This window comes from Alligator mississippiensis, chromosome 4, assembly GCF_030867095.1.
Source record: "Alligator mississippiensis isolate rAllMis1 chromosome 4, rAllMis1, whole genome shotgun sequence".
In the NCBI taxonomy this organism is placed as follows: Eukaryota; Metazoa; Chordata; order Crocodylia; family Alligatoridae; genus Alligator; species Alligator mississippiensis.
In genome coordinates, this window is record NC_081827.1 from 151988599 (window position 1) to 152096742 (window position 108144).

The following is a 108144-nucleotide window of genomic DNA, read 5'->3' on the forward strand; positions in this document are numbered from 1 at the left end:
AGAAAAGCCAAGGCTGCAACTGAATTCCAACTGGCTACAAGTATCAAGGACAATAAAAAGTCCTTTTTTAGATATGTGCGGAGCTGGAGGAAAAGCAAGGGCAACATTGGACCCCTGCTAAACCAGAGGGGACAACTGACGACCAACGCCCAGGAAAAACCCAACCTACTAAATGGGTACTTTGCGTCGGTCTTTCATCAGTCCCATGGGACACCCCTGCCCATTATGGGACAAGGAGGCCAAGGTAAGGTAGATCCCTTGCCCTCCATCAATGCTGACCTTGTGAAAGAACACCTTGAGAAGCTGGACACCTTCAAGTCAGCCGGCCCTGACAGTTTACACCCCAGGGTACTCAAGGAGCTGGCAAGCATCATAGCTCAGCCAATGGCACGGATCTTCGAGAACTCCTGGCGCACTGGTGTAGTGCCCAAAGACTGGAAGAAGGCCAATGTGGTGCCTATCTTCAAGAAAGGGAGGAAAGTGGATCTGGCAAACTACAGGCCCATCAGCCTGACCTCTATCCCAGGGAAGGTCTTAGAAAAGATTATAAAAGAGGCCATTCTTAACGGACTGGCTGATGGCAACATCCTGAGGGATAGCCAGCACAGGTTTGTCGTGGGTGGGTCTTGCTTGACCAATCTCATTTCCTTTTACAACCAGGTCACCTATCACCTGGATAAGAGGGAATAGATTGATGTCGTATATCTTGATTTTAAAAAAGGCTTCGATCTGGTATCCCATGATTACCTCTTGGCAAAACTGGCTAACTTTGGCCTCGGGTTCACCACGATCTGCTGGTTGGGAAATTGGCTCTGTGGTCAGACCCAGAGGGTGGTGGTTGACAGAAGTCAATTGTCTTGATGCCCTGTGACCAGTGGGGTCCCTCAAGGCTCTGTCCTTGGACCTATTTTGTTCAACATCTTCATTAACAAATGTTATCAGAAGCAGACTGGCCAAGTTCGCTGATGATACCAAACTCTGGGGTAAAGCATCCACACCTGAGGACTGGAGGGTGATGCAGACTGACTTTGACAGGCTCAGGAACTGGGTGGATGAGAGCCTGATGGTGTTTAACACTGAAAAATGGAAGGTTCTCCACCTTGGGAGGAAAAACCTGCAACATGCTTATAGGCTCAGCAGTGCTACGCTGGCTAGCACTACAGATGAAAGGGACTTGGGAGTCATGATTGACCACAAGATGAACAAGAGCTTTCAATGTGATGATGCTGCTAGTAAAGCAAGCAAAACACTGGCTTGCATCCATAGATGCTTCTCGAGCAAATCCCAGGATGTCATTCTCCCGTTGTACTTGGCCTTGGTGAGGCTGCAGCTGGAGTACTGGGTCCAGTTTTGGGCTCCACAATTCAAAAAGGATGTGGAGAAGCTTGAGAGAGTGCAAAGGAGAGCCACAGGCATGATCAGAGATCAGGAAAACAGACCTTATAATGAGAGGCTGAGAGCCATGGTACTCTTCAGCCTGGAAAAGGGCAGGCTCAAGGGTGATCTGGTGGCCACCTATAAGTTTATCAGGGGTGTTCACCAGGATCTGGGGGAACGTTTGTTCACCAGAGCGCCCCAAGGGATGGCAGGGTCGAACGGTTATAAACTCCTGCAAGACTGTTTCAGGCTGGAAATAAGGAAGAACTTCTTTACTGTCTGAGCCCCCTAAGTCTGGAATAGCCTGCCACCGTAGGTGGTTCAAGCACCTACTTTGAACGCCTTCAAGAAAAATGTGGATGTTTATCTTGCTGGGATCCTATGACCCCAGCTGACTTCCTGCCCCTGGGGCAGTGGGCTGGACTCAATGATCTTCCAAGGTCCCTTCCAGCCCTAATGTCTATGAAATCTAATATCTATGAAACCACCCTTTTCCAACACTACTGGCCAAGTCCCAGCATTGATGAGATCTAAACCAAGTGCTGTACCACCCGTGTTCATTCAAAACCCAGGGAACTTGCTGCAGGACTCAGAAACCGGGACCAATGTCTGGGCCAGATGTCCCCATCAGGTGATGGTTGTGTCTCCCTATTGTATCCCTGTACTGTCCCATTTGTTCACCTGGGCTAACTCACACCCCTTGCTCTTCCCTGTGGTCTGTGTCATTCAAGTGTATCATGGGACAGGTACGTGGGACAAAAGGAAATGTCAGGAGATCAGCAGGGCCCCTTTGCAGTCACCTCCATGTCTGACAACATGTTCTGCTGTCCATGTCCTGCAGCCCTAGCCCCACACAGACAACTACAGGCTGTGATCCCTTCCCTTCACACTCTTCTTGGCCAGCCCTGCACCCAAGGGTTTGCCAGGGATGCAGCAGATGGACAGGAATAAACTAAGCCATCCTTGAGCTGTAAAAGAAAATGATCCACAGGAAGCCATCTCCCAAAACAGCAGCAAATTCCAATAGTATAAAAGTCCTTGTCCCCCTGCTTTACCTATGGCAGGTTAGAGTGCTTCTGATGTCTTTGGGATATGTGCCTTGCAGTTGTGCAGTAGGGCTGACTGCGTCATTTTAGGAATAGGTTAGAAAAGGAATCATTTGGGATGGTTTGGATGGGGGTGATCCTGCCTCAAGCAGGTGGTTGGACTAGATGACCTCCAGAAATCCCTTCCAGCCCTATTGTCCTATGACTCATCATTCTGATGTAAAGGGGTACCAGAATGGACTTTAAGAGGTCACCACCCTACTATGCCACTGAATCCAGAGTGGTCCCTTGCTGCCAGTGACTGGAATCTGTGGCTTCTGGGGATCAGGAGTGGCTCTGCAGCTCTGGCAGTGTCAGCAGCAAGGCGGAGGAGTGGCGAGCGGCAACCACTTGCAGGTGCCACCAGCAGCAGTGACAATGGACAATCGCAGGGGGAGCACCACCAATCTCAGGGGGTGCACGTGCACCTGCATGCATCCCCTACACATTGCCAATGCTGAGGATGAAGTGTCTGGACAAGGTGCAGCCTTCTACTCAGATTGCCTTGCCCTTGGCTTGTGCTCCTACTGGCTCTCTGAAAGATTCTCTGTCTACCCAACCCAGCTTCCCCATGGATCCTGAGTTTGGCCTGGCCACTTTAGTCCCTAACCTGATTCTGGCTTGATCTCTCAGATGCCTCACCCAACTGGCTTCCTGACCCTGTACTCTGCCAGACCCTTTGGTCTCTGGCTTGGCTCCCCAGACAGATCTGGCTTCCTGGCTCCCCTATACCTGAACTCTGCACACTCCCTTCAGGTCTTGGTTACTTCTTCAGACCCTGGGTGACCCTCAGACCTGGCCGTCCATGACCTGGCATGACACCTTGAAGCAGCACATGTTAAACTCTTTAAATAAGTGCTGATGCTTTAAAAACTTGTATATACCAAAACGTTTTGCAGACTGAAAAATTATCTCAACAAATTTCAAAACGACCCAAGGAACTGCTTTCATTCTCCATAAGTAGGCAGGCCAAGCCATGAGTAAGACAAGGCACAGCCTGGAATTGGATCTTCCTCACTGGGCACAGTGCTGATGTGTTATTACCACAGGGGAAGGCAGGTGGGAGAGCAAGAGGCCCTTATTCAAGGAAAGGTGAGGCAGCTCAGTCACATGCCATAGGAAGGAAAGAAAAGTGAAAGAGGCTGGCAATCTGTGAGCATGACAGAAAGGATCTTAGTCTACATCCTCACTCCCTGTTAAATGCTGCAATCCCCTTAACCTCTCCGATTACCCAAGAAAAGATCATCCCTCAGTGACATGTGCCTGCAGCTGGATCTCATTCCTGCTCCACAACCTTCAAGCACTCCTACTCTGGCCCCAGCCATGCCTGACATGCCCAAACCTCCATACGTGATCCCTCTTTCTCCCACTTTCTGCCCCACTCCTACTGCCTGTCTTGTGATCGCAACAGCATTGCATGAGTTACTTTGTATGACTTGATCGCTGTTCACATCACCAGTGGTCTGTGACATCATAGACACCCTCCTGTTGCCATGGTGCCATTCAAAAACATGCTGTGTCCAGGGACAGTTGGACACCATTTACACTCTAGACTTGAGAGTGTTTACCAGCATGTGTGACTTTTTATCTTGCTAATTCTTGCCTACACTCTTCCATTGATCTTCACTTCTCCCCAGTGGTGAAGCAACTTACCAAGTACAGACCTCAACTTCCCTCTGATAGAGGTAACTTAATGTCACTTAAATGGAAACCCAGTAGAAGTTTCCTCACATTTTGGGGCAGAGGCATAGCATCTCAGTTGGTCCTGGAGTTTGGTGCCCTTGGGGCATGTCTATCTAGATCTCACATTGGTGGTTCTGACTCATCCCCAGCAGAGGGTAGTATTGATGAGCAAGAAAGTGCCTGTGATAAGTTAGCATGCCAACTTCTTGGGTACATGGTGGAAGGGAGTAATACATGGTCCCCTTTAATGAGAAGGTTCTGAGGGTCCAGTTCATACCTCCATCAAGAACCTTTAGGGTAGACATGTCAAACATATGACCTGCAGGGCAAACCCAGCCCATGGAGCCCCCACCTATCCAGCCCCTGGTCTATTCAGTCCTACATGGAGACAGTGTATGCTAATGGCATTAAGCCAATCTGTTGGCTGGATCAGGCCCATGGACCCTCTTCCCCGCCACCCTCCACCATACCACTCCAGCAGGTCTGAGACCTACACTGTGTGCAACACAGAGCCTGGAGCAACTGGAATGGGCACTGCATGTGGCACAGTCCATCCAGAGTGGCAGCAGCCACCACATGCAGCAGCCACCCCTGCAGATCCAGGAGTGCGCCTGTTCCAGGCATTCCAGGATTTGCACTGCATGTGGTGCCTGCAAGCACCATGTGCAGCATGGGTCCTGAACCAGCTGGAACAGATGCCACATGCAGCAATGTCCCAGAGCAGATGCTATGTGCAGCAGTCTGACTAGGGCAGCCACCACATGCATGCATCTTCCATTCTGGGAACTCTAGGATCTGCGCCACAAGCAGCACAGACGCAGCCTGGCTGCAGCAGCTATCAGATCAGGTATGTGGGGATGGGGAGAAGGAGGAGGGGTCTGTGGGCCCAATCCAGCCTATGGACTGGCCTTGTGCACCAGCCCATGGGGTCAGATGAATTTGACACTCCTGCTTTAGGGTATGATGCAGCATAGCAGAAACAGCAGAACAAGTCCGTCTCTCTGTTGAAGCAGGAAAGCTTTTCCATCGTGTCGAGGAAGCAGAGTCTGTCTATTGAGCATACCCCAAAGAAAGACATTGAAGAAGCCTGACTTATCCACTGAGTTGGAGAAAGTCCTCAGGCCCAGGCACCAGGCAGGGAAAGGGAAAGAAGAACTTTCTCCTTCATGGGGTACTAGCTCAAAACTCCAAAGCAGGGCAGCAGACAGTGTATGAAATGGATACATCTTGTATTCAAGTTGTGGGTTTTATTGTTAACTATTGTTAAATAAACAAATAAATAAATACAGTAAAAGCTCTGTTATCCAGCATCCCCCAGGAATGGGGGATGCCAGATAACAAAATATGCTGGTTAATTGAGCGGCCCAGGCTGCCGCTTCTCCCACCACGTCTGGGACGTCCTGCTGCCCCTCCTGCCGCATTGCTGCCCCTCCCACAGGCCCTGTGGGACCCGCGGGACAGGGAGGCAGGCCCCGCACAGCCTGTTCTGTCCCCAGGCCATGGGGGCTTGGCAGTACAGGCTGCTTTGCCCCGGGCCATGGGGACTTGGAGAAACTGGAAGTGCCATGGTGGGCGCTTCTGGTTCCACTTTATCTTACAAGCCGGCACGCCAGTTAACAAAACTTTTACTATATATAGAACTTTTACTATATGTATATAGTATTCCTTTTTGCTTGATCATGTCTTTTCTGTATATAGTTGTGTATAATAAAGAAACCCATTTGTTTGTTGGACTTAGAGTAAATTCTTGGGACACCCTTCTTCATGGGTCACCTCAGTCAGCAGACGTGCCTGAGGGGGTTTCCAGAGGGACCGGCACCCTGAGGAATATGGAATATGGAATCTGGCATATTGCCTGGCCTAGTGTGCCAGTGAGGGTTACATCAGTAACAGCATTTTGTTGCTCCTGGGGAAGCAAACATCTACTTAAATTTATGTTTGGGTGTTTCCCTTTGGGTGTATCCACTTGAATACAATCTATAAATGCAATATTAAATAAACAATTCCAACCCACAAGTGGAGAGAGGGTCCCACTTGTGTCACTCAGCCCCAACTATTACATTCACCTAGTTATAACCTTTTGAAAAAAAACAGTCCCCCTTAGGGTTAAAATCCACTCCCATTGCAATAAATGGCAACAGTTATTCAGAGATGTGGGGCAGCAAATTTTTCAGAAAATTTTCCAGTGCTTTATTTTTCTGTGGGAAACTTTCCATTTCTAAAAATTTGTTGTTTCATGAAATTCATTAGTAACAATTAATGGATGCCAATACAATATTAGGCAAGCTTGGCAATTTCAAAGTTGTAATTAATGTTTTTCAGGTGATTATCCCTAGGAAGTGTGTGAGAGAGTACATATATATGTTTTATTGATTTGTAAACAGGATGGTAAATACTCACATAACACTCCAAACTAAAAATCAAGTTATTAATTCACCTAATTGGCTGTGCTGGTCAAATCAAAACCAAAGCCAAAATTCTTGTCATCTCAGACTGCAGGTGAAAGCAAAACCAAAACTAAAACTGATTAATGTTTGTTTCACTTTCAGTTCAGCAACCACACAGAGCAGTGTCTCATTACTTTTCTTGAGTTGGGGAAGCTGGAAGTGTTTGCATAAGATCCGTTAGTTTTTTAGTGCTTTTTGGTTTCAAATAGTCATAATATGTCAGAAAAAAATATTCAGAAAAAAGCTAGTGCGTGGCATCATTATAGTGAAGTTCAAAGCACTGAAGGAAGGAAGAACGTTGGTAGGTGTAAATATTGTGGCAGGAGTATGTTAACAACACAACAAGAATGAAGAAACATTTAATAACATGTAGAAACTGTCCTGAAAGAGTACAAGCCATATACAGCAAGCTAATACAATGAAGTGGTAGAACAACATCATCTGAGAAAAGTCTACTTGAGGAATCCTATGCAAGTAAACCAATTAATATGTTAAATAACACACAGTATAAACTAGCATCTATATTGTTTTAAAACATTATAATTTTAAAAGTTGTTAATGCAACTCTGGACTATTATTTATTTAAATATTTGCATCCTGCTTTTCTGCTTGCACTAAGCACCCAAAGTGGATTAGGCTTAACAATATATTTTTTAAATTACATAATAGATAAATAGTTAACTATTTCAACCCAGCAGAGCAAGCTTAGTCCTCTGGCCGATGGCAGAGGCCAAACTATACTTCTCTTTGGCTCTGCAATCCCAGGGCAACTGGGCACCAAGTTGAGCAACAGTGTTCTTTCTGGCAGGGAGGGGGAAAGCAAGCTCCCTGCCGCTTCTCCTTCTGATGGATGAGACCAGACTACAATAGGCTAAAATAAAAATCTTTTCCCCCTTTTGTTGCAGGAACTTAGTAGCTCAAGTGAAATAGCAGACTTGCAAAAACTGGAAAATGAAAATGTTGAGCTGCCAGCTCTGGGGGAAGAAGAAGCAGGATCCTTGCTTTCAAGGTCACTGTCACCAGATATGCAATCCACCGTGAGTAGCTGTTCAAGACAGTCAAGCTTTTTATCAAGCTTTGCGGACAAAATGTCAAAAGAAGATTAAGAAAAAGCAGATGAGACAATAGTTCGAGCTATATTTGCAAGTGGTACACCTCTTTCCATAACTGCAAATCAATACTGGAAGGAACGTTACAAACTAATTTGTCCAGCATATAAATTATTGTCATGTTATTGCTTATCACGTTCTCTCTTAGATAGAGAGTATGACAGAGTTCAAACAATGGTTATTCAAAGGATTGGTCAAGCAGAATCATTGACCAAACAAACATTATGTTAGCAACACTTGAACTGATATTCCTGAAAGCAAAATTGCTACCAAATCTTCTTGTCACGCAGGTGAACACATAACCAAATTACTGAGTGAAGAGATTGAAAGTGCAGGTCCCTCCAGGGTACAAGCCCTTGTAACTGATAATGCAAGTAACATGAAAGCTGCATGGCAAAAATTAAAGGCAAAGTATCGTCATTTAATAGTATTTGGCTGTCTTACTCATGGGTTGCATCTTCTGGCAAAGGACATAATAAGTGTGACTACAATGAAGACAGTATTGGCAAACTGCAAAGAGGTTGTGAAGGTATTCAACAATCCTCATGTTGTTAATCAGACTTTGAAGAAATTATAGAAAGAGAAACAGGGGAAGGAAAGTGAACTTTTATTGCCAGGAGAAACTAGATGGGGCTCGGCTACAAAGTGTTTACATAGTTTGCTGCGCACAAAATACTGTTTTCAGTGTGCTTCAAGAGATGACACAGTATCCCAGATTATTCCCGTGAACATTCAGAAGCAGATTCTTGACAACGATGTGTTCTGGGTTCGAGTTCAAGCAGCATTCAATTTACTACCTGTTTCAGTGGCTATCAAGAAACTTGAAGGAGATGCACCAAGCCTTTCAAATATTCCAGAGATATTCAGACAACTGAATGAAAATCTAATTGAGCTTTTGCCTACTTCATCTCTATCCAAAAAAGATTTGCCTCAATCCGATTCTGAAATTAAACTAATAAGTAGTACAGGCGATTCTACAGATAGCGACAGTGAAACTGGAGATACTGCAATGACCTCAGTGGAAAAGAGTTAAACTCTGTTGAAGTAAATAAGTGGACAACCACGGCACATCATGCACAGTTCCTTGGGTGTACTGAAATTAGTGTGTCACCAGTTTTTAGTGCCTTTGGTTTTTTTCTTAAATTTAAACAAACAATGTAAGTACATGCTATTGTGTATTATCTTTACATTTTTATAAGTATTCCAATAAAAATAATTTCTTTCCACATAAAGCTTTGAATTTCTCCGAATATAACATTTAAACCACGTTAAGTGTGCTATATCTAATTTTTTTTCCTAATCAAATATTTCAGTTCAAATACCTATGGCTACTGGGACATAAAATTAGCATGGGGGTACTTTTTTAGTTTTGTTTACTAAAATATAAATTAAATAAAGATGCTAAATCAGATCACACTCTATATTTAGGGCATTGGAAAATTTTCTGGACGTTGCCAATTTTCCAATTCAAAATTTTCTGGAAAACCCACATATCTGCAGTTATTGCTATGATTTGCCACCAGATGGCAGAGACGAGGCTCCTGAGGCTCCCAGGACTCTGAACTCTCAAAACCTTCAGTCTGGCCACCTGGAGACAAGCTTGATGCAGGCAAATGGCTTCCTTTTATTCCTCCTGCAAATACACCCCCTGCAAACTCTATAAGAGTCCCCTTACACTCCTATGAGGTTTGTACCTTCTGCGCCCACTCCTCCTCTGGAGCTGTCTCCCCTCCTAGCCAGCTCTTTCACACCCCCACCCCCACCAGGTCCTGGTTCCTGCACCCCCACAAGCCTCCCTATCTCAGACAGGGCTTCCTCCTGCAGGTCTCTGACCCAGCAGCTCCTCCCAGCTCCTAGCCGGCCTACCCACTTGTGCTGACCATTCCCTTCCCCACTTCCCCAGAGGTACCTGTGTCCTGAAGCTGCACAGCTCAGCTCCGCACCCAGTGGGGAAATCAGCTCCTCATGGGGCAACACAGGCTCTCCCCATGGGCAGCTGGTACCTCCTAGGTCGGGGGGGCACATGCCCCCCCCCCCCCCCCCCAGCAACCAGTCAGCGACTGGGGGGGAGTCACCGTGCAGCCAATCTCACTGACCGGGAGGAGCTGATCACACTGACCAGGGGGAGTAGGTCCCCACATGGCCAATCGCACTGACCCAGAAGCACAAGCGGTGCTTCCAAAAGAGCCAGCGGCGCTTCTCCTGGCACCCCCGCTCCCTGGCCAGCACTCTCGGGGGGGCACCGGCACTCCTGCCTGTCCCCCTCATCCATCACCTAACCAAGGAGCACTGACTGTCAGGGAGTGCACCAGCACTCTCAGGGGGTACATGTGCACCCCTGTACACCCCCTACATGTCACCACTGACTCTCCCTCATCCTGGTATCTGTTCCCTGAGCAAGTTTGAGTTCCCATTCCAGTGGCGGGGAGGCTGCATCTCTCCTCCTTCTCTCCAGACTGGGATCGGATCCTCTTCTCTCCCTCTTTTCCTGCTTTTTGGCTATTTTATGGTGCAAACACAGCCAATCAGAGCCCTCAGTTTGCAACAAGGGCTCTGGTCACAGTGTAAATGATCCAATAAAAAGCATGCATGGTGCACAACATACTTCCCTCCCTGGAAAAATCATGGCACCCTGTGCAAGCATTTTGCCACTCCTTCTTAAGCACAGCGTGCCCACTTAGCTTGCAGCCCAGCAAGCCATGCAGCTGTTACACGAAGAAGAAATGCTTTACAATGAAATGGTCACTTGAAACCTTCTGTTACTATCCCCTGCAGGCCCTCATCACCAGCCGTGCCCCATTAACATGGCTTCATGCCATGCAGGAGGCCAACCCTAATCTGACATGTTCCTGTTACCATATGCCTTCTTTTCTGTCACCATGCTGGCACAGGACACACAAATGCAGACTTCCTCTCCCTTGAGGGACGTGGAAGCTAGACATGGAAGAGTGTGTCCTGGACTCTATTCTTGAGTGGACGGATGTATAAGTAGGTGCTCGGCCCCTCAAGGGCTCAGAACCCAGCTGCAGGCAGGCAGTGGGTAACAGGTTGGCTTAAGGACTCCAGGAAAGGAGGGCTGGAAGAAGAGGGCAGGCTGCTGCGTTGAGGAGAAGATCAGAGCTAAAACTGCCTCCCTCCTAATGTTTGGAGAAGAACAGGGGGCTTGGGTTTGTTTGTTTGTTGCAGACAGCCAGGTCAGGTGACTGGAGGGGGAGGAGTAGAGGGCCATATAAGCTCAAGCATAGAGCTAGGACAGCAATCTGACCCAGATTCTCACAAGTGCAGGGGTTCTGCAGGGAGCTGTATACAAAGAGATAAACCCCCAAATGGAAACAAAACATTTGTGTGTGTTAACCATGAGATTTGGAGTGTCTTAAAGGTGAGGAAGAGGCCATGAGTACACTGTCTGGGAGACACTCTGCATTATGTGTGGCTAAGCCCAGATAGGGCCCTGCAAGGTTTTGGCGGGCTATGAGGGGCTGTAGTGTGGGGTGAGGGGCTGAAGCCCAGGCAAGGCCAAGGGCCCAGCAAGATTGAAACAGCAGGAGCTGATCTGGGTGGAGCTGAAGCCTAAAGGCAGGACCAGGGGCCCAGACCAGAGTGAGAAGGTACAGAGAGAGAAAGACTCTCTCAGGTGAGGGTGTGAGCACTGGGCAGACCAGCAGCCTAATGATGAGCTGGGTGAACCAAGATGCCAGTGGATGAACTCAAGTTTTCTGAAGCAGCCTCCTAAAATAGGATATGAACTCAAATATCAAGGCATGACAGGTAAGAGGGCAAAGCCAAACTGGGGAGCCAGAGTAGGACAGGTGTAATGTGACCACCCGTGGGCACCATGACCATCTCTGGAAGTACACCTTGTTACACCTTCCCTGTGATGAACTTGCCCGATTACCTGGCTCGTGGGGAATTTCAGGGCTCCTGGCTCCTGCCATCTGTGCCTTAACGCTGTGGAAGCCATATTGAGGCAACGGCAGGGGAAACTTCCTGCCATCTGGACTCATGCAGGACCTTTGGAGGACCTGACTCTGCTCCTGGGACACAGAAGCACAATGACCAGCTTCCTGGGGCTCAAGCAAGCTGGGGTAAGCACCTAGGATACCCTGAAAAAGAAGATATCATGCCTCCCAGTCTTTCTGTCTCTCCCTGTTGCTGTGCCCCTTTCTCTTTCTCTGCCTTGTCCCAGTTCCTTATATCAGTTCCTGACCTGCCCTGACCTTTCACTATTGCTCCCTCTTCTATGACACCAGCCCCTTCCCCCTGCAGTGACAGGACCCCATCACAGCCTCCTCTTCTACCTGGGGTTTGTTATCATCCCCATCTCAAGCCACTCTGTCCTCCACTGCACAAATCATAAGCCTCGGTCAGGGCCTCTCCCACCCTCCACCACCAGCATACCATCTGCCTGCAGTTTGGCCTCCCTTGATGTGCAGTGGCTGATGCTCGAGGACCCTAGAATGGTTGTAACCAAACTCCTTCTGGGGAAGGAAATGTTTGTCAGGAAATAATCTCCCACCGAAGGGGCATTATCCTATGCCACAAAAAGACTGTGTACAGAGAGGAGAATGATTCCCTATGTAAGCATCACTTTCCACCAGATAATGCTTAGGGATTGGTAAAGCACAATTAACCCTGAAATGGAACGTGAAATATGAACACAGACAACTCAGTGTCCTAAAATCAAAGTCTAACCTTCTTAATGCAACAAATGTTATCTTACCAGTTTCTATATACAAAGAGAGAAAAAAACTTAGTACAATGATCTCACCCAATCTCAGCTGTTACTTTTCTCAACAGAAAAGGCGGCTGCTCAGCTCCAGAAAGCAAAGGGTGCACACTTATGCCGGGGATGGTCCAGACAGGTTTTAAAGGCTGGATTTATGACAATAACGATAATGCACATAACTTTCTTGTTGTCCCTTTTTATACTTTTCTTCAACTACACTCCTTCAATGACTCTTTGCTTTGAGATTGGTCTCTCTGTGGTCACCACACTGTCCATATTTTATCCTGTCAGCAGAGACAATCCCAGCAGGATGCAGGGCCCGAGGCAAAGCAACCTGTGTAAGGTCCCCCACCCTGTCCCACAGCACACTTATGCCGGGGAGTGAAAGCCCTGGCACAGTAGGCGCAGCGGGACAGGTGACAGACAGAACTTCTGGCTGGAACAAGTAAGAGCCATCCAACCCTGCCAGACAGGTAGATGGGCTAAACTGCAGCCACAGCCTCCCTGCCCAGTTTTGTGGGGCCCCCCAAAGCGCAGGGGCCGGGGCAGTTACCCCGATTCGCACCCCCAGGACAACCCTCTCTGTCAGTATATTCCTTTGTTCAACAGACTTATCACGAGCACACCTCTTAATTTGGCCTTTTTCCAATGCCTTACTTTGGGCATTGTCCATTGGTCTCCCTTATTACTTTTCATTAACATATCCAATCATTTCATCCCTCTGATTCAGCTGGTTAGTGCCAAGTTCAGTTAATTTGAGCTGGTAACAAAACTATTACTTTGTTTTGTTCAAAAAACTTCTCACAGTGATAGAAAAGCTAAGAAACACCATGCAAACAAACTCAGGGCCATAAGTTGCTTGCGAGAGGCAAGGCCAGCTGATATTGCAGACACTAGCAAAATGAAAAGTTCAGATAGTAATGAGGCTATACAGAACTTAAGCAATGACTAAAGAAGGCTAAATATAAGAGAAAAATGTAAACAATACTGGAATTCACCACTCTACAAATAGATGCAATTTTAAAGCATAAAATATGACAAACTATCCTAACACTTGTCCTGCCCCTTTTTCCCCTCTCTTTATTGGCCACCTTTTTCCTCTTGGTAATGGCTGGAAAAATACAAATGTCTGTGTAAAACAAAAAGATATTTTCCTACTATTTTTTCTCTAGGGAAGTGCCAGAATGTGGGCTCTTGTCAGCTACTAGTTGGTCAAAAGCTATAGGAAACTATAGGTTAGTCAGTCTTACCTCCGTCCTGGGTAAGCTTTTTGAGAGAATCATCCTGGTGCATGTCCACAAGGAGCCAGCAGGGGAGGTTATGCTTAGGGGCAACCAACATGGGTTCATTCCAGGCAGGTCCTGTCAGACCAACCTGGTGGCCTTCTATGACCAGGTCACAAAATCCTTAGATGCAGGGGTAGCAGTGGACGTAGTCTTTCTGGACTTCAAGAAGGCCTTCGACACTTTCTCTCACCCCTTTCTCATTAAAAAACTAGGGGACTGTGGTGTCGACACCTACACAGTCAGATGGGTCACTAATTGGCTGGAGGGCCGCACCCAGAGAGTGGTGGTGGACAGGTCATTTTTGACCTGGAGGGATGTGGGCAGTGGGGTTCCCCAGGGCTCAGTCCTCGGTCCTGCACTGTTCAACATCTTCATCAGTGACTTGGACGAGGGTGTAAAAAGCACCCTGTTCAAATTCGCAGACGACACTAAGATGTGGGGAGAAGTGGGCATGCTAGAAGGGAGGAATAGGCTGCAATTGGACCTAGACAGGTTACAGGGGTGGGCGGATGAGAACAGGATGGGTTTCAACACTGACAAGTGCAAGCTGCTGCACCTGGGGGGGAAGAACCAGCAGCATACCTACATGCTGGGGAACTCCCTTCTCATCAGCACAGAGGCAGAAAAGGATCTTGGAGTCATTATAGACTCCAAGATGAACATGGGCTGACAGCGTGGGGATGCAGTCAGGAAGGCCAACTGTACCTTGTCATGTATCCACAGATGCATCACAAGCAGGTCCAAGGAGGTGATCCTCCCCCTCTGTGCAACACTAGTCAGGTTGCATTTGGAGTACTGCGTCCAGTTCTGGGCACCGCACTTCAGGAGGGATGTGGACAGCATTGAGAGGGTCCAGAGGAGGGTCACCTGCATGATCAGGGGGCAGCAGGGCAGGCCCTACGAGGAGAGGCTATGGGACCTGAACCTATTCAGTCTCCACAAGAGAAGGCTGAGGGGGGATCTAGTGGTTGTTTACAAACTAGTCAAAAGGGACCAGCAGGCATTGGGAGAGTCCCTGTTCCCCCGAGCACTACCAGAAGTGACAAGAAATAACGGTCACAAGCTGGCAGAGGGTAGATGTAGGCTAGATATCAGGAGGCGCTACTTCACAGTCAGGGCAGCTAGGATCTGGAACCAACTTCCAAGAGAAGTGGTGCTGGCTCCTGCCCTGGGGGTCTTTAAGAGGAGGCTGGATGAACACCTTGCTGGGGTCGTTTGACCCCAGTACTCTTTCCTGCCATGGCAGGGGGTCGGACTTGATGATCTGCTCAGGTCCCTTCTGACCCTACCAACTATGAAACTATGAAAAGCATTCTGAGCCTTTAGGGATGGAGCATGGGAGCTCTTTCAACCCTTCCTTGGAGCTTTGGGAATTCATTGTTTATGGAGGAGACATTTTATAACAACTCGATGAACACAAAAGCATTTTTGCAGCCTGAATCCAAACCCATCACTGTCCAGAATGCCAATGGTCTGGTATCACAAGAGGAGGCAAAAAGAGGGGAAGGGGATCTCACAGAGGGTAAACTGAATCAGTTCCATGATTTCTATTAACATAGGAAGATATCACAAGAGAAGGCAAAAATAGGGGAAGGGGATCTCACAGAGAGTAAACTGAGTCAGGTCCATGATTTCCATTAACATAGGAAGGGATGGGGTGGAGCAGAAAGAGATTGGAAGGTTGTGGAAATAAGGGACTTTCTTCCCATATCCTCCTACTGGTGAATGTCTCTAACCCAGTCCCTTTATCACTACATACTACTCAGAAGAAGCTTATTTTTCAGAGTCATTTGCCCCCAGCAGGACCTATTCCTTACCCAAATCCTTCCTGCATGCCTAGCCTCAGTTCAGCCCATTCCTAATATTCCAGAAACCTTTCCAAGTGCAACCTCTTCTACCCTTCCCACTCTCTTGGGATAACAAGAGTATTAACTTACTGCGTATAAGATTTATCACTACTGACATCACCAGTGGTTGTGACATCATAGACAACCTTCCATTGCCATGGCGCAGTTGAAAAGCACTCTGTGTTCACGGACAGCAGGACAGCATTTACTCTCCAGACTTGAGAGTGTACAGTAGCTGTTGTAAATCTCCCTCTCTGTGATGTCCATGCAGACTCCTTGTTTGATCTTCATGTTTCCCTCCTGGCCAGGCAGCAAGCTAGGTATATACTTCCACCTTCCTCTGATGGAAATAACATGATTTTCTCTGTATTTTCTAAACTTTGACAAACTGACTAAAACTGGAGCCCAGGTAGGAGTTTCCTCAGACACTGGAACAGAAAGATGGGACATCAGCTGGTCCAGGGGTTGGATGCCTTTGAGAAAATGTAAATCCTGGTCTCAGTTTAGTGGCTTAGACTCATCCCAAGCAGCAGATAGGATTGATGGACAAGACGCTGACTGTGACAAGGCAGCAGGCCAGCTACTTGGGAAACCAAAGAGAAGGGAATAAAACTTGGTCCAGTTTAATAAAAAGACTTGGTGTTTCACAGGATCCACAACAGGGAAATGATGAAAAAGGCCAATCCCCAAGATATCTCACCTGTACTCTGTATTTTTGGAGGGGCAGAGAATTGTTATTGTTTTGCCTGCATGCCAAGCTCTCTTGGCCTCTTTATGGACTTGAATCAAATGAAAGTGAACTCACTCAGTTCAAGCAGCAGTTCTTCCTTTCAAGGGAAGGACTGGAGGTCACATCTTGAACCTATCTAATTGAGCTCGAAGTGAGAAAGGCTAAGTTAGGCCATGAGGATATAAAAGATGCCAGATAGAAGAGAAGGAGGTTGACAAAAATGCAAGACAAGACAGAGGCATAGGAGGAAGGGAGTGGAGAGGACAAATCAAAAAAAGCCTAAGAAAAGTAGGGACAGTAGTAAGAGATTATCTAACATAGTAGATAATTAAAAGAACTGAGTAGACAAGATGAGTGGCAGAGAAAAAAGATGATCCAGGAGGTATGAGATAGGAAAGAAGAGAGAGCCTGAGAGAGAGCAAGGGAGGATGAAGGGAGAGAGACAAAAAACGAGGTTTGGATGTGTAGGGATTGAGAAATGTGCTGTAATGGGTCTTGGGTCCTCCACGATCCACTGGCTGGAAAATTGGCTCCGGGGTCGGACCCAGAGGGTAGTAATTGATGGAAGTCACTCATCGTGGTGTCCTGTGACCAGTGGGGTCCCCCAGGGCTCTGTCCTTGGACCCATACTGTTCAACATCTTCATTAATGATGTGGACACTGGAGTCAGAAGCGGACTGGCCAAGTTCACCGATGACACCAAACTTTGGGGCAAAGCATCCACACCAGAAGACAGGCGGGTGATCCAGGCTGACCTGGACAGGCTCAGCAAGTGGGCGGACGAGAATCTGATGGTGTTCAACACTGATAAATGCAAGGTTCTCCACCTTGGGAAGAAAAACCCGCAGCATCCTTATAGGCTTGGCAGTGCTATGTTGGCTAGCACTATGGAAGAAAGAGACTTGGGGGTCATCATTGACCACAAGATGAACATGAGCCTGCAATGCGATGCTGCGGCTAGTAAAGCAACCAAAACGCTGGCTTGCATCCATAGATGCTTCTCAAGCAAATCCCAGGACGTCATTCGCTCCTCGTACTCGGCCTTAGTGAGGCCGCAGCTGGAGTACTGCGTCCAGTTTTGGGCTCCACAATTCAAAAAGGATATGGAGAAGCTTGAGAGAGTCCAGAGAAGAGCCACGCGCATGAGCAGAGGTCAGGGAAGCAGACCCTACGATGACAGGCTGAGAGCCCTGGGGCTCTTTAGCCTGGAAAAGCGCAGGCTCAGGGGTGATCTGATGGCCACCTATAAGTTTATCAGGGATGACCACCAGTATCTGGGGGAACGTTTGTTCACCAGAGCGCCCCAAGGGATGACGAGGTCGAATGGTCACAAACTACTACAAGACCATTTCAGGCTGGACATAAGGAAGAATTTCTTTGCTGTCCGAGCCCCCAAGGTCTGGAACAGCCTGCCACCGGAGGTGGTTCAAGCGCCTTCATTGAACACCAAGACGAAACTGGATGCTTATCTTGCTGGGATCCTGTGACCCCTGCTGACTTCCTGCCCTTTGGGCAGGGGGCTGAACTCGATGATCTTCCAAGGTCCCTTCCAGCCCTAATGCCTATGAAATCTATGAAATCTATGGCACAGCAGATCATGGCTGTCCAATTGGCAGCCCATGGCCCACTGCTGCCTGGCTGCTGCTTCTTCCATCCCTCCAGCTGCAATAGCAGTAAATTCTCTGTGCTCCCCTTTCTTCTTCCAGTTGCCAGAGCCATGGCAATTAACACTAGCACTGCTTCTCTGCTGCCAAGTTTCTGGACCCATGGGGAGCCCCATGGGCCAGATGATACAGCTCTATAAGCTGGATCTTGCCATGTGAAGAAATCCTCCTCAGTCTGTCTCACCTCTGTATTAGGACAGCCCAGGCCACTCTGTTTTTTCCTGTTTTGGTCAACCTGATCAACTGCCTAGTTTTGGTCAACCTAGTCACCTAGGTGCCTGGGCTGTAAAAATTCCTAGGGAGGGGGAAGCTCGCTCTTCCTTTGTCCTGAAGCGGGCATGTGGGGAAGAAGACAGGCAGTCATTCTGGGAACACAGACACAGAAGGATGTGCCTCCATGAGAGACAGACTCTCTGGAAGATTTGTAAGTAGAAATCTGGAATTTGGCTATTTAGAACTAAGTTTTCAGCTGTATGTTAAAAGGGCCACAAGCCCATATTTGAAAGGCTCAATTGATTCTGTTTTACTCAAGGCATTTTCTTTTAATATTCCTTTGTCCTGTACCCCTACCCCATTCTCTCCATCTGTGGTCAATAAAGCTATCTGTTACAGCTCACCTAGCTGTGTACTCTTGAGGGAAGAGGGGAGAGACAAGCCTTTTTGTTCTCTTTGCTCGGCTGAGCTGAGGGGAGTTTGGCTCTTTATTAACTAACACGGTCCTACCTGAGATTATCCTAGGAAGCTTCAGGCTATAAGGAGCACCCAGAGATATTACCAAGGGACCAAGCACCCCCAAAGCTGTCTTTATCTGTGTATCCCGGGCTGCAAAGAGCCTTAACAGAGACCAGTGCCCAGGTGGTGGCAGCGTTACCCCAGGCTTGTGGGTGTGCTCCAGGAAAGGGGATGGCCAGACATGGAGACTCCCAAAGCATGGTTTTGGGCCTGGCACAGTGAGGTGGGTGGCTTAGCATAGTAGCACCCCTTACTGTCCTGCCACAGCCCATAGGCCACTGAGCACCAGTGCTCTAAAGAGATAAACCAGACCAAGGGAGAGGGGCTCTTGGCTAGTGCGGGCTGATCTGCTGGAGCCTGCCCATGTGGGGCAGCCCTTGCAAGTGCAGCCGTACAGCTCTGTGCAGTCTGGTGTCCTGAGCCAACACTTGCGGTGTGGGTGCAAGCCAACTAAGCACTGTGACATCGCTCCCTCATACAGCACTGGCACGGTGTCACACGCCTGTTTCACAGAGCCATGCGTCTGCTGCCGGTGGCTCCCACGGAGTTCCCTGTGTAATCGAGCAAATCCGGGCTGAAGGAGATGAGGCTGCAGGACAGCAGGGGAAGGCGCGAAGGGGCCACGTGACAGGACAGCATGGGCAAGCCTAGAAATTTGCAAAGGGGAGCGTGGGCCGCCAAGCGCCTCATCCCCCGGGATCCGATTTAAAAAGAACCCCCAATTTTCGGTTAAAAAAAGGAACCCCAAATCCACATTTTTCCGTGATTTAAATGAAATAACAGATAGATAGATAGATAAACTATCTCTATCTATCTATCTATATCAGTGGTGTTTCATTTAAATCACGGAAAAATGTGAATTTGGGGTTCCTTTTTTTTACCCGAAAGTTGGGGATTATTTTTAAATCGGAGGAAACCAGGATCCCTGCTCCTCACATAACACAGCACAAGCTTTATGCAGCTAAAGAGACGCTGGAAGCGCTGGGCTCTGCCAGGGGCCTAGGGCCGGAGGGCTCCGTTTAAGATGCATGCAAGGCTTCATTGGGGTGAGGTAAAGCAAGCTGCGGGGCGGGAGATGGGAGCTGCGGAGCCGGAGAGCAGCTGAGGGGCAGCGGCAGGGCAGAGCGGCCCCTCAGCTGAGCCCGTCACCCGCAGCCAGACTACAACTCCCATCGGCCTCCGCGGCCGGGAGAGGCAGCTCCCGGAAGTGCCGCCCCACGAGGCCAGCGGATGCTGTGATTGGTTGGCGCCTCGGGAATCATATGACGAGGCAGCGGGAAGATGGCGGAGCCACTAGGCGCCGCGGCCGAGGACCCGTGGGGAAAAGTGAGTCTCGGGGGCTGGACGGTGGCCGGGATGGGACGAAAAGCGGGTGGGAGCTCGGGTGCTGGAGCGGGATCCCGCTGTCCCCGCTCCGGGCCCCCGCCACGAGGCGGCGCGGCCGGGCCCGGGGACCCGCAGGCAGGCGCCGCGGGGCCGCCTCAGCACGGGGGTTGAGGGTGCTGGAGACAGCGAGCCACCTCCCAGCCCTGGGGAGCGTCGTGCACGGCCGTCTGCCTAAACAGCAAATAATCATATAATCATATGAAGCAAATAACAGGGGGGAATTGTCGGCCAGTCATCTCGGGGCAGACACAACTGCCCAGTGCCCAGCCCCTCCCATTAGTCTCCGAGGGCATAAGTGTGCATCCCTGTCAAGACGGTACTGCAGGTTCCCAGAATAAACTGCAGTAAAACAAGGACGTGCCCAGTGTGCTGCCCAGCAGCACGGGCATAGCAAATTGCGCAGCAGCCTTGTTTGAGAGAGCAGCTGTTCTGCAGAGTGGGCTGTGGGGAGTCGACAGGCCATGGGCTACTTCTGTTGCTGACACACAGTAGCGTGATAGTTGATTGCGCAAAAGAGGAAACTGCCTTACTCACTGGCTGGCTTTTTTTCTCTTCTCTTCCCTTTTGCTTACACTGTCATCTGGCAACACAGCAGGTGGACTGTGTGTACAGCGACAATGGACTGGAGGCTCGTAAGTAGCTCTGTGCATTCCTCTTTCAAATATTGTCGGGTCAACTCTGCTGTTGCCAGACAAAAGAGCATAGATGAAACAGGCAGGGCACGCCAGTTTCCTGCATCATTTTAACGCTGGAAACTTAGCGCAAAGAATAATATGTGCGGAATGTAGGTTTTGTAAATATAAGCGGTGCATGGATTAAAACTTTAAAGGAGGGTTTAAATTAAGGGAAAGGGACGACTTGAACTTGTAAAGAATGATAAATGGATGTTTTTGTCTAGCTCTGGGACAGCGGTGCAAGCCAAAACGTGTAAGTAACAACTGGAACGTAGGGAGAAGGAAGCTTGAGATCTGCTGTCACTGCAGTTTGAGTGATCACACCCAGGCTGAGTGGTGCTGGGTGGGAAGTTATTTTTAAAACACGCAGTCTCTAATCTGATGATGCCTCGCCATATTCTCAGCTTTTTAAAGCAGAACTAATATCTCCCTTGTATCAGAGGCATGCAGAGTACGGGCCAGTTACCTGCTGAATAAGCTTCCCTGCTTCCGTGTTTTGTCCATGTTAAAGATTACAGTGAATCCCATTGGGGTTTAGCTGGTTCCTTCACAGCTCCTGAAAAATCTTTGCTGTCTACTTGTTGCTAAATCCACAAAACACCTACAACAGCAAACAGATACTAATTCTTATAGCTGGCTACCCTGTGCTTTACCCACCTGAGCTGAGCACCACACTGTATCCGTTTGGAACATCCCCTGGGATTTGAGATCCTTGCTCAGCTCACTGCTTCATGCATGACCAGTATTTTCTCTTCCAGCACTCTTTGTGGAAAGCAGTAGAAAGGGAAGCATAGTATCACGAGCGAACAGCATTGGCTCCACTAGTGCCTCCTCTGTCCCCAATACAGGTAAGGGCCATGGTGTCCCTTCTCCCTGTCTGTAGGTTAGTCCCTCCCTCAACTTGTCCAGCACTTAAGATGCTTTTGGTGCTCTTTCTCACTTATTTCTAACATGTGTTCTTCTCTGGCAAAAGCTGCTCACATGCAATCGCAGTAGCTTCCCTTGCCAGCTTGAGTATATATGTCTTTCATTCAGCAAAGGAGGATGGTGGGGAGCACCAGGAAGGTGTCGCAGTTTCCAACGAGACAGTTTGATAAGGCACTCCTGACTTGGGGCAAGGAGAAGAGTTAGTGTGAACAAATGGCCTGGCTAACGGAAATACCATCAAGAGAGTACTGAGCACCTGCCCTCTGAAAGAAAAAGACCTTGGACTCCAGCTTCCTGTTTTAATGCCCAAGAGATCTTCTCATGAGAATCCTGCCTACATTAGCCAGGGGCTTTGGCAAAAATGTGTTGCCCAGCTGCCTACTCACACCATGCTCTGGTGTAGGCAGCTGCCAGCAGGCCTGCAATGGCTCTGGGAGGTTCATCTTTGCCTTGTTTGTGCCCTGTTTGCAGCTTGTCTACCCAGTCAGTAATTGTGTCTGGGTCTGGACCAGAGTGCATAAAATGATTCCAGGAAGAGCATGCTCCCCCATTACCTCTGCACGTGCAGCTGCATGTCTGCCTCTGCTTCCTAGGCTCCAAAAGCGCCTGAGTTCTCTTTGACACAGTGACTCTTCTTCCGTTGCAGATGATGAAGACAGCGATTATCACCAAGAAGCCTATAAAGAGTCATACAAAGACCGGCGCAGGCGTGCACACACCCAGGCAGAGCAGAAGAGAAGGGATGCCATCAAGGTAACATCAGAGCAGCTATCAGACTGTTCTCTTGGATGGGAATACAGTTGGTCCTTTCCTTTTGTTACATACCTATAACGCGGGCATCCTGTGGTATCAGCATTCTTATTTCTCCCACATCAGGACACCCATATCCTTTTAGTTATCACAGTCACTGTGCCCCTAAACATTTGGCTTACTGGGGGCAGGTTATCAGCCCTGAGTAACTGCATCCTAGATGCCATATGAAGGAACTGGAGAGACAGCTGGGACTTTGGCACCTTATGAGACCACCTACTTGGCCACTGCCCTTCTGTCATGTGGTTTAATCTAAAAATGCCTGTAACATCATCTCTTCCTCTTGAACAGAAAGGCTACGATGACTTGCAGGCTATTGTGCCTACATGCCAGCAGCAAGATTTCTCCCTTGGCTCCCAGAAGCTGAGCAAAGCCATTGTCTTGCAGAAAAGTGAGTTGGGGGCAGAAAAGGGGCACATTCCTACCTAACCACTGCATCACTTTGCATCTATGCTGGGAATTCATGCTCCTGCAGCCACTGAGTGGGACACCAGCCATCCAGAACTAGACTGCAGTGAGGCAAGGGATGTCCCCACTTGCATTATTGTCCCCCACCCCCCATCTTTGGACTTTGAACTGCTGTTAGTGTTTTTCCCAGGACTTGCTCAGCATTCTGCTCCCTGCTGCTTCTCTCAGCTGGCTCTGCAGTTTAACTCTCCCAAGCTCTTGCTGATGTTCCAAAACACTTCTGCACAAATAACTTTGCAGCAAGGGGTTGAAATGTACAGCAGTATCAATTGTCATTTCGTCTGAGGCCAGTTGCCTCCCTCCCCAACATACCTCATTGTAGCTTAAGGGTATTTAAATCACTTGGGTTGAGGGAGGAGGTTGAACTAAGTGCCTAGAGCAGATTACCTCTTCGTCCACCTTGATCCCCAGGTGTTTGACAGAGCACACTGCTGCTCCCTCTTCTCTGGACCTGGGTCTCCCTCTGCAAAGTGAAGCGTTTTAGCAAATGCCTCTTTGAGACCAGAGAAGACTGGCTACTTGTCAGTTTGAATATGTAAGACCTACAGAGGTGACAGTGCAGTGGTTTAATCCTGACAGGGCTCTAGCATCTGTTCCTCCTGAAGAGAGACAGGATGCAGTGGCCTCTGGACTCTGCTTGCTTGAGTTTTCCTAAAGCCACTATCATCCCTTTGGTCTTTAGCCATTGACTATATTCAGTTCCTGCACAAGGAGAAGAAGAAACAGGAGGAGGAAGTTTCAACGCTCAGGAAAGATGTCATGGCCTTGAAGATCATGAAAGTGTAAGGAACTTTCCTCCCCCACCTTTGCCTCCCGGGCCCTGGAAGTTGGAGACACTGTCATGGACTCTTATAAATAGAGCCTGGCACCCTTTTCTTCTTGCATGTCCATCTTAGGGCTGGTTCTCGACAAGCTGAACTTGACAACAGATCGTAGTGGGAGGAGCATGACCTGAGCAAGGGACTCTTGACTCTGCTACTGGCCTCCCGTCATATACAAAAGGAAGGGTCTCCATTTCTTTGCATGTATTTGGGCACTTCTACACATGCATATTAATGCACAGCAATAAACTCTGGTGCATATCTCTCCAGAGTTCATTGCTCACAGGCTTCACATTTACACATACACCCAGGACTGCAATACATTGAGTTGGGTTGGAGCAGCCCCAGCTGGCAGAGGGTCCGGGGAGTCAGCCTGTAAGCATGGAGCTGCTCTGATCCAGCTCAACTATGGAGGGGTACAAGAGTGCAGGGCTAGCTGGCAGACAGCTCCCACACTGAAGCACCCTCATGCCCCAACCAGGTCATCATTTGCATGGGCGTTGCTGCACGCAAAAAAACTTCTGCAGCAGAATAATACTTGTATTTAAAAGTATTAACCTGCTGCAAAGTTTATTAGTTTCCTGTGGCCTGATAGGGCTGCACATGTAGACATTGCAACATTTATTGCAGAGGTAATTAGGCGACTACAGCGAATGTCTCATGTAGATGCACCCTTTTTCTACATGAGCTTAACTGCAAGATCTTTTGCCTTAGCCATACAACCAGCTTTAATATTACAAGCAAAGCAAAGGCCCTTCAGAGGACAGTGCAGAACTTCCAGAGGCACCTCCCTAACTCATGTAACCTAAATGTGGGAAGTATGTCATGCAAGTGCTGGCTCCCCAGGCCTGCCATTTTAATCGGACTTCTTTGGTGCATTTCAGAAACTATGAGCAGATTGTGAAAGCTCACCAGGATAACCCCAATGAGGGGAAAGACCAGGTGTCTGACCAAGTCAAGTTTAATGTTTTCCAAGGCATCATGGATTCTTTGTTCCAGTCATTTAATGCCTCCATCTCAGTAGCAAGTTTTCAGGAACTTTCAGCATGCGTCTTCAGCTGGATTGAGGAGCATTGCAAACCACAGGTAAGGAGCAGAGAGCCACAGTCAGTGTAATAAGCAGGGGAATTTTGGAAAGCCAAGCATCTGTAGCTTATTATAAATCACCCTGAGTTTTTCTAGGTAAGGGGGTGGGGTATAAATCTAAATAATAGTAATAGATATTAGCAAATGCAAAACAATGCAGATTGAACAGTGTATGTTAATTCTGTTTTCCTGGTCTCTGGATTCACCAACTGGGTATCATTGGGACAGCCACCGAAAGCAGAGATCTTGGTCTGTTTAATGACAGGCCTTTGCTGGATATGGCATCCCATACCTGTGTCACCACTTAGAAGGCAGACAAAGAGCAAGTCCAGGGGAGCGAGGGAGAGAGATTAGCACTTTTGCTTCAGGGTACATACCAACTTCTTTCCACTAGGGAATAGAAAAAATCTTTTCCTAGATGTTGGTGGTACAGCTGCCCAGTCAGTTCCTTTAAGTTAGTATGTGCCCAGTCAGGTAGGATGGGAACTTGGTCTGATACAGACTGAGCCTCAGGTTCCCAGCAGTATTGAGGCACCAAAGCCACATACCTCACCAGGGTTTGTTCTTGTACCAACGCTTAGCTACAGCTCGGCAGTCAGCCTGGCTGCCCTCAAGAGAGTGCCTCGGCCCATCTTACACTAGTACCTAGGGAAGCCTACCCAAAGGGAACGCTGTTGTTTCTACAGAATGGCTGATCCTGCCTCCTCCTTACTCTCCTCAGACCCTGCGGGACATTGTGATCGGGGTTCTACATCAACTAAAGAGTCAGCTCTATTGACTGCGCTCCCTGTGGTGCCCCAGTGGCATGAGCTTTCTTCCTCTTACCAGGCTACAGAAATGTGGGGCACCACTTAGCTGAGCAGGTAGCAGGTTCCAGGAAAAGCTGGTCTGTTTCCCTTGTGGTTATTTGTAAAGTTTTTCTCTGGATTATTTATTGTATTAACTATGAAACCAAAACTGGGCATGTAAGTGCATGTCTTCTCCACAGATACTGTCACAGTCTGTATCACCAAAGTATCTGTAGGGACTGAGTCAGCAGAGAAGGGAAAACATATCTGTTAAATACAATCCTCCTTGTCACAAGGAAGGAAAGGGTCTCTGGGCCAGGGTTGTGAGGCAGAGTAGGCCTAGCCTGTACCAGCTACAGGAGCTAAAGTGGTGAGATGAGCCTGCTCTGTAGCCTTCAGATTACCTGTTCTGGTGGCAGTGCCTGCAATATAACTGTTGCCTGGACCACACAGCACTTCCTGCATTTTAGACTTTCAAACCAGTAAGATGCCAGCCTTAAGTATCAAACTCTACAATATAGTTATTCAGTGAGTACCTTGGCACTGTAGAGTTTGAGATGAAGAGGCAGTGGCAGTGAGAATTTGTGTTGCATTACATTACATTTATATCCAGCCACTACAGTGCTGGACTTTAAAAGCATGTGAATGGAAGCAGAGCAACTCTAAAATTCTAGACCCCAAGGCAAAGGATGTGAATCACCCTGGCAGTCCAGGAAAGAAGCTGACTTCCACTAAGGAGGGTTAAGGATAAGCTTCCCTGGAAGTAGGGTCTCTCATCACTGCAAACTTTGACAGCTTCTGTAGCAGCTGATACTAGCTTCTCAGAGACAGGCCACTGCTTTCTTCTAGAACAGTTTGGTTATTTAATCTAGCCATGGGACAGAGGATCACTTACTTATTTGCGCAGAACTTTCAGAAAGACAACAGAAAGCAAGCTAGGTGGGGATGGCCAAATCCTGCTGCAACAAGAGGGTCTTAATACCAAACAGCATGAAAGCTGCCTCTCCCCACTGGGCAGATATGGATGGTGTAGGGCTTCTCTGGGACAGCTGCTAACTGACCTTTCCCACTCTAGCCATGTTTCCTTCACAGTGAAATAGGAGTACAGTTTTCTGTACAGGCTTCTCTTGCCATCTCAGTTTAACTGCTGAAAGATCTCTGGTTTCATCTGACTTGAGTTTCTGATAGTCACAATGTATGGGGAAAAAGAATGGTGCATGTAGCAGAGCTGCTGTCAATTTTAATCTGCTTTTGTTTAGAAGTGTAGTTTTATATTTAAAAAAAATACCTCTTGCCTTTTGTAAGTCAAGGAAGTCAGACTGAAGTGTTATTAACTTGAGTTTTGCAGCCACATACTTTTTCTGGGAAAGACTTTAGCCAGGCACCCACTGCTCTCAGTCTAACAGTCATATCTATGGCAGATACTTGGCAGCTGTCTACTAAGTAATAGTTCTTTATCACCCAGACAGAGTGAAAGGATTGGAATTATCCTGAAGTGGCTTTTACAGAATATGCTCACTGATGATCATATTCCTACCACCAGGCTCAAATTAGTAGCAGTAACAATTTTGCATTTCTTTATCTTAGAATTCTTTAGCAATAAAAGTTAGGTTTCCAGTGTCAGGCTAGTTGCTTTAAACACGGAAGCAGAAGGATAGTGTTTAAACCGCTCTTTCTACTGAAGTTTAGTAAAGGAAAAATTACTGTCAGTCTTGGATTTTAGTAAAAGAATCATTTCTACAAGCCTTGCATTGAATGTCCCTTTTCAGTGAAGACACAGCATGGAGCCCTAAAGAGTCTAACTCTTTGCAATGACACACGTAACTGTTTAAAGAGAATTACACATCATGAGGGCCATTAACAATATGGCTGCATTACAGAAGTGTGTGTCCATTGCTGTGCTGTAAAGAAAATATCCTGTTTGAAGCAATAGGCAGTGCTTTACTGTTAATGATAGTGACATGTGTTACTCTTTTCTGAGCCTCCTTCAGAAGCAGCCAGCTTTCTTGTGTGGAAGAACCTTGGGCTTTTGCAGACCTCACAAATGGAAATGAAATATTTTTCTATCGTGAAAAGTAATTATAATAAATTTTGCTAAACGTTTTAATTATTCTTCTCCTTGTTTTCTTCCACTACTGAATAACTAGAATCTTCCACCTAGGATCACATGGTAGAACTGTTTTTTCAAAAGCAACTAGGTGATATTTGGATGCCCATTTTGACAATTGCTGTTCAGGCTTCTATATTAGAATCACCCACATCCACCCAATCTGAAGTGGTGGCATGATCTCCCCATCCACGTATGTTTTACTATTTTCAGTGTCATTTAGGCCAAACTACACCCCATCCATCAGGAAGGCTCCCAAAACCCCAGATTAACTGGGAAGCCTCTCCCATACTACCAGAACATGCAGCGTGAGACAAGGGGACATTAGAAGAGGGTGTATCACTGAAGGGAAGCACAGCTAAAATGAGAAGCACAGTGTTTAATGAATTATACTCCTGTGTATAGCATTACGGCATGGTACACATCATGGGAAGCAGTCCCTGCTCACTATTAAATACACTGAGGTGTCAGTACAGCTCTCTGCAAGTGTAATAAACAACTGGTTTATTTAGTCTTTCCTAGGCACACCCCTCCTCCCTCTTACTAGAACACCTACTTGGTGGCAAATCAACAGTAAAAAGTCTTCTCCCACACAACTCTTCAGCCACACTGGCTCAACTGCCCATTGCAATGAAGGGTAGAAAAAATAATGGACTCTTCTGCATGCGAGATCATGCCTTTGGTCCTATCCCCTCTAACTGCCTTCCAGATTGCAAAGCATTTTAAAACAAACATACATAAAAGATGCAGGACAAAACCAAACCCTGCAGATGATTGTGAGTTTCAGAACCAGCGCCCATTGTGCTCCATGCTGGCTAGTTCTTTTCCCTGGAGCAGAGGTTTCCATCAGCTGCTCAGACAGCTGCTGGCAGAGTCACATTGTGGTCCTCATCCGTTTCTATTCCAACTTCCTCCTGCAGAAGAATAACATAGCTTCTTTACCAAGGACTAGAAGGCGAGTTACTTGCTGTGCAGCAACATCTGAATTCAGAAAAAAGGCTCCCTTCAGGGACTTGCTCAGAGTTACGTTGATTGAAACAAATATACCCTACCATGGACAGATACCTTCAAAGTTTAGGACTAGTCAGGAGCACAGATGCCTTTGTACTTACAAAGAACTGTTTCTTGCTTTTGGGATAGCCTTCCAGAATTGCATCGAGTAGTTCAGTTGCCTGGCAAAACAATAGTTAAGAATCAGTTATGCTTCTTCAGTCAACACAAACATTTAAAAGTCAAATCTGGAGAGTCTCGCTATACACTTTCAAAAGGATGGAGGCTTCCCAGGGTAAGAACTCTACTTTGCATATTCCCAGGGATGTATGGGGTAGCCATATTGATCTCAGACAAATACATCCCTGAAACATGGAAGATGCCATATTTTAGCCTATTTTCGAATTATAAATCTCATTGCTTAAACAAGAAAGATTTTTACACCTCCCTGCCTTTCTACTATCTGACACCACCAGGGAAGAAATCCTGCCTTATCTGTATATCAAAGAGCAACTCACACAAAGGAACTCTCATGGACCCAGAGGAACATACATCCATCTTCAGCTTTCTCTTTGCAAAATGAAAGTGTTTATTTTCTACCTAAGGAGACTTTTATCATTCTTAATTTTCCCTCAGCCTGAAGTAGGGCATGTGTGCCCAAAAGCTTGTAAAGAAAGATAATGTTTTTATGATTTCTTAGTTGCTCTAATAAAAAGTATCATCTCTGAACCAAGAGGTTTAGGGTTTTGCATATTCCCAGGAAGACTCCAGCACATGGGGGGAAATATCAAGTTAAGCACTCAAGTGTGGCTATGGGTTAATAGACACTACAAGGAAATGGCTACCAAACAACTAGAAGGCTCTTCTTCCCTTATACATTTCAAGACACTATGTGCTGATTATTTGCTTTCTTTGCAATCACACACTGATGCATTTAGGAGGAACTAAAGGACTAAAACCCCCAAACAAGCTGACCCTAGCAAGTGGCAAAATAAGTTGTCCCTGGAAAACCAAAGATGCTGATTTGGAGGTTTGCCTCACTGTTAATACCCCGACTGAGTATTCGATTCACTGGAGTTAAACACTGGTACCCTAAAAGTACAGTTCTTTTGACCTCTGACTTCCAAGATCTGTTCCCTCAGATACCCGTTAGCACTTCCAACCCTACAGACCTGGTGATGGAAGCTAGCTTGCAACACCATTAGAAGAGGGGATGTGGCATTGTTTGTACCAATTTTGCCATCTGAAATGGCACCAGAGAAGTCCCAAGTATCACTACTTCAAGATAAGCAGGTTCTGAGGTTCTCTCAACTGCTGATCCTTGGTTAGATTTTCCAGTTCCCTTCACAGCTGGCAGGCTACTGAAGAAAGCTGGAGCTGGCTAACACCAAGTTCAGGGCTGCTGCACATGTCATTCAGCAACAGGCACCTTCCCCCATGAGAATATAATATCACCTCATGCGCATTATTGCCACCACCCACTGCCCATCAAACCAACGTTGGGAAAAAAAGTCACTACCATTCTCTTCCTCCTCCTCCATTCTTTACAGTATAGCTTTCTCTCGTTATAAACCTGCAATGAAAAAAAAAGACTGAGCGAGTAACATTAACCCAATAGCTCCCCCAAAAAGAACAAGTGTGCATAAGGCCAGCAGGACATTTCCAGAGAGATAGCATAAAATCAGACCCAGGTATAGTGAAATTCCTACTTAATGTTAAGATGCCCAGGTACAGACAATACAGGCCACTGCTTGATAGAGGGAAATGCTTCCAAGCAGACTGTTTAAGTGGATAGTTTCAGAGGTGAAAATGCAGAACTATATTAATAAAAATTGCCTTAGTTGCAGCCCAAAGTTAAGGTTCACAAGGAAGAGTTGCTCTGGAGTGTCTATGAAGTGCCGCACAAACAAAGCTCATGCACGGTGAACGGTCTGCAAAGGACACTAGGGAGCAGGACAATTCCAAGACCTCGGGCTCTGGCTTTCCCTCCACCAGGCTGCAGTTAGCTGTACTTGGGGCAGAAGATCACTTGAGCACATCTAGTAGGAATGGCCAGGTAGCATAAGAGCCTAGAGATGATGCCATTAAGAGGCACAGCTGTATCTTACACAGGAGCATCTAGACATCAACTGAGAAGAGAATAGTCCACAATGGAGTTTCAGATATCTCCCACCACCTCTTCAATCCTTCAGTACTCAAAAGTCAACCATGAAAGATTTATTGCCCTCCCCCAGCATTCAGGCTCCTACACAAGTTAAGGAGGATAGCGGCTGTGATGTCAGCAGGAGCTAGAGCGGTTTTAAAGCTAGAGATTATTTAATAGTATCCAAGTAGTACTGAGCTGGGCTCTCTGCTTCGGTATTCTTAGGGCCACAGCCTGATCCAGCTCTTTACCTTCTCTTTTTCTTCAGGAGTCACATGGTTGGCTGCAGATTTAATTCTCTCCAGTTTTTCCGTGTAATTCGCGCAATCTTTTTTTAACTCTTCAATCTCTTTAATCATCTCTGGGGTTGTCATTGAGCCATTCAGATCCTTCAGTTCTGGAATGCAATTGCTAGTTATCCACGAATGCCAACAGCTGGAAGGCAATAGTTAGCATTCATGCCTGCACAAAGCCACAAGCCATACTGGTTCCAGTCTTATAAAGGTTTCACCACACACTTCATGCTGGCCTCACAGACAAAACTAATCTACACATACACAGGATCAGAAATTTCAGACTCACCCAATTCCATCTGGCGGCAGCTTTGTTGAAGAGTTTGTACTTTTGAAGAAAGATCAGAGATTTCATTGTCCAAGACTTTAAGCTCAGAATCACTCACTGCGGGAAACTGATTCTGAGACAAAAAACAATGAGCTAGTTACAGAAAACAAGTCCCCTTGAAAATATTCCACGTGATCACCAACACCATTTGCAAATAACAAGCTTAGGTCCTTTTCTTCCAACTGCATTTACCTCTGAATTAATCATGAAAAAGTGTCAATACACTCACAAGTGTATGATCCTCCCCAAAGAGTGGTGTTTCTGCACCTCAGAGGAGTTCATTGCAATGCAGAACAATTGCTAATAAATGGGTTAGACTGGCATCTCTTTAATATTAACAGAAGGTGCAAAGAGAGCATTAAACAGCCCATTTAAGGTTAGTAAGCTGGTGACCTGCCTTCATTTTTAACAATTAATATAGCATCAAACTCCCCTGTGCCCCAGGCCAGATCTGCACTGTGGGGTTCGTTGTGGACCAGACTAGGATAGGCCTGGTGCAGACTGCATGTGACCAGCAGGAGCAGTGGCAATAAAATAAGCATGAACACAGCCTGCGCTCACCCTACTGTCACAGGTGCCCCCCCCACCACAACTTCCAGCATGCTGGATGAAGTGTCTCCGTAGGACAGGCCACGTTTGACCCATCTGAATGGGATACACAAAAGACCCCATGCTGCTCTGGGCTGCCAGACAAGCCACCTGTTCCCAGATGCTGCTCACGCTCTGGTCTGACACTACTTTGTACACTGAAAAGCTATGGAAATCAACACTCTTACAACCCGTGCGGCCTCCGCAGCAGCAAGAGCAAGGGCAGCTGTATGAAGAAAGAGGAGAGGAGAGGAGAAGAGAGAGCAGAGGTGACCACAGGCAAAGCCGGTCCTCACATAACAGAGGTGCGTTTTCTGGAGACCCAGTGGCAATGTCACCTGGTCGGGGAAGTAGATTTTCTGCTTCCCATAGACCTTCTCCTTGATCTTCCCTTGCTGCGCCAGCTGCTCCAGCGCCTTCACCACGGCCTGGTGCGAGAGAGAGCGGGGTGGGGACGGGACCCGGGCGCAGCGGGGCCGCGGGCCGGGCCGGACCCAGGCCCGCCCGCGGCTGAGACCGCGGCCCCCCTCCCGCGCCGACACCACGCGCCCCCCTCCTCCCCCCCGCGCCGCCCGCCCTCACCGTCTTGCCCAGGCCGTGCTCGCGCTGCAGGTTGCCGAAGGCGTCCTGCGCGCTGTGCGGCCGATTCTGTTCCTGGAGGTAGCGCAGCAGGATCGCGGCGGCGCCGCCTGCGGGGGGGAAACAGCGGTCACGCGGGGGACCAGGGCCGGGGCCGGGAGGGGGAGGAGGGGCCGGGACCGCTCACCCGCCGCCGCGCCGCTCTCTCTCCCTTTGCTCATCCTCGCGCGACGCCCGTTGAACGAACCGCGGAAGCGGAAGGAATTCTGCGCGGCGCCGCGCCCCCCCCCACGCCCCTCCACCTGCGCGAGAGCCGCGCCCTCACTTCCGGTACGCGCTGCTCCGCCAATCGGAAGGCGGCGCGGCGCGGGGAGACTGGGAGGGGGTAGCCCCTAGGGCCAGGGGCGCGTGGGCAGGCGCCGTGACAGGAGGGCCCCGATTGGCCGGCGGGTGTTGTGCCTCGGCAGGGGTCCCACGTGGCAGCCGCCGGAGGTGACGTTCCCCTAGGAGCCCCAGGGGGCGGGGCCAAGACCTGGCTCTGGTCGTTCCCCGCACTGGTTCCTGCCCGGCTCCCCCCGCCCGCCTTCGGGGCCGCGTGCGGCCGCCCCCCTGCAGGTGCGTGGTCCAGAAGCACCGGGGGGTTTCTGACCTGCACGCCAAAAAGAATCAGGGCAGCGCCGCCCAAACCCGAGCCTGGCCAGCTACAGCCACACTGCGGCTGTCAACCCGGCTCCCTGCCGCAGCTGCACCTCCCAGAGGCTCCTAGGTAAGGCTGCTGGGGCTAGTACATTGCTGGCCACCCGCTCACCTACCCCGCGTGGCTCAGGCGTTCCCCGGGGACAAGCTGCCGGGCACATGCTGGGCTCCCACCCGCCCCCAGGAAAGCACATGGACAGGCCCAAGGTGGTTTCACAGGCTGGTAGGTCTAGCCACTTCAGGTTCAGGCTCTATGTAAACTGGACATGCCCAAGAAGGATACCAGGGAAGTTTCTTCTACACTCCCTGTAGGGATAAGACATTTGAGGCAAACTCTTGGAGTCTGCATCCTTCCATCTAAATCTGCCTGGCAAAAAGAAGAGGACAAACCAAGTTGTTCTAATCAACATTTTACTTAAATTACTTCCAAAAACATCTCTGTAAGGTGACACAAAATTACCGTTTGCTAGCCTTTTACAATGTTAGCTATGGTAAACACTAAAATCAAGTAGATAACAATGATATTGCCATACCAGTGATACCAAACCAATTTAAAATTTACAAAGCACTGCACTCTCATTAGGCAAAAACATCTTATTTTTTTTTAAGTGTAGCTTCACTAGGAAAAAAACAGTCATTTATCACATTTCTGACTTCACGTTGTTTGGCAAAAAGGCAGTGTGTTGCATGTCTTAAAATGCTAAGTTTTAACGCCTATGAATTTCTAAATGAATGAATTCTAGAGATGATGCAGCTTCAGATGAAACTAGATGCTCACACCAGATATGCAGATCTACAAAGAAAAAAAGGTTTAATTCAGCAAAAAGTACACATTATCACAAGGTACCACAAACCTTGGAAACTGCCCGAGAGCTCCATTAAAATGTAAAACTTGCAGGATTCATCCAAGTCTCATACTGTTCAGGAAATGAAGTGGACATATGTTCTGCATATGTTCCCATTGAGGGTGGCAAACCTGATTCAGCATGAGATGAAGGCATGCATGTATACTTTTGGTTGGGACCACAATGTGTTTAAAACAAGAAAAGAAAAGCAGCCTTTCAAAAAGTAGATTAACGAGCGTCCACACATAGAAGGAGGCAATGCTACCAGTATTTAAGAGAGCCAGCACCAAAAGAATGTTGAAAAGTTACACCCAAATACAATTTGCAAACATTTTCTGCTCCAGAGGTCTTTGGATAGTTCTCTCTTTAGAGAGATCAATTTAGTACAGATTGAAGAGGCCAAGAGTATTTCACAGCACTATACATAACAGCTCTACTTTCACATGTGCAACAGGTGAAAATTGATATTTATTTCTTGTACAAGTTTGACCTTGAACTGTTTGTCTCCTACCCATAACTACATAGCTCTTTTTTTTTTTTTTTTTTGGTTGGGGGGGGGGGGGAAAAGAGAGAGAGAGATTTAGCTACAAGGTCATTTGGTGAGGCAAAATGCCTCAGTAGGAAAACTGACCTCAGTTCTGCCAAAGAGATTGGTTCCCTCCTCTGGCCCTCGGAGACACAAGATAGGAGAGACTACCACTACAAGTCATAAGGCTGCAGAAACTTAAGAGCACAGCACTCTCCTCCAAATGAGAAAGCCCTCAGTGACTACACAATAGACCATTACACCTGTAAGGAAGTACAGAGCCCAAAATTTCTAGATGCCTAATTTCTGTGATGCTTCATTTTAAATCCTGCAGTATCAAGAGCACTGAGAGTAGTCTATGGAACTTCCCCTGTGCCTCATTATCAAGGGATTATTTACTCTCCCTTCTTTGCAAGTCCCTTGAATTTTACCAGAAGTAAACAACCTCTGTACACATAACGGAGTATGAAGAAGCAAAGTTATTATACCGAGAAGTTTCAAGACACCACCTTCAGAGTGAAACAAATGTAAGTTTGTTGGCTAAAATGGATTTATCTAGTTGCCTAGTAAATTAGCCTTAAGTACTTCCAATGAGTTGGAGATCTACAAGTATTTAGGCTCATCAGAACCTCCAAGCAGTTCTGTAACATCACACTGGCACCTCATTGTGGATGGCTGATTTCATGCAAGGAATACAATTTGACCCACTGTTGGAGTGATGTTAGTGCTACTTGTCACTTTCCCACAGCTACCTACCATTTGAGGTGTTTTGTTAGAAGGTCCTTTGCTGATGTTTGCTCTTCACAGAAGAGGAAGCCACATGAGGAAAAGGAGAGCCATAAGACAGACATTTTTTCCAGGTTTAAATATCATCTAAAGCTGTACATTGCTCATCCAACAGTTACAGTGCTTGGACTCTGTTTTCTTCATACACCCTGCATGACACCAAGTCTTACAACTCAGTGCATTTGCTGAGTGATCACAACTTACTTGTTTGTAACAAACTGCATTCACATCATGTGGCAGGACTTTACTAAAGTTAGCATGCCTTGGCTCCTGCTGTTACTGGGTTTCAAAATCTCCCCGCTCCACACCAGAAGGGAGACTGATAACATGATCAGCACGAGAGTTCAAGGCCTCTTCCCAAAGCATGCTATTGTCACTTTAAGAGGCAGCTCCTCTTGTAAAGAGGCAAGAATGAGAAACAAACTAGGATGCACTACTGCTTTTGGAGAACAGGAGTCTGTTGTGCTTTTAAGCTCTGAGCTCAAACAAATTTGGACCACAAAATCTTTTAAGAACCAGGAATGTGACAGCTTTTTGTACCATGTTGTTCCTAAGGTTGCTCTTACCTTCTAAAAGTAATTTTCTACCTTACCAAGTAAATTTTAATTCTCAGAGGGCACAATCAGAACCTCAGAAAGGAACAGGATGAGTCCAGCATATCAATTTTAACTTCTTAAATCAGTGGTGTGCTCAACCTCTCCAGCCCCACAAGCTGAACAAGTAGTGCAGGGCCAGATCCTATGCACAGGGACTGTCCACAGGCCTGATCTCACCCAGGGTTGATTCACTAGTACAATCCAGCATAACCCCACATGGTGCAACCTCATGCACTGAATCTGGCTTTGGCTTGATTCCATATATTAGATTCAGTTGTGGAGATGGCATACCAGCATGGTTCAGCACATGCAACCATGTTATCCAGATCACAGGATTCCCCACAGGTTCAGAAATTTTGGAGCAGGGTAGCAGTGGCAGCTTTAATTGCCATGATTCTGGGAGCAACTAGTGCTGTTACCACTCCCTCATCACCAGATTTCTGGACCCATGAGATGTCATGGCTCCCTGGGCCAGAGTTTGAGTACCACTGTCTTAAACCTAACCAGGGTTAATGGCTTCAAGCTATTTAAAGTGCTAATGGCTCATTCAGTTATTGCTCCCAAGTAATTAGGGACATTCTAGTCTTCTACAGGTGTTGCAGCCCCCTCTGACAGGCAGTTTACTGACATGAAAGCTATATTGCAGTGGCAGGAGATTCCCAAGATGGCAGCCTATGCACAGCACTGTCAATCAGATATCCATGGTATCAAATAATTCCAACCACCCTGAATACTAGCATTGAGACAGGTCAAACTTTTAATGCTTTAACAACTCTTGTTTAATGATCTTGGAAAGCAAAATTATTTGCTTTCATATAGTCATAACTGGTCATATTAACTATGTCCAAGTTACCATATCTAAGATTTTGGCAGGGGTAGGAGGAAGATGAGCTGTGTTTCAAATGGAATACCCTTGCTGAACTATAATTAAGATTTATTTTTATATAAGCAGGCTGCTGACACTAACTGTGTGTGAAGCCTCCACATAAATTTCACATTTTACTCGTCATCTGACAGCCAAGTGACTTCCCAATTCAAATACAATATTAGCCTCTTTCCATCTTGCATTTTATACAGACAAGATGGCCAGAGAAGCAGCTTACCTGAACTAACATGAGCAAATGAAAATGAGCTTCAACAAGAAGTGGTTTCCCTGATGAGGTAAATTGCTGGCTGCACAACTGTAATCCACTATGGCTTAGAAATACAATGGGAAAGTTTAGCGACAGGGGAAAGGTTGAATGGCTCAGGCCAGTCAGTTTACAGAGCTTCTTCCCTCCAGGTTGCTGGTTTGAATCTGTAAATGACCAAACTCATTATCTGGCAGCTGTTTGGTCATTTCAGTGCCACGTGGCCTCTGTTCTATTCCTACTGGACACGTCATTTCTACATCACAGTGAACTGTCAGAGGCCAAGGAGAGAATGGGCTGAGCAGCCCAAATCCTCTCCCACATTCCTACAGAAAGTCCCCCCAAGTAGCTAAGTAGTCACATGACAAGGCAGTGTCACAGAAATGTAGTATTGCTACTGCCCAGGCTGCACCTATTCTGCAGTAAAACTGGGAAGTTTAGTTAGTAGATTTTACTAACTTTTTCTAGAACTAACTCCATTCGTTTCAAAAAGGCAAATGCAATAGCAGCTGCTGCACATAGATGATCTTGGAAGGAGTCTAGCCATCACAGTAGATGTCTTATTGCCATTGTCTTACAAAACAGCATAACTAGAAAGCATCGTTTTTGAGGAAATACAAGTTGTTATTAAAAGTGCAACATTAAAAGTTGTGGGACACTGTTTTAGTTATGAAGTCTGCAATAAGTAAATGATCGGGAGGTTAGCTTCTACCTAAGAGCTGGATACTGAGGGAAGAAATGTCAGACTCTGTGCACAGGAGTAGAAAGAACTAAAAACAAAACAAAAACAACCAACCTTAAAATATCTAGGTTACAGTATTTAAAGAGGAAGCCAGTCCTGTTCACCTTTTGTTGTAGGTCTACATGAAAGAGGCTGAGCTGCAAGAAACTCTTAATTGACACTTAAGTCTGTTTGACTGAGGGAGCACTGGAGTTGCAGACCCACAATGCAAGTATTAAGTGAGCAGGTTTGGGGCAAGAAGAATCACAGCAGACAATGCAGAATGATGCGTGTGATCATGAGGCTATCCCATCAAAAGCCTTTTCCCTGCCAGTTACCAGAGTGGTTCATTTTAAAATCCAAGCTAGCCCTCTACAATGTCAAGTCACAGTGATGTACCCAGCTAGGATTGGTTGCCAGAACACTGGTACCCAACACAGGAAACAGTTCAGGTGACTGGACAATGCTTTTCCTTTGAAGATTCCTCTTCACTATGCATGATAGAAAAATGAGGAGGGAGAAAGAGGAGATTGCTTAATGGCCTCGTGAGCCTGCAGGATCCAACTGGTTCAGCTCCGACTGATCCAAGAGTTCAAAGTCATCCCCTTCTGCATCAGTGTCCAAGTCAGAGCTGGAGGTTCTGAGATAGGTCTTTGTGCCTCTCTGGGGATTGTCACTGCATGTAGGGCCTGGCTGGGAGGCTCCTGACAAGGCTAATTGTATCATTCCCCTGGTGACAAATCCAGCTAAGTTATTTGTAAGATGGTGTGCAGATGGTAGTAGACCAACAACTTCTTGGTCATAAGGGGGGCGCAGATCTTCTGTGCCTTGGGAGCGGTAAGCAAGGCTTGGAATCCCAATGCTGGTGTCATCCTCATCATCTATTCCAGTCACCTCTGGATTTATGGAAGGGAAGTCAGGGAGATCCCTGGCAAAAGACTCTTCTGGGTCACTATGACCATCCAGGTCTAAAATAAGAGAGACACAAAAGTTAGACATGATAAGAGACAAAAGTTAAACATAACACAGAGTTTCCAAGTTGCCTGGGAAAGCACAGCTGAGATAAGGCCATGCCAGTCCCTTGCAGAGCTCAGCATTACCCTAGTCTCCCTCTTCTGAGGCTAAGGTTAGACATGCTCGTTTCATTTACTAACTCCTTTTCCAAGAGGGCTGCTTGGATGCTGCAGATACGACTGATGTCAACAAGACAAACACTTCCTCCTGGGACTCTTTCCCAGTGGTCAACCAGTATGTAGTCAGCTGCTGAACTTCAGAGAATCAGGACTTGTTCACATGAAAGTTGCACTGGCTTACCCCATGAAGTTTTACTTTAGACCAGTTTTATTAAAATGGTACAAATCCTTGCATTGGCCCTTATTTCCATTTAACCCAGGCTTACATGCATTTACCCCAAATTAATTAGCAACTGGGTTAACTGGAAGCCAGTAAGAGTTCTACACTGATTTATGAAATGGGTAAAATATGCTTTTGCTTAAATTGTTGCAACTTCATTATGCTGGCAATGTTAAACTCTCACTGCACTAATCATGAAAGACAAGTTGGAACACCTTACAACCTAACCTGACAGCCTTCTCTCTATAACTGCAGACAGTCTTTTAATATTCTTTGAAAGACAGACTGACAAAGTCCTAGACCCATTATTTTGTTCAGTATCAGAGTTTATGGTGAAACACTTATTTCTAAACTGAATCTGTTTTTCTAAGAAACAGCTGCCATTGCCTTCCTGAAGTACCATGTGTGGATTACAGGAAGAAGCTTTCTGTTCGAACTGGACAAGGACTCCACCGTGTTCTAGCCACCAAGTGGATTTCACTGGGAACAGCCAGACTTCAACTCTCAGGACAGAACACAAGCCAAATGCGTTCCCTACCATCCATCACACTGCAACATGATAAATAGCATCTCTAGGACTTATATAGCAGCTACCCCTTTTCTCTTACCTTCAGATCCCTCAGTCAGTGGAGTTTGGCCTCTTGACAAGTTAAATGTCCCATTCTCAGTGTAGGAAACTTCAGCGTCTGAATGCTCAGAATCAGAGATGGTCAGTTCCTTGGCAACTACAGAATCATCCAGCTTTGAAACAGAAGACAATACAATTGAGCATATGAGTCCTGGCTGGACTGAAGATGATTTATTCGTGCTCCAAGCTGGAAAGATTCTGATGACCCAGCAACCTACAGAAAAATGCAGTCCTATCTCTCTCACTCCTTTGCAGGGATTGCTGAGGAGAGCGATGTTAAGTTCCTTGTAAGTTGGAGGACATGCAATGCAAACCACCTGCCCCTCACTACTCTCTTATACCACCACTGAAGGCCCCAAATCAGAAGCAAAATCAAGCTTTAGAAGTAATCTGTAAAGGAACCTGAGGGGATGGAAAGCATAAATGGTTCTTTGGGGAGTTTAAGAGAAGTTTCTGGGCTGAAGTCCAAAAAGGAAAATACCATTTCAGAGCTTTAACTCCACATTCTCATACTTAGGCATCTTAGATCAAGAGGGGTGAGAAGAACAGAGACCCACAGCACTCAGGTTGCTAAACACAAGACCAGGCCATGTGCAAGAGCCTGAGGTTAGACTCTGCCAAAACTTTCCTCCCAACCAAAATATCCTAGGCTTGGGGCCAGACTGCATTCCAGGGCTGCAGTTTCTCTGCAAGCCCAAATAAACTGAAAGTCCACCAGCACACTAAAAGCTTTTTTTTCCCTCCAAGTTTTGAGGTTTCCTCCATTTCTTAAGCACATCAGCTTACCTTAGGACAGAATGCAGCAAGCTCCTCTTCGCTGTCACTCCCATTGTCAGGAGGGTGCTGATTTGACGCTTGTTGACGCACTGCCATGAATCGGAGCAGAAATAAGTGATCACTCCCAGAGCAGAGCATTTCTATGCACTCTATCAGACTGAGTAAAACAACTCTTCAAATAAGCACAGTTTGTATCTAAATTGGTCACAAAAAATGGCACTGGACAACTGCCACTTACACATTCTGGTTTGGGTTGTTGTATATCTTGTGCCAAGATTGGGATATACTCAGCAAAACCCTTGCAATGGAGAGGAAGAAGTTACAGACAAAACCAGCTTTTTCAGAATTAAGATTCCATATTAAAGATTACCCTACTTTCTCACATAGAACATGCACTTTCCTGCTAAAAGCTAGCTGCTAGAAATTGTAGTGTGCATTACATGTGAGGAAAAAAAAAAAAAAAAGAGTAAAAACAGCTTCTGCTGGTAAGGGCTCTGCTCGTTAACTGCTCCTACTCAGTTACTTACTACAAGGAAAGATTTTTTTTTTTTGGTTCTTTCTGCCTTTAAAGAACAAGGCATGCATTACATTCTAGTTGTGCTGTATGCAAGAAAATATAGTATACTCCAGTGGTTAAAAAGGAGGAAAAGCATGGAGCCTTTTGAATTTATACCTAAAAGTAAACAAACCCAGTAAGTGTGTGGTGGACACCGATCAGCGTGCTGTGAATGTTTGACAAGGGGAAATCAAACAGCTGTGCAACACAGGCAGTAGTTGTCAAACTACAAGACTGGGGATGCATTTTAGTGACCAGTCCAGAATCCAGCTGTGTGGCTCATTTTAGCTACTTTTTTGGAGACTTACATTGCCTCTCTCGCTGTTTTGACATCATGTAACCTTGAACACTGAAGTCCAGCCGCTGCAGAGCTGGCTCCAGCTTCACGTACACACGCTGCCCCAGTTTGTGGTACACTGCAAGGGGCCACAGCAGAATGAAGAGCACTAAGGCAAAAAGAGGAAGTTGTTAGAAACTTGTTCAGTATGCAACTTAGCAGATCCATTACTGAGTGCTTTGAAATGTGGGACACCAGGTACATTAGAACCCAGATCATTCATACCCACGTGGGTCACAACCCACTTAACTTGCAGTGGGTTGCCAAATGAAGAACAGGACACTGGTTTTCCAGTCAGCTGGTGTATCTCAGTGGTTCCCTATATAGCCGTTTCCTTCTGCTCTGCATACCTGGTTTACTTTGCAAACCCTCATCTTCACAGGAGACCTAACCCTAAAAAGTATCGAGGTTCTGCTGTACAGCACAACAAACAGTAAAGTACTGTACTCTGAATCAATGCTATAGGGGATGGGCAGTTAGCACAGTTAAACAGGATGATTCAACAGAATAAATAAAAGATGCAAAATGCTAATGTTCAGTATCAATACAGTCCCAGTGTCCCAAACATACTGTTGGTACAAAGATGTTGAAAAGCTGGACAGTAATAACTACGTTCCAGGTGAATTTGTTTTGCTATTAAATTTTCAATCAGCCACACCAGCTTCACTACTGAATCCAAATTAGCAATATCAGCTCTTCCCATAGCTTTTACAAAACCTTTGGGTTTGGGAATCTTGTACTTACACATAAGGTAGGAGAGCAAGAGTCCAGGGATGTAACGGCCCAGAACAGTCAAGAAAGTAAAGACACCACACGCTAAAAGGCAAAACTGGAGGCAGAGAAGACAATGTAAGTTTCCACTGTATTAAAAAATAAAACACTGAATCAAATTATTTCAACCTAATACAACAACCATCTTCTCATATCAGCAAAGCTGTTCTGATACTCTAAATAGAACAAGATTAGAAGAAGCAAGACAGCTGCCTCTAAGAAATTCTGTCTATTATTCTATGATACCTTAACATGGTAAAGAAAAGACTGCTTTCCACAGTATCTTGTCCTAGGGTAATAATCTCATATCGTATGGAAGGCAGCTGATAAGCTAAAACATGACAGTGTGTACAGTGATAGATCTTCCTGAAGATGTGATCAGTTAGAGAAATGTAAGTATACATACTTGAATATTTCCTTTCCAAAGAGAACTGTTACAATGCCAATACAAGTTCTTTTTTCAATAAGACTTGGGACTAATTTTTCAAACCACTTCCTGCTTTGGTTCATAAAGCAGGCTTAACACAGAAAGTGAGCCACAGACCTGTTGTAGTAGTAACAAGCTCTTCAAAACTACTACTAAAGAAAAGTAGTTACATTCACACAAAACAGAAAGTGAAATCAACTAGAGTGCAGACAGGCTTCTGCCCTAGTGTACAAGTAAAGTGAAATGCCCCAAAATAGTACCTCATCTTAAAAAAAGGGAGTATTTTGCAAAATTTCAGCAGCTTCTATAACATTTCAACAGGCATATAGGTTTGTACACCTGGTCCTTTGAAACACTGCAATTGTTACAATTGTTTATATCCATCCCCTACTCTGCTTGGATGTTCTCTCTGGGTTCAGACACATGTAACAACTGAACCATTCCCAAATATCACCGATTGGGAACCAGTTCACAACTGTCACAGGTTGGAGATGTCCACGTGTACAGTGCCCTAGAGTTCCAGGCAGAACCTTTTAGGCACTGAACTACTGTGGCTCCAACACCAGGAAGTGAACCCCCAGCCCATCATGCCTTGCAGTGAATGAGTGGGGAGAGGGTGCTTACACTCGTGTTTTGTGGTTCTCGAGGGGTGAGTAACCCTGGCTGGGGGTGTTTTCACTTTTCTGCTTTCCTTTCTCTCTTTAACACCATGTCAGTAAACTTCAAGGGTCTGCAATTGACCAAAGTCTTCATTGTGCTCAACTGCCTTGAAGTGGGCGGAAGGGTGGGAAGGGTGCTTGGGACCACATTATTAGCTTCTTTGGGGCATGCTGAGGGGCCCTGGTCAAGCAGGGAATGAAGACATGCCTGATGGTTAGAACAACAGCTTTCACTGAACAAGCATTGCAAGGAAGGTCATCAATAAAAAGTGCTAACAAAAGGAAGAAGGTGTAGTAGAGTTCTGTCTACATACCAGAGCCAGCTGCAGGTGCAATGAAATGTGGGATGCCTAGAGGACTTACCAGATCCATGTCACAGAATGTTTGACATCTGCACATAACCCTGAACTGGTGCATTGTCAACCGATTCAAAGCACCTTAATTTTCTAGGTACATTTTTCAACCATCCCTGGCAGCTTTAAACAAATTGTATAAGCTTGCGCATCTGTCTGTTTCAGGTTTAAACTGCATTTAAATCAGATTCTACATGTAATGCATGTCCATGCCTTCCCTCTCCACCACTCATTAGCTATTCTCTTTCTTTTCAGACCACAAGCCCTTTTGAGGTAAAAAACACCTTCCTCGGTCCCTGGAAAAATGGAGCAGGTCCTCAAGGAATCCATTTCTAAGCACTTGCAGAAAGTGATTAGGAACAGTCAGCATGGATTCACCAAGGGCAAGTCATGCCTGACCAACCTGACTGCCTTCTATGGTGAGATGAGTGGCTCTGTGAATGCAGGGAAAGCAATGGACGTGATATACCTTGACTTCAGCAAGGCTTTTGATACAGTCTCTCACAACATTCTCACAAGCAAGCTGAGGAAGTACAGGTTGGATAAATGGACTGTAACATGTATAGAAAGCTGTCTGGATCATCAGGCTCAAAGGGTAGTACTCAATAGCTCAATATCTAGTTGGCAGCTGCTATCAAGTGGAGTGCCCCAGGGGTTAATCCTGGGGCCAGTTTTGTTTAGTATCTTCCTCAACAACCTGGAAGATGGGATGGAGGGCACCCTCAGCAAATCTGCAGATGTCATTAAGATGGGGGAAATAGTAGATATGCTGAAGGGTAGGGCTAGGATTCAGAGACCTAGACAAATTGAAGTGCTAGATCAAAAGAAATCTCAATAAGGACAACTGCAGAGTCCTGCACTGAGGACTGAACAATCCCATGCACAAGTACAGGCTGGAAATTGACTGGCTAAAAAGCAGCTCTGGAGAAAATGACCTAGGGGTTACAGTGAACAATAAACTGAATATGAGCCAACAGTGTGCCCTTGTTGTAAAGACAGCTAACAGCATACTGGGCTGCATTAGCTGGGGCTGGCACATGACTTCTGAGGAGACGAGGGAACTGGGCTTATTTAGTCTGGAGAAGAGAAGACACGGGATTTAACAGCAGTCTTCAACTACCTGAAAAACAGTTACAAAGAGGATGGAGCTAGACTGTTCTCAGTGGTGGCAGATGACAGAACAAGGAGTAATGGTCTCAAATTGCAGCAGGGGAAGTTTAGGTTAGATATTAGGAAAAACTGTCTAACGAGGAGGGTAGTAAAGCACTGGAACAGGTTACCCAGAGAGGTTGTGAAATCTCCATCCTTGGAGGTTTTTAAGACCCAACTAAACAAAGCACTGGCTGGGATGATATAGTTGGGCATGGTTAAGCTTTGAACAGGGGATGGGACTAGATGACTTCCTGATGTCCCTTCCAACCCTAAATTTCTGTGATTCTATGAATGCACACAGCCCTTGTGTGATGTCACTACAATACCTGTAATAATAGTATGCAAAGACTAGATGCCAAGCATTTAGTTCACTTCTTACCTTGCCAGGATTTTGACTTTTGAAAACCAAGAGATTCCTTAAGAAGTTGGCCCCAGTGACCCATCCTTCAGCTAAGTGACGGCACAGCTCTGGTACGCTGAGTAACTGAGGGTGAACATAACCCCAGCTACAGGAAACAAAAGATTTCTAGTGAGCGGATGACTTCTGGGACATAAGGTTTTAAAACTAAGCTAACATATAATCTTGGAACTCTTCATTATAGAACCCTCAATATAAAACTGCTTGCTCCCTTCTCCCCTCACTGGCCAAAGTCAAAAAAAGAGTAAGTGTTTTGAGAAAGTCAGACAGCTTGGCTGCAAATGAGCTTGAGACACATTTCAGTAGGAACAAGGAAATGCTGCAATCCAGCTCCCTCAATTCTTTGCTCAAGAATGCAAAAACTGCCATGCTCTTGGATGCCAAAGACAAGCAAAAGCTAAAAGTAATCATATGCATCTTTATTGGAACATAATAGCTTTGCCAATACCCAACCAAATTTAGAATTCATTCATTTTGTACTCATCATACCAACATAATGTCAGCATCAGTAGTTTAGAGTAACTATAGATTATAGCAATCTGGTTAAACCCACAACGAGTCTGCTTCCTCCATAATATCAGTGGCATTAGAAGAACTGTAGATTATAGTAATCTGATTAAACCCACAATGAATCTATTTCCTCCATAGGTGCCACAGAGGCAGACTGACTTGTTCAGTATCATATAAAATGTCAGCAGCGGGATAGGGTACTGAAACAGTCTTACACATTCTAGAGCCAACAGCTTTACCACCAAGCCTTCCTCACTGAATTTGAAATTAATTACGTGGAATAGAACTGAAGTTCTCTCTCTCAATTTAGCCAAAGCTAAACTTAGTAGGAAGATACTTTGGGCAGATAACTAATACATTAGCTTAATTTCTGGATTCTGTTTTTGAAGTGCTTACATCACTGCTGCCAAGAACTCAGTACTGGGTTTTCCAAGAGGCCTGTATGCCAGCTAATAAATTCACTTTCACTCTTAAGAGGTGACATACAGCAATTCCTATTAGTACTCATTAATGGTAAGCCACTTGGTATCTGTGCCTTTAGAAGGCTGCTTTCTTTTGTGTTCAAATCCCTTGTAACACTTGCTGTTTGACATCTAACTAAGTGGTTTTCTACATTTAAGGAGTTTAACAAGTAGCTTTTAAAACCCTAATTTGGGTCAGCAGCGTGAGACGCCAACAGTTTGTGACTGGAAAGGGACAGTATTATTAGGAAGGCCAACACAACTAGAGTTCTAGTCCAGTCATTGAGCTGCATTAAGATCTCACTATATAGCCACTCCTCCTAGGAGAAGCCTGCAGTACATCCGGTTCTGGTCACAGAAAAGGGGAGTTTCTTTGTTCCAAGATGAATTATTCTGTCAGCATAACATATCCACCGAGAAGGAAGCTCTCTATACATATTGTGCATGGTCTTTGTAGCACCTCTAATTTAGATGGAGGTCTACAACACTGATGCAAACATCCCTGTTGAACACAAGAGAAGTAATGCGATTTGCCATAGGTCATGACAAGAATTTATGGCAGAATCAGAATAGAACCCAGGACCATTTGCTCCAGCTGTTAAACAATGCTCTGAAACCAAGCCAACATGACAACCACGTGCAAAAAACATAGCTACAGCTAACAAAACAAAAACACCAAACATATGAAAGACAGGTGTAATGAATAACATATAAAAGAGATGTAGTTAATATTTCATACCTCTCAGTGTCTGTTTCATCAGTTCTTGCCACTAAAATATTAAGAACAGATACTGCATTAGTTGCAAGAAATTTCACCATAAGAATCTGTATTTAAAATGGGAGTTTCATGCCAGCTTGTACAGAATTAGCCAACACAAGTATTACACATAAGCAACCACCAGGCATGTGCTGCTTTGCACTGTACTCTGATGCCAGGACAGCAAGAAACAGCTTACTCCTGTGATGCACACTGGGTGCTGCTAACAGAATGATCCGGAGGGCTATTCAGCTTTATAGTTTTGCTAAAACTGCCATTCCTGTTTCCACATGCAGTATATACACACTTTACTGTGCTGGGTGTGCACAGGGAGGGATGACTCGTTGAGATACCCAGGAGAAAAAGGTTCTTTGGCACTTTATTTCCTTGAATGAGAATTGATGAGGGACCTGGGAATATGCTATTTCTCCCAACTAACCTACATCTCAGTTACCAAGGGACTTGAATGTGGAACCCCAGGTGCACAAATACTAGAGCTGTGTGAAGCTTTGGTCCCCAATTCGATTTGGATTCGGGAGACCCTTTAATCCCTCCGAATCGATTCAGAGACTTGGCGCGCTCAGCAGCAGATCCGGAAGTGGACCAGAGGCACCCGGCTTGGCAACTGGTGCCTCCTGGGTCGGGAGGGGGGGGGTCCTGCATGCTTGGGGGTGAACCTGGAAGTGTTCACTGCCAAGCATCCCCTCCCATGGGACACACCATCCGCCCCAGCATCACAGTGTTCATGAGCCATGCCTGGTACCTTGAGGTATGTCAAAAAAACATTTAAAGCTGTGTCTATGGCCGAATTGCTGATTCTCTGAATCAGCATCAAATCTTCAGATTCGGATTCAGCCAAACAGAATTGGGGACAGTGATCCGAATAAACGAACTGAATCACTATCCCCGATTCGGGCCGAATCCAAATCTGAATCGAATACAGCCCGTTTCGCACACCACTAACAAATACTACCATAAGCTTGTTTAGCTTCCTAAGATAGCTGAAGCAAGAAACTGTGCCAGCTGCCATGCCTTACCTTATGTTTTACATTGTTTCCTGGACTGCATAAAGCTTTGCACAGTCTCTATTACTAGGCAGGAAACCAGCCCTTGGGAGATAGGAGATTTGGCTTTGAGGTGGCAGGTGAGAAATGCATCAAGCCTTACCTTTTTAAAGGCAATGCTGACCAAAAGTTCTACATGAAAGATTGTAATTTCATTTATGAGACTCAGGCAGCTGTTTTTAAAGATGTCCTCCCTGACTTTCTGAACATCAAAGTGACAATGTGATTCACCAACCATTTTTACCTTCTAAAAATCCCTGAAACCAAGCCTTCAGTGTATAACAGAGAAACCTAGCCCTATTATGTATCAATCATTTATATCTTGCTTATTAGGACAGGAACTTACCTTCTATGCAGTAAGTACCCTGGGACACTATTCTAAACACAAGTTGTATAATGGGAGCTTTGTTTATTTCTATGGTATATTATAGAAGCTCCATTAGTCTAAGTTAGGGCTGCTCAAGCTCTGGCCTGTGGGCCAAATGCAGCCCACAGAGCCATCACATCTGGCCTGTGGGGCTCCCCACAAGTCTTGAAATCTGGCAGTTGGGAAGCAGTAGCAATTAATATGGCCACCCTCCCCCCTGCCAAAACCCCAAGTTCCATTCTCTGCACAGCTGGTGAAAGCCAAGCTATGCCCCCTTTCCATGCAAGGGCAAGCCACACCCCCTGGTTCTGGATCAGAGCTGGGTCATGCCCCCTTCCCTTCCGAGGGATCTGCGCCACACTCCTTTCCCTATTAGGCTAGGTCAGGGCCTAACTGCACCCCCCCACGCTCGAAGCCCACAACCCTGCAGGGCCAGGTGGGACTGGACCACACCCCCCACCCCATGGGGTTGGGCTGGGGCCTGGCAAAGGGTCAAGCTCCTTTGCCTTGTGGAACTGACTTGCTCCCTCCCATGCGGCCAGATAGTGACCAGGCACTAATCAGGAACACAGGCTGGATCTAGCCCGCAGATGGACTGGGCACTGCCAATCCGCCCCCTTGGGAAAAATCTTGGGCACCACTAGTAAACCCATCTGTTTGCATAGTTCCCTTGCATCTCCATGAGAAGTAATCTCCAAGACTTTACAGCCAAACAGAGAGGAAGAAGTTGAGGGTTCAAACTTATTTACACATAGGACACTTCTTAATCTTTTCCAGTGTGCAGATAAGATGGAATATGGATGACATCTCAAAATCTGTATTAAGACATCTCTTGATAAACTGTAAGACACCCAAGGTCTTATTAAAAAGTGAAACTCAAGAGGGAGCACCAAAAAGCCCGTTCTTAATAAGCTCATCTTCTACTGTCATACTTCATAGGTTTTCCAGAGCAACCAGCAAGAAAGAGCTTATTCTCTCCAAAGATTTCTTCAGAATTCCTGCTTGCCACCAACTTTTAGCTTTGGGAATCAATGACTTGAGTCATTTAAAACCAAATGGTGCAAAAAGCACTTGCTTAGACTTCTAACACAGATGCATCTTCACACTACTAGAACTTACCTTGAATTTCAGGCCAAATTCTGTTCTTCCATTGATCTAAACAAACTATTATCATCAGGCTAAATGCAATCAAGAACACCAGCCGAAGAGAAGTCAGTGCAAAGAACCTACGAGAGAAGCAAAACAAGAATTAGGACATGGGTCTCTTTCTGCTAAAATACTGCAATGCTTATTTGAGAGGATTTCCGCATACACTGGGTTTGGAAAGATAAGACAAGAGCTCATTTGGGTATAGAGGGCAGCAGACATCAAGAATAAAGAGTGGTATTCAGCCAAAGGAACTGGACAATCCATGCTCTAGGTGTTACCAGTCTGTTGTATTTTACTGCTACAAATAAATTTCTATTACAGTTAGAGACCAGTTGCATCTTAACCTTCTGAATGCACTGGGTATGCCACATGCCCTGGCACAGGGACATTGACACAACTCCAGAAACCTAGCATTAGGGAAGCAAATTTTGTATCATTGGATTTAGTTTGTCAGCATGTTCAAGTCATTGTAACAGTAGCAATGCCTAGGTTTTATAAACTATTCTGACTTAATGAAAGCCTCTGATTCCAAGCCAGACTTTCTGATTCACTTTCTTCTGCATTTCCTACTTCCTGGTCAATGCAGCTCTTCACATTAGCATTATTAACGCTGTATCCATTATACCTGACTATGGAGCCAGTTCAGTTAAGAATTATGACTGGAATGAGAGCACTGATCCCAAAGAACCTGTAGACAGATCTGTCATCTACTTGTGCTGCTTAGCCCAGAAGGGGTTCTCACAGAATTACCCTCCAGGACCAATACATGAGTCTTCTGTACCTGTTCATTGTTTCTCTGGCACAAAGCCTTGGCCTCCAGACTGTCTGTCTGTCCATAAGCTGAAGTAAGAACATGCCCTCCTCTTACACTTGCCCATTTAAAAGGAAATTAGTTTTGTTTCCAGCCATGTCACTTGCTACATGCTTCCTACTTCCCACAAGAGCACCCCAAACTTAATAGTGCTTATCTGAGATTGTCAGCTGCTAAAAATAAGAGTCCAACAGCTTGACATCAGCATCCCCAATTCAGATCATTCCTCTGCTGCTGAAATAGCTCACAAGCTTAACACCTATCTAATAAGCTCAGCTTTCCCTTCAGGCCCTTGACTAAATCAAAGAGTGAGACCAATTGCTAGAAACAGAATTAACAAGGCAGGTTTACAGGGAAATAGATATGTTGCATTTAAGAGTATAAAAGCTTGCTCTGAGTTTAAGTGCAGTATTCTGGTGGAGCCAGAAGAAACATGATGCACCTCACCACAATATGGCAATTTTCACACAAAAGCTCAAATAATAAGTTGGTGGTCTAAAGTCTTGTTAGAAGTTACATGCAACTCCACAGTTCTTAACAGGGGGTCACAGCACCCTAGGGTGCCACAAGATTCTTTTGAGGGTGCCACAGGGTACAAGGAGGTAAGCACTCGTTCTTCTCCACCCGGCCCCTATGCAAGCAGGTAAGTGCAAGCTCATTTGCCTAGCTCCAGTGCAAGGAGGTAAGCTCATACTTGTCTTTGCCTGCCCTGTGTGAGGAGCTAAGTGCTCGCTCCTCCCCTAAGATAGTGAACAGTTTCATCCTGCCCCAGCTCCAGTACAAGGAGCTCAAGACAGTCAGCTAAGCGCATAAATTGCCCTGCTACTCTGTAGGAAACTAAGCGCTCACTCTTCTCCCAACCACCACCCTCACCCGGGGTTCAGTGCTGCAATAAAAATAATAAATTAGTTATTGAAATAGGGTTCCATTTGATTCACAGGAGTTATGGAGGTGTGACAGGAGTCTAAGAAGTTCAAGGGCCACATCTTACCAAGACAATCATGTGTTGCCATAAATTAAACACACAAAAGGTACAAATCCTACCACTTCAAAAGGTAGCATCTGTTCAGTTCTATACTGGATTCTCCCTCCCTCTCCCCTCAGCTTGGTGCTTTGTAAGGTCTGAATCCAATATCATTAGAGAAGCAGATCATTTAAATTCCAGACAGAGACTCTCATACTTAGCAATCTGCCTTGAAATCCATCCAAACTAGTACACACTGCAAGCAGTACCCATATAAAAATAAAGCAATAGAAGTGGGTTAGTTCTGAAAACTACCTCTCTGCCCAGAACAACCAAATAGGATTTGACCAAAAAATATATGCAACAAAATAAACCTTCCCAGCCCGTTCCAAATCCTGAGATTCTTAAATCCTGAAAATATTTATTGAAAACCCAAAGGAACAGAGACACCTGGGGAAGATGCTACACAGGAGGTGATTTCAGAGACAAAGGCCCCATATAAGACAGCGCCATCATTAAGGATTTCTATGAACCAGGGCATATGACCAGTAATCCCTTCAATGCCCTCAGCCTAGGGCAGTGTTCACAGGCTGCCCCTGAAGAGTCACTTCACAATTCTCCCACAGAGGAAATGCAGATGGAAGTGACAGCAAAGGAGTAAACCAAACTCAAGAGATGCCACTGATGAGTACTGTACAAGATAACTGCTGGCTGATTAAATACCAGGGGCTTCAGCTCCCTTGACACAAAAGATTCTCTGCATAAACACATTAATGAGCATGTTCCAAGCAGCTCTAACAGCACCAGGGTTACTTTGTGCAAGGCTTCTAGTTTAACTAGCAGACTTACTTTAAAAATAGAAAACATCCTAGTAGGCTACTAATAAGGTAAGATATTCAGGCAATAAAACACTCAAATGTTCAACTCTCCCTCTATGATTTGGCTCTTGCTGCTGATGCCAGCATAGAAGCGGAGCCTCAACACTGTCCTTTTATAATAGAGCTTGGAGATTAAAGGACTGTGGAATGAATCTTACCCTTCTAACTTAGCAATTAAACATCTGGAAGCCAAAGCTAGACAACAGGAAACTTACATTCATTACTCTGCTAATGCCAATTCACAACACAGAACTTGACCAGAATGCTACACAGCAGTAAAGTGTTCCAAGTTCAGAGGACAAAATCATTTTGAAGCTTCCTTCTCCCTAATTCTGTAAATGGCTGAGATTCAAACACAAGATCCAAGCTCTAACCTGCAGCTCTTGTAGTGAGATTGCACTAGAGATGTAAATTTCCTTCCCCCCCCACCACCACCCCAATTCTTCACTTTCTCCTCTCTCCCTCCACCTTATGCAACTTTGCCTAGGTTGTGAACCCAAGTCAGAGTTTTCTCAAGTGTTTCAAGTGCAAGTAAGCAAACTCTCCCTACTCCTGAAGAAGGGTGTTTATGTCCAAAAGTTTGCAAAGAACAATTTTTCCAGCTATTTAGTTGGTCTAATAAAAGAGAGCATATTTACCCAAAGAACCTTGTCTGCTTCAAATGCAGTGAGAAATGTGTGAGCACCTGAGGTATGAGACCAATACTAACAATACACAAGAGCTAATCCACACTTCTGCCAATGTCTTTTAATAGAATCTCAGTGCCCCTTACCATGTAGCTTCTAGCTAGCCAAGCGCCATCTTAGGAAAGCATGCATTAGGTTGACTTTTATTTCAGGTGATCGAGGAGCAGTTAAATTAATTCCTGTTTCTGTGCATGAAAGATGGAAGGCCAGGCCCAAAAGCCTGCTTGTGGCCAACTCCACTCTGAGGGGCTGTCTTCTGATGCTCAGATCCTGGAGGGATATTCTTTGTTTGTAGTTACCCAGACACCAATCCCACTTGGTTAACTTAACAGCAGTGGCTGGGACTCGCTCCAGAATTCAACACTCCTCATCAAGCAGAATGATGGGATTTTTTGGAGGGGGACAGGGGTTTGAGGCACGATGTCTTAAGGGAGCTGAAGAGGTTTCCTTCTCTATCACTTGCTCAAGGATGTTGGAAGATCATAACCAAGAGCCATGATGGTCAACCTACTTGACAGTCCTGGGCTTCAAATTCAGAATCATACCAGTCTAGAACACTGTCATCTTGGGTCCAACTTGATTTATTTGGAGCAGGTGGAATACGGGTCCTGCTCTCAGTGCTCCAGCTGTGGATTAGCATGATTTATTCTCTTTGGCAGTAAAAATGTAACTGCCATAAGCCAAAACACTAATTACTAGGCATAGCCATTTTAACACCAATTACCTCCAGTCTACCAAGAAATCCCTGAATAGTCTTTTTGGCATGCGGGTCTGATGACGAGGAAGAGGCTCCACCCGGCAGTAAACTGCCAGAAAACTACAGCATCAACTCCAAAGAATTGACTCCTGAGAGCGGGCTGCCCACATGAGCTTGTATTAGATCACACCAAACCCCCTTTCTCACTAGAAGTAGCACTCACGCACTTGGGGAAGAGGGGAAGCGGACAGGTGACCAAATTGGCTAGCACAGCCGCCAAGACACCCAAAAAGTCTCATGATCTGTACTCAGTGCAAAGCCACTCAAAGCAACCAAATTATGCAGTCGCTCACACCCAGTTTGCCCATCAAAGCACATGAGCGGGAAGCTCCGTTTCAGCAGGCCGACTCTGTGGGTCAGCTCCCAGCTTCAGGAGCAGGATGTGCAGGGCTGAGGTGAGTGGTGCGCGGGCTAGATGCCGTACGGGGGGCCGGGCCGGGCCGGGCCAAGCGGGGCGCGCAGGGCTCAGCCCGGCCTCGGACACGGGCTCCAGCCGCGCGGGGACCTGCGCACGGATCGCACCACGTCCGGAAAGGCGGCGACCGGGGGCCGGGGCCGCACTGGCCAGGGCCGGGGCCGAAGTCCGAGCAGCACAGCCCGAGTCCGCTCCCCGCCTCAGACGCCCGCAGGGGGGAGTTGGGCCCCCGTGTCCCGCCCCGGCGCCGCTCACCAGAAGAGGCCGTGCGCGGCCGCCCAGCCCAGCGCGCTGCGACCCGGCCGCTCCCACACCAACGCCGCCTGCAGAGCGCTCAGCGCCGGCTCGTAGGGCCCCAGCCGCGCCCGCAGGGCGGCGCTCAGCGCTCGCACCCGCCGCTCCCGCTCGCCGGGGCCGCCCGCCGCCGCCATCGCTGCCCTCCCCTGCGCCACGGGAACAACATCCGCCGCCCCCCCCTGGCCCCGCCCCGGCAACGGCCGCCGCGCCTGCGCGCGGGGCTCAACATGGCGGCGCCCACCGTTGAGCATGGGCGCCGCCATCTTGTTGCACGGACAGCTGCCACCTAGTGCGCAGGCGCGGCGGGCTCCCGGCGACGCGGGGCGGGCGGCGGTGGAATCGGCGGCTCCGGCGAGATGCCGCGGGAGATCATCACCCTGCAGCTGGGCCAGTGCGGGAACCAGAGTGAGCAGGGCCGGGCAGGCGGGGGCGCCCAGGAGTGCCCTGCCTGGGGCCGGGGCCGGGGCCGGGGCCGGGGCCGGGGCCGGGGGCAGGCAAGGCCGGGGCGGGCAGGGCCGGCCGGCCGGGGGGCTGACGCCGCCTCCCCTCCTCTTCCCTCCTTGGCCGCAGTCGGGTTCGAGTTCTGGAAGCAGCTGTGCGCCGAGCACGGCATCAGCCCCGAGGGCATCGTGGAGGAGTTCGCCACCGAGGGCACGGACCGCAAGGACGTCTTCTTCTACCAGGTGCGGGCTCGGTCCCCCCCAGGGCCGCTCCGATCCCAGCCCCTGCCCCGTGCTGCCCCCAGGCTGTCGCCTGCCGCGCACGGAGGTGCCTGTGCCCCTTGCGGCGCCCGATGCAGGCGGCCCCCCGGCCACCGTCACTGAGTTGTCATGTATCTGCTACGATTGGGAGCACATTGTGGAAGGGGGCCGCGTCTGTTCTGCGTGTGCGCATGCAGCACCCGGCACAGCAGGGTCCACGGACACAAATAGGTGCTGTCTCGAGAGAGAGGTGCCCAGTAATAACTGTTGCCTTGCCAGTCCGCTTCACCAGGACCCAAAGCTGATGCTTGCTGTGTTCATAGCTCTGGGCTGACAGCCGGTGCCTGCCTCGGTTTCTCCCGCAGAGCAAAGCGCTGTTGAGTTATGACTGTATCATGTTCTTTAGCCTTCTCACCGCTCCCCGTTACAGGCAGATGATGAACATTACATCCCTCGGGCTGTGCTTCTGGACCTCGAGCCCCGAGTGATCCACTCCATCCTGAACTCTCCTTATGCGAACCTGTACAATCCTGAAAACATCTACCTGTCTGAGCATGGGGGTGGGGCCGGAAACAACTGGGCCAGCGGCTTCTCCCAGGTAAGGGGCCTCATGCATGCTGGTGCAAGCATATGTCTAGTCCTTGTGCTTAAGAGCTTACCAGGGAATTCCTTCAGCCCTGCTGGGATTCCGGAATCCTTCAGCGCTCTGTGTTGTTTTGGGTCCCATGCTTCAAAAATATGTGGACAAATTGTCTCTCTCTGGTGGACTCTTTCCAAAAATGTTCCCCAGGGAGACTGGTCTGAAGGGAAAAGGCATCCAGGATTGCTGGTTGTACTTTAGTCATAGTCATAGAAAAGTTGGACACTCCAGAGGTCATCTAGTTCAACCCCCTGCTTGAGGCAGGATCATCCCTATCCAATCCATCCCATACAACCATAATCTAAACTGTACATAAGACTACCCTCAACCCTGATGAAACGCAGACCTAACACCCTAACGTGCCACAGGTAAAGCAGGGGAACCACAGCATCCAAGGTCCTGCTTCCATAAAATGTTTTCAATATATGCTCAAGAGGTCCTGCATAGAATACCACTACTATAGAAGAAATCAAAGATCCTCACAGACCATACCAGTCTGACCATGGAGTAAGATTCCTTCCTGACCCCAAATATAGCGATCAGTCTGACCCTGAGCAGAATGGCGAGACCCTCTATCCAGGAACCTCCAGTTTTGCTCCTAGCAGGAGAATTGGCACACCCCAGTTGAAGTCCCCAATCTTAGCTTTAGACAACACCCAATGCCTTTGGGGAGGCTTAAAAACACATTGGCACATGCAGGAATGAACCATCCATATGCAGGAAGACTAGCAAGTATGGCTGAAAACCAGCTTGGCATAGCGGGGAACTCTTCAGTGAGCTAAAACACAAAAAGGAAGCTTACAAGAAGTGGAAACTTGGACAAACTACTAGGAAGGAGTATAAGAGTATTGCTTGGCATTCAGAGATGAAATGAGGAAGGTCAAGTGCAACAGGAGTTGCAGTTAGCAAGGGACATGAAGGGTAACAAGAAAGGTTTCTACATGTATGTCTGCAAGAAGAGGAAGATCAGGGGAAATGTGGGTCCCTTACTGAACAGGGGGGCAGTCCCATTCAGCAAAGGCTGAAGTACTTGATGCCTTTTTTACCTCAATCTTCACAGGCAAGTTCTGCTCCTGGCAGCATAGTTTGGGGAGGAGGTAAGCAGCCAACAGTGGCAAGAGAACAGGTTAGGGACTATTTAGAAAAGCTGGATATGTACAAGTTGATGGTGCCAGATGTGATGCACCCAGGGGTGCTGAGGGAGTTGGGTGATGTGGTTACAGAGCCACTGGCTGTTATCTTTGAAAACTTTTGGCAATCAGGAGAGTTCCCAGGTGATCAGAAAAGGGCAAATATAGTGCCCATGTTTAGAAGAAGGAGGATCTGGGAAAGTACAAACCTATCAGCCTTACCTTAGTCCCTGGACAAATCATGGGACAGGTCCTCAGGGAATCCATTTCTAAGCACTTGGAGGAGGCAGTGGTGTTTAGGAACCGTCAGCATGGATTCACCTAGGGCAAATCATGCCTGACCAACCTGATTGCTTTTTATGAGATGACTGGCTCTTGTGGGGAAAGCAATGGATGTGATATACTTTGACTTTAGCAAGTCTTTTGATACAGTCTTCCATAACAGTCTCACAAGTGAGCTAAAGAAGTATGGGTTGGTTGGTTGGTTGGATGAATGGACTGTAAGGTGGATAGAAAACTGGCTGGATAATCCAGCTCAGAGGGTAGTAGTCAATGGCTCTGTGTCTAGTTGGCAACTGCTATCAAGGGGAGTGCCCCAGGGGGTGGTCCTGTGGCTGGTTTTGTTCAATATCTTCATCAACAACCTGGCAGATGGGATGAGGTGCACCTGCAGCAGATAACACCAAGCTGGGGGGAGTAGTAGATATGCTATAGGGTAGAGCTAGGATTCAGAGAGACCTTGACAAATTGCAAGATTGGACCAAAAGAAATCTCATGAAGTTAATTAAGGACAAGTGCAAAATCCCGAACTGAGGATGAAACAATCCCATGCACCGGTACAGGCTGGGGACTGAGTGGCTAAGCAACAGCTCAATAGAAAAGGACCTGGGGCTTACAGTGGGCGAGAAGCTGAATATGAGTCAACAGCGTGCCCTTGTTGTAAAGAAGACTACCAGCATACTGGGTTTCATTAGTAGGAGCATTGCCAGTAGATCAAAGGAAGTGATTTATTCCCCTCTACTTGGCAGTAGTGAGGCCACATCTGGAGTAGTGTGTCCAGTTCTGGGCCCACCACTACAGAAAAGATGTGAACAAATTGGAAAGAGTCCAGCAGAGGGCAATGAAAATGGTTAGGGAGCTCGGGACCGTGATTTATGAGTAGAGACTGAAGGAACTGGACTTGTTTAGTCTGGAGAGGAAACGACTGAGGAGGGATTTGCTAACAGTTTGAAATACTGAAAGATGATTATAAAGAAGTTAGAGAAAGCTCTTTCTTTGTGGCTGTAGGGGACAGGACTAGGAGCAATTTCCTCAAGCTGCAGCAGGGAAAATTTAGTTTGGAAATTGGGAAGAACTGTTTGAGTATGAGGTCAAGCACTGGAACTGGCTACATAGAGAAGCTGTGGAATCTCCATCCGTAGAAATTCTTAAGAGCAGGTGAAAGAAAAGCTCTTGGCTGGAATAGCCTTAAGCAGGGAGCTGGATTAAATGACCTCATAAGGTCCCTTCCAACTTTACTTTCTTATGATCCTAAGTGCTGATATGCAAGTACCATCCCATTCAGGATGGACTCATGGGTAAAAAAACACCCCCAAAGGATCTAATGGCATGGCTGGAAGCTGCATGACATTATGCCTGGCACATACCTGTGGCAGGTTAAGGTGTTATGTCTGTGTTGTGTCAGGGTTAATGGTGGTTTTATGTAGAGTTTAGATTATGGATTGTATAGTATGGTTTGGATAGGGATGATCCTGCCTCTGGCAGGGGGGTTGGACTAGATGAGTGTTTCTCAACCCTTGGGTTGCAACCCAAAAGTTGGTCATAAGAATATTTGAAAGGGTTGTGACCGTCATAGAAAAACACAGGAAAGTACATGTTTGCCCTTGCATGCTGGCAGAGTTCTAGCATACAAGGGGCTGCTTGGAGCTGTGGGGAGTGGGTAGAAGGTGATCAGCCAGGAGGCACCATATGCATGTGCGTATGCACATGGCAACTAAGCAGGGTGGGGAGAAGCTCCTGCAGCTTCCCACCGGTAAGTCTATGGGGTGGAGGGGGCATAAACAATGCATTGGGGGGCAGGAATGGGCACAGGCAACATTTGGGGGAGGACCTCACTCCCAACCCACAGTCCCCCCACCTTCCCAGCCCTGCTGCTGGTACCCCTCACTCCCAACCTGCTGCTTCCCATCCCCAGCCCTTCAGTGTGTTGGGGGGGATGGGGGGGCCACATGCCCCTCCAGAGTTGTGCACCTGCAGCAGGCACGGGGCTGCAGCCTGACCAGACTGACACAGGCAGGAGCTGCTTCCATGGCCCAGCAGGTGGGTCCCAGCATGGGAGAGTGGGCAAGGGCAGCGAGACTCATTTCTGCTGCCACCATGAACCTGTGCCAGCTGTGCTTCCAGCAGCATGAGGAGTAGCCAACTGGGGGGACACTGGCAGGGCCAGAGATCTGTGGGTTGGGAGTCACTGGCAGGACCAGAGGGCTGTAGGTCAGTGAGGGGCACCAGCAGGGCCAGGGGCCTGTGGGTCAGGAATGAGAGGTACTGGCAGGGTCTGGGAGCTGTTTTCTACTTAAAGTATTTACTGAGTCGGGACTGGCCATCAATGTTTACAAATTCTGGTACAAAAATAGTTGAGAACCATTGAACTAGATGACCTCTGGAGGTCTCTTCCAGACCTACTTCTCTGTGATTCCTCAAGGAGAAATTAATGGAATGAATGTTGTTTTGGTTCTGCCTTGCAGGGTGAAAAAATCCACGAAGATATCTTTGACATAATAGATAGAGAGGCTGATGGGAGTGACAGTTTAGAGGTAAGTAACAAAGAGGCCTTAGATCATTCATTGCTGACTGTGCCAGACTGCCATTTCCCAGGGTAGATCCCAGCCCTAAAGTCTCTGCTGTTTTGTCTGGGTTACTTTGAAGCTTCAATCTTTGTGGGAACTTGGAGGATGCAAATGTCTTTGGGGATAAGGCTGCTGAGCAGCTTGCATCCAGAGTAGTAATCCTAGACAGGAAGCTTTTACCAAATCTGTTGTGTTCTCCCCTAAGATTCAACATCTTCATCAGTCACTTGGAGGTGGGCGTGGAAAGCACACTGTCCGAATTCACTGATGACACAAAGATGTGGGGAGAAGTGGGCACACTGGAGAGGAGGGACAGAATCCAGCTAGATCTAGACAGGTTACAGAGGTGGGAGGATGAGAATAGAATGGAATTCAACACAGACAAGTGCAAGGTGTTGCATCTAGGGAGAAGGAACCTGCAGCATACCTATAGGCTGGGGAACACCCTTCTCAACAACACAGTGGCTGAAAGGGATCTTGGAGTCATTGTTGACTCCAGGATGGACATTAGCCACCAATGCGAGGAAGCAGTCAGTAAGGCTAACCGCACCTTGTCGTGCATGTACTGAGGCATCAGTAGCAGGTCCAGGGAGGTGATCCTTCCCCTCTATGCGACGCTGGTCAGGCCGCAGTTGGAGTACTGCGTCCAGTTCTGGGTGCTGCACTTCAAGAGAAATGTGGCTAACCTTGAGAGTGTCCAGAGGAGGGCTACTCGCGTGGTCAGGATGCAGTAGGCCAGGTCCCATGAAGATAGACTAAAGGGCCTGAATCTATTCAGCCTCCACAAGAGAAGACTGAGAGGGAATCTGGTGGCTGTCTATAAACTCACCAGGGGGAACAAGCGGGAAATAAGTGAGGCTCTGTTCCCCCAGGCACCACCTGGGATAACAAGGAATAATGGCCACAAATTGATTGAGAGCAGGTTCAGGCTAAATATCAGGAGGCATTACTTTATGGTTAGGGCTGCCAGGCTTTGGAATAGGCTCCCAAGGGAGGTGGTGCTCTTCCCTGCCTTGGGGGTCTTCAAGAGGAGTCTGGATAGATATCTGGCTCGGGTGTTATGACCCCAGCTCTCGTTCCTGCCCAGGGCAGGGGGTCAGACTTGATGATCTGTTCAGGTCTCTTCTGACCCTAGAAACTATGAAACTAAGATCACATGATCCCTGGAAAGGGGAGGGGTTTTCTCTGGCATGGTTTATAACACATTTTCCAAATCCAATTTAAACACTTCTAGTGATGGCCTCTTCTGGAGGAGACCATAAGCACCCAACAGAGCTTGTTATTAAGAAGAGATTTTGACTTACTGCCTCCCTTTACCCACTTCACCTACTGTTCATCTCCCCTTGCATCAGACTGAGTAGTTCCTCTCCCTTTTCCCAAAGGAGCACTCTCCAAACACTCCCTTCCCAGCTTGGCTTCTAGTGAATCTCCACAGCTGGGTAGGAAGGGTCTTGATGAAATGCCCCCATCCCAATTTGTACCCTGCTGGTTTGCTCTGCTGTGCATGTGGCTTGAATGGATGCTCGCTTTAGAACCACAAGGTGGCAGCAAACAGACATTGTCCCGCTTTTGGGCCAGCCTAAGCTGTTGGCTACCATGAAATCCTTAGAGTGTGAAGGTGTGAAGAACCCAGGGCAGCTACAGTTTCATTTTCTTAAGCAGGTTTAAAGGGGATCAGTAACTGTGAAACCACACTCGGCTGAGAAATTCAACCTGCTGTTACTGCCACTGACACTGTGGAGTCTTGTAACTCAGAGACAGGAGGGGAGTCGAGGGAAGAAATCACCATCTCTTCAGCTGGTTTTGCTTTGTTTATCTGACAGCACCTTGACTGTCCTCAGTTTCATCATGCCCCTTGCTGAGATGGTCAGAGCACCCATGTGTTTATTTCATTCTGTTGTACTGCAACAGGAAAAAGGAAAAACGTGATTGTAGAAGGAGCAGGTTGTGGGGATCTGATGCAAGTGAGTGTTTAGCTTGGAGTCAGAAAGGGAGGAGCCTTTCTTCTAGGGACACTAAGATTGGTAGGGACAGGTGTAGGTTAATTTGGAAATAGAGGAAGGGCCTGAACTTATGAACTCACCTATGTTAAAACTGATTGGATGCTGAGCCGGGGGAGGGATATCTGTGATGCTTTAACCTGTGTTCCAAGGTTGGGAGGGATCTAAAAGGCTCCTGAGCAGGATTGGGGCAGCTGAGTTGCAGGACTTTGTCTCAGAGGGAAGGCTTGAAGGATGTTCAGTTATGTCACCTGACTGCCACTAGTGGCTCTTGACACAGATCCAGAGACAGTCAGCTGCCAGCTGTGCTGACCTAGGCTCTGTTGCATGGCATGACGAGAGCTCATCTCTGTTCCGTTTCACTTGGGAGGCTGAGTCGGTCCCTTGAGCTGTCCATATTCTGCTTCGTTCCAGGGCTTTGTGCTGTGTCACTCCATTGCTGGCGGAACAGGCTCTGGGTTAGGCTCCTATCTGCTTGAGAGATTGAATGACAGGTGAGTACTCAGCATTAGCCCCTTCACCTCAGCGGACTCTAGTCCAGCCTGGGACTTCTGGAAGCTGAAGAGTGTTGACTCAGGGTATGGACAGACATAACAACTGAAACATTTCCAATTGAAATGCACTTGGAAACATTTCAGCCAGGGGTGACATGTGCCCCCAGGGGGTGCTAGAGCAGGCTGCTGGGACCAGCACTTCTTGCTTCCACTTCCCCCTAGGGATGGGAAAGGAGAAGAGACAGGTTGGGGAGGGAGATCCCCAGCTCCAATCTCTTCTATCCCCACCTCTTCCCCTTCACAGTCCCGCAGAGAGGTGGAGGGTAGGGGGACTGGCACTGAAGGGACCCCCAGGGATCTGATGGGACAGAGCAGCTGGCAGGCCATCCGCCTGCTCTCCCTCCCGCCATTCCAGATGTAACAAAGTGAAACATTCCAAAATAGTACCTCGTATAAGGAGAGAGAATACATTGGAGTGTTCCAGCCACTTTTAGAACGTGTCAGAGGGCTTGTACACATGATGAAATGCCCTTTGAAACATTTCAAAGACATTGGAAACATTTTAATTGTTACGTGTGTCCACACCCTCAGGGCCTGTTCCACTGCCCCCACCCAAACACTGTCTCGTGCAGTCCCCAGCAGTTTATCTGGAGAAAAGGGATGGCTCCTGCTATACCCAGGGGCTGCAGAGTCTCTGAAATGGAGTTTGTTCTGTTCAGTCTCTTTGTCTCCTTTCAAGTTGATCTGATCTGATCAGCTGCACCGATGAAGGTAGGAGGCTGGAGCCAGGATTCCCGCACTGCTACCTTGCTTGTCCCCACATGCAGCTTTGCTTGTGAGCAGCTGCTTACTCATCCAGTGGCCGGTTCAGCCTTGCCTTTGGCTTTGTCTGACGGCTTCCTGCCATGCTGCTGGATGCAGGCATTGGCGGAACAAATTTTCTTCCTCCCTGGGAGCAGACTTTGGCATGCACTGTGGGTGACTCACCACTGTCCTGAACCCTGGAGACTGAGAAGGGAACTCGTGGGAGGGAAGTACTGACAGCAGGATTGATGAAGTTAACTCTTGATGTCTGGGTTCACTCACTCAGATATCCCAAGAAGCTGGTGGAGACCTATTCAGTTTTCCCAAACCAGGATGAAATGAGTGATGTCGTCGTCCAGCCATACAACTCCTTGCTGACTCTCAAGCGGCTGACCCAGAATGCTGACTGTGTGGTAAGAATCCTGCTGCAACTTGAAGCAGAGTGGGGGCACCAGTGGGCCAGCCCTCACCTCCCACTTCAGGAACCATTGGACCTCCAATCTGTCGAGGCCAGCACAGCTGTCGATCAGTAGTGATGCTGTTCCTTGTGTTTATGTAGGGTCCCACATTCCACATCAGCTCTGAAATATAGTTTGCCACAGGGCAAGGAGCATCAGCCAGCATGTCATAGCAGTGCATGCTAGTGTCTGTGCAGAGCAAATGGGACCTGGAAAGCAAATTGTATAGAGCTCCATACCTGCCCCCGGAAAGGCTGAGCCGTTCCATAGTCTGGGAATACAGGGCTTTGAACCTGTGCCTGGAGCTCTGAGGCACTCCCTTCTGCATTTATGCGGGGCTGTCTTCTAAATATAGGACAAATTTGCTTGCAGCAGTGAGAGGCTAATGCTGGCTCTGCTTCCACTGCTCTCCCTCCTGTTTCAGTCCTGAGGCTAGTGAAAGCAGAAGCCAGCTGGAGAAGAATCTGACTTAAAACACTCTACTCAAACATAGCTCCCCTTGGGCCCTACCCCAGGTCTTCATTATCACTGACCCCTGTTCTCCAGGGGCCTCAGCCTAGCAATAAAGACATCTCCAGCTCCCACCCAGACATGTGGACAGGTCTCAGCCAAGACGCTTTTTCATCCAGTCCAGTTTGCATGAAAATTTCTAGTCTCTTGGTCTGTGTCGCTAAGCAGTGGGCTTTCTCACTCCCCTCATGCTTTTCACTTGCTTTGACATTGCACTGCACTGTCTTGGAGGCAGACATTTGGGGCGGCGCTGTCTTGGGAGGGCTCTGGTGCGTGCAGCCAAAATGGGAGTGGGAGAGTTTCCCATGGAGTGTTGGTTATGCTCCAGAATAGCAGCCATCTCGGAATTAATCAGTTTGAGTGTCATCTTTGTCATTGCACAGTGCTTCATTGTGCTATGACATTTGGGCCCAGCACTCTGAGCAGAAACTGATAGTTCTCTCAATGTTCTCACTTGTGACATTGCATATCATTCAGCTTCCCCTAAAAGTTCTCCAGGTAGCTGAGCACAGCCCTCTCTCTTTTGCAGGTGGTTCTGGACAACACTGCTCTGAATCGGATTGCCACAGACCGGCTGCACATTCAGAACCCATCCTTCTCCCAGATCAACCAGCTGGTACAGACCCCCCACTCTAGGAGTGTTCACTTTGAGAAGTCTGCCAAATACTTTAATCTGGCATCCTCTGGTTTAGTCTTGACCTGTCTATGGCTGCTTGGCCTGGATCTTCCTGAGCCACTGTCGAGGGACCAAAGTCATGCTGGGGCCTTACAGCAAAGGCTCCTGGTGGGGCAAGGAGCTTGGCTCTGCCCCGATCTGTGCAGATGTGCTTTTATTGCTGTGGAACTGAGCTCTGGGCTGAGACATCTCACTCCCAAGTGCACTGTTCCCCAGTCTCTGACTGTGTTCCTTCTCTCTCCACTAGGTCTCTACCATCATGTCAGCCAGCACAACAACACTTAGGTATCCTGGTTACATGAACAATGATTTGATTGGCCTCATCGCCTCTCTGATCCCCACCCCCAGACTGCACTTTCTCATGACTGGCTACACACCGCTCACTACAGACCAGTCGGTAAGCGCTGACCTATTTCACAGGGCTCTCTCCTGCCCAGGGGCTTCCTCCAGGCCTGTCTCATTACCCGCATGCCTGTTGCTGCCTTGAGCCATGGCCAACACCTATGTCGTGTCCTAGCTTCTTACTCTGGGCTTAAACTGTTTTCTCTATCTTGGTTCTTCCCTGCTACCATATAGCCAAGCAGCCTCCTCACTTGGCTTAGGACATTTGACAGACTGCCACCCCCTGCTCTGCTTGACCTACCTCATGATAGCAACAGCCTTTGTGTGGCCCATGAGGCAGATGTCTACCCTCAGGCAACCATCAAATGCTGAGTAACCCAACTTACCACAGAGCACAGACAGAAGTACCAACTGAAACTCTTCCAAATTAAACACACTTAGAAACATTTCAAAAAGTAAACATTCCAGCTGGGGGACATGCACATGGCCTGTGTGGCCTTCCTCAGCTGGAACATTTAAAAAATATTGCAGCCCCCTCTACTGCCCTCCCAGGGTGGGGAGGTAAAGGAAAAAGCAGGGGTTGGGGACAGCAAGAGATTCCCAAGTCTCTCTTCTCCCCTTCAGAGCAGAGGGGTAGAGGGGATTGGGGCTGAAGGGCTCAGCTCTGGCAATGGCAGGGGGCTCCCCAGGAGCTAGCAGGGAGGGGTAGTACCTGGCTCCTGCCTGGTTCTTACCCTTTTCTGCAAGTATAGGTAACACAAATCAAAATGCTCTCAAGCATTATGTCATTGTAAAAAGTAACTCTTCGAGAGTGTTTCAGGTACTTCTAGACCGTATGGATGCACAGCTAACCCTTTGAAACGTTTCAAAGGCATTCAAAACATCTTGATTGTTACAGCTGTCTGCACCCTCATCCTTTGCCAGCAAATTCTTCCAGTCCCATCAATTTAATTGGAGGGACTTGTCAGCTAACAGCAGCCACATAATTTCCCTTGGGGCAGGATTCTGCTGCTCTTTGCAAAGCCTTGGTAGGAAGTACTCATCTGCAGAACTCCTGACCTCCCCTCCTCAGTCACCAGCTGCATCATCAGAGTTTAGAAAGCAGTAGGATAGTAGTCCATGCTTCTGCATGTGCATTCTGTAGTCCCTGATCACCCTCCTGCAGTGGGCACATCTGCACCAGCCAGGACCCAAGGCCCTACTGAAATATAGGAGAAGTGTGGTAGCTCAGTATGAGCAAACCACTGCTGTTTCTCCTCCCATCAGATGGATTTCCCCAGGATGTTACTCAGAAAAGTAAATCGGAAAGGCTGCTGGCTCAGAAATGGGTATGAGCATGTGTTCTGGCTTCTGTTGGAGGAGTACAGGGAGCCTGCCAGCAGCTTAGTTGATGTCTGTCCTTGACCTGCCCCAGCCCTTGTGTTTGGGGCATGACCTCTGCACACCAACAAAAAGCTGGTTAGAAAACTGTGGCTGTCCCTAGCATACAGCTATAGGAAGTTAGTATCAGGAAACAATTTTTCCTGCACCTTCAAGTAAACAGTCATTTCCTGTCTTTAGAATGTCCATCAGGTCTCCTGCATGGATGTATATAAGCACCTTTCTGAACAGCGGCACATGCTAGAGTTTATTTTTTCTCCATGATAAATACCTGCAGCAGGTTAAGTTGACTGCCCATCTGACACCAGCAAGCAGTGAAGTCAGCTTTCCATAATGCCTACATGCAAGAGCCACATAACCAAAACACAGCCCTTCAATGACCAAAAAAACCACTGCACTGCAGCCCTGCCCAGCACAGTGCCACTATGTGAGTCCCTGAGTACGGAGTATGATTTATGGTCTCTAGCAAAAAAATTTCCCCTTACTGAAGTGTGCCTCCCCTCTTTATGTTAAGCGACAGATGATTATCCCTTAGAGTCACTGCCTTGGGGCCCAGTTCCAACTGTAACAAATTCCATCTGAGCTTGTGTGTGTTACGGGAGATGAGGAAGTGTTATGAGCACACTGGCTCTGTGCAGGGTCAATCCACCACTGCAGTGAAGTGGTAGAAGGGTGTTGACTGTAGTGAGGTCAGTAGCAGTCACAGCATATCAACTCCTCTCCCAAGTGTCATGCCCCTATTCCATCCCTGCATGCTCACTGCCTCACTAAATACTTGTGCGGCTGCAGAGGGTGGAGTGACTCACTCTCCGTATGTTCCCTCTCCTCCCCTGTTCATTAGGTTCAGGCTGAGCTCTGCTATTAGCCCCATGCATGAGGGGGCAGGATGGCTCTTGGTTGCTTCCCTTTGTCCTGGAAAGGCACAACAGTAGCAATTTTGCATCAACTGTCACATGGCTTCAGTGGCTTCTCTCCCTTGCCTGTAGATTTGGGGCTGTGTGCATGATTCAAAAGGGCACGGGTCTTCCACAATGACCTTATTTCTGCAATTGATCTAACTTCAGCATAGACCTCCATGTGCTGTGTAGAGGCGCCACACAGGGGGGTGCACCCAGCACTCTGCTATATGCATGTATGAATTATCCATCTGAGTTCTCTCTGCTGGCATTTGCAGGTGGCCAGTGTGCGGAAGACCACAGTCCTGGATGTGATGAGAAGATTGTTACAGCCTAAAAACGTCATGGTCTCCACTGGGCGAGACAGACAGACCAACCACTGCTACATTGCCATCCTTAATATCATCCAAGGAGAGGTGGACCCAACACAGGCAAGTGGGACATGCCTGCTCCCAGATGAAGGGAATGGATTGGGTCATAATGCTACTAGGCTATGCTACTAGGGGTGGGTTTGGATTGGATTGAAGGGTCCCTAAAATAGACAGTTGATGGAAAGCCAGAAAACGGCTGACTGCTGCTCAGCCCAGCTACATTGGACCAAGTCCTTTGAAAGGCTATCTCTGTGTTCACACCCTGCTGCCTATGGAAGTCTGCCCATCCTGGAAGCTGATTGTTGAAACCCAGGCCCATGAGCAGTGGTAGGAACATGCCCCTTAGAGACATTCATTCACACAGGCCCTGCCCAGTCCATCTGGGGAATAGCAGGGACTGGGTGGTCTTGCTGGCCCCTTTAAGGAAGTTGACCTTGCCTTGCCAGCTGTTTGGTAGACATAGCTGCTATGTCTGTGGTGCTGACCTGCTTTTATCTTGCCAGGTTCACAAGAGCCTGCAGAGGATCCGTGAGAGGAAGCTGGCCAACTTTATCCCCTGGGGGCCTGCCAGCATCCAGGTGGCACTCTCCAGAAAGTCCCCTTACCTGCCATCTGCACACCGGGTCAGCGGTCTGATGATGGCAAACCACACCAGCATCTCCTCGGTGAGCATGCCGGGTACCCTCACAATCCAACTTTAGCCACTGTCAAGTGGCCTGATGCAGGCCACATGTGTCAGGCACCTTTGCTGTAGTCTGGAACCAGAAGCCTCAATGTTCATTTCTCTCCCAGGGACTCCGGGATCTGCAAGAGTTGGATGCTGGAGGAATCCAGCCCTGCCTAAGTAGATCATTTGTCCCCATTTGTTGAAGTAGCCCTGGGAATACAAGCTGTTACTCGGTCTAGTAAGCTTCATGGGCACCCCAGATCAGAAGTTTCCTGGGAATGTGAAGGCAGATGGCAATGCTGCAATGAGCTGCTTGCTTCTTCCTACCAGGAAACCTGGTTAACACACTGAGACAACACCCCCTCCACCACAGGTGTATCAGCACCCCCTCCACCACTGCTAAGCTAGCCAGACACAGGGGGCTTGCCTACCCTAGGATTCCCCTCCAGAGACTTCTCTGCTCATACCTCTTATGTCCTTTGGCTGGTTGGCTAAGATTAGGAGCTCCCATGTTCCCACGCAGCCTTTTGCTCCCTGGTCCTTCCCCACTCTCACATCTGTTTTGTGTGGTGTCCTAGCTGTTCGAGCGGACGTGCCGGCAGTATGACAAGCTGCGCAAGAGGGAGGCCTTCCTGGAGCAGTTCCGCAAGGAGGACATCTTCAAGGACAACTTTGACGAGCTGGACAACTCCCGTGAGATTGTGCAGCAGCTAGTCGATGAGTACCATGCAGCCACACGGCCTGACTATATCTCCTGGGGCACGCAGGAGCAGTGAGCACCGTGTTATGATCTTTGCCCTTTCCCACAGGGAAGGAAGACGAACAGGAACAGAGAAAGACAGAGTTTGTTGTTTCCTTTTGGCATATCTAACATTCTTCCTTTATTGAGGTGAGCTGCCCCAGCTGACAAACCCACCCCTCGTGATTTTGGTTGGACAGATGTAGTTAGATTGGGCTGCCAACTTCCATTGTGATTCCAAATCCAGTTAAAGATTTCCTAAAGTTTTGAAACAAAATGATGCTACTGTCCTGATGGAAACTACTGAGCAGACAGTTTCCTCATTCCCAGCCCATGTAATCAGTGAATAAACTTCACTGCTATTTAAAATACATGGTCCAGTTTGGACTTGCCACCATGCTATCTCTGCATGGAAAATGTTGATACACTCCTAGAGGCCTCTTGGATCAGAACCATGCTCCCAGTTTTGAAGTGATCCCTATTCCCTTTATGATGCTTTGTAATTCTCTTTGTTTTCGTGGATAGGCCATGACCCAAGACACATCTTTATTTAAATTGAAGTCTTGTTTCACCATCATCCAAACTATCCTTTCAGTTAAGGTGCCACTTTTATAGATGTTTTCACTGCAATCTGATTTAATTACTGCTTGTAAGCTTGATGTGATACTGGTGCTCAAATCCTTGGGCTCAGTGTGTGGCAATACTTGTCAACTTATTTTTTACTACTTCTAGGTTTATTGAGTTTAAGACTCCCATACCAGTGCTAGAAGGTCCTAAAACAGTGTCAACTGCACTTTGTGGTTTTATTAATATTTTAAATGTTTAGGTTCTAAATCATGCTTCTATCATTTGTTTGGGTTTGGGAGGGGTATTTTTTATCCTGTTTATTGCAGGAGTTTTTTCTGGTCATCAAAACTTGCTTTGTGGATAAGTGCCATATCACAAGCTTATACTTAATGTCATAAGCAAACATAAGAACATAAGTGCCCTACTGGATCAGACCAGTGGTCCACGTAGCCCAGTATCTTGTTTTCAACTGGCAGAAATGAATGCTGTAAAAGGAGAACTTTGAACCAGATATCTCTAGAGTGATCTATCCCCTATTCAGTATCCTCCCTGGCATCTACCATTCTTGATTTAGAGATGCCAGAGGAAACATCTCCAACCATTCTCTTCAGTAGTCATTAATAGATCTATCCATGAATGTATCCAGTCCCTCTCCAAACCTGGTTTTGCTATCTGCCTCCACCAGCTCCTGTGGTTATGAATTCTCCCAGTTAACCATGCATTGTGTAAAAAAAAACCAAACAAAAAAAAAAACAAAAAAAAGTAGTATTTCCTCGTATTAGCTTTGAACCTGTCACCTACTAATTTCTCTAGTACTAGTATTCTGGGAGTTGGTAAATAACAACAGTTCTCTATTCACTTGGTCTGTCCCCTTCATGATTTTTTAAATAGATCTCTATCATATCCCCCTTCAGACTTCTCTTTTCCAAATTGAAGTTTTAGCCTTTTGAATCTCTCTTGGTATGGCAACTGCTCCATGCCCCTGATCGTTTTGGTTGCCCTTTTCTGTACCTTTTTCTAGTTCTACTCCATCCTTTTTGAGATGTGGGGCCCAGAAATGTACACTTCTGTTAATAACTGCACACATCTGTTAATAGATAGGTGGCAGCATCTAGTTTTACCTGCAGTGGATCTCCTTCAAAAGGGAAATCTTCCTCAAATTCCTCTAAGAATTCCAGGGCAGTGTTGGTAGCATGTGCATGTGTAGGGGACCAGTGTCAAATTTTGTTGGGTATCCAAGCATAAAGTGTTTAGTCAGCAAGCCCAGATTACATCCTGTATTAGCGTGAAGTTGTTCCAAACTATATGGGGTTTGAATGTTTCATCTGATCCTTCCCAACAAGAAGCAATTGCAGCCTTTGCAGGAGCTCCCCAATGTCTTTTACCTCTCTGTAGGTCTTCAAACACTCTCTTCCCTCTTCCTCTAACCCGCTGCTTACACAAATCTCTGCTGGGCAACAGCCTAGTTGTACTACTGTGTTGAGCACCCAAGAGGAGCCATTGAATTGGAAAATCTTGGAAACTGCTCTGAACATCACTGTCACGCTTGCCTTAGAGATGTATGGCACCTGACAGCTTCTCAGACTGAAAGTGTAATGGGAAATCTCAGTTGTTTCTCCATTTTTCAAAGGCCAATCACCCTACAACCAGTGGCTCATGTTTAAGTCAGCCAGTGCTGGTGATGACAAATTGTGCTGGGTCTTGCAGCATCAGATTACATAGATACAGATTGCTGTGGTGCACAGGGTCACAGCAGTGACCACTGCCTCCTAATATATCTCTCCCTCTTAATCTAAGTAAACAGAAACAAACGCTTTTCTCCAGTGTCACCCCCATGCTCCCCGCTTGTCACCCTCCTTCATAATTACTTCCCATTGAAAGTGTTTTAGCTGTCTTCTGTTACAGCATTTCAAAAATCTGGCTCGCATGAATTTGCACACCTAGTATAAGGTAGGGCTCAACCTGCCTGTGATTGCATACGGGACCTGCTGTTGAGGGAAGAAGGCCTGTTTTTCCCACAAAAACTTTTTCACCATTACCTGGCTTCTAATTTTTAGGTCTGCCTCTTAGGATGTAAAAATCCTTTTTGCAGTTTTCATTGATTCCTGTCCATATGCCAAGCCATGTGCTGACTCACTTCAGCTATCTTTGTAGCTAACTATTCCCCTGGCCTACGTAGAGACATGGCTTGCCATTCCTCCAGGGCTGAAACATGCCAGGCTTCTGGTAATTGCACCAGTTGTCCATTCAAAAAGACTGAACTCAGCTGAGGCATTGGCTGCTGCTTGTAAAGCCATTAAGACCTGAGGCAGCTTCACATCCCAATCTTTCCCTGTACTGGACACAGGGGGTTTTTTTTAAGTCTTTTAATCTCCAGTTAAGCTGTTCCATATATCTATTAGCCCAGGGATGCTATGGCATATGAAATCTTTACTTAATGCTGTACAGTCTACTGACTAACTGGATTAATTCCCCTGTAAAGCATGGGGCCATTATCTGATTTTATTACAGTAAAAATGCACCACCTAGGAACCACATACTCGGTGAGACCCTTGGCTGCATTCAGGACTGTTTTTGTTTTCACGGGGAAAGCCATTTTATAAAACCATCTACAATGAGAAGTAAATACGTACTCCCCTTTGGTGGTGTTTATAAGGACCCTATATAGTTGATCTGGATTCAGTGCCAAGGACCATGTACCCTTTGTGTATGTAGTGGGAACTTTGTTCCTGTTTGGTCAGCACCACCTGCTATACTTTGTAAGCAGTGCTACATGTAGATTTCCACATCCATTCCAGTGGAAGGCTACTACACTGACTGCTGCAGTCTTTCTTTGGTATGGGCTACCCTGTGATGACCTCCATAATCATGAGCCAAATACATAATCTCATTCCTGATATTCTCAGGGACAACCCACCCCTTCCTCCAGGTTTTGACACCAACAGATCACACCCAGGCTAGACTTTAAGAGGCATGCCACTTGCATTATCCCTTTTGAATAGCGACCTGAGCGAGGCATCCACTTCTTGTGTTTCTGATAGGCTAGAAGCCTCTTCTGGCTCCTTAGTGGTTTTTTTATTTTGGCCATTGGCTCCTAGCTCTTCTTTGGTGGTTGCCATGGCAGAGCATTGAGCATACTTTGTTTTGCCTCTAGATCAGCATGATTGTTTCATTGAGCAGGGTCCCCTTCCTTCTGGTGTTGACCTTTTTCACCTTATGAAATTAGCCCCTTTACAGAAACCCTGCAGAAAGTCGATAATACATTTATACAGATTTGCATGAACACTGGTGTTTCATTTGAATTATTCAGGTTGTTTCCCCACTATGGCAGCAAACCCACTCAGTCTAAATACAGATGGAGATCCCCATTCAAAGGAGTAATCTCCAAGGGACAGCACTGCTGCCAGCTCAGTGTAACAAGCTGAGTGTAGGTTGCACTGCATGGCAGTTGCAGTGTGGTTAATAGGATCCACAAGAGAAAAGCCAGTGTAGCCTTTTCCATCCACGTGGTATGAAGAGCCATAAATAACCTACATTTCTGTGCCTGGGAAAGCCTGTCCTATCCAGGGTGGTGCTTCCTCAAACTAGTGCTTTAAAGTTCTACCCAGAGGTAAAAGACATATATGGGGGTCCCTACCTGTAGCCCAATGATGACAAATGGGATAGCCAACAATTTTTGCCTGGATGTTCCCATCTATTAGGCCAATGTATACTTAGCTTACCAGGCATTAGACAAATATTTAATGAGGTTGTATGTGTTGTTCTTAAAATAATTGGATTAAGGTCTGTCAGAGATTCAAAATGTTGTACAGCTCAGTCCACCACTAGCACCTGCCTTTCTGAGGGAGAATATTTTTTTTTCCACCCAGCTAAGACCGGAGTTAGCAACCTTTTACTAATGCCAAACCACCACTCGTGACACAGCTTCTGCTATTGGTTGCTAATTGCCTCCAATTTGTGATTCCCTGTGCCCCCGCACCATGCCTCTGACAGACGTATCTTGTACAGTTTGCACTTAAGGTAGCATTGGGATTGCATCCCAGTAGCCCTGGTCCCTTCTTCAGCCTTGTGCCTCTCCTGACACCCCCCAGCGGGAGATGCTTCCCTCCTGTCCCCGCCCTCACTGAATGCTGCCAGTTCCCATCACCTGCAGCAATGGGCAACAGTGAATTTGGTGGTGAAGCGATGGCACCTACAGTGGCAAGAGTGCATTTACCTTTTGGCTGCTCGTCACACCAACACTTCCCCCCCATGGCAGCATCATGGCTCACAGGAGGGAGTGGGGGAAAGGATAATACTGGGATGTGACCGACTATGAGCCACCAGCTACGGGAACTCCTATGCCCACTCCCTGTGGCCAAAACCTTGAGTCCTGCTGCCCCCAGCCTGGATTCCTGATTCCTCCCCACATACTGTCATCTGGCAATAGGTAACAGTGGATTTGGCCAAGCAGACTCCCCAGAGGGCCTCCATTCTGGTGCCCCCTTTAAGTCAGTGCCTGGGCCTTGTGCCCTGCTCGCCCACCCCTCCTATGAAAAAAAAAGTATTTGCTACTGGTCCCTGAGCTCCTGTGCTGCCATGGGCTAGACCCAGTCCTTTTGTAGGCTGGATCCACCCTGCAAGTTTGTAGGTTGAAGACTCCTGGGCTGAGGCATCTGGAAATGTAGGTAGTGGGTTTATCCTTGCCAAGTCAGTGTGCTGTCAGCAGCCCCCACCTCCTAAATAAAAAGCTGTTGTAAATTAGAGTGAGCTGAGACCACTGCTTTAACTGTGTCCTCTTCAGGGAATGTACAGCTTGATCTTGTTCTGGACCCTGGTTCCCCATTTCCCTGTTTCTTAAAAGTTGGTATGGTGATCCATCGATTTCATCCAATCCTACAGTAAAATCTTAGTTGAACCTCACTAGGCCTACAGAGGACCTTAACAGCTCTTCATGTGTGGGCCTTGGGGAGTTCAGCAACTGCCTTAACCATGTCCTGGAGAGTTTGCTTTCCCTTGAGGCTGACTTCAGTTCACAGGTAGAAAACCCTTTCTCTGGCCATCTGGGCCTTTTTACCATTTAACTTTAAGCTAGCTTGGCTCAGCAATATAAACAAATGGGCTAGGACTCCCTTATGTTTTCCTTCAGTCTCAAATGCCACCACAATACCACTACAAACTAGTACCTGCTCGGTGCCCAGTAGAAGTTTAAGAATCTTAGTCACTGAAGCTTGAAAAAGCAGGGACTTCTGAAAGCCTTGTGGCAAATGAGTCCATTCAAATTGCTGACCTCTGTGTGTAAAAACAATTTTATATCGGCTCCTTTGCGCTATGGAAGTAGACCAAAAACTAGGCGACAGCAAAAAGTACCATTTCCCCCTCGGGGGCCTATCCAATAAGTCTTGATAGAAGGCAACCACTGAACCCTACACTGGGGTATTCTGATTTAACCCTCAATAGTGAGCCTTCCTTATAGGCCAGATTGTGAAGTTATTGCCACTGAGGGACAGTAAATTCACTGGTTTACCAAGGACTCAGTGATCTGGGTCATCACTTCTTCCACCTCAAAAGGAAAATGTTATGCAGCCTATTCCACACCTTTATTTTTACCTTAGGGTACCCCCAGGCATCCCAGGTAATTGGCACCCCTTGGGTTTGTGGAGCAAGCTGTCCTAATGCCTGATGGCCCACACTGCATGTCACTTAATGGTTCTGGGAAGGCTTTACCTGTTGTTCCTTTTTAGCAAGCTTTAAAACCAGTCGTACCCTGAGGGACTTCCTCGTACCTTTTAGTTGCTCTTTTAATTCCTGGAAAGAGGAACCTTCTGTTCTCTAAAATTCCCACTGTGCATTGGGACTCTCTTAATTTTATTTCCCATTTGATTGGCCTCCTTTTAGGTTTTCACAGTGGCCAGAGTTCTGGATTTGCTCTTAGCTTTAAACTCTCTCAGATCCGCTTTGCCAAACCTCAGCCGCCCTTTTGGCTGCATTTAAAACCTCATCTTGGGCTGAGGTGGCGTCTACAACTGTAACGATTCTATTTCTAAGACCTGGCTGGAAACCAGCCAAGAACATCTGTTTGTGAACTGCATCATCCCAGTCACCTTCAGGAAATGTGAGGCTATTGCCAGCCCAGAATCCAGCTTCAAAAATTTGAGGGTTTTCAGTCTCTATCCATTTCATATTCATTGTGTAAGGGTAGAGATTATTTTCCTCTAACAGTGCTGCAACTATGGCTTTTTGCTGCTCTCAGCTGTGTTTCACCTTCCACCTGTTCTTTTAAACTTTCAGGAGAAAGAATCAGTTTTTGATCTGGCAACATTGGCATGGGCGCAACCCAGGTCCTGGTCTGTCCACCCTTTGACAGTGGCTTCCCTCTCTCAATTAGTGAGTCAAATCGAGATGGCATCCCAGTACAGGGCCCCCACGGACTGGATAATGGCTCTGGTCTCCTCAGGAGCCAAATGAGTTGTGTTTGTCTCAGTTGTCACAAACTCTTTCTGATCTCGCTGTCAGTGATGCTGAAGAAGGGTTACTAGAGCCATCGGTTTGGAGCAGTTTATATCTTTTGAGGTGTCACTTTCATAATCGTATAGGGAAGTTGCATAACGCCCATAATCATCACTCCACTGTCCAGTGGGGTGATGTATTCAGCATAACTCCCTTGATATCAATGATATCCCCAAAATATCCCCAAATAACCAGGGGCAATCACTTCCTGGCAGTGACCATGGAAGGCTGCCTGGTCCCTCTTCCAGTTCTTCTCCAGGCCTGCACAGAGAGCAAATAGAGTATCTTCCAGCTCCCCCTTCTCCCCCTCCAATCCATCTACCTGCTACTCCAGCCATCAACTCTATTAAGACAATCCCACCCTCCTCATGTGTAACAGTTCCTAAGGCCACAGCTGATGACAACGTTGTAGACTGGGCTGCTCTGAGGCTACTCTCTGCTGCTTGCCAAGACTTCACTCAGCAACTGGACCTAAGCTGCTTCTATGGCTATTCAAAACCCTTTTAATTCCTTAGGTGTTTCCTGCCCTGCCTTCCAGTACCCCAGAAGTAAGGCTTTCTTTTTGGCTGAACTCCCATGCTGGGGTACAAGGTCACAACCCCTGACTCCAAGTGTTGCAATATCCCAAAAAGAATGGCTAGCTAGTCCTCACATGCAGCTCTAAGATGTTACAGTAGCCTTTGTGCCCTTTCCCAGAAGGAATAGCAGAGTCTGGGAGAGCAGGAAGCAGAGGGAGCTCTTGAGGACCAGGATCAACCAAACTCCTGTTGAAAAACACCACTATCATCCCATTACCAGTAAACTACTGGACAGCCACTGAGAGCAGGTTACATGAGGGGACCTCACATTCCACTGGGAAGCCCAGTGAGGACTTACAGTCTGAGGTCCCTTCTCTGATACCAGCTCCTGCCCTTTGCAGTCTGATACACCCAGCACTGAACAGTGGTTACTGTGTGCAACATATACAGGGCCCCATAGCTTAGCAATGAAATGAAACGAAACAGCATCATGATTAACCAGTTGGAGACCAGACTCTAGGGTCCACTGTTGTGCCCAGACTCTAATCTTCTCAGGGCACCAAAGCAACCTCCTCAGCTAAAGGGTCTGTAGAACAGGATCCAGGACTCAGCTGAATGCAAACCAATCACTGGTACAGAGCACTACTCTAGAGACCTATGCACACTTAGGGGGTGCCTTGTCCTGGGCCTGCCAAGCAGCCCACAAGACCCCTTATAGTCTGCAGGCTGCTAGGTGTGCAGGAGCCATGCCCTCCTTTGCATATAACATCAGGGTCATTCTCCACTAACAGCCAAGTGTGGCTCCCAGCTCTGTACAGAAGGCCAGAGTTGCACTTGCACACCAAACTGCGCTCTCTCCTCAGCCAAAACATTAGCTGCAGTTCACAACATAATTGCTGATGGCACCCTCAACCTGGTGACACCCTCTGCACAGTTCTGTTTGTGCTGTGATAGTAGAAATCATCCTTATTTGCCTTGAGTTTCAGCACTCACTTCCAGAAGGCAAGAGACACAGGCCCCATTCCAAATGCCAGTGGGTGTAGGTTTGGGGGTAAAGCTATCCCTTGTTCCCTTTCTTCAAGAATGGGCTGGGGATAGAGTATCTAGTTTCATAGGTTATTTTTGCTCTAATAAAGGCTGTTTGTGCACTAAGTCCTTCCCACAGTGCCTGAGGAGTGATTGCATCAAGGAGCAGGTGCTGGGGAACCAGGACACAGAGAAAATGAGATCATTGACCAGGACCAGACTGACTGGCATGAAGGCTCCTGGGGTCCTTGACATCAACTTCTCTTACTGTGGCAGGCTCCCAGTATTAGCCCTGTATTCCACTACCAACCATACCCAGGCCAGACCATGGGGAGGCTCAGACAAAAAATCCTGAGGATAAGCAGGGATAAGTGCTTTTAATGTGCCAATAAAACCAGGCCCAAAGCACTGTTGCCAGGAGAGCCATCCCTGGGCCTCAGCAGTCTTGTCCCTCACTCAGCGTACAGTGACTAGGCTCCAGAGCTCAGTCTAACCCCATCTGGAAGCCATGGGGAACAGCCCCAGGGATCCCAGGAAGGTACAGCTAGATCTCAAGCCAATGCTCTTACCCTTGGCAGGCTACTGGGTTCCATCCAAGCAGCTTAATTCTTGCAAGTAGCATGGACTTTATAGAAGAATAAGTTGTAGTTTCAAGCAATCATGGATTGATTCTGTTTAGGTTGCAGGAAGGACAAGAATAGGTCTGAAACAAGGTTTTGATTTCAGAAGGACTGGCTGAGAAACTAAGACAGTGCAATAAGGGGGTGACTGGATTTGATGGCCAAAACTTGGATGTGCAAGCACTATCGAATGATTTTAAGGCAAAAGTATAAATTCATCAGACAACTGCATCCCAAGGAAGGGGGTGGGGAGGGAGCAGTAGAACCTACAGCCCTGCTCCAAGGAACAAGCACTTCATACAGGCCACTAAGGATAAGCAGATCTATCAACACTGGAAGATGGTATTGATCAGTAAGGAACATCTTCCAGTGTTCCAAGAATGCAGAAATAAAGTGAAACTAGCTTACAACCCCCCCCCCCCCCCAAACAAAACACCTCCCCCTCCCACAAACTGAACAGAGTTAGATCTTGCAAAGACTATTACAGGGCAAGTGGCAGAGGCTGCCATAACCTTGTTACATTAATAAGGGAGGTTTGGGGGAGGGGTGGAGCTGAACACCCCCACCTGAAGAGCTGATACTACCACCACTGTATCCTCAGGGCCCCACAGTGGTTGGAAAGCCAATTTTCCCTGCCCTTGATGTGCCTGTATTAAAGGATTTCCTCAAGCCCCTGGGGCTTACTGGCCATTTTCATCCTGCTGTCAGAGATCTGCCAGCATTGCAAGTCCTGTGTATGCCTGGGACCAAATGCACCACCAGGGCTAGATTTAGCAGCAGACCGTGGGAGGGAGGGCCAGACCCATCCTGCACCTGGGCCTGTGTTGTATGAGCCAGCAGTGAGTCAGGCAGCAGCGGAAGGGGGTGTTGGCCCCAGACCAGGCAGCCCAAGGTGAGAATTAGCCTTTTCCTCTGACCCTGCAGCATGGAACAGCAAGTTAAAAATACTCTGCTCTCTGCCTTGCTGGGCTCTTCCACCCACACTGGCACAAGCTCCAGACAGAAGTACCCATTGCTGGGGTTAGCTTGGCAGGCTCCCTCTTTCTCCATGAGTGGGTGCAGCCACTGCTGGTAGATGCCAGGTGAAGTTGGAAGCAGAGCAGGGAGAGATGGTTGCAGTATTGATTAAATGCCAAAGGGCAGAGCAAGACAAGGGCAGGAGCCAACTCCACAGCAGCTCTGGCTCTTTGAAGTGAACTCAGCCCAAAGCCCTGCCCCTGCTCAGTCAGGACTCCTCCAACCTTATGACCCACCCAAAGTGCTTGCTGTCCTCCTCCTGCTAACTGCCAGACTCTGTGTGTGTGTGTGTGGGGGGGGGGGGGAGAGAAGGAAGGGAGGGCAAAAGGGTAGAGAAGACCACAGCTCCTGCAAACTTGGGGGGGGTGGGGGGCGGAAATCACATGATTGGAATATAGCACAGGCCAAAGCTCAGCCTGCATGCACTACGGAGTCCTGGAGTACCAACACAAGAGCAGCACAAGTCTTGCACATTGCCCACAACAGGCTCCAGCCCCTATCCAGTGGGCTCCTGTTCTGTGCCTGCTAGGGCTGATCCCATACATGCACTGACTTTGGAGGATTTGTTCTGTTCCTGCTTTTCTCAGTCCCCACACACCCTGGACCGGAAGGGCAGGCATTGCATTTGAGGGACAAGGGGACTGGTCCTAAACCAAGGGCTAAGGGTGGGGTGGGATTTCCAGGAAGCCCTGAATTACCACTACTTAGGCAGGTGTTGAAGAGGCAGGCTTAGGTTGCCCCTTGCCAGGTGCAGCTCTTTGCCAGACTGAAACTCCTTGAATGGAGATGCGTGGAGGGGAGGAAAAAAGGGAAGAGAAATCAAATAGAAATCTCTGTGAATCCTACCAGTTACTTACTGCTCCTGCCTGGGAGCATCCACACACACACACACACACATTTACAATGGAGACAATTCAAGCCTTCATCCTTGGACTCTCACACATAAATGCCCCTCTGGAAACCACAGGGCAGTTCCCCACGGAGCAATGGGTCAGGCCTATGGCAGTTTTAGGCATCATTGTTGTGGCAGATGTGCCTCAGTTGCTTCCAGTGGCTCAGGAGCTGGCTCAGGTGTGCTGCGGCCTTGGGTAGGCAGCAAAGAGCACCTGTCCAGACTCAGCACACATTCTGTGCAGCCACCAGAGCCAGCTGAGGTCCTTGAGCAGATGGGGGCTCAGCAGCAGCACCCTGCTGCCCTCACAATGCATGGAGGTAGCAGTTCCAGTCATGCCTCGTGCAGGCCCTGGTCCCTACAGAACAATATGAACCCAGCATTTCCTTTGTGCATTTATTAAAAAAAAAATAAACAGAACTTGACAGAGGCACCACTGAGAGACCCAAGCCTCACCCCACCAACCTAACCCCCCACCCCACCCCCATGAGCCCCTGCTGCTAGGTGTCTACATATGACAGCAGCCTGGTCAGCAGAGAGGACGCAGGACAACATAGTGACCTCCACTCACCAAGGGGCAAGCCTAAAAGCTGCCTGCAGCTTTCCAGGGGTGGGGCAAAGAAAGGTGCTTAGCATACAGTGGACAGATAAACTGGTGGCAGATGGCATTCTGGTAACATCAAAAGCCCTCTCCTACCCTGGGGGAAGATCACTGCAACTTACTAAGGGGTCTGGGAGGTACCACACAGCCTGGCACCCAAAGGAAGAATCCCTGCAAAGGAAGCACAGCATTCCAGACAGCCCCCTTTCACTGGGAACAAGCTTGCAAAGGCACCAGGCTGGTGGGCAACCCCCAGTGGAACAGGTCCAGCCCAGCCTGCTCAGCCAGCAGGAGGCCAACAAACAGCCTCACGCAGACTGGGCAACCACAGGCCCCACAGCCAGGAAAGGGCACAGGCCACTGCAGGAAACACTCTACACCTGGGAACAGTGCTAGCTGGAGCCCTCTGGAGTGGGAGTTAGAAACACTAGTCCTGAAGACCAGGCAAGAAACAAGAGCCAAGCAGGTCCCAGCACCAGCTCTCCATGGGTAGAGCCACAAGGAAGAGCCCAGCCCGCATTAATAAGCTGCCTCCTTCACACTGCAAGTGCTGGGAGAACAATCCCACCACCAGTTCCAGTCACCCCAGGTGCCAGGATGCAGCAGTATCCAGGCAGCAGGCACCTGCCCACAGGAGCTCTCCCACTTCTTCCCCAGAGCCCTGGAGCCCTGCAAGGCACAACCTGCCCAGCTTCCTCTTTAGTGCCTTCCTGTGGGATGGGCAGGAGTGGCCAAGGGAAAACTACACCTGTTGGACTGCTATGAACTACCAGGAACAGAAGCAAGCACCCTGCATTGGGCATCCTGCAGATGCACTGTAACAGCCAAAGGTGCTCGCGCGTCGGGGGAGAGGGTTTTTTATAAATAAATTAAGGAGATAAACCAGGAAGGGAAACCAACTACTGCCCAGGGAAGTGGGTGCCCAGGACAGATGCCCCACACCCCTACTCAAAGCTGGGGGCAGTGAGGGCCCCCCAGGAACAGTGTCTTTTCCTCAGGAGCATGTAGAGCCAAGGTCTCCAACCCAACATTCCTGCCTGTCCGCTTCGCTCCTCCAGCGGTGTCTCAAGCTCTGAGCTCCCTAGCACAGCAGCCACAGGGGCAGACTGGCACTCCTATACCATCAGCAGGGCACAAGTAACCAGGGCAGCCCCAGCACCTCACAGATCCTGGTACATTAGCCTGCTCTGCAGCTCATGCCACATGGACTAGAATGCTGGCCCCAGAGAGCTAACTGGGGAAGGAGCTGGCATCAGGCTGATGACTCCAGAGATCAGGGGCAAAGCAGAGTCCCTGTGGGAGAGGGAGGCCCGAGTCAGGCACGTCCACTGGGCTGCAGTGACCAGCTGGCTCTTCCAACCGGGGCGTCTGCCTGGTGCCCAAGCTGGTGAGGTACATGTTCAGGAGCTGGGCAATCTCATCCACCTGCAAGGCAGTAACAGACAGCAATCAGTGGGATGAAGCCCAGGGCTAGATTTCTCCTTCCCTTCCCACTCTGCCTTCCAAACTAGTACTTTATCCCCCTCCTCCACAGGACAAGGCCTTGCTCCCTGGCCAAGTGGAAGTCCCAGACAGATCCCAGTCAGCTTCTTGTGAGGGTTGCTGCAGACCCTGCCCCTAGCCACACCCAGGTGAAGTGCCAGGTCTTGGAGTTGGGCTGCATTCTCACAAGGATAAGGGCCAGGAGCAGATGAGGGTCAAGAGGAGCTGGTTCCATAGGGTGGGGCGAGGCTGCTGGGCAATAAGCTACCTCACACCTGAGCCAGGAGGAAAAAAACAGCCAGGGCAGAGAGTGGAGGTGGAGAGCAATCAGAACTCTGCTCAGCAAAGGCCTTACCTGGGAGGTCTCAAAGAGCAGATCCCTGTCTCCTATGGAGAGGCGGAAAGTGCTGCTGTCAGGCACACCAAAGGAGGAGATATGGCCATAACAGAAGCTGTCCATGGGCTCAGCCTCCCCAGGCTTGTACAGTGACACAGCCTTGGCCCCGATGCCCAGCCACAGCCGCTGGGGCCCAGTGCCCACCAAGCTCTGCAGACAGATGGACATCAGCATCAAGGCCTGCCCCATTCATCCTGCAACACCAATCTCCTCAGCCCCACATTATACCCAGGACTCACTCAGCCTAGCCCTGGGGGTTCAAGCAGGATGCTAAGCAGCCCAACAAGCTCAGGGAGATAGTGGCAGCAGGGGACTATGCTTCTGCCCCAGGCTGGGTGGGAACCACATGACACCTGTCCTCAGCAAGCTTAGGCTCCAGGAGGTTATCCTGGAGGTTATCCTGGTTGCCAAGACATGCCTTGTCCCAGGACAAACTGGGGCACAGGCTGGAGATTGCAGTCAGTGGTCAGAAGTCTCCTTTCCAGCCCTGCAGATTCCTAAGCGCAAGCAGGACAACTCCAGCTCAGGCAGCCCCCACAGCTCCCAGCCACCCACGCAGAATGAAAAAACTCCAGCCCCTCCATGTAGCACAGGGGGGAGGGAGCTGCTGCACTGAGTGAGCCCAACCAGGGCAGGCAAAGGAAGAGGGTCTCACCGCGTGGAAAGCCACATCAAAGAGGGTGGAGCCAAAGGCTGGCCACTCCCGGACCAGCGCCATGTAGGCTGCCATGGCCTCAGGCCGGCCCATGCCCTGCAGCAATTTCCACTTCTCCACAATGGCAGCCATCATGCTGGCCCCCTCCTCCCGCAGGCGCCCGCGCAGTTTCTGGTCCTGCTCAGCCTGCTGCTTGGCCAGCGAGTGACCCCACAGGCCACCAGGCAGGGCGCCAGCCAGCAGCCCCGCACGGAAGCGGGGGCCAGGGCACTTGGTTGAGGCAGGGGCCTGCTGGGGGGCCTGGAGGCGGGCGTGTAGCACACTGGTTGGGAAGAGCTCCTCCAGGCGTGGGAAGGGAGCGTGCGTGGAGAAGTCACTGTTGAGGCTCTGCAGGCGCAGGGCAGCCAGGGTCTGCAGCATCTCCTCTGATGTGGGCACGTAGCCTCGGATCACCATCTCATGGGCCTGCAAAAGAGGGTAAGGGCTGAGCATGGCAGCATCAGGTGCAGGAAATAGGCATGGCTGACCACCCAATGCTTGATACCCATGCACAATACTTCAGCCTCCCACCTCAGGTGCATCTCACCCTCTCCCAGACCAGTTGCCACAAGAACAGGGGCAAGCAAAAAAAAAAAAAAAAAATGCTTTCTGGCTGCAGGCCCCGCAGAGGACTCTCAGGCTGGACACAGGGCTAGGGCCCCACTGAGAGGGGCACTTAGAGATGCAGCCCTGCCTTGTAAGGGTTGGATGGGGGGGGGCCCTCTGTCGCAAGGACCCAGGCCACATAGCCCAGATCCAGGCTCTCACCTGCTCAAAGAGGAGGGTGAACTCCACACTGTCACGTGGCACATTCTCCGTGTCCAAAAAGCCATAGTGTTTGAAGCACAGCCTCCAAGATGAGTCCCGCATTGTCTCCTCCACTGCCAGGCTGGGCAAGGCAAAAGGACAGACAGTTCCCATCAATGCCAAGACACATGGACATGCACATAGCCCCCTTCCCTCTGCCAGCCTCTCTCTAGGAAGGGAAAATGAGCAAGCTGTGGGAGGCCCATCTGGGACTGCATTACTGTCACAGGGACTAGTAACCAACAATCTTCTCAGGTTTTCCTCCCTCCCCACCCCGTAGCTCCCCTCCCCAACTTCCCCCCACCCCCCAACTCTCACTGGTGCAAGGGTGGCAGCAAGAGGCATTTACTTTTCAAACCTGGTGAGGACGTCAGCCACCAGCATGGCCCTCCCCACAGGCTGCTCATAGTGCCGGCTCTGCTCATAGAGTGCAAAGATGTTGGGGCTCTGGGACAGGTCCAGCCGAGACACCAGCTCCTGGGCCACCTGAGACGAGACAAAGGCAACCAACGGGTGACTACGTGCCCCTGCCATGGCTCTCAGGGCTGCAAAGGGACACAGACATGTCACAACAAGCAAATGCAGGCATTCCCACAGTGCCCCTGCCCCCCCTCCTACCCCCTCCGGTCACGGTGCTGCCCCTTGGTTGCAGGAAGGGGTCCTGGCCCCATGCCTAGCATACAGGCAAGACAGCAGCATGAGTTAGCAATCATATGCTCCAGGGGGCTCTGGCCCCAAAGACTGGCCCCACCTCCACTGCTTCACCCAGTAAGGGATGCAGGACACAGGGCAGCAACTGCCCAGGTCAATGCCAGGGATCCCACTCAAGCCAGGCAGGGCATTGGGGTTTCAGACAGAAGGAGCCTCCCTCCACTGTGCTTTGGCACCAAGGATCATCCCCGGCTTCTACCTTCCCCCTCCCTCAAGATGCCAGGTACAACCTGCCACAGGCTTAGCACCCACTGCCCTACAGTCAGCCCTAGGAACCTGCCCACAACAAAGCATCTCCCAGCATAGGCACAGGATCAATGCCACTTCCTCCCCAACCAGGGGCCCAGCTCACCTCCTCAGCTGTTGTGTGCGAGCTGATGGCCACGCTGTAGGAGGCCGCACCAGGGCAGTGCACAGTGCAGACCATCTCCTGTCGCTGGATAAGCGCTGCAATCTCATTCAATGAGGGCACACACTCCCGCCCCTGCGTCTTGCCCAGGGCCTCCCTGATGAAGCTCCCATACTTGGCCATTTCTGAGTCAGGGAACCTGCTCTCTGTCCTGCAGGGCAAATGCAGCATGAGCATTAGAATGAGCTGCACTGCCCAGAGTGCCAAGTACTACACTAGCCTGAGCTCCATGACAAGGGGCTTGGCCCTAGGGCTGCAGGTGCTGGATCTGGACTCTCACTCAGCCCCTGAGCCATGCCATGTCACAGCCCCAGCTGTTCTCTGGCCTTGAGCCCTTCTTGCCATTCAGTCTCTACAGCCTTCAGCCAGGCCATTCCAGCACAGGGCAAGTCAGCAGCTCCCCTGGCAACAGCAGGGCTGGGGTACCCTGATCCAGGTCTTCCCAGGGAATTCCCCACCACACCACCTGGCAGCTGCAGCTCACCCAGAACATTCTGGAGCTGGTGTTTTTTTCTCTGCAGATGGGAGGAGAGGGGGTCCAACACACTAAATCCCTATAATGAAAGCGGGGCCATAGAAGCTTCAGCCAGCTTGGCACAGAAGCCCTTAGTCCTACCCCCAAAGGCCCTACCCTGAGCCCAGTAGGGGAAAGGGAGTCCTGTGCAAGACACTCCTCAGGACCCAGCCCTTCTCACCAGGACCCAGTGCCCCAGGCAACGTACCCACCCCCAGAAACTGAGCTGGCTGTCCTGAAACTCACCTGTCCAAGTGGAAGTGAAGGAAGCGCAGGACAGGAAGGGAGGACAGGAAGGTGCAGCTCATGCAGGTGAGCAGCTGCCAGTAGCGCAGGTCACCCTGCTCCCCAGGTGCTGGTGGCTCTGTGGTCTGCTTCACCAACTGGCAGTAGATCTCATCAACAAGGGGCCGCAGGTCCCAGCAGGTCTGCAGGATGCCCTGGATCAGGGGCCCTGGGTCCCGCTCTGCCTCCAACTGCTGCAGAGAATTGAAGAGCTTCACAGCCTCATCACGCAGTGTTGTGTAGCCATGGGCACTGGGGGCTAGAAGCAAGCAGGCATCTCTGATTAGCAGGGGCCTGGACTTTAGAGCCCAGGCCCCTGCATCAACCAGCTGTCACGCACTGCCTGCAGGACCTTGGGGAAACAATGGTTCTCCCCCTCTTCTCCAAGCCCAGCACAGGCAGGAAAGACTCTGTGGAGCCCCATCCCTCAGAGCCAGCACACAGCCCCTCCTCCTGCCCCAGCAAAACCAAGCACCCTGGCAAAGTGCATGCCTCCCATCACAAGTAGCATGTGCCCAAACCCCTGCTCTAGTCAGGACAGCACTCAGACCAATGAGGACCTCCACCCCACAAGCACAATTGGATTTTCCAAGGCATTCACCCAGACAGCAACCAGAGAACCCCAACCCATACCACTGGCACATGGACAAGCACCCATGCCCACTCCTGGATCACTCAAAGAGAACCAATCTCCTTTCCCACATCCTGTCAGGGCAGGATATCCATGGGTCAAAGTCCCACTCAGCAAGGACCCCTCCTATCCCTGTCTAACCCCAGGGAACAGAGGGAGCAGAGTCCCAGCAGGGCCCAAGGCATCACCTTCCATCTCCCACCTATAAATAGCTGCAGAAATCTGGCAGCAGGGGAGTAATAACGAAAGAGATATCTAGGTAGGCTGCAAGGGGTCCAGAGGCCCAGGGCAAGGCATCTCCTACATGGACATAGGCCTCTAACTCTGCATCAGTTATTAGTTTGCTTTAAGCTGCATCGTGGGTGTTAGCTAAAGGGCCTGTAGAACAGGCCAGGTTATGCAGGCTGCCCCAGGTGTCCTTTTCACCCCAAGGGGAAGGCCAGAGTCTGGGCACAGCAGACTGATTTCAACTCCGATTATATTGTGTTTCATTTTGTTGGGCATCTATTGGGCCCCCGTGTTTGTTGCATGTGGTAACCAATGTTAAGCACTGGGCACAGACTACCAAGGGCAGAAGTTCAAGTAGGAGCTGGTACTGAAAGAAAAGGAGTGTCAGACTGTACACTCTCACTGGGCCTCCCAATGGAAGGCCAGGCCCCCTTGCTTAACCTGCTCTCAGCAGCATTCCAGTAGTTTACCAGTAATGGGATGACTATGGTGTTATTCAATAAGAGTTTGGTTGAGCCTGGTCCTCAAGAGCCTTCTCCACCTCCTGCTATCTCTACCCCTACTGTTCCCTCTGGCAAAGTATGCAGGGGGTTGTAAAAAGGTCCAGGCCACAGGTCAGGCATTCCAGTGTGGCGCTGAGCCTGTGCCACAACACACACCAGTCACATATGCTGTGTTCACAGTGAGGCCTGCTCCTCCCCCACCACCCCACAGTCTCACACACATGGGCAAACCCTGCCTTGGCACCGCAGGTCAGTTCCCAGAACTGGGCTCATGCCAGCTGCTCACCACTTTGGTCCACGCTGCCATAGGGGAAGGGGAGCAGGGGGGCATAGAGTGGGCTGCTGGTGTAGCGAAGAATTGGGTTGCAGCGGTAGATCTGCTCCAGGATCTCTGGGCTCTCATAGTTCTCCTGCGGAAAGAAGCAATAGCAGCTGTTGCACAGTGCACCATGAGGCCCAGACAGGCAAGCATGGTGCTACTCAGCATGAGGTACCCCTCTGCCCAGGTCAGGCCGAGAGCCTACAACATTGGCAGGCCCCTGGGAGCACAGATCGGAGGCGACTGGATCGTCCATCAGCATCCCCACTCTGAAAAGCCAGCCTTGGGGGTGCTGCAAACCACAGGAACCTGCTGCCTCCCGCCCAACTCTGACCTCCCCAGTACAGCCCAAGGGGAGAGGAGGATCTGGGGGCAGGGAGTAGAAGGAGGAAGAGGAAAGGGAGTGGTGGAGATGGGAACCTCAGGACCCTGCCAAGTCTGGCCATGGCCCCCTCTCTTACAAGTGATCCCCTGACCCCAGTCTCACCTCAATGTCACGCATGAGCAGCTGCGTTGGTGTCTGCACAGGGGCTTTGCTGTCAATGACCTTCTGCACAGCACACACCCAGTGGACTGCCTCATTCAGGTGCTCCGTGTACAGGCGGTAGCAGTGCTTCCTACCAAACACCACCACAGACCAGTAGCCTGTGAAGAACCAGACAGACCGAGCGCTTGATGCTGCCCTGCTCTACCTCCATGGCCCTTGCCTGACAGCACCCCCACTCTTGCAACAGTTGTAGATTTCTCCCTATAATGTGCTCATCCCACCCTAGCCAGGGGTCCCTCCCTGCCACTGGTTTCCAGAAGCCAATATGATCAAGGCTTTCCTACCTCAGCCTTGTGCTCCAGGCAGCAGGGCAAGGCCACAGGACACTTAAGATCTTTACAGTGCCTAAGCCTTGGGGTACACAGACAGGGACCCCATCAAGAGGGTGGGGGTGGCTGGAAGGCAGACGAGTCAGCCAGGGAGCTGCATACAGTCATGGCCACCATAGGCAGTGCAAGCCAAGAGGGAACACCATCCCCTGCACTGTGCACTGTGTCACAGGCTGGACTCCCCTCCTGGCCCCACCCCCTTGGCACTGGCAACACGGGGGCAGTGCATGGTCAGAGGGGGCAAGTACCAGTCTCCTTGTAGGTCTGCTTGTCAGGCCACAGCACGGAGCAGAGGCTGGTGAGCACCAGCATGCCCAGGCGCCTGGCCCCCTTCTCATTGCTGCTGTAGTAGTCGAGGGAGTCCTGGGTCAGCACAAACCAGTACTTCCGGGGCCTGATCCAGGAGGGCTTCACACTCCCTCGCACTTCCCTTTGCAGCCAGCCTGTGGGGAAGGGGGTGGGGGGATGACAGGACAGAGAGTGAGTTCCCACCATGCCCCAGCCCCAACTCTACATGTCCCTCATTCACAAGAGAGTTGCAAGTCCCTTTTCTCCCCATCTCCAGGGAGGAGTTCCCCAAAAAATGAAGGAAAAGCCCTCCATTTCCCCTTCTGCTCTCCCTGCTCAAAGTTCAGCTCTCCCTGAGGGGCAGAGAGTTGCACCTGAGCCAGGGGCAGCCTATACCCCACTACACACACCCCCCGCTCAGCCTTGATTAGGCTGCTTGGGCTGAGGCACCCTTTCCAGCCGGCCCCCAACCCAGAGAGAGGACTTCCGGGGCAGGGGGGAAAGGGCTTTTGGGGCAGTCTGACTCTGGCTCCATAAGGTAGGACAGGCTATGGGCTCCAGGCAACAAGCCTAAGCTAAGCTTTGTTCTGGCCACTCAGGGACGGGCAATTATTTTGGGCTGAGGGCCGCTTACTGAGTTTTGGCAAGCCATTGAGGGCTACATGACAGGCAGTCAGGGGAAGATAAATATTAATTTCCTAAATTTTTTAAGGGCCCTGGGGGCCGGATAGAATGGCCTGGCAGGCCACATCCGGCCCACAAGCCGCATTTTGCCTACTCCTGTGGCCACTACTGCCAAATTAGAGCTCCAGGATGTACTCCACACCAGGCTTTAGTCTGTCCTGCCTCTTGCACAACTCCAGTAAGCTGCCTGGCCCCAGACGCAAGCAGAGCCTAGATGTAAGCACAGCTATACAGGGACTTTCAGGACTCTCACATCACCAGGATGCTGCAGCCTGATCCCAGGAAAGCTGGGAGCCAGCCAAAAGACAAACAGGGCTCAAAGCCACAGGCCTCAGCCCCTGCAAGAGCCCCAGGCCCAAGATGTAGAAGGGATGGTGCAGGCCTTCACAGTACCCAGGATCTGAACCCGCTGAGGCTTCACCTGCTCCACAGGGACCTGACATGAGAAGCAGAGACCTGCCCAGACACTTGCCCACCCTTCATTTTGCCCTTCTCCAGCACACTATAAGCCCCCAAATCTAAATGCGTTTCAGCCAGGCTCTCGGTAACAGGGCACCCAGATGATCTTGAACAGGAAAGGTAGTACCCTCACCCAGCAGAGCCCCTGCAAAACAGCTCCCTGCCACAGGCAGCACTCACCTTTCACAATGGCATCAGGATCCTCTTCTACTTGCCCCTGCCCCTGCCCCTTTTCAACGATGAGGCTGCACATTTCATCTGAGGCCAAAAGGGACCTGCACCAACACAGAGAAGTAAGCAAGGACCCCAAGAGGCAGACATGCCTCTCCCCACCCCGCTTTGCACAGGAATAGGCAGATAGGTCCTTTCAGCACCACCCACTAGCAGGGTAGGAGAAGGAGGGGGCAGTAGAGCAGCCCAGCCCTGAACTCTGTAGTTCTCAGCCAGAAAGACACAGAGGAAACATCTCACATAATGCCACGGGGGCAGTGCTAGTCCTGAAGCAGAGACTGGCAGATCACAAAAGGACCCCCAGCACCAGCCAAAGACACAGCCCAGACTAATGTTTGGCAGATCCCATTAAGAAGCAATAAAGGGAGACCCTGACAGCATTCCCCAAAGGTCACACCATCCCTACCCCCAGACAAGGAACACTGATATTGGCTTTGCCCCACAGAGCAGTTGTTGAGGACAGGTCATGCCAATCTAGTGCCCAGGTTAGGAGGGGCTTCAACGGCATCCCCATCGCAAGTGCCCAGCCAGAGAACTATAGGGCACACCAGCTGCTCTTGCCCTCCCCACAACTCCTGGATGCTCCCATTTGGGGCTGTGAACCTGCAGGACCAAAAGGATCCTGTGAAGACTAGCCACAATGTGGAAGAGAGAGAGTGTGTGGGGAGAAGAGCTTAGGGCCCAGCACCCCTGCCCCCCAGGCGGTGGGAAAACAGCTAAGCCATCGTATGCAGATGACCCCAGCTAAAAATAAGCTGTTTGCACTTGCGGCCCTGCCAAGGAATTCGGAAAATGAACAACCAGGAAAAAATGCTGGCGGCAGTGGCCAAGCCGGGGGAGGACAGGGAGCAGCGTCATGACTCCCTGGGGCCATGACCCCCCCAGACAGCTCCACAGAGGCCTGTGCTCCCAGCCTCCCTCCCAGCTCCATCCATCCAAGCCACCACCTCCACTCTTACCCATTGCAGTTCACCTGTACCTGATAGGGAGAATCCTACCCTACCCACCCCACCAGCTTCTTCAAATGAAGCAGTGTCTGAGTTAGGACTAAGACCTGTGAGTCCTGGATCACACCCCTCCACTCCAACCAGTAAGGAGAACTCTCTCCTAGAGAAGGGTGGGGAAGGGGTTTCTAATCCTTAGAGCAGGGGTGGGAGCCAGGACTTCTAGGCTCAAATCCCAGCTCCTGCTCCAATCACCGGACAATACTGCCTCTGCCCATCTACAAGGGCAGGAGCACAGGAATCCCACTCCCTCTGGGCTCAGATATGATCCTTGGTCAAGCAAGGGCCAGATACCAAACAGACTGGGGTTGGTGATCCAGGCCAGGGACCTAGGCAGAGTCTGACTGGCAGCCTTCCAGCTCACTCCTCTCTACCTCCAAGAGCAGGCGGCAGACACTCCCTGCCCTTCCCTTAGGCCAGTGCCCTTGAGCAAAGGCAGAGTCAGGAATCATTTCTGGCAGGGCTGAGGGAAAGGACTTCCTGGGTCACTCTGAAGGCAAACAGCAGACAGCCAAACTCCAGCAAATCTGGCACTACCCAGGGCACCTCCTTGCTGCAGGGCCTGGCAGACAGGCTACTGCCAGCCCATCACCCCCAAAGCCAGCACTAATTTCAACTAGTGCAGGGACTTGGGAGGGAACAGCAAACAAGGAATAGATTCTTCCGGCAGGGAGCCTCCAACACCAAGGGCAGGAAACCAGCCCAGAGGGAAATGGCCAGGGGCAGGATGGGCTAGGGACACAGCAGGGAGTTTGGGGGCTCTAGGCTGGAAATGCGAGAGCACCACATCTGGTGGGGGAGGGGGGATCTATTCCCACCTAGGGCTAGTGGTGGGCTGTGGCAGAACGGAGACCCCTCATGTCCCTACCACTGGGGCTGGAAGACAGGGGTAAGGGCAGCTCCAAAGCAATCAAGACCAGGGTCCTTGTCCCAAGCAACTGTTCACTGCCTGGGCTGCAAAACAGCCTGGTTGGGAGTTTATGCTTCTCAGAGTTAGGGAAGCCATTGCCTTGCCTGTTTGCTTATGGGGATGCACTCACCAAGGGGGGTGGGGGCAAGGGGTACTATGCACAAGCCAGAGCAGGGAAGGGACTTCCCCAAACCACACCCAGGAATGGAATCCCCCTGTCTCTCTCCTCCCCATCCCCCAGTACCCAACAGAGCCTGGAGCTGGAGAAGGAGCCCCAAGAGCTCAGGCTGAATCCTTGGACAGCAAGTTACACAGGCTCCTGCAGGTCCAGATCCTGCCATGCCTGTATAGCTACTCTTAACACTGGAGGTGGGGGGAGCCAGCAGGGGTGGGGCACCACGCTGTTTGCTGACTGGTCTCCCATATAGGGGGCTGGGGGTGCTAGGTGGGGCCAGGCCCCACCTACCTCTAGTGCAGGGGCTGAGGGTGGTTTCTGATCCAGTCTGGAATACACTACAGCTAGAGTAAGGGATGCACCTAGAGGCATTATGCTTAGTGCAGTCCAAGGGCTCACATCCTCCCAGAATTACCACCTAGACCTGCTGGAGCCCAACACACAGAACACAACCAGGGGGGGCAGAGGCAGGGGCCACAGACTGGGGGGCATTGGCCTCCTCCCAGAGAAAGGGGCAAGGAGCATCAGAGGGGCTTCACGCTGCCACAGGCCCAGCACATGAACCAAGGAGCCAAAGCATCTCCTCCCCCCGCCCCGCCTTGCACTGCTGTAACAGGTTCCCCACTCTCATACCTAACCCAGGACTCAAGTGACACTGCTTCTCATGGCTCTTCCAGGAGGAACACCAGCCACACTAAGCCCAGGCTATCCCTGTGCAGGGGCATATGCTGCCAACTATTAAAAAGTAAGGCAAGGCATGAGCAGGCAGATCACTCACCGTTCAGAGCCAGTGCTTGTGCGGACAGGCTGAGTCAGGTTCACCTCCAGGGACCCCTAGGAAGGAAGGACAGAGACACGCTTAGCATCCTAGTCCCCACAGTAAAAATGATCCCCAGCATGCAACGTCTCTTCTGGGGCAGCGGGGCTACCAAAGCCCCTGTCCCCAACCACTCTGCAGCAGACTCTGGATAAATGGCTCTTTGGGGACAACTCAGGCCCAGACCAGACTCTGGCAGACTCAGGGTTTGTGCTCACTGCCATGGGGATGAATTTCACACATAGATACTACCCCCACAATGCCTCTTCTACATGAAACATGGAAAGCAGCATGCAACAATCCCACCAACCCAACAGACACAGGACCCAAGTGCAGGATTTTGAGCCCAACCCTGCAGAGCCAGGGCAGGGACAAAGCAAACTGCCTGCATGGCCTCAGCTGACCCAGCTGGGTTGAACACCGTGCAGAATTGCACAAGATCAGTGCTGAGTAATACTCTTACGGCACAAAGTCCTATTGTAACTGGGGCCACTGACTTCCTGCCTGTGTCAGTGGGATGCTGTGCAGGGAAGTCCCTAGCCCAGAAGCATGACAGGCGCTGGCTCCTCCCCCCATTGCAGGGCTTTGCCCATTCCCTGCCTGCTCTTTGCAATGTAAAACCCCAGATTCTGCTGAACTGGCAAGAACTGGGAAGGAGATACTGCAGGTCAGCACTGGAGGACCTCAACACAACTCAGGTGGGGCACACCAGAGTTGAAACCAGGGAGCAACTCAGGTCTCTGGGTCCAGAGCTGGGAGGTGGCCAAAGGGCAAAGTAGCTAGGGCTGTAGTTCAGGATTGATGGAGGCCCCCAAATGCAGACAATTCCCCATCCCCCACCCTCCCTGCAACAGGTCCTGGACTCATCCCTGATGGAGAAGCTCTCCAGCTGGCCAGCCCCTCACTGCATGCCACTGGCAGCCCAACAAGGTGAACAGAGGCACAAGGGACCAGAACATCCCACACAAAAGCAGAGGAAAGGAGATCTCATCTAAAAATAGCATGGGGGGGACAGGGCATAGCAGGTACCAGGAGGCAACTCTGGGCGGAAAGCTCTGTTGACCTGTGGCATTAACAGCACCTGTTATCACTATAGATGGGGAGTCCTGGGCACTGGCAGCCCACTCCCTTCTCTCACCCCATCCCAGCCACAGCAGCTGCAGCAGCATGGAGGACAAGGGCTGTCTACCCCCGCTGCTTCCAGCTAGGGAGCTGGGGGAGGAGACTCAGAGCTTCAAGTGCAGCTGCCTGGTAGAAACCTCTGCTCAGATCCTGGCCCAGCTGAGGGGCCTTGGCGGGACAGACACCTCTCTGCGCCAGGGGGAGTGGCGGGCTCGTTCTCAGGGATATAAATAAAATGCAGTGCAGGCGCTTGCGTGCAGAGCCTGGGCAGCTGCTCCCACGCTCCCAGCAAAGGGGGGGGGGACAGGGGGGGCTGCCCAGCACACCCAGGTTTCTAAGAACCACACTGAGCTGTAGATGCTTGGCAAGGCTGCTACCCTGACCTGACCTGAGCTCTCCAGGGAACGGGTACCCCAGCCCAGCTCCACAAGAGCCCTCAGGTCAAGCAGGGCAGCTACCTCTGAAGCCTGCTACCAAGGCTATACCAAGCAAAGGGCCCTTGGTGCCACAGAGCCTCTGCTCTCCTTAGCCAACAATCCAGGACATACTCCACCCCTAAATAGAGATATCACAGGCTCCCCTGAGGAGCACATTCCTAAAGCCACCATCTGGACTCAGCACAGGCAACTCCTTGGCTGCAACCCAACAGAGGGCCAGAACATCCTAGCCCTCCCCTGCCTTGACCAGGTAGCATAGGCTTATCTCAGGGCCCAAGCACCAAGCACTGCATCTACCTCTGCTCCAGTCTAGTGACAGCTCTGCCTCTAGGGATCCATGGGCCAAGCATAAGGTAAGCATTGAGCAGCCCCAAAGAGTGGGAGCTGGAACAGGGTGCCTACAGCCAAGGCAGGAGCTTAGCAAAGGGAGCATATGATGGTGATGGGAGCAGGGGCACAGACTGCATGTGCCTCCTCTCCAGCTGTGCTGCGCAGCACGAGTCCCCTAAGCACAGCACTCCCTGCCCTGCCCCCTGCCAGGGGCAGGGGCCCAGGATGACAGTGCAGACAGACTGCTCTCAGAGAAGTGCCTGTCCTGTCAGGCTGCCATAATGCATTTACCACACAAGGGCAGAGGGTCTGGCAGGTGCAATACCTAGGGCAGGGCACCATGGAGCATTCAGCCTCAACACAGCTGGTAAGGACAGTGTTGAGCATTATCAGAGCCCTGGGGGTTCCCTCCAAACACAAATGGGGATTTCCCCTTTTGCCAAGAAAAGAGGGTGAATGAACTACAGGGGCTTGTGAGCTCATATCTGCAGAGGGCATGAGGAACAGGAAGCACCACCTATCATTAGCAAGGAGCCCCTGGGAAGCAGGGAATCCCCCTTCTTTCACTGCCAGCCTTATCAGCTTCCCCAACACAGCCTGGTGGTAGGGGTGGGAAGAGAAGGGAAGCACGGCCTACTGCAGGTTTGGCATATCAACCCTCACCAAAGGAAGCAGCAACCAAGGCCTGTGAGCTCTGATAGGTGCTGTCCTGCTTGCCATCAAGAGCTAACCTTCCCACTCTCACCCCCACATGAGGCATGCATGCAAATGTGTGCGCTTGTACCAGTCTTCACCACTGTATCACCCCAATGGCAATGAGAAACAAAAGCCCAAAAACCCGGGCACATTCCATCCAGCGCCGATAAGGGACCAGGGAAAACAGCAGGGTGCCTCAGGCATCTCCCTGCCCATGACAGCACCTGAATATGAGCTTGCTGGCTTTGGGACAGCTCAGAGCTGAAACGGCAGAGTACCATGCCACCAGGCCAGAACAGGGGGACAACAGCCTGTTGCAATGGCTGGGCACCCTCAGCTCTGCCCTGCTGAGGCCGTTTGCTCCTTGCACCATAAGCCTGGCCACTTGCTCACTCAGACCATCACTGTGCCATGGGATTCAGCACCCCTGGCCCTTGCAGCTCCCTGCACAACACCCAGCACAGCAGAAGCCCTGCATGTTTCCCCATCTCTCCCTGCCCCAGAGCATTCATATATTCCAAGTTGCCAGGCAATTCTTCTCTTCCCAACAGGCTCTCCCTTGTCTGGCATTCAGGGCCTTGATTCATGTGCTCTAGGGCCCAACATCTGATCAATACCAAGGCTCCCCTCCCCTGCTGCCAAGTGCCTGAGGTGCTACCAAATGACTAGTCCCTGCATCACCACAGAAGACAGCTGATGGTCTTCAGAGAGGAAAAGAACTTCCCACCCCACACACCTTCCCAGCCTCATGGGAACCCAGCACGTATACCTCACCACCAAGCCCAGACAGCAATGGCCAATGGCTACTTCCCCAAGTTGTTTCCTGGACCAGGTTCAGGTCCGCCCAGCCACAGCCACCCTACCCTAGGCCTGTTCTTATACCCAGAAGTTGTCCCCTTTCCCCCCAAGCCTGCTCAGCCTGGCAATCCCTCCCAGTTAGCCCAGAATGGACAGGACTCTCTTCCCGCCTCCAATGATAGTGCCAAGGTCCCTGGGTCTCAGAATCCAGGGTGGGCACAGCAGCTTGGCACTGTGCAAGCCAGCACAATTCACAGGCTAGCGATCAATTCGGGTGATGCAAGACCACCTGCTCCCTAGAGTTACCATGCACAGCATGACCTCCCAGCATGGGGTGGGCAAAATGCGGCCCGCCAGGCCATTCTATCCAGCCTCCGGGACCCCTAAAAAATTTAGAAAATTGATATATATCTGCCCCTGGCTGCCTGTCACACGGCCCTCGATGGCTTGCTGAAACTCAGTAAGCGGCCCTCCACCTGAAATAATTGCCCGCCTCTGTCCTAGCTTGTACTCTCAGCACTGAAGGTTGCCCTAGGCACTGGACCCACAGCCAGGGGGCAGCAAGGGGTCCTTCCAGATGGGAAGAGTGTCCCCACTTGGGATGACTCACCCATCTCCATGGCATTTCTTTCTAAGCAAAGCTTTGGGGATTATTGGAGACCTTTATGCTCTTTTGACAGTGAGCAGCTGGGGGCAGGAAAATAAAGCAAAAGCTACAGAAAGCAGCAAGCTGCAATGCAGTTTGAAAATCTCTGCATCCTGCTCCAGACCTCGCCTGAGCTCCCCACCTTCCACCAGGCTGGGGTTGGGCACAGCTGAACATACTTGCATTGGGACTAAGTGGAGGTTTGGGGATGCTTTCACAACAGCAGAACTGTCTTTGAAGCTCAGAAAGAAATGTTTGTAAACTCATCAGCCAGCACTGGCCCATTTGAGAGAAATGGGCATGGTTCAGGCCTCCCACATTGCCAGGACCACACAGAGCACTGCACCCAGGTCACCTCACCTTGTCATCCCAGAAGAACCTACAACAGGCTCAACACTCACACAGCGATATTGGGAATGGCACCACATGCACCAAAAGCAAGAAAGCAAGATAGACCTAAACCCCCCAAGACAGGTGCCAGGCTCTGAGGCAGGTGCAGGAGCATCCAAAACTCCTCTAACACCACTCACCCAGCTCTCCAGTAAGAGACTCAGGGACTTTGCCTCTCCCTCGTGCAGCCTCTGGGAAGGGAAAGTGCCCACAGGAAGCTTAGCTCCATGGAGCAGTTCCGTAATAGTAACAGCAGCAATGCCTGGAGGCCCTGTCCTGCCCGGCACTGCACAGACCCAGACTGCAGTGGAGGTGGACACGATGCCAGGTCCTGCACAGACCCCAACAAGCAGAGGCAGGTCTTATCAGCCCGACCAAGCACCCTAGCTTTGAAGAGACAGAGGAGACAGGCCCTGTCCTCAAGAGCTCCCAGTCTGGGCAGGTGACTGAGGATTGACCGCTCCCCAAGCACATGGGGGTAGAAGACCAGCCACCTTAGGGCCAAAAGATTTTGGGGGAGAGTGTGGCATGCCACAAACCTGGCCCCAGCACAGGTGCCGAGGCAGCCCTTGCAAACCTGGCAAACCAAGCAACTTGCTAAGGGGCACACCAGGAGCCCCCAACCCCGAACTTTAAACAGACCCAGCCCCTCTCCCGGGCGCTCCCGCAGCTCAGGGGGCTGCCGGACAGAGCCAGGGCGAGCCTGGAGCCACTTGCCCGGCAAGGCGCGTCCAGCCCCGGCCGCAGGGGACGCGGAAGGAGCGCGGCCAGCCGGCTCGGGCACGTCCAGCCCCAGGGCAAGCGCTGCGCCCGGACCGGGGCGGGCCGGGCGCGCAAGGCGCCGCCACCAGCAGCAGGGCCCGGCGGAGCGAGGCGTCCAGCCGCAGGCGGGCGGGCGGGGGCCGGGCAGCCCGGAGAGGCCCGAGCGCCCTCATGCCGCCTGCGGGGCGCTGCCCGGTCCCGGTCCCGGGGGGAGCCGCGCTCGGTGCCGCCCGCGCCCGCGTACCTGGTCCGCCTTGCTGCGCAGCTCGAAGGACTCCTCCTCGTCCTCGTCCTCGGCCTCGCCGCCCGCCTCCTTGTCTGCCTCCGCATAGTCCCGGCGCAGCAGCGTGAAGCCCTGGCGGCAGCACAGCAGCCACCACAGCCCGCCCGGGAACGGCATAGCCCACGGTACCGCGCAGCCAGACCGCCGCCAGCAGCGCCCCACCGCTCTGCCCCGCCCGCCCTGTCGCGTCACAGAGACTAGCCAATCCGCGTCCGGGGGCGGGGCTCGCGTGTTGCATCATGAGCCTGGGGCGGGGCCTCCGCGGAGGCTCTGGCGCCTGGCCCCGCCTCCCGGGCTGGTGTCGGGGGGGAGCGGTCCCAGGGGCTACGCAGCGCTGTGAGGCTGGGCACGGTGCCCCGCGACGCCAAGAGCCCCCAGGCTGCAGCAGGGCGACGAGGCCCCGCCTTGCAAGGGCTGTTCAAGTGCCCTCCAAGGGTCAAGGGTAGAGGCCCCACGCCGCTACAGGGGAAGGCCAGACCCCCACTTCTGCCTTCCTGGCCCCAGATAGGGAGATGGGCCCAAGCCTGAGCAGAGGGGTGCAGTCTTCTCGCCAGGAGTCTCCTGTCTAAATCTGCAGCCTTGGCTGTGGGCAGCAGTCAGTGCTTCTGAGAACACTGAAAAAAAAAAGCCCCTGAGGCCTGTAACAGCTGGAGGGAACTGGCCCCATGGAACACCTGGCAAAGCCCAGAAGCTGGGGGGGGAACCAAACATCCTCCACTCTGGGGATGGCAAGTATACCCCCACACATCACCCCCTCTCTTACTGGATGTCCCCTATCTGTATCCCCTACATAAACGCACCCCAGTCATCCCTTTGCCCCAGGGAGGAGAGGGGAAGGCCAGCCGGCTCTAACCCTCCAGCATCCTTTCAAGCAGGAGGAGGAGGCTGCACATTCATTGACCTGGAAAAGAAAAAAGGCTGAGTCAACCCTGCTGGGGCTTGACAACTTGGCTCCCCGGAGTCTGGGGGCTTAGAAGTTGTGCCCCATCCTCCCCTGCTGCCACCACACACTTCTGCCAGATGCTGGGAAAAAGCAGTTTGTCTTTTCAGCAGCCCTAGCTAGCTGCTGCACATAAAGCCATAATCCTCTTTTTGTGACACTACTTTTGGTTACCCAGACATCTGATGTCACAAGCGGAGGATTTCAACTTTACCTGGCAGAAAAGAATGATTGCGCAAACTGCCTTGGTCATATAGAAGGGAATAAGAAATTTAGGACTCTCTAGAGTGTCTGCAGCAGGGTGGCTGGAGGGTTATGGCTTTAAAAAGCAAGAGAAACAAACACAGCGTTTCCTGTTTTGTTCCCAGCTTCTGAAGCTTCATCCAATCCTTTTTTTTAAAAAAAACAACTATTTGCAAAATGCTTTGTGCCACTGGGAGGCCAGGGGGGCTTGCATACTCATTTGCTTTCTGATGAACTGTTTGATCAAAATTTTAACTGAACAGCCTCGAAAATGTAGACTGCTTATTTCTTTGACACTGAACCTGCTAATGGAGTCACTTCCAGGAGCATTGGTGCCTGCAGAGCTACCTATTTTCCTTCACTTAGGACTCGCCCTGCCTCTGACAGAGCTTGGAAGGCTATGCATGATCAGGAAACCCCACTACACCACCACCAGCCTGTAAGATCTGTTGAGAACAGACCTAGTAGTAGATATGAGACAGTGGAAGGAGAAATGCTTTCTGTGAAGGTGCTGCCCTGCCATGTGTTGCTTACAGCTCTAGCTGACCCAGCCCTATGGCCCAGATGCTCTACATCTAAACAGGAAAAGCTAAAGAAATATGGAGTCCAATTAAAACTGACAGTATCATAAACTTGATCTTAGCCTGTAAGAGGCCAAGAAGTGAGACTGCTGCTCTGCCTAAGACCTGCAATACATGGAATGTGTGTGTCCACTGGGTGGCAAATACCTCAGGATAATAACGTGGGATGAAGCAAGGAAAAAGCAAGTGCTTCCTCCCTAACTTAGCAGGGCTTTTATAGCCCCCTAGGGTCACTTTAATGCCCTTTAAATTAAGATGTGTGTGTGCATGCATGCATGTGTGTATGTGTGCATAAACTTACATGTGTGTATGTGCACAGATACATGTGCATGTGCAAACGTGAAACAAACCTGCCAACACTTGCAGAAGTTTTACAAAGGACTAGGATAAAGGGTAAAGGAAACACAGCCCATCCTTGCCAGCAAAACCACACAGATGTACTTGACAGAAGCTGAGAGATTCCTGCTGGGTGACAAAACTGAAAACAAAGGGTGTTTTACATGTCTGGGATTGTGCAGCACAAAACTACCAATATTTGCCTGTCTACCTAGGTAGATATTTGCCTATCTACCTAGCTGCCTATTACAAAGTTATCTACATGCCAGCCAGTAATGGAGGGTGAAGCAAATCATTGCCAGGTCTGTTGGGGTGCTTTAGAATCAAGTGTATAAGCTCCAAGCAGCAACAATGGGAAAAATTAGAACGATCTCCCCAATGCAATCAAATGTTTCCTGTGAAGATGCTCTGGGAGGTTTCAGCTCTTCTCCCCACCCTGGAGTCTGCAGTTGGGAGAGAGGAAACATTTCAGACCATGTGTGTGGGGAAGCTAAAAGCACTCTGCACAGTTCTTGGAGTGGGGTCACCACGTTGCTTTCCAGGGCAGCCAGAGCAGTGACTCCCCCAGAGCCCTGGAGCCTGTTGGTAGTGAGATCCCTGAAAGGCTGGAGGGCTGCCTGAGCACAGATCACATGCAGAGCATGCTGGAATGCCTAGTAATCGCCACATTGGTCTCTGTGGAGCCCACTCGCTTGTTGCCTTTTCCGTTAGGAGTTTTCTCCTGGGGTCACACTGCTGATGCAGCTACCCCACTGCAAACCCCGATGTGGAAGCAAAGAGGTCTGACCCTAGGGCAGTTTCCCAACCTTTTCCAGCCCAAGGCACACTTACATTAATAACAATTTCCTGCAGCACACCTGTTAAGGCATTCCCCATCCTCATACCTATTGTAGCTCATTGCCATGGCAAAATTCCACCACACACCTGTTCATTTCTGACGGCACACTTTTGTGCTGCAGCACACTGATTGGAAAACACTGCTCTAGGGTAAATTGCAGCAGTGTAATCCCCATTTTGCACCAGTGCAGAGCATTTAGGTGCTTGTGGGTGGGGGATGCGGTGGGACATCAGGAAGATTAGGCACCTGGGATCAACATGCTCTCTAAATACATGGTCTCAAGAGACACTGGTCCATTTGTGGGTCCAGCAGCAGACACTTATGTCCCCCTTGCTGTCCACACTGGCTTTGGTTGATGATCACATGCTCACAGCACCACAGATCCCATGTTCAAAATGCTCAGCACAGTCTCAGGCCTATGTTACTTAAGCCTGTTCTGGCCAAGAATGGGTTAATCTATCAGCCTCTGGCTGTGACTTTTCTACAGCTGTTGGGTCAGAAATGCCTCTGGGAGCAGCCAATGGGGCTGTGATGCACACACAGGAAAAGGCTGCCTGCCAGCTTTCCTCCCACTCTCCCAAGCTAGCCCAGGAGATGCTGCTCCCAGTAGATCTAAGACAGACTGGGAGACAGGGGCTGGAATTCTGGGCTGTTGACTGGAGCGGTGGAGCTGAGCAGTGGTGCAGAGGCAGACTCCCACGACCTTGGGGCAGATCTCCAACAAACCAGAGGGGAGGGGAGGAGAGGCTCCCATGTGGTTGCCTGTGGAGGACCGGATCAGGCTATGTGCCGGCTGTGGGGGGGGGGGGGGGGAGTGGAGGGAACAGCTGGGCACTGGCTTTTAGAGGGCCAGCTGGGGGCAGACAAGGAGCTGGATACCAGCTAAAGTGGGAAGACTGTACAGAGGGCAGTGGCTGTGGGGGGCTGGCTGCGGGCTCAAGGTGTGGTCTGTACACATGCTGCTAGCTGTCCTGCCTACTTCCAGCTACCAAACTGCATGAAAAATAGCAATAAAGCACATTAACCTGCTTGCCACCTTCTTCATGTCACTCCTCTGGAGCCCCACAGATTGGGGCTGTCGCAGGACAAAGTGCTGCGGAGTATGGGGTCTGCTCATTAGGGTCAGGCTCTCCAGTTTGCCCAAGTAACAGTGCAGCAACTCAGTTCAGGGGTACAAGCTGTTGAGGGGGGCATACAAATGCTGGGAGGCAAAGTGCATGGCCCACCTCACAATTATAACAAAGGCTGTTGCCTAATAAAGCCCCCCCAGTCTGGCTGCTGTACTCTTTGGATTATCCCCCGCAGTTGCCTGTTCCCTGGTGCCAGCTCCCAGTCCCTCTGGCCCTTCACCAAGCCCCTGGTAGCCGGCAACAGCAGGATAATGACTTGCCCAAAGCTTGCCTGGTGAGACCGCTTCCTGGAGAATCCAGGCTGCTCTTAGCCTGGACCCTCAGCTCAGCTCCGAACAGGCAGCCCAGGAATAAGCTGCAGCGTCTGCTGACTCAGCAGCAGTCGTGTTTCCTGCTAAGAACTAGGTGAAGGGTCTGGGTCCAGCTTTCCCCAACAACAAAGCTAAACTAATCCTCATACCCAAAGTGGAATGGGGGGTGGGAAGGGGGCTGAGAAGAGGAGGAAGCATATGTGGGTGAGGTGAGGGAGCCCAAAGACTTCCCTGCAGCGTGTATCCAGAGCTGCTCTCTCATGTTCAGCTCTTGCCCTAAACACTGCAATGCCTCATGCCTTCGCCTCATACAATTGGCTGGAACCTGGCTCCCTGCTGGAACTGGGAGGGCTCCCTCCCTCTGAGCTGGTAGTTCTGGCAGCCAGACAGACCTGCGCAGCTTTGTCCCTGGCTGTGCAGCTGAGAGCTGTAGCCCTACAAGCCCCAGCAATGCAGAGGGTCCTCAGTCTTGATTTTGGCATGGTTCCTTCCCCCCACCCCTGCCTCCTGGGGACCCTGGCTCCCTGGGAATCAGTTTGCGCTGGGCAGAGCATCACAGTGCTGGGGGCTAGAAATTGCTTTCTCTCTAGGCCAGTGCTTTGCCTCCCTGTCCCTGTCCCATTCCATGGAGTCTGCACAAGGCATGGGTGGAGTGCCCACCAACTTAGACTGCAGGGTAGGAGCTGTCCCCCATGGGCACCCACAGTCATTCCAATGATCTCTGGGCTGGTCCTGCCTTCAAAGTGTCTTTGGGCATTCATCCTATCCCCTGCTATTCTTTCCCTTCCTCACCTACTCTTCCAGCATCCACATCACCCAAAAAGCAGGTGGGGAGGAAAAATGCCCCAGGGACTTTGTGACGCTTCAAGAAGGGAAGCATCATGCTGCCTGGCATTCTGCCCTGCACGCTGGCTGTGGGGGCATATATGAACAGGTGGACTGGTGTCAGGGCTGCCAGCTAGGAAGTGCTGTCAGCAGGAACACAGCATATCTAGGAAGTGAAACAAAAGGAAAGTCCCACTTGGTCTCTGTTTCGGGGGGTTTCCATTGGTGCTTTTCTCGACAGAGTGGGGTCCTGTTGCCCCACTGGTCTTCATGGGGATTTCCAGTCTTTCTCCAGGCATTTATAGGGTATAGGTATGTTCCAGAGCTGGACTCTGCTGTAAGCATGACAAAGAAGGGGTCCGACTGAGATAGTGACGTCTGTCTGCAAAGCCTTTGTGGGGGCTAACACTCTTCTGGGCTCTTCAGCTCTAAGTGTCATCATCACTGGTTTGAGCCATGGAAGCAGATCTCTTTCACTCTGTCCTTCTGGCTCTTGGTGTCTGAGCAGGGGTTTCTCAGTGTCCCGGGATTACTGATGCATGTCACAAGTTACTGGCAGGTGAAAGGGCTGGGAAAAGAGCTGGATGCACAATTGCCCCAGCATCAGCCATGGGCCTACCACATCACCTCCCATTCCTAATCACATCAGGGATAAACTCAGCTCCTCAGCAGTGGATCCTGGCTAGAGGCAGCATGCTAAAAGGAGATTACAAGCCAGAGCACGCCACGAAGTGTTGCCAAGGGCTCTTTGTGGTTGGGACAGGCAACAGATGCTCTGTAAAGCCAGGAAGGTGTGGAGTCTGGCCCCCTGGAGGCATTCTCATAGAGCCAGCCTAGGCCAAAAATACCCCAAGGAAAGAACCAGTCCTCAGCACAGGAAAGTGCCAGCAAGCTCATATCTGCCAGCTCCAACTCCCAGCACAGTGTGGTCATAGTGTGTTGCCAGCAGCACTGTCAGGCCCAGTTCCAGCTACAGTACCAGAACCTGTGACAGTCCTGCAGCCCATGAGCCAGCAGGGAGGGGTATCATAGGGAGCATCTCAGTTGCCTATTGTCCTTTCAGGCCATATCTTCATTTGGGACCTGGCTGGAGCCTGCTCCTCCTCACTGGCACAGAACAGATCAGACCAGAGCACTGGCAATACTGGGCCGGTGGCAGCCACAGCCAAAGCATTCAGGCCTTGGTGCAAGATTGGCAGGCTGCTTCTCCCCTCTCCTACTGCCCTCACCCCATCTGCCTAGCAAGTACCTCCCCCATCCTGTGCCTTTCCCTAGTCTCCATGGAGTTCCTCAGCGCTCTTCCCCCCACCCCAGCAGGCTTTGTACTTCCATCCAGAGAGCAATACAGCCCTCTCTCCCTCCCCCACAGGGTGACTCAGAGCCCAGGACTGCAGGAAGGCAGAACTGCTGCTGGGCTCTGAGCTCCAGCTCCCCTGGAGCAAGGGGTGGTGGGGTAGGCGTTGCACTGTGCCGCAGATGCTCTGCCAGCCTGACTGGTTGTCGGGGCATGTCCTGGCCTGCAGGGAAGGAAGGAGGGAGGGAGGAGGAGGAGGGGACTGCACCTGAGCTCTGCCTCACAGGCTGGTGCAAGGTTTGGGCTGCTGTCAGGACCATTCCCCAGTCCCCCACAGACATGATGAATGTCATGTCTCCGTATAGAAAAGCCCTCCTCCTCTCCTGCTGTGTAGTTCCTGATAATGGGTTCAGCTCCCCTCCTCCATTACCTGCTTCCCCTGTGCCTCTTTGAGATACGGGGGAGCTAAACTGACCCAGGTGCAGCAGCCATTCTGGCCCCTGGACTGTGATCCCACCAGGGCCTGGGCAGTTTGGGCAAGGCACTGGTCCTACCAGCATGTGGACCTGGCAGGAGAAGCACCACCTAGCAAGGGAAACACCATGTATCTGGGTCCAAGAAGGCAGTTCTCCTTAAGTGTTCCCAGGGATAACTGTTCTTCTGGCGTGATTTAGTACTCCCCAAGGGTTTAGGGTTTAAAGCCCACTTTATGGAAATGGGAAGCTCCTCTCTAGCTTGCTCCTGTGGCCATGTGGCTGAGGGCAGGCAAAACTTGGGGGCATCTGAACCCCCAGCCTCCAGGCTTGGGCCTGCACATAGGATGCCTGCTAAAAGACTTTGGAAATATCTGAAGCCCCTGGTGGGGGTGGAGGAAGTTTGCCAGTTGTAGGGCCACTTATGGTTCTGGGCTGACTCACAGATTTGGACTCGATTTGGCTGGGAACACGAAAAATTTATTTAAAAAACAAAACAAAATGTTGAGCACAGCATAAGCAGGGTTATGAAGATCCTCCTCCCATCCTTGCCCAGGGGTGCAGTTCACAGCACCCCAGCCTCACCAGGTCAGAGGAGAAGCACTGTGGGCATAAACCTTGTGAGCCACCAGAGGACATGACCCCTTTGGAGCCAGTATCTGTGGGCACCTGTGGTGTGTGCTGGGGGGTGCAGCCCTTTCACCCCAGACTGAATGCTTGCAAGTTCAGATCCCCAGGTGAACCAGTTCTCAGGTTTTTTTGGGAGATAGATAGATAGATAGATCATCTAGCAAGAACTTTTCTTCAGAGTCAGTTTTTTTATTATTATATACATATATATCTATATACACACATCGCTCCTCTATCATAAGCTTTCCATCACACATCCTAAAACCACATTAAGAAACCCATGCTTCCCGTTACAATAAATGCACCCACTCCCCTGTGCCTCTGCACACCCACCCTCCACCCCACCTACCCAAATCACAGTCCTTTAGTCCAAACCCTGATTTAGGGTTTACATTCTCAGTTCATTCACTGTCCTTGTCACTGTTGATGTCGCTGCCACTTCCACTGCTGCTGATCCTGTTGTAGTCCTTCTTGCTGTCTCCAGGTCCAGTTGCATCTCTGTCCTCTTCATTTTCTTTGTCCACTTCCCCTCCTGGGAGGTCTTTGAACAACCTGTGCCAGGTATCGCTTTTCCAGATGAAGTTGGCTATGTCTTCTCCATCCTTGCTCACCAATTAACAGTGGTAGGACTGAAGTTCACTCAGAAAGATTTTAACACAGTCTGTTTCCTTGAGCTCAGTGTGCTTGTATAACAGGAGGTTCCTGCATTGCCACAGGACAATCCTGACACAGGACACAAACTGGTCGAAAGGCATTGTCTGGGACCTCTGCTGCTCAGTCAGATATCTGTACATTAGCACCTCCCTTGTCATCAGCTTGACTCCTGTCACTCTTCCATGGAGCCAGCTTACCTTTTCCCACACACCTTTGGCATATGGGCAGTGCCATAGGAGGTGGTCAATGGTCTCTGCTTCTTATTGGCAAATTTCCCTGGGGCAATTGGGTCAACTCCCTTGTCCCTCCCTGTACCTCCATGCCCTCACTGAGAGTACTCAGTACACTATCAACCAACTCAAGTCCCTGTGCTCCTTGTGGAAGATCTGGTTCCAGATGTCTTGGCAGTCCTCATCAGGGAGCGTCTCCATGGTTGATAACCTGTCTGTCTCTGACTGTCCTCTGTATCTTTTTGTGGTTGAACATAGTCACCGGTCTTTCCTTCTGCAACCCATCCTCGCTCAAGGGGAACTCATTCAACACCCCGTAGAACCAGGGCTGCTCCATGGTCCACAGTCTCCCATTGGTTGGTATGTACACCCCCCAACATCTCAGGTGGCCTGCAAAATCTTTACTAGACAGGCTGTTTTTGTCTCTGGCCCAGTCAGCGGCTTGCAAATCTGGCACGTGTACTGTGCTCCCAGGAACAGGTGGATGTCTGGCATCCCCCTGCCCCCAGCTCATTTCTTTTTGTACAGGGTCTTCCTTGCCACTTTCTCCATTCAGGATCCCCAGAAGAAGACACAGCACTCTGGTTTCTGTGGATGATACGCTTTGCAGGGGGGAAGACCAGTGCAGCGTACAGAAGCACTGGTAGCAACACTGCCTTTATGAGTGCCACATAGCCACCCATGAAGAGGTGATGCCCATGCCACATACTCAACCTCTGCTTCACCTTGGCCTCCTTCTTTTCCCAGGCCCTCCTTCCACTCAGTTCCAGGTCAAAGTCCACCCCAAGGATCTTGAGCCCCCTCACGGGGGACCAAGACCCCCAGGGACTCCAGGTCTCTGAGCTCACATACAGCCAGGCAGGTGC

The 108144-nt window shown here is 49.6% G+C and overlaps 5 protein-coding genes and 1 long non-coding RNA gene across 9 annotated transcripts; 3 read left to right on the plus strand and 3 right to left on the minus strand.

Annotated features, from left to right (window-relative positions):
- Nucleotides 1-19920: 19920 nt before the first annotated feature.
- MLX (MAX dimerization protein MLX) lies at nt 19921-27753 on the plus strand. 2 transcript variants are annotated; one of them, XM_006273468.4, is made up of 8 exons: nt 19921-20012; nt 20665-20704; nt 21505-21594; nt 22320-22426; nt 22775-22874; nt 23634-23733; nt 24657-24858; nt 25580-27753. In XM_006273468.4, exons 1-8 carry the CDS (start codon nt 19968-19970, stop codon nt 25634-25636), a joined length of 741 nt encoding a protein of 246 aa, XP_006273530.1. In that variant the 5' UTR covers nt 19921-19967; the 3' UTR covers nt 25637-27753. The 2 variants fall into 2 exon arrangements, with proteins under 2 accessions (XP_006273530.1, XP_059582784.1); XM_059726801.1 differs by having other exon boundaries at nt 25545-25611.
- Nucleotides 27754-28112: 359 nt separating this feature from the next.
- Nucleotides 28113-32970, minus strand: PSMC3IP (PSMC3 interacting protein). Of its 2 annotated transcripts, none has more exons than XM_006273467.4 (8): nt 32862-32970; nt 32678-32784; nt 32434-32523; nt 31469-31580; nt 31138-31283; nt 30263-30316; nt 28866-28925; nt 28113-28667 (listed from the first exon to the last, which is right to left on the minus strand). In XM_006273467.4, exons 1-8 carry the CDS (start codon nt 32893-32895, stop codon nt 28608-28610), a joined length of 663 nt encoding a protein of 220 aa, XP_006273529.2. In that variant the 5' UTR covers nt 32896-32970; the 3' UTR covers nt 28113-28607. The 2 variants fall into 2 exon arrangements, with proteins under 2 accessions (XP_006273529.2, XP_019355609.2); XM_019500064.2 differs by having other exon boundaries at nt 32392-32523.
- Nucleotides 32971-32992: 22 nt separating this feature from the next.
- LOC132250278 (uncharacterized) lies at nt 32993-44809 on the plus strand. Its single transcript, XR_009461945.1, has 2 exons — nt 32993-33440; nt 44091-44809. It is a non-coding gene; the product is annotated as an uncharacterized LOC132250278 (long non-coding RNA).
- RETREG3 (reticulophagy regulator family member 3) lies at nt 33765-54666 on the minus strand. Its single transcript, XM_014609217.3, has 9 exons — nt 54480-54666; nt 49684-49790; nt 47116-47146; nt 45367-45493; nt 42370-42454; nt 41597-41734; nt 40742-40821; nt 39936-40068; nt 33765-38942 (listed from the first exon to the last, which is right to left on the minus strand). Exons 1-9 carry the CDS (start codon nt 54653-54655, stop codon nt 38509-38511), a joined length of 1311 nt encoding a protein of 436 aa, XP_014464703.3. The 5' UTR covers nt 54656-54666; the 3' UTR covers nt 33765-38508.
- Nucleotides 54667-54811: 145 nt separating this feature from the next.
- Nucleotides 54812-70009, plus strand: TUBG1 (tubulin gamma 1). The gene is made up of 11 exons (XM_006273473.4): nt 54812-54926; nt 55092-55204; nt 55653-55820; nt 59737-59805; nt 62253-62332; nt 63423-63549; nt 64634-64720; nt 65028-65177; nt 67677-67829; nt 68273-68434; nt 69015-70009. Exons 1-11 carry the CDS (start codon nt 54878-54880, stop codon nt 69210-69212), a joined length of 1356 nt encoding a protein of 451 aa, XP_006273535.1. The 5' UTR covers nt 54812-54877; the 3' UTR covers nt 69213-70009.
- Nucleotides 70010-80686: 10677 nt separating this feature from the next.
- On the minus strand, nt 80687-98982 carry PLEKHH3 (pleckstrin homology, MyTH4 and FERM domain containing H3). 2 transcript variants are annotated; one of them, XM_014609199.3, is made up of 13 exons: nt 98755-98982; nt 93291-93346; nt 90373-90467; nt 89010-89204; nt 88373-88530; nt 87853-87976; nt 86166-86463; nt 85349-85556; nt 84644-84771; nt 84247-84367; nt 83440-83904; nt 82743-82934; nt 80687-82330 (listed from the first exon to the last, which is right to left on the minus strand). In XM_014609199.3, the coding sequence occupies exons 1-13, from the start codon at nt 98908-98910 to the stop codon at nt 82136-82138; spliced, it is 2391 nt and encodes a 796-aa protein (XP_014464685.2). In that variant the 5' UTR covers nt 98911-98982; the 3' UTR covers nt 80687-82135. The 2 variants fall into 2 exon arrangements, with proteins under 2 accessions (XP_014464685.2, XP_006273534.2); XM_006273472.4 differs by having other exon boundaries at nt 84635-84771.
- Between the last annotated feature and the right edge of the window lie 9162 nt (nt 98983-108144).

Excerpts from the sequence above, each read along its gene's own strand:
- MLX (XM_006273468.4), top strand. The coding sequence starts at position 19,968 with ATGGCGGAGCCACTAGGCGCCGCGGCCGAGGACCCGTGGGGAAAA. Across the intron at positions 22,427-22,774 it reads AGAGAAGGGATGCCATCAAG|AAAGGCTACGATGACTTGCA; the intron begins GTAACATCAGAG and ends CCTCTTGAACAG. Across the intron at positions 23,734-24,656 it reads GCCTTGAAGATCATGAAAGT|AAACTATGAGCAGATTGTGA; the intron begins GTAAGGAACTTT and ends GGTGCATTTCAG.
- PSMC3IP (XM_019500064.2), bottom strand. The coding sequence starts at position 32,895 with ATGAGCAAAGGGAGAGAGAGCGGCGCGGCGGCGG. Across the intron at positions 31,581-32,391 it reads AGAAAACGCACCTCTGTTAT|AATCAGTTTCCCGCAGTGAG; the intron begins GTGAGGACCGGC and ends TTTTTGTCTCAG. Across the intron at positions 31,284-31,468 it reads CTGCCGCCAGATGGAATTGG|AACTGAAGGATCTGAATGGC; the intron begins GTGAGTCTGAAA and ends ATTGCATTCCAG.
- RETREG3 (XM_014609217.3), bottom strand. The coding sequence starts at position 54,655 with ATGGCGGCGGCGGGCGGCCCCGGCGAGCGGGAGCGGCGGGTGCGAGCG. Across the intron at positions 40,069-40,741 it reads TTGCTGCATTCTGTCCTAAG|CTGGATGATTCTGTAGTTGC; the intron begins GTAAGCTGATGT and ends TCTGTTTCAAAG. Across the intron at positions 38,943-39,935 it reads ACTGACTGAGGGATCTGAAG|ACCTGGATGGTCATAGTGAC; the intron begins GTAAGAGAAAAG and ends CTCTTATTTTAG.
- TUBG1 (XM_006273473.4), top strand. The coding sequence starts at position 54,878 with ATGCCGCGGGAGATCATCACCCTGCAGCTGGGCCAGTGCGGGAACCAG. Across the intron at positions 63,550-64,633 it reads CCCAGAATGCTGACTGTGTG|GTGGTTCTGGACAACACTGC; the intron begins GTAAGAATCCTG and ends TCTCTTTTGCAG. Across the intron at positions 65,178-67,676 it reads CGCTCACTACAGACCAGTCG|GTGGCCAGTGTGCGGAAGAC; the intron begins GTAAGCGCTGAC and ends TGGCATTTGCAG.
- PLEKHH3 (XM_006273472.4), bottom strand. The coding sequence starts at position 98,910 with ATGCCGTTCCCGGGCGGGCTGTGGTGGCTGCTGTGCTGCCGCCAGGGC. Across the intron at positions 90,468-93,290 it reads ACAAGCACTGGCTCTGAACG|GTCCCTTTTGGCCTCAGATG; the intron begins GTGAGTGATCTG and ends GTGTTGGTGCAG. Across the intron at positions 84,772-85,348 it reads CGCACACAACAGCTGAGGAG|GTGGCCCAGGAGCTGGTGTC; the intron begins GTGAGCTGGGCC and ends GTCTCGTCTCAG.